Source organism: Chrysoperla carnea, chromosome 3 (genome assembly GCF_905475395.1).
Source record: "Chrysoperla carnea chromosome 3, inChrCarn1.1, whole genome shotgun sequence".
NCBI classification, from domain to species: domain Eukaryota; kingdom Metazoa; phylum Arthropoda; class Insecta; order Neuroptera; family Chrysopidae; genus Chrysoperla; species Chrysoperla carnea.
The window spans coordinates 69,168,373-69,292,003 of NC_058339.1; the positions used below are offsets into that span (position 1 = coordinate 69,168,373).

A 123,631-nucleotide genomic window follows, 5' to 3' on the forward strand; every position below is an offset into this window, starting at 1 on the left:
ACAAGTCTAGGACAAACATGCTTTCTTGACCTAGACTACTTGACCACAGTTCTCTGCATTAAATGTCAATTTCTCGTATTCCATGCTTCTTTGAATATTAAATTTCAGATGTTTATACAAGAATCTGGTCTGGTTTCATGTCAAGATTCAATTTTTGGTAACGCTTATTCATTTTCTTGAATTTAATCTTCAAGGAAGCATGTTTTTAAAGACTTATATAATCCAATTAAATTAAAAATACTTTATAAAGAGGGGGGAAATATTTTGATCCCTATTTTATTCACAAGAAGGCAAATTAAATTCTATCCATTAAATTGTTCAATGCAAATTTTTTTGTTCATAAATTTCGGTGTCTCGCCAGGGTCTTAAAAATGAAGCAAAAGGCTTCCAACGATGTATTATTTCTAGAGGAATCATTTTGGTATTTAAGTTAGATGTTCAAGTCAGACCAATATTAATGAATGGAATTGTGCTATTTAGAAAAGGAACACCTTTGATTTTACTACGGCCGTATCTGCCATCAATTGTTATCGATAGCTTTGTGTCACCTCTAGCGAGCTCGTTGGTTTTGCAATTTCTTAGCATGTTCCTAACGACCATATCTTGCTTACACTCTGCAAAAAGTTCAAAGTCAAAGATGACTGCAATATCGCCACAAGCCAATCTTATTAATTCAAATCCTCTCGTTTATGTCCATTGCTTTCCCTTTGTGGAACCTACAGTGATTTAGTAGTCGCAAAAATGGTTAGGTTAGGTTAGGTCTGAGTGACTGTCCTGGGAAGGAACATACTTAGACCACAGGGTCATATATTGTGATAATAAAAAAAGTATAGGCCAATCTCCTGTCATTGTAACATTTAGAGCTACTGTGACACTGTGACAGCTCCTGCATTGAGTCTGATGCATTGGTAAGCCCCATCGTGCTTGCCGCCTAGCCAGTATTCTATTACAGCCGCAACAATTTTGCCCATAGAAGCCTTTTGAAGAAAAGATCTTCGGAACGCCTACGATTGCACTCAGACCATATCTAGTTTGTAGTATAAATGCGTTTCTCTTTCCATCTAAGATTTGCCTGACTTAACATATCCTCATTCAAGAACAGCTTTCAATTCGCAAACGGCATTCCCGGAAGCCTATCGAAAATTGTGTCCGGCAGCCTTGTGCCATTTCTATTAAGATCATTTGCTTACCAATTTCCTAGAATTTCCTTGTGTCCCAGTACCCATACTATATTTACATTTATTTTCACTACACATGAAACTGTTTAATCTTTTTCAATTGCATAGCTCGTTGCAGTGGCCATCACTTCCACTTAATACACACTACAGTGATCTGGCTGCCTGAACTCTAGATCTGGATTTCCAGAGTAAACACCACAGTCAACTTTCCTCTCTATCTTAGATATGTCAGTATAAAATACCACGCCTTTTAGCTTAACCAAGTTTTCATTCCATTTTTTGGTTGGAATGTCGGAATAAAAACCTAAATAAATTGCTGTGATATTTAGCCAGTATTAAATACCTCTCCACTAGACTTGACCAACCTCTCATCCCAGTCCTGTCTAGACTGAGAAGTTAATAATCATCCACATTTATAACATGAAGAAATATAACAGCAAAGATTTCAATACAATTTTAACCAAAATTTTCATTATTTCATCGTTTTCATCAGAGAGTGAGAAATAATAATCTTCAAATAGTATTATATTATATTATTATTTGTTCGGTTCGTTGTTTTGTTTCGTAACATTCGATGATGAAGGGACACCAGATGTTTATGAAATATAACGATGATGTTATAAAGAGAAGAAATATAAAAGAGGGGGTGCTACCTACCTCAACACAAGATGGTTGGTTTGGTTTGGTTTGGTTTGAATGTTGGATGATGGGTGGTGTAAGATTTTCATATTGTTTATATCCACTTATAAAGCCTACAGGGAAACATTTTTTACCATTACTTGTTGTTTGAAATGAGATGATGATAACTAGTAAAAGAAAATAAGGTACTACAAAAAACGAAAAAGGAAAACGTCTTCTTATTTTTAACCGCTATATACAGACTTGTATCTGGTTTTTATCTATAAAGTTCAAATTGAGAAGTATACAGAATATTTTGATAATTCATAAAAGATAAATCGAGACCGAATATTCCTAGCCCGAAATTGGGTCGGGACTTTAATCTCAATACCACAAATTAATTATTAGAATTCCTCTCAAAACTAACCTACTTCGGTAATTCCAACCACGACTGTTTTTTTAACGCAAATTTTATCATGACGCTGTTTATACTATCGATAAACGATGAAAAAATTAAATAAAATTGATAAGAAGAGTTAAAATTTTTACATATAATAGTCCAAGACAATATTAAACAAAAATCTTCGTGTATCGAAATCCTTAACCCTTTTTCCATTTTGTATTATCATAAATACCGCTCTTTTAGAAAAAAGTTGTAAATCGTTCCAAGTAAACAAGAAGTAAAATTATCATAGTATGTAACACGCTGTAATTAGCGTGTTAAAATATACTACTCTTTACATATTAATATTTGACCGGGATTTTCACCCACTTTAAAACGTCGGATTGAATTGAAACTTTTAGTCCTTATCAAGGACCGATGACAATATAATAATTTAATAAGTTTGACTATCCTAATCAGTAACTTCAGGATTAACGATTTTTTCCACATCTGAAAAAACAATTTTGTAGCTAGCTGAACTAAAAAGTCGGAAATAAATAATAGTTTAAAAAAGTAAAAAAACACGATTTTATAACTAACTGAACTAATAACTCGAAAATAATTTCGAGAACTTCAAAAAAAAAAGTGAGTGATTAGCATGCTATCAAAGCTTTATCGCTAAACAAAAATATTAACTGTATATTAAAATAATATACCCTAAAAATATAAGCTGTTTCTCGTAAAAGTTATTTAAAATTGTGTTGATAGGTAATTTTAATTAGCTCCTCGATCAATTTTAACAATATACATGAATTGACTCTTTACAGGATTTTAAGCTATATAATTCTAGCTTATAACCAAAATGCTATACTGTGTAGGTTAGTACTATTGTGAAAGATATTCCAAATGAAATAACATTTTTTAGACCAATCTACAAAATGAATGGCATTCTAAAGGTGTCAAAATTATCCAGAAAATAATGTATATAAAATACTTTCCAAAATACTTACCTTCTGCCAAGGGATCTGTGATGCTAGTACCTGTCAGTGTGCTCTAAACCGCAAAATTTTTGTGTGTGTATCATACGTAATTTCTTGTATTTTACGTATTTTGTATATGGGCGTTACTTGAATATTTTACACCATATTTTTTTTTTCTTCTTCATATTTTAATATTCACGAATTCTTCAATATTAACAACAAGTCCTGGTTTTCTTTTTTTATAACTTTATTAAAGATTAGTTTGTATGAAAACAGATGATATTCTTCTTTTTTAAGGACGAAAAAAGAATCTTTTGTGTTTTGAAAATCTGTAGAAATATATTTTTTAGGAATATTATAATTAGGAAAATATATTAAAAATGTTACTTTGATGATGCTGTTAATGATGAGACCGAATAATGGTATTTATATTATATATCTTGTTACTTTCTATTCATTTTCATTTGAAAATAAATTTATTATTAAGTATTGGAAAATTGGAACGATATAAAAATTTGTTTATTAGGCTAACTAAATAACTAAATATTTGTGTAATTTTTCATAAATTTTAAACATTGGATTTAACTTTTTTTTCTTTCTTTAGAAACTGAAAATTATTCTTATTGTTTTTTTTTTTGTATATTTTCTGTGTGAAAACTTTTTACTTCAAATATTACAAAGAAACGTAGAAAATTACTGCAAAAATGCTTCAGTACCAAAAGTTTTTTATTTTTCTCACAGCACAAGTGAAATTGAAGAGATGTATACCCATTTTTTTTGTCTGGTGTATATGTTAAACAAAACATGAATGAGCCCCATGAAATAAATTCTCAAAAAAAAAAATGTTCAAATAATATTTAAAATAAAATATGTGGTTAAAAAATTTTTTTCAAATATATTTTCATATTAATAGACTATTTATTTAACTTTCGGTCAGTGTTTTAAAAATTTTGTGCGAAAATTAAAAACATTATTATTATCATTCAACATTTTTATGTGTATAGGTTGTCCAATAAAATAATGTTAAATTTCGCAAAGAGAGTTATGTATAATTAAATGTAAGTAAATTAAAATGAGTAAAATTTATAAAAGAATTCGTAGATTAAAAACGTTATTTGGACACAGTTATTAGTGTGCTATAAAAAGTACAGATTTTTACAGAACTAGACGCAGTAATAAGTCCTATAAGTGCATAAAAATTCTTCAGAGGGCTTTTCTGGGGGAAATATTAGTAATAAATACCTTCACTTAGTTTAATAAAAGAAGAAATGTACCTCGATCAGCTTTAATATAAATGTATTTATTTAGATTATTGAATATTCGCTTCTTTGTATTATTAACCACAATAAACAAAATTTTTCGATTACCTATACAAAATAAACAATTATTACAAAAACAATATTAAAACAACAGCAAAAATAAATATATGTTTTGACATTAATCGTAAGATATGTAAAAAACAGATAATAATTGTTATAATTATATTAAAAATTTATTAAAACAAAAAGTAAGAAAAAACAACAAAAAATGAAATTAAAACTGAAATTGGGAGTACAATATTAATAATGCATGCACATGGAGAAGGTATAACAAAATTTAAGAAATAGATTCTTTGCTTAGACGTATGAGAAATGGCATGGATTATATAACATTATGATTGATACTTGTTTTTTTTCTGTTACACATAACTACACACTTATGGAATAGCAGTCAAAGAACCCAAAAAATAAACCCCTATTTTTTCATCGAATTATGCGTGAATGGGTGGAATAATTTTGCTAATTCCTTAATTTGTTATGTTAATTAATGTCCAGAGTTTAAGAAAAGATATTAATTGCAATAAATGGTGGAATCGCACATAAATGATGAATTACATTACACCTTCCTATCTACTATGTATTTATTTGCGCTTCTACCATATTTATCTAAAATAATAATATTAAATAGTATTGAGGTATTATTTATTATCATTCAGGTATTGTGAATAGGTATTTATTAGAACTATATGCGAGCGTAGAGAGCTCGATGCCACTCCTATGAAGGCATCGATGTGGCCAAAGGTCTGTCCAAGAGATACTAGTAAAATTTGTGTGTTGCTGGTGAAAGCATATTACAGCTATTAATGAATTGGAGCTGCAAGTTAGTTAAGATTAATAATCGCTGATCAATAGTTACAATTAAATATAATTTTTAACCGGTAAAATAAGTTCACAGGGCCATCTAGCGTTCGCAATGTCGGCAAATTAATCGCAAAGGCCGCCACTAAGTGTTTGTGGCATCCTTCTTGAAAATTTATGTTTTCACACAGCCAATTGTATGTCGCCTGTTCCCATGTTGGCATACTAACAAACCTATTTATATACGCATCAGAAAATAAGAGGAAGAATGTTGTGTATCGTAGAGCTTTACAATAATAAACACTATGTTTTTGAATAATATTTTTTAAATTAATTATTCAATTCGAATTCAATATGTATAGTTAAAACAGGACAACGTCTCTCGGGTCAGCTAGTAGGATAATAAATAGAGGAATCAATCCAGAGTTTTACTTTGTTTAAGATGAACTAAATTTAAATTTTCTTTGCAAGTGAATCATGTTTAAACATATTTACTAAGTGTAAGATGTTGATAAATAAGAAGGTCTGATTTTGTCCTTCCTGCTTCAAAGAGGGATGAAAACCATTTGGGTGTTTCCTGAAGTGGGAAGAAATGGCGAGTGATCGTGTTTCAATTTTTGATAATATAAAATTTGCCGTATTCTCTGAATAAACTCTTTAATAGAACGCAATGATAATGTTATTTTTACAAATTTCACTATAATGCTCAGTCAAATGAACGTTTTTCTTAAATTTCTCTTCCATCCTTCCAAATTACAACCGTATTCATAGTATATAAGAATGAATAAAGTAGAATATTATGATATTATTAATTTATATTTCAACACAAACAGAATTATTAATTAAAAGTATATATATAATATATATTTTAGTTAAGTGATGTGTACTATAAATGTATATATATTATGTATGTAATACCAAAACCATATACTACATATACTATACAGTAGTGTACACTTTGCTCAAGCATAAGTAAAGATATATCATATTATAATGTCTAAAACAAAGCATATAGAATACCTATATAAATGTATTTTAAACATTACTGACATTGCTTGTATTATTATCATTATCTTGAATATTTTACAAAGTTTTTAAAAATATTGAAACAATGGTTTATTGAATCTTTATTTAATCGATTTTTTCATTCTTCATGGTAGATTAATTGCATGTTCGAGCAACGATATTTCACTGAAATAATTACTGGTTTGCGGGAAACATGTTCTTATTGATTCTAGAGCAGTCCAAGGCTTATTTTTTTGGAGTATTGAGATGAGAAAACATTTACTTGTTATAAGAACATTAAAAGTTAATTTTTTTTACCGTGTATGATAGATGATACCAAGAACAGTAGGTTACAATAAAGATAACTAACCAAAACTAACAAAAATATAAGATTGTAACAAAATTGCTTGTGGTAAATTATATTGCACTTTGGTAAACTTTAAAATCGTTTTTTAATTCGAAATTTCTCAATTTAAATCCAATATTCTATTTAGGCTTTGGGTCTTTTTATAAGCAAATTAATAAATAAATTAATTTATACTTTATGAAATCATTTTATATATTTAACATTAAAACGCTTATAATTTTAACCATTAATAACCCAACATAGTTAATCCAGGAAAACTCAAAACTTATGAAGGTCAATATTATTATTTGTGTAAAATTACAATGATTCTATTTTTTTTTTTTTTTTTTTTTGTTCATAAAAAAGTCCTATTGACAGTTACCAACTTAGTTTTTATATTATTTTTGCACAGTCAGTTTTTAAGGAAAAAAAAATACTTCCTGGGAAACCTACATGTCAGTTTTTGGGGCTTTACCTCCCAACCAGCAAACAAATCAGACGACAACGTACAAAAAGGACCCATAGTTCCAAAAATTACAAAAATTAATTTACGTTTAAGTGAAAGTATATATAATATTGTTTCATAATTTCGTTCAATATTTCGTTTTTGGAACACTTTGTTCTAAGTACATATCATAATATTGTTATAATAACATAAAGTTTCTTTATAGAAAACTTTACAAGCCAGATAATAATATATTATAAACTACTTGAAATGAAGTTTTCGAACTGAACTAAATATAAGTACCTATGTATGTACATACATACAAGCTAATAAGTGGTAGGTATAGAATATATTGTTATATTACGTATTATATCATATCGTTTCATATAAAAATAATATAAAACCAACTATAATGCCAATAGATATATTATTACGATTGGTACTGCGTGACCAGCGATAAAACCATATGTTCCTATTCGTTGTGTGTGTAGTCATGGTAGGGACAGTAAAAACAATGCTAGCGCTTTCAGTGAATAATTTTGGCGATAAAGGAGGCTGTTATGACTAATTTTCAATTCTTTACATGTTAATGTTATAGAAAATGGCATATTAAGATTATTGAAAAGCACTAATTAATTAAACTTAATGCATTAAAAATTGTGAAAGTAAGAAATCAAATTGCACAAATATTATTTTTTAACTGTAAATTATCATAATTATTTATTTGAATTTGTGAGACAATAATATTAAATTTCCAATGTAAGTCGTAAATGCAATCCATACAATTATATATGCATCCATACAATTCTATGTTTAAAGTAGTGCACGGTGCGAATATTCTCGAAAAATCAGTTTTTGAGAATATCTCTTTTACTTTGCCTTTAATCGAATTTACATTTATTATAAGAATTGCAGAAAATACAATTTTCTACAAATTTTGTCTGCCATTTTTTTTTAACCGTTTTTGAAATAGAGGGCACCAAACATGTAGCGCTCAGCTATACGTACCTTAATACATCGTAAATATTTATAAATATAAAGTGTTAAATAATTATTGAAGGAGTATTTAATGATTAATTAAGCAAAAAAAATCACATAATAGACTGGGATTCACGATTGACCCAGTCTGTAATACGATTTTTTTTACTAAATAATTCGCCAAATACCACATAAATAATTATTAAATACCATATACTACAAATACTGACCCTGCACTAAGGTACGTATAGCTGAGCGCTCCATCTTCGGCGCCCTCTATTTCAAAAATGGTTTAACGTTCATCCTCTACAACTTTCATAATAAGTTTAAATACGATTGAAAGCAAAGGAACCGAGATATTCTCAAAAAACTGATGTTTGTGACCTTTGATCTTGAAGATCTTATGAATGATTTTTAACTTAACTTTTTCTTGTTAAAGTTGGAAAGAAAAATAAAAAATGCGATTAAGCATGAAAAAATCAGTAATCAAAGTATGTTTTGAGTGTTTGAACAGTAAAATATTTTATTATACTAATAAATTTTAAAGAATACTTTGCACTTATATGTATCTAGCAACCGCAGCAACAGTAATGTCCGTAAATATTTATTCCCGGTGACGGCTACGGAGGCACTTTATCTCTATTTTTATAACTACAAGAACATGAACAAAGTCATATATGTTCGTAGTTTCTTACCTACAAAGTATATCCGTTGTACATAATAGACTTAATGTAAGATTTAAAATAAAATAAAAAATGAAAGTAAAAAAATGCACTCATACAGCTATAACGTACGTACCGATATAATTTAATTTCTGTGGTATACCATTTTTATCTTTGAAAGTAAATTGAATTATAAGTCTTGACAAATGAAATATTTATTTCGTTAAGGTAGTTTGTTTGAAAACAAGCGGAGTTGTTAAAAATTTGGTTCTCATAACAATGTCGTCATAGATGGTGAATCTCATAATATACACTTTTATCTTATACATTATTCATGGCTGAGAAAATAATTCTATTAAAAAATAATATAAATCTTACTCTGATTTCTAAATTTTTCAACTTTTTGTATTAAATATCAGATTAAATTAAATTTGATCTAGCAGTAAGTTTTAGTAGATTTTTGTAGTGTGACTAGCTTGATCTATTGCACCTATTTCGCTTCAAAAATGCTCTTAAAGTTTTACATCTTTAATAAACTACATAGGTGATATTTTGTTTATTTCACTTGAGTAGAGATTAGCTAATCCCAAGTCATGGTGTCGTTTGAGAGAAGGGGATCTCGCTTGTTTTATTTTTAAAACTACACGGTAAGAAATGCATGAATTTTATTACAATGCTGGTATGGTACAGGGTAGGATCTATAATTATGGCGTTATTTTAATTACTGTATTGTAAATTACAACATAGTCGTACGAAAAAATATCATACCAGCATTGTATATAATAAAAGCCATGCGTTACTTACCGTGGATTATTTAGGTCTGATTAAGGAAATTGGATATGATTTGGATATGATAAATACAGCGTGTTCAAGAACACATTTAAATAATAAAACATTTTATCATGATAATGTTAATAGCTATATCCTTAAAATTCATAAATAAATAATATATTTATGACATGATCATATTATACCACTTGTTAATAGCAAACATATTAAGAATATTAAAAACACATCTATAAAATTATTATGTTATTATACATATAATATCTTATATAATATAAACTATTATATTATTTTCATTAGATATATAATAGTGGCTATGATAACAACAAATTATATTGAAGTGAAAATACATAAATTGTATGGTATTAAATATAAAGCTAGCGGGTATTTTTTGGAATTATTTCCAAAAGCTCTCCTTGGGTAGTTCAACAACATTGACCAAGGACACTATGATTTTTACATCCTACTCCTGATTTATATTATTATAAATGTTAAAAAACTGAGAATGAATGAATGTATCAAACTAATTATAACTGCTAACCCATAGGTTTATATTTTAAACATACAGGACATTTCACATTTGAGAGTTACAATTATTCAGCTACTTTTTTCTTCGAATTCTGAACTATTTTATTAAAATCCCGATTACATACTGGCTATACTTGCCTCCATACAAAATTTAACGGGTTGTTTACATTATTCTAACCAATCCAGCCAATTGCTATCCCTATATATTTTATATGTTTCCCCATTAATGTTTATTTGTTTGTTTGTAATGCTTTCACGCAAAAACTATCAAATGGATTTGCATGAAACTGCAGAACAATATAGCTCATACATCAGAACAACTCATGAGCTATAATTTATAAAGATATATTTTTTTTAAATGTTAATCTGACATTTTATTGCTAAATCTATAATCATTATTTTGAACCATTAATTAATGATTTCTATAAAAATTTAAAAGAAGAAATGAATTCAAATAAATTCATGGCCATCTTTAGTGATATACTCAATGAATTATGACTTTACACTTAAAAAATTGAAAACTGTGCGTATATTTTAGCTGTGAGATCAAGAGAGCTGGAGGCTATAAAACGGTGGTTGTTACTTTTAGGTCCAGTGAAGGGGGCGGGTATCAAACTAGTTTCTTTTTTATAAATCTTTTAAAGGCAGTCGCCCATTTATTTTAATTTGGAGGATTTAATTTTAATCCGAACAGTTCGGAGCCAGGCTTAAGAAAGCTGCCTACTTAAGAACCGCATCTACACAAATCCTTTAATTGAATTGAAACAAATAATTCTAAAAATAATGTTCGCTGACTTTATAGCTATATATATAAAATAAGAATATATGTGCGACACCATCTGTGGTTTCAGACACAACATCATTAACTAATAACATTATTATATTCCAATTACTATGTTATTAGTATAAGTATAAAAGATATTTTATATTACTACCTAAATTTCTACTGTAATAATGATATTATATTGTAATCTTTATTTGTAAATACATATGTATAACGGATGTTCACTGGAAAAGTCAGAAACATATTCTACATCTAGCTTAACATGGTAAACATAAACAGAATATTATAAGCATATCGGGTAGAATAGAATGTCATAAACATATCTGATATATCTGTACAAATAGCTTAGAAACGTTGGTATTAATACAAATATCTTACAAACGTAGGTATTATTCCTTAAGTCATTAATGTGTAGATAGTAATGTAATGGACTAGTTACATGTATAAAGGATGTTTACGGAAAATTACATTCCACGTATTTCTTTACATGATAGGGCATAGAATATTACTTATTGTAATATTATTTCTTTAAAAACTCTTCTGTACAAATTTTTAGAAATCCGATATTTGAGAATATAAGCAATATTTGAGAGTTGGGTTGTTTAATTAAAAATAAGAATCAATTTTTTTATTTTATTTCAATTCTTTATAATAAATAGCATTGAACTTCTCCAAGAAAATTTTTTTATGTATAATTAAATATAAGTTAATTGAAAGAAATAAAATTTAAAAAAGAATCCACAGGTTACAAACGTTATTTGGGCACAGTGTGCTATGTTCGTAACGTAGTAATATTAAAATACAAAAACCTAGATATGTAAATGTATACATACATAATTAAAATTATTACGTCACAATGATGTTTTACGAAAAAAAAATTTTTGCGAGCGTTTTTGTTTCTTATTTTGAAAATTGTTTTTAAGACAGTATGTAGCTTTCAAATTATTACGAAAAATTATAAACCTTTTTGTTATAAAACTTATATGCTATCTTTCTATTTTCGTCAAAAAAGAATTCTCTTCAGTAACTCAAATCCTTATTGGTTGGCAGAAAATTTTTGACGTGATTATGCATTGTCTATGAGATCTGACCATTGGCATTGCTATGACAATTTTTTTAATGTATATATGAGTAAGAGACACCTTAGTCTTAATGGCGATACGTTCTAAGAAACTCGCCAGTAAAAAAAACGTAGATACCTCAATGTAAAACATTATTTCTTTTGTGGAAACATACTTGACCAGACTATACTTTTAATGAAAGGTATCCTTGTGTTTTAGCAATAAATATATTATGTGCTGGGAATTGTTTTTGAAACAATTGGTATAAATACTTTGTGCATTAAATGAGCATTTCTCATTTCATTACCAAACATTATATTGGTTGGTAGACTATATTAATTCGAATTAAATGTGTATTTAGTCAGACAAAATAAATTAAGAATTGTCTCATAATTTGGTAGCGGCGCTTAGAACAAGCTTTTAATGAATATGAGGTCTGAAATTTATTTCTGCTGTGCTTTGTAAGCTAAGTTCGTTTCCAAGAAAGTAGTGGAAACACACACTTTAAGCAAAATAAATGTTGATCATAAGCAATTTTTTATGACCCATGACCGTTAGTGTGTTTGTTACAAAGGGTACGTGTTGACAATCTACGATATGCGATTCACTTGAAGTTTTACAGGTAGACCGATGAATTTCTCTTTGTTAATAAAGCTCCCTATAGATATCTCTGGGTTAAATCGACCAAGAAATTCCGTCTGCCTGCCATTTTATTTAGAGAAAGAGAATAAATCACAGTTCTTTGAAGTATCTGCATCGTTGATCAAGCCTTGCAACGCAATACTTGTGATCTCACGGAACAAAAACAGGACTGGGAAAGCAAAATACCTCTAGGTTCAGACAGTAGTACGACTTAACTTCTTGATGAGAAATTATATTTTTACGAAATTGAATTGACATTTTACAATAATGTACGAACCTTTGGATGTATGTAAAAATGAAAAGAAAACACTCTTGCAAATCGACATTCTTTTCTAAATGCCTAGTCACATTGAGTTTGACTTTGACTTCCAGCCAAGAGAGATAGACGAAGCGATTATTCTAAGCTTGATTTATGGACTATAATAAAATAAACTATAATACAGTAATTATAGGGTTGGTTATATACGAAAATAATTATGATAAATTAAAACTTTAGTTTTATTTCCTAAATTTACTTTAGTTTTGAACTAATACATGGCAAGGTTATATAAATTAAGTAAAAAACAGTATTCATATGTGTGAACAAAGCCCATAAATAATTCATAAAAATTACTGTTATACCATAAACATAAGAATATTTTGATTAAACTTTACTAGTTAGTTTTTTACCTCGAAAAGAAGAAAAAAAAACTTTTTTTTTGTTTCGTCTGCACACACATGTTGTATGTATGAACAAAACCGAAACACATACTGAGTTATGTACTTTTTTGTTAGATCCAATAAACTTTTATATGAAAGTAGAACCATTAAATGAATATACATTATTCTGATAAATGATCAAGAGCAGTGGATTATTCTCATTTTATGGGGATTTCGTATTTAAATTTAAGTAATTGAATTTTTTTCTATGCCTGGCGATTGCAAAAATTTGAGCTTGTTATAGGTGTAAAGTAAACATTTTTGCATGTCAATTTGAAATACTTATTTTGGTGCATCGGCAGAAAAAGTTGCAAAAATTACAAAATTTAAAATCGTTTTAAGGTAGTACGAACACCAAGGCGAGTTTAAAGTGGAGGTTGAAATTATTTGTACCTTATTTTCAACTTTGATGGCGAATTTTGTTATAACTTCATGAATGCAGACGAAAAGAAAATTTTTCGATACCTGCCTTGGTTTTAAAAATATCGAAAGCTAAATAATTAAACAAAATTTTCAAATTGCGATATTTTGAAAATTATTCCAGATACCGAAAATCTTTTTCATACTTTTCGTCTTATATTGTCAAGTTATAACATAATTCGCCATCAAAATTTAAAATATATATTATTTTTTTTTAAATTTGTGCCAGTATGATATTAATCTAACCTCCGACAACTGAGAAACATAGCCCCAACTAGAATGTAATGAGAGAGCTCATTACATTCTACCATCTGCTAACGGTCTTATTGCTTAAAGTTACTGCGTAATTTTTTGAATCCAAAAAATTCACAAAGACCCTAGAATTGTGTTTTCTGGATTCTTGATAATTGTTTGAAAGAAAAAAATCCTGGAAAAGTGTTTCGTCTTTTGAAGTGCATGATTTTTAGGATATAAATCAATATTTTCTGAACGGAATGCTGAAGAACATATATTCAAGTTATTGCTCATAATATTTCTAGGATACAAACAAAAAATTATTATTTATAATATTTAAGGAATTCAGTCACGTATGAAACATATAGAAGAGTGTTGTATTGCCTTACGGTATTCCTGCTGTATACGTTTGCGCGTTAATATCCCCCTTTTATTAAAAAGCACTTTCGAATGGTGTAATAATTATTACTGTCTAAAATATTTTCTTCAACAAATAATTCTCATTTAATATAAGTCGAAATATATTTTATTCTCGTATAGTTGAAATCAATTAAAAATCATTAAAGTTGTCCTAATTGGGTCATGGAAATTTAAAAAAAAAGTCTAACACCCGGTAGTACCTTCGTATATGTCCCAAAAATTCAAAAAATATAATATATTGATATCATAGATATAAAACCTTTAAATGTCTATGATTTATATACTTTAGTTTTAGACTATCCACCTAATGGAAAATCATCAGTCGACTACGTTCTAATGACTAAAAGTCACTAAAGGTATTCAAAGGTCTAACTGTTTACATTTAGAACTCATAATTCATAATTTGATATCTACTTAAATCCGCAAATTACTCTTATTTGTATGCCTATAAAAATTTTTAATCATACAGGAACTCTGTGTGGCTAATTAATAATTACAGGCCTTAAACAAGCCTATCTTAATTGAGAAATATCCGTTACGAATCCAACGTACATTTTGTAAAAATTTTTCATCCTGTTAAAAATTTGTGTGGGCCTAGTCGTTGGGTAGACCGACAATACTTAAATACCAAGATAGTCAAAATTGCCTTTTTTGACATATAATACGAAATGGAGTACTGCTTAGAATTAACAATAATATAAAAACCATTTTTTTTTTAAATTTTGATAAGCAATATCTTGGAATCGGTTCGAATTGGGAATAACTCTTGGAACTTTTGACTTCATTAGGAAAGATCATATATACGAATTTTTGATCAATCGTGTAATGTGAATGGCAACAAGAGTTTTTGCTTAAAAAGTACGGGCGTTTCTCTCTAACACTTCTTCAATGTTTACAAACTTGATATAAAAAAAAAATTTCAATAATTTCAAAAATTAAAATAAAGTTTGAAGTAATTAAATATGCTAAAATATCTGCTATGTCGGAAAAATAAACTGAATTTTAATGACTAAAAAACAAATAACGAGGTAAATAATCGAATGCAATACTTATTTACTTTAGTTACGAAAGTTGATAAACTTTTCTAATACATATTCTACAATATTTTACGTTAATAAGTTTACTCCGTTAGGTTATTTAAGAAAAAGCTCAAGGTTTCAATATTCTTTTACGGTACATTCTTTTACTCTAGGAACATAATATTCCATAATATAATATTACCAAGTCAGTTATTGTCATCAAAACACAATAAAATAGAAAACAGTATTTATTATACAGATCTTAGAAATATCTAAGAACATTATCATACTCAATTGTATGTCTGTTAAGTTTTTATTAACTTTGTAAAATTAGTGTATTTTTTATGAAAAATTTATTTCGGGATTTTATTTAATAACCGAATTTGAAAATGACATAAAATTAATCATTTATTACAAAGTAGATTCTAAGCTGAAATCTCCTTGGAACATCAGTTCTTTCTGAGATATACTTATTTCCCGTAGCTCTTGCAAAAAGAAAAATCTTTTATTGACAATTTTGTCAATAAATCTTTGTAAGTTCCTATTTATTTCCCATAGGGGTCTTTTTTGTCTATATTGCATTGTTCAAGGATTTAATACTCTGTGATATCGCACGGTTCACAACAGCAAATAAAGCAAAAATTTTGGACGAATTTTAAAACAATAATGTTTCCACATTCCATGCAATTTTCGACGAAGATTGCCACGAATTTGAAAACATAGACGTTCCAATTCTCCATTCTCACTCCATATCCCGATGCATCTGCTCTTCAGTAGCATAAAAATAATCATTTAATGATATATTCGTCATAAGCGACGTCAAAAAACCTCTGATCGACAATTTTGCACGTATTGTACAAAAAAACTTAACTATGCTCAATTTTCATCACTAACCACAATGTCTCAACCTCCTAAGTGCATTAAATTACCCAAGGGTTTTCGTTAGCATAGGTATTTTCTGGCTACCTCGAACAAACGGTCCGGACTACCAGTAAGAAAATCCAATTCATTTCGAGCACCTAGTTTAAAATAATTTGCTGCTTCTCAAAAATGTATTCTAAATTCGTTTCAAGTCGTAATTTTTTATCGAATGAAAAAAAAAAATTGTTTTACTCAAATTTCTAGATGGCTTACATATTCCCTCTCAAATACTAGACTAGAGCAACTTTATGTTTGTGTAAATTCGATACTCTCTCTAGAGGATTATATAACATAAAAGGTAGAGATTATGATATTATAATTAAATTATTTTGAAACATTAAATTGGAATTTTTGACAGTAATAGACATATTCTCGTAGAGAAAATCGTTTATATTTAAAAGATCCTACAAACCAACAAAAACTTTTTTCATACTTTGACCTTATTATTCACGAATAATGATTAAAATCAAATAAAATTAACATTTAATATTTCTCTTTTGTTTCAGACATATATATTAACAAACAACAACGACTATGGTTAAAATGGTTCAAAGTTGTCTTCAATTTACAAGTCGAGATGGGAATTAATGAAGAAGAAATATATATTTTAATGAATCAAAGAGTCGAGTTTTGTAAAATAATATGGATGATATTTAATATATGAATCAATCGACCCTTATCAATTTACCAGCAAATAATTATAATAATATGAATCATATTCTGTTACACGACATCAACTTAAAATACATCTATTACTTTATCACCAACAAAATAAAAACATCACAGAAACATATTTTGTAAATATAAATAATCAGTTACCATAAATCAAGAGACAGGATCAAAAAAGGAAAAGAAACTTTTCAGAAAAAATATTGTTTGAATGTAAATTTTTTACTTATTTCTGGGCGAAATTCATACAGAAGAAAAAACTGAGTGGATTTAAATAGGCTTTATGTATTATTAACCGGTATTTTTTATTTTCTTTAAGGCCCTTTGTTTCTCGAAGAAACTTGATTCTTCTAGCCTTCAAGCGTGGTTCTTGACCACTAAAACTTTGTTTTAATATTTTAATTTCCTGTTTCACCCCCCCCCTGAACTGCTCCTTTACCTTTCAAAGCATACATTAGAACTCAGCGCCTTTATCTCTACAAAGCTTGTTGTAAAATATAAGCTTGACTCACTTTTTCACCCATCTTAATGTCCCCTCGACTCTTGTGACATCACTAAAATATCCATTTTGGCAACTGATGTTATAAGGGGCTGAAATTTGAGAAGGTATCGGTAAATTCAAGTCTAAAATCATTTGCTTCTTTTCAAGAAAATTTTAATTACTTTGAAGGGTTCTTTTTCAGTGAGGCGTTCCTAAGAGGTAACATTTACAATTTTTCTAGACTTGTGGTCGGGAAACATTACATTCTGCTTTTCAAATAACGACCTCAAGACTCGTGTGCGATTTTGAGATTTTTTTAACTTCCCAGAGGAAGTTAATATAATGGGGCCGATTTTGAAAATCTCCAGTTTCACATATTTCCGCGGTTTCAGAGCCGCAATATCCGAATCAAACCTTTTCAATGTGATGTCTGTGTGTGTGTGTGTATACGTATGTTATGACATTAACACGTGACTGAACTTATTCGACGCGTAATCGCGAATTCAAGAACTGAAAGGTTTTCAGCAGAATTAGTTGAGCCGTTTTTTGGTAGTAAAAAAACTGGAAAAAACTGAATGAGCAGAATTTGAAAAGTGAATAAAACACATCATTTATCTATGGAGGTAATGATCAGGACAAGCTGCAGTACATGTTCGAAAAATAATCTATGAAGGCTAACAAGACCTTTTTTTAATGTTTTTTCTCCCTCTGGGAAGTTATTCGTGTGGACTACAGGGGTCGCACTCACACGACTTCAATACCACACTGACTATGTACCTACTGCCAATTTTTATTTTTTTTATTTTACCAATTTTAAAATTTTTGGAATATTTTAGCATAATTTGTTTACATACGTTTTACATATTACATATTACAAACAGATTTATTCCAGCTTTTCAAAAATAAAATATTTGAGCCTTAATTCAGTATATTCACATGGTTTGAAAGGGTATCCATGTTGATAATCCTTTTAAATTGTATTACATTAGGGATGTATCAACCATGCAGTGACAACACGCATGAATGTAATACAAACAGATGTAAAATATTACAGGTAAGTGATATGTAATAATACATACTTACTTTATTTAATATAAGAAAATATTATTCATGTAATAAATCATTTTTTTTGATATATCTTGGCATTATCTTATTTATTTTACTTTTTTATTCGAAAATTTGGGATTAGCTCTATTTGCTATAAAAAAATTGTTGCATTTAATATATCAAACAACTGTCTAGTTTATTTGAGAACTGAATGATTAAGTTTCAGATAAACGTTCGAATACAATTTAAAATCGTCGATCGAATTCTTTTTTTTTTTTGGGATGAAATTGGAGAAAATCTGGAAATATTCAGCCCTTGTATAACTTAGCTTCGATGAATATCAGTTTTAGATAATTGCTTCTACCGTTAAAGAAGTAATTTCCAAGATGCCACTTCTCGTATACGTTTTCAGTCGGTATCTTAAAAATTTATTATCAAATCGTTAAACCAATGTGATTTCCATCAAATTAATTCTGAAACAGAACGTTTTCTGTAATTTTTCTGGTATCAACTGAAGAAATGTTCCAGGATATCACTTCTCGTATAGAATTTGAGTCTATACCTCATAAACTATTTCAATCGTCGAAGACATCAGATTTCAGTACTTTTTCATCAAAATTCGTGTAGAAAATAAAATTTATCAAAAGTAGGAGACAAAAATTAATTCGACTCTTTGTTTCCTCATTTCATAAAATCACAACAAATTTTTTGTTTTAGAATTTGATGAATCTTGATTTAAAGAGTTAATTTGACTCAAATAGTATATATATTTGGCTCATTTAACGATTAAGTGGATATTTGCTTTTGAGATATTACCAAAAATGTTCGAAAAATTTTTATTATGGAGTAATTAAAGACATAAATCGAAAAATAATCGTCAAATGGGACAGTTTTTTCTGTTTTTCTTTAAATAATCCAGAAAATTGCGAAATTTTCGATTAAATGATATTTCAGAAACTTGTAGTCTAATCCTTGAAGAAATTTAAACTGATTAAATCGAACTAAATCGGATAAAAAAAAATATTTGGCCCATTTTAGAAATTAATTACTTCAATTGACTCACTTATAGGAATAGATAATAAATATCTACTCCTATTGGCTCTCTCTGGATCCGCACTTGTGAAGTAAACCATTTCTTTGATTGTTTTTAACGCCGATTTCATACTTAGTAATGTTTCGAATTACACATTTTGCGAAACACTGTTTCAAATCATAAAATTATTCAATAACGTTTAAATATAGTACCCTAAACCGATAGTATTACACTATCGTCTAGTATCGTTTAGTACAAGATAGTAATTACAAATTCAAATTATACAACAAAACAACTTATGTTATATAATACTTAAAATATAATCTAAGTAAATACCTAGAATATGTCTAGAGAAGTAAGTCGATTGTTCTATTTAAGATACCTACCTACGTATGTTACAATGTCCGTGTAGTGTATCTACTTTGTATACTCATCTTCTTATAAACATGATATTTGAATGTCAACAAAACATCTTTCTGGAGAGATGGAAAACCCTTTTTAGACGGAAGGAATATCATTATGTAGTTTAACATTTTCCTGTAACATTGTATTGTTATTATAATATTATTATCTTTCATATTACTTACATTTGGAAAATGCTATACCAAGTGTCGAATAAGTAGTGGAGTGACCGATTTTCTCCGAGCAGCGACATATAATCAAAAAATGATCTGAACAAAAATTTTAGAATTTTAAAAGAGTTACTTACCTAAGATTTCTTCACCCCCCCCCCTGCATTGCTAGATATCAAAAGCCCTGAATATAACTTTTAAAAACATAGAAATTTAGAAATTTTTTAGAATTTGTTAGATATTTTTTTATCGAAATCGATCTTGAAATAGAGATAAATCCAGTTCTTGAGTAGCAGTCACTGAGAAAACGGCTAGTAATGATGGACTTGACTTGAAGTTGAAATTTTTTATCCCTGGATTTTAGGTTAACATGACCTCTTATATTAGCCTAGAAAGCTAGAAATCAAATTACTTAGTAGGTAGTTTCTTTGTAATTTTTCGTTTCTTTCTATTTGTTTAATTCAATGATTCCGAAAGTGGTCCATATAACTTTCCCAGAAGTCCACGGGGTCCCCATTACCTTCATTTAAGCAGGTTGCTTCATAAATGAAATAACGCACATACAAAGATAATTTTTTTCCTCGTACACCCCACTTTGTCGAAAAATGTGTCAAAACACATTTGAAGTTGATGCATTTTCAAAATTGTAAATTAAGCTAATCAGGGAGTCCATACAAAACCGAAAAATATAGCAAGTAGTCCACGATACCAATAGTTTCGACACATCTGGTTTAAATGAAGATACCTAATGTGTGATTGAAGTGTGTAGTTTCGCCCTCACATGAAATGTGGTATAATATGTTATTATAGAAAAAGCTTTTTAAAAAAATTATGTATGAGGGACTTTGACTTATATAAAGCACACAAAAATTGTAAAAATGTAAAACAAATGTAAAATTTTGTTTCATAATAAAAATTCTGAGTAATAGTTTTTATTATCTCACTTTTTCTTATTTCGGTGAAATTTCAATGACTGCGTTAATAATTCCACATACTTGAAATATGATACATCAATTTATAGTATATTTTACCTCTTTAATTATATCTAGAAGTCATATTGTTCGAAAATATACATACTTATCTAAAATTCTGCGCTCTTTGAGAAATCCAAAAATAATGGTTCTAAATTTCAAATTTTTAATTCATTCTGGTATAACCTACAAGTTTTTTTATAAGTCGACAACTTTTTTGAGGATCATTTTTTGATTTCTGGTATGTGTTGTAAATAAATTCATCGGTCTATAACTTATTTGACGTGCTGTATATTGTTTGTTACTAGTGCCCATTTGTAAAATAGAAATAGACTGCATTACATCTTTTTAATCCTATTATATAAAGAAAATGTAAGAGTATTATTGTACATTAAAACAGACCTAATTTTCATTTAAATATGTTTGGCAAGTCCAGAAATTAATATTTATTTTATTTTGACATAAAATTTTATTCGAACTATGTGAATTAATCAAACCGACCGGCTCAATGGTCCTGCGATCTAAGTCGTCTTTATACCGTTCGGCTACCGATAGGGAGGTTGCGGGTTCAAACTCAGACAGCGGTAGTGTGAACAATTATAAAATTATAATTACTGTGGCCATAAAATTGATTACACTGTCGCCGCTTGGATAAGAACGAAGTAACCGACTCCGCTCCCATCATAAAAATTTAATTGTATATTGGATGTAGTTTAAAATAAAATAATACATTAAGATTTAAAAAATAATGATGTGGGTGGCCTCAATCAATCACTGAGGTATAGAGAGAACTACTCCCCAATTTTCTTCGTTTTGGATTAGTTTAAGTTTTATGAAATTTTAATAAATTTTTGCCATCGACAAAAGTCCATTTAAGACTATGGTTCTCGAAATATCAGCTTCATGTGGCTCAAAATTAAAATCCAATGAACCAGACCACCACATTTTGAAACAGGCAGGCAAATACGATTTTCGTATTTTTTGGATCAAAATTACAACCATAAAAATTTATTTTCACTGGCGAAAACGATGCCGCCGGCTAACATTCTTTCAGAATTAAGGTTCTCGGGATATATATGTAAGCTTCATGGGATTCAAAATGAAAATCCAATGCAGCGGTAAGGTCACATTTAAGGTAAAACTACCTTAAAAATCAAAAATTGAATACCTTTTCATTAAAATTGAATACAGAATTTCTTCCCTTTTCGAAGGCTTATTTATTCTTGGTGAAAACGATACTATTTCTGGAGTCACTGAATATCACCAATCTTGATCGATTTTAGGCTTGAGGGTTTCCATAGCGAAAAATGCTGTTACAACCGACTGGACAATGTCTCGATATTCTATACTAGATAAATGAATAGCAAAATGTATACATAATTTTCTCAAACCTAAAGGAAAAAACTAAAGCTCCAAAACTACGCATGGTTAAATTACCTGTTATTGTACAGAATTTTTTCTTCCTCCCTACTACTAATTTTTTTATTATGTTACAGGGATTCGATGATTTTATTTTCGCATTTTTTTGGTTAGAAATGACAATAAAAATGGTTGCAATGGGTGTATATGGTAAAGGTACATATTTAGCAGATTCATGGAATCGTTTGGATTTTTTCATTGTATTATCGGGTGCATTAGAATATTGTTTAAATGTTGAAAATATGAATTTATCAGCGATACGAACAATACGTGTTTTACGTCCATTAAGAGCTATCAACAGAATACCAAGTAAGTGAAATATTTTTATAGCTTTGTTATATTATTATTTTTTTAGAAAGTGACTCCTATGCCGTCGCTAATCTCATTAAAAAGATATGAAACACTGTATAGCTAAGCCAGAGATACTTAGAGAAACATCTAAGGTTTTTAATTGGCAACCAAAATTTTTAGATATCTATTTGGATTCTCTTTTATTTTATTAGACAAAATATTGAGAAAATAATTTTGCTATATGCGACAATCTGTGTCTCAAATTAGAAAAATACGATAACAGGCTTTAACTGGGTTTCTTTGAATAAATAGATGAATTTTAGGAAAATCATAGTAATTTACGGCAATACTGTTAGTAAAAAGTATCTTCTAGTCATTCCATTGACTGCTACTTTTTCTTAAATTTAAACCTGCTTATAACTGCCATATTGACTTCTTGGCGTGATTAGCGATTTTTTCAATATCGCTGGCCATAGAGTATCTTTCTTTATTTTTATAAGAAAGAAAACTTTCTTACAAGAAGTCGCATATAGCCTCAGTTTTTCAACTTGAGTACTTTACTAACTCAAAAATATAAAAAAAAGAGATTTTTATGGATTGACTACCTCAGGCAATTTTCATTTCTCTATTCATTATACAGTTATTGAATTTTTTTCTTTCTGAGTAATATGTGAATATAAAATTTCTTATTCTCTACCCATTGGTAGAACGAATACCACTTGAGTAATTCATAAGTTATGAGTTATACAGAACGTACTAGAATTAAAGTTAAATAAAACAATTGAAAGATACTTTGTATAAACTAAACATTATTTCAATTATTGCTCACAAAATTGCTAATTTTAAATAAATTTATTCATTTGACGATTAAGTATAAACTTTTCCGAGATACTATATTTTGTGCGAAAGTCTAAAGATTTCTACAGAAAATCGATACAACGCGTGTATATGACATAGCCTTAATGTACCGAATATATCAAACGACCAATTTAAATGTTTTGATGATTTCGATCGTAAAAAAGTTCTACAAAAAAAAAATATCTTATAAGCCTATTTAAAAAATGTACTTGTTCATTCGTTTTGCGCTTAAGCGCCTGAGATATATAAGCTTGTGCAAACAGTAAGCAATACACAAATGTAGACTTACGAAGTGCAAACGATAGAAAAATATAAAATTAGAAACGTAATATTTTTAACAAGTTTATAAATTGTGTAATGTAAAGATATGAATTTACGTTTTCTAAAGATTGCTTTATAAAACGATGAAAATGAAAAAAATGAGTCAGCCCTAAACTAAGGCCGGTATGCCAATATTACTATAAAAAATTTTTGGAAACACAATTTTTTTGTTGTTACACTTTGTAACCATAGTTTGTAAATTTTCATCCAAGCATATTATTTGATATGAAATTAAATAGAAAAAAGCTTTAAAGTACATATAGATGTATATTATATAAATTTGATTTTTTACTGTTCAAGGATAAAAAGTTTTCTGATACTTTAAAGTTTTTTCTTGTTTCTTTTCTCTCTTAGTAGGTTAAACACCAAGATTAAGTTGCAAATTTATTTAGTAGAATTTATTATATATCTTTCCCTTTTAAAATTGTATTACATATAAACTATGTAGGTATGCCTATTTATATATATTTTTTTCTGGATTATTCAATAACTTGTTATAATTTATTACAACTGATTTCACCCACATAAAAAAGAAATTGCAAACCAGTTTTCCTTTAGGAACATGAGAGTTTATAATTTAAAATAATAAGGGATTCAATTCGATTTTTTTTTTATGAAAAATTTTCTCATTTTAAAATTTATAATTCATTAGACATATGGCTCTTTTTATCAATTTTATTCTTTTAAATATTTTTATTTCCACAAATATGATACAACAATTTTAAGGACAATCGTTAGCCCAGGAAAAACGACATTTTATTTTAGTGGCAAGGTAATAGATGGCATTATATTTAAAAAAAATTATAAAAACGAGGATACTTACTTTTTTTACCTTTAATTTATTTAAGGCATAATGTCCGTTAAAGTTCAATTCATGAAAACATGCTGACATACGGTAATACGCATGTTTGTACATTGTTTTCTTGGTACCAAAAACAGTCTTTAACTGGGTTTCGTTTCGATAAAATTGAATAGATAAATCAATATTATGGAAACCATAGTAATTTACAACAATACTATTCCAATATGAATGAAATATCTAATAAAAAATATTTTCTAGTTATTCCATAAACCATTGCTGTTTTTTTTTAAGATTTAAGCCTGCTTATTACTGCAATTTTGACTTCTTGACATCATTAGCAAATTTCTTATAACGCTGGCCATGGAAGATCTTTCTTTATTTGTATAAGGACGAAACTTTTTTATCAAAATTCGCCATAAATTAAGGTATTATTAAGTTGTATTTAAACAAAATCTATAAAAAAAATTTTGATAGATAATTTAAAAAGTTTTAATCTACTGGTACATTTTTGGTACAACTTTGACAGCGAATCTTATTTTTAATTGGCTGATAAAAAATTTTGAGTTTATCAATTCTCAAGGGAGGGGGGGAGAGTTATAAGTTTTCCATCATCTTTCAAAAAAACATCTTTAAATATGTACACATACATCTGACTTTCTAAGATATTGTGGTATCGTTTGCTTTATATGACTAAGTTTAAAGGATATTGTGGAAGGATTTTATAAAGAAAAATTAGGGAAACAAATTCTTTCAAACAATGAAGTTAATTTTAGTAATACAGTCGAGTACTCGTCTACTAAAAGAGGCAGCTACTAAAAGAAAACTTTTGCCAATCGAATCGCGTAAGCATCTCAAGATGTTTAATTATTTAAAAATTAATAATTCATGATTGGAGTATATTGAGTCAAAACCTTGAAAAATTTTTTCTTTTTAAATAATATGCACTTAGTTAGTATATTTTCAAATACAATGTTGAATATTTCGTCGTTTGTATTTGGGGAAAATATTAACTTGTTGCACTAAAACATATTCAAAAAGTTTAAGTCTTTGACCCACTTTCTCTGACCTTTCAGAATATTTAATGAATAAAATATATAATTTTCTTTATTTACATTAAATTTATAAAATGTTATTCTAAATATTTTAAACTTGTACGAACCTTTATTGTTCTTAATAAACTTTCCACATATTCACGGTGTAACATAAAAACGTGAAAAAACTTTGAATTTTCTTCCATTCATTCAAACAGGATCACCAGAAGATCAGCGTTTGTAAGTAATCCTTTTATCGGTCCTGTGACGTATGAAATTATTTACTCATCTGGTTTATTTTAACGAATCGATGCTAACTGGGCCCAAGAGAAATGTTTTATCTCATACGTGAACTCTTTGTGACAGAGTTTTATCAAAATTCCTACTGCACTTGACTGCTTTCCTTAAATCTTGAGGCTGATTTGTGAACCTTTTTGGCATGATTGAGTTTCGTACAAAAGTAGGTCTTTTGAATCTTATTTGGTCAGAACCAATTTATAATTCCTGGATATTAGAGGCTCTAGAGAACTTCTGAAAGCATCCTGAATCTGTTCCCCGAATTTCAGATACACTTTATAAATAAATAACTTGATCAACTCAGATACACTCTGTAAATCTTGTAGCTGGTTTGCGATCCTCTTTGGCATGGTTGAGTAATTTTTTTTCATAGTGACATCTACAATCAATTTTATGTTTATTTAAAGACTTCCACACACACGTCTCTTTCTAACCTCGCGCCTGTAAGCACCTGCTTACTTTGCCTTATGGATAATCCACCTCTGCCTTTGAGCTTTATTTGGTCAGAACCAACTTACAATTCCTGAATATTTGCTTCCTTAAAGGCTCTAGAAAATTTCTGCAATGGTCATTAATCTAATCCGCTGATTTTTAGATACACTCTATAAATGTGTAAAATAATAAAGTTTAATGTTCAATAAAAGTAACAGCACCCACCTGGCTATGTTTTATATATATACATTACTTGGTTCTTATAAAATATAAGTACATGAAGCATAATAAACTTCACACAAGGTAATCATTCATATATTATTTATTTATAGAATATCTAAAAATCAATATTCTTTTATATTTTATAACACTACCAGATATGAGATAAATGTTTATATTAGATATTAATTTTATATTATTATGATTATCTTTGTTCATATTAATTATTAAAGAAGTGAAAAGTAACTTTTTTAAACCATGTTCATATTTATATTACCCAAGTATAATATAATAAATACTCACATAGATGTGCATCAAGTATTGGTTATATAGTATCAGACAAATCAGTTTTCTTGAATTCAATGAGCATCGTCAATGATGTAATCATCAAGCTGCTAAAGTCGTACCACGGACCACGAACTTATGTCATACCATAAGTACAAATTAACAAGCATTACACCAAGGAACAGAAAGGGTGCTTATTTAAATGATTAATACATACTTGAAACTTTCTTTTGGCGACTAGACTTCTTTCGAAAGCGCTGCGTTTTCAAATGATCATGATAATGTTATATTTAAGCTATCGGTCTGAAAAAACGCAACAGGGAATTTTTCGGACACTGTGACCACTTGATAGCATTAGTAATTATTAAACATTTCGACAAATATATTGCACCGAGGACCTTGTTCGCCACCGAACATGCCATACTTAAGTATTTTTGTTTTTCAATACATACATGGGTCACTTTTGCTGAATTTTTTAATAATTATTAATGTTATCAAGTGGTCATAGCGTCCGAGAACTTCCATGCATTCTTTCTGATCAATAGCTTAAATATTCCGTTATCAGGCTAATTTGAAAACGGAGCACTTTCGAAAAAAAGTCATAGAAATAAATTTGGTGGACTCTGCAAAAGGAAGCCACTCATAAAATTTCAAGTATGTATAATATGTCTAATCATTTAACAAAACACCCTTTCTGTCCTGCGGACTTACGGTCTACATAGTTTTAGAAGTGGAAGCGAAAAGTAACTATTGAGAAGGTTAACAAAGCATTGTGATTCTCTAGGTGCATCCTTGTTATACTGTAAGTAGGTATAATGTAAGTTTTAATTTTAAAATTATAACTAATTAACTACACTCAACTGAACTAAGTTTCTTTTGTGAACAATTTGAATCAGAATAGTCAATTTGACGTCATACTGTTATATGACTATCCTTATTTACAATCATTTCACAAAATTTGCAATTATTGAAAAATTATCCCAATCAACTTTATTCCTATATTACGATCAAAAATACTTTTATTTCTTAAGGTAGCATGTCGATAAATCTATTTTTTTACAAAATGAATTAAAACTTTGAGTAAATGTTAAGAATAGACTCTGGGAATTGCTAAATTTAAAATATTTTGCTCGTCGATTATAAATATATTCACTATAAAAGTTGGAACTTTTTGCATGGAATAAACATACCAGATGGCAAAAACTAGCACATAACAGTCTTTTTTACACGAAATGTTTTTTGCACATGAAGATAAAAAGATACCTCTCAAAAAGATTTCGTTAAGGAAAATTTTGTATACATGGTGGGCTATTTTAATATACACCTGAATATCTCGTTTTGTAGTTATCGTAGTAACTACATCATACATTATGTAGTAACCAATCAAAAAATAACTTCAACAAAAGTTGCAGAGTTTGATGGAGGTCGTCATGTTCTGTCATCAAATTGGACCTAATTGTACGGGTTTATTTGATTCTAAACGGTACGAGATGGAAGAACATTTTAAATTGGAAAGTTAATCCTCATAAAAAAACTAAGATTTTTTTGTTGAAAACATTTTTTCAAAAAACGTTAGCTTTCGTAGGTAAACGTGACTTCAAAATATGTCATTATTGCATTTAATTGAAAGAAAATACGCTTGAAGTTTATCGAAAATTGTAGATGAAAGTCATGGACACAAGCGACTGTCCTTGGATATAGCTCCGAAATTTGACGATTTTCGAAAAAATAGTTTAGATGAAAAATGTTAGTTTTTTATGAGGATCAACTTTCTAATTTAAAGTGTTATTCTATCTCTTACCGTTTATGATCTAAATTGGCTATTAAAGAAACTCGAAGAACTGAGTCCAATCTGATGTCAGAACATGATGCCCCCCATCAAACAGAAATTTTGCTTAAGTTATTTTTTGATTGATTAACTACAAAACGAGCTATTAGCTATTATAGATTAAAATGGTCCACACTTATCAAGATGATGTCTCAAATGTTTTTTTTTTTTTTAAATAATATGTGGTGTAATATATGATCGTAACAATGTGTTATAATTTATGAATAGGAATACGATTGTTATGTTCGAGAAAGATCAATCGAGACATTTACGAAGGTATTTATTAAGTTTTATAGCATCGTAAAGTTCTCTTTTTACAATAAAACGCACAAAACAAAAGCAAGAATATTTTTTATATGATTTTTATATTTGTTTTGATTTTGATAACACAAAAATTTTATGTGTTTTATTGCGTCAGGTATATAAAATATGTTCAAATATAAAAATAAAATTCAAATATTTCAATCGGCTTATTTTTTACGCATCGTATTTTAGCTTGTTTCGTAGACGTTATTGGTTTTTTTATCTTGTATTGTTAATATGAAACAGTTCAAAGTTGCATTTCGGAAGCAATTATAGGAAAAGTTGTATTACCAAGAGTTTAATGTATATAGAATGATTCTGTAGTTTTTCGGCAAATATTGATTTTTACTAAACAGGAATGAATTGTAATGAAATAAGGCTATTTTTTCAGAATGCAGGAAAACTAAAAACTAATTGTCAATGTGTTTTTGCTTTCGAATAAACTTAAAATAAAAATTTTATGCGAAAAAACCAATTATTTAGATTATTTGAATATAACAATATTGCATATTTTGTTTCAACACTTTTTGGCATTCAATCACTTATAATGTTAAAAGCTATTTCTGCCTTTTGGTTACATGATCAATTTACTAAGCATCCTAAATAAGTATTTACACTTATTTCATCCATTAAAACTTATCCATCGATTAAAACAAAATGCTCCAGCCTAAGATTCTTATAGAAAATAAAATATCTAACTATGATCTTCTAATAAAAAATGCTGCCGCATCTTCGAAAAATTAACGTTCATTAACCTTTTGGTGCTATTCGATTCAAAAAGCTGAATCTTTCAGATAATTTCTTCTTGACTTTAATTAACTACTTCGAGCAGTATTGAAAACTAGTTTAAACTTTGTTACGGGTACTTCAAGGACTATAAAAACCTTAAGTTCAGTATATTGGGATCACCAAAAAATTTTGACTATGTTAATAACATTTATCCGATCGGCACGTAGAGTCGATTCCATTTCCAAAACTATACATTGTCTATAATTAGATCAATAAAGCCAGACATATAGCAGATATATATGTCGCAGCAAACTAGCATAATTAGATATTCAATTAACAGACTAGCCTTTTTACTTAACCAGTCAATTAAGCTAGACAAATGAGTTTAACAAATGAGATCGCTGACGTTTAAGTACTTGTCTAGTCGAGTCGTTTAAATTTAGCTCCGTTGGAAACCAAAAATATTGTAAAAATGGTACAATGACGGATGGATTTACATAAAGTTGGAACTAAGTATGAGAATATTAAAAACTAGTTTTCATGGCAAATTCTTTGAGAGTGACTGTGACAAGTCAGTTACAATACGGTAGTCAGCGTAGTCCAAAATCTTAGTTGTAAGGATATTTCATTTTTTTTTTTTTGTCAAATGGTCACCTTATTGTATGAATGGCCTAAACATCAGCCAGCCAGTTTATTAAATATTGTATTAGACGCTACGGCTGAATATCATTTAAGCCGCTAGTTTAATAAAAAGGCAAGGTTGTTCATTGAACGGTGCAAAGTAAGGCAGTTGGCTGCGACATATATATCATATATATTTAGTAGCCAAAGTAGTTTTGTGTTCACAAGTTTACAAGTGGGTATGAATAATGAATCTCCTAGGAATCTGATTACTCTCTCGTAACGATAGATTACAGTACAAGTTGTTGTTGCTGCTTTTGTTTATAACGATTTTAATTCATAAGTGGTAGAATTTAGAGAATTGTTCCAGTATTATTTACACATATCTATACTGTAAAATTATTTTAGAACTTTGTGGTACATTCGAAGCATTATTATCAACAATTAAAACCAGATTATTTGTTAATACCAAATATGGAGGTAAACTTTCTGTTTAGTAAAGTACTTTTGTATCTGCTTCAAAGGACGGAATAAAAGAACTTGTGTAATCGGATCTGGTATTTGAAATTACACAAATTATATCTCAAATTGCTAAAATTTGAAATAAATGGGTTGGGTGCCCATTAGCATACTTTGTCATTCATAAATACACGTATAGAAATTGGTGTATGAATTAATTATACTTAGCCTAACCACTTCGAAAATGGTCGTTAGTGGTGCGTTCTCTTTCGTGCACTTCAAAAATCTAGGACCATCCTCACAGGTTTCAATTTGACGGATAACCAGTTTTTGTTAATCCGGAAAATAATAAAGTAAGAAATGCAAAATGTTTTGGTTCGACATCTGGAATTCTCTCTTATCCAATGTGCGGATAAAGCTATTTTTGCTTTTGTTATTCAAGTATCTATCTTAAAGAATGGAATAACAAAAAACGGATATCCGTGAAATTTTATCCTACAGGGACGATTGAAAACATTCGAGTCACGTGAAAGGGAACGTCCCACTAACATGTATTTTAAGATAAAAAAAACTTATTAGGCTAAGCAAAATTAAACCGCACATCAATTTGTAAAGGTGTATTTGTCAACGACAATGTGTGCTGATGGGCGTCCAACCAATATTAAGTATTTAGGTTCAGATTTAGAATTCGGAGACTCTGGAGCTAACATTGGGTGGAGGCCCGTTAGACTTTTAGTTATGAGTAAACTCAAGCTGGACAACATATAGAATACAATTCAAACGTTTATTCTTAGCATTTTACTCATTTACAATCGTTTTGCGAGTTAAATAACCTAAGAATTAACAAAAAGTAAAATATTGATTAGTATTGCGTGGGAAATTTGTATGTAACATAAAAATCCCAAGACCACGACTACGCCACGGAATCTTTGGTCCAAAAATTAATGTTTTGGCTAGTGATTCGAACTTGAATCAAGTTTATATCGAGTTACAGGCGGTCAATCTACTTCAAATTTATGATAATTGTATTATTATAATATCCTTAAAAATATTTAAAAATTTAGAATTTTCTGATACCTGATACTACTTGTTTTTTACACTGTAAAATGACGAAAATGATCTAAAGAATTATTAATCCAAGAACGAAACATACAATAACATTACGTTGAGATTTTGTGGTAAAATTCTAATAAATCCTATTATTCACACAGACAATAAAAATGTATTATCAATTCGTAGATAAAAACTCGTTTTTTTGTTATATTTTAAACTTATTCGTCCACTTGGGGAGGTTATTAATATTTTGTGGCATCAACACCATCGTTTTCTATTTGAAAGCGTTTAGCCTCGAGAAAAACGTGACATGAAAATATTATCATTATAAAAAAATATTTGCCAGTATTTTTTTTTAAATTCATTATTAAAAAAGTTGTTTTTATAAATATATTTGACATTGTGACACTACAAACTTTTTATTTGATTTCTCTTTGCACATATTTTGTGTCTGTGATAAACCTTAAAATAAAAAAATCGTTTTAAAAAATTAAAAGAACCCGACTAAGTGAACTAAAAACTGAAAAAAAAACCCCGTCGTTTATATAGCGACTTTAGCAGTCAGGGCTCATTAAAATTTAGATCGGCTCAAATCTTCCCATTAATGGGTCCCGGCTGCTTAAGTCACTATTTAAACTATTGTACTTATTTTCTTCTTTTTAGTTTTTTTTATGGTCGGGTTTTTTGATTTTTTAAAATTTATTCTTCTATTGAACACTTTTTAGTTTATTAGCAATACCTAATCAATGATACCCCACTTAAAATTGTTCGTCGACTTTCATTTTCAGTCTCTGTATGTATGTTTGGTCCTTTATGGCGCCCTAGAGACCAAACGCGTAAGCCAATTTAAATGATACTTACGTCAATTTCTGTGTCAATTTAATAGCTATTCAAGGATTTCCCACTTAACATAGTTCGTTGACTTTTTTTCTCACAATATCGCGTCTTGTGATATCTTCAGTAACCATCTCAAAATTTAGACAAATCGATTGACATAAGAATCATTAAAACCGGCCCACGCGTTTGGTCTTTTGTGTGTTACAAAGGAACGCACATAAATACATACATACATACATATATAGACTGAACACTACCTTTACTTTGCGTCGCACAGTCAGTCGAGTAAAAATATAGTTAAATGTACCATGAATTATAATTTTTTTCATATGGTCAAATGTGGATATAAATTATGCGGTAAAGATTCTTATGAGACCTTAATTTTTCAATATTAATGATTGACTATAACCACTCATTCACACGTGCGCGGCCTAATCTTTCAATATTGGATACTATCATAGAAATCATTCGATAAATGTGATAGACTCTCCAAATCTATTGGGCTTTTAAAAATGTTTTTAACATGTCTATTTGAGACAGAATGAATGACAAGAATGATCAGTACCTTTTATAGAACACTTTAAAATTAGTTTTAAACATCTCAACTTTTCAAGGAAACTCAAAAGCTTATTACTTAAAAAACTCATATCGTAATTTCTCTGTTGTTCTGTATTCTCAAAGGGGCTAAAAACAAATTTTACTTTATTATATTATAAATATAATAAAGTATTGCCATCGAAAAAAAATCGATATCGGGGTTTCAACGGAAATACACGTTTTGAGGGCCCCTGAGGGTCCATTGGTATGTCGGTATGTCTGTAACCAAGCTCGAGTCTTCAATTTTCAACCGATTTTTCTCAAATTCGGTACATAGGTTCAGTTTGGTCATAATTCCAGATTTTTTCCCTAAGCCTTTTTTCAAGAATACTTCCCTCTAGGCCAAAACAGGATTTTTGGGGTTTTCTCAAAAACAGCTCTAACGATTTCGATTAAACTAGGCACAAGGCTAGACCTAAAGGTGTTCCTAGGCTTGTTATAACTCCTCTCTGGGACCCCTCCCTCTGGAACCGTGGAACTGGAGGGGATGAAATTGTCTAAAGTGGTCAAATCAACCCTACCCCAAATTGATCAAATATTATTTAAAATGTCTTTTTCAGTAACTTTTGTAACTTGGTAATATTTGCTTAACCTCACCCTTACCAAACTACATCCTTCTAAATATTATATTAAATCCAATAAATACCTAAGCCTGTTCCTCATAATTATCCAAATTGTTCACATAATCAAATAAATCAAATAAAGAAATAAATTAAACTTAATTAAGCCAAATTAGTGAAGTTAAGAAACTGAAGCTTTTCCTTCTTTTTAAATAATTCTTACAATCGGCTGCTTTTAATTAAAAATATTACAAGAATAATATATCAATTTTAAAATATTATAAAGTCTTGTCCGATGTTTCGGACCGTTTATTTGTGTTGTGATCACTTGTTTCAAAAAAATCATATGGTGGTTTTTATAAAATTAAAACTAACTGTATCCTAAAATCTGGAAAAGAAAAATATATGTATATTTTTACAAAATAGGAAAAATAATGAACAGATGTTATTATTTCATTTGAATTCGAAAATAGATTTGATTTGCTCTTTTATTATAATACATATACACACAAAAAGCAGTATGCTAAATGTTTTTTTTTTATTCAATTGTTTTTTGCATCAACAAAAATAAACAAAAAGTCTTTTGTTTTCTGTAATTTTTATGTTATTTATGTTAAAAAATGAATTGTAGTTACAGAGTCTATAAAAATTAAAAATTTAACTGTCCGGTGCATCGTGTCCTAACAATAGCCAACTTTAAATTTAGTCTCGATTATAACATACCTTAAATATTTTACACTCAAAATCTCCGAACATATATTCTCTTACATCAGCTTTGGAAGAGATTTTCAGAAAATATGATGTTGTTTCTATTCTTAACTTCTTTTTAGTAGGCAAGAACACCAAGTCGACAGAAAACCTGCAACACTGTAGGACATAGATATTAATAATCATCATAGGAACGTATTTTTCAGGTTCGAAACTTACTCTTGGTTGACATGAACATTAAGCTACCGTTCCAGCACAGTAAGAAAAACAGGGTTGAAAAAAATTCCTATCAAGTAGTTTCATTCGTGATGAAAAAGGGTCTGATGTAGTAGTGAAACTGCCTCACTATTCAGCTAATAATAATATTTACAAAGGCATGCAAATTTTCGTAGCACAAAAATTTTTTGAAAGTGAAATTTACAAAATTTAAGAAACCCCCGACAAATTTTTTGTGTACAGAATCCTAAACTTGCACTTGAACACTCTGCATTAAATTTCCTTTTTTCTTAAAGGGTGCGGAGACCTAAACTCGCACTTGAATCTTAGTTAAGAACACTCTCCATTAAATTATAATAATAATAATAATGGGGATTAACCTCCTTTTCTCTGTCATGTATGCCGATAACAAAAGCCATTCACATCATTATTTGTTAATCTTTATTAAACAGTCAGTTACTTCGCTCTTATCCAAGCAACGACAAAGTGATGATTTCTACCGCCCCAATATTTATAATTGTTCACACTGCCGCTGCCTAGATTCGAACCCGCAACCTAAATCTAATTAGACAAACGGTTAAAGTCTATCGCCAGAGACCGCTCGGCAACTTAGGCTCTCTCTCCATTAAATTACCTTTCATATGAAACAAACAAAATCAAAATCGATTCATCCGTTTAGGCGCTACGATGCCACAGACAGACAGACAAATACAAACACATGGTGGTCAAAGTTATAACACCCTTTTTTAAGGTTGTGAATCTGATAATATTAATCCGGTTATTGAAACAGATCAATATAGAATTATAAAAATAATATTGCCTACATTGGCTGTTCAAAAGAATCACACTACAATATTGAGGCCCATTTTTTTATTACATTTTCGCCGATTATTTCAGCTCCTCAATTATTTTAAGATTTTACATCTTTCATGCTTATACTATCCATCACACTAACCTACCACAACTATTAATTTAATTAATTTATGTTCCGACGATGGAAATCGAAGGCGGAAGTCGCCCAAGGTATACCGCGTATGTAATTGATTACGCTGTAATCAATCAAACTGCCAAGGTTGGCAATAACTATGTTAAGATATATATAACATTTTCTCATGGTTAAATCTTACATTTATATTATAATATATTATATAATTATATATATATATATATTTTATATACCATGCATATATGTAATATGCAACTAAGTTTAGTCCCAAGTTTGTAACGCTTAAAAATATTGATGCTAAGCAGAAAATTTTGGTATAGGTGTTCATAAAATCACCTAATTAGTCCATTTCCGGTTATCTGTATGTCGTATGTCGTCTGTCTGTCCGTCTGTCATCAACATTACTCAAAAACGAAAAAAGATATCAATTTTTATAGCGTGCTTAGGACGTAAAAAGTGAGGTTGAGTTCTTAAATGAGCAACATAGGTCAATTGGGTCTTGGGTCCGTAGGACCCATCTTGTAAGCCGTTAGAGATAGAACAAAAGTTTAAATGTAAAAAATATTTCTTGTAAAAAAATAACCAACTGTTGTTTGAAACATTTTTTCGTAAATATCACTTTTTACCCGTGAGGGCGCAAATTAGGCGTAAATTGTATAGTATATAATTATGGGAATCAGTTATGTATGTATTTCAACAATCAACTCAGTCAACTGTTTGTTTTCACTTTTTTTTTTTAAATTCTTGGAAATTTATAATGAACTAAAATTATTCAACACATTTTGTGAGTAATTTATCACTGATGTCTATCCAATGTAATATCGTTTGTTTGATTATGTATACTGAACTGCTCGGCATGCATTCATGAACAGATCACATTTACTTCCTTTGTCATCATTAAATAATATTTGTATTCGCCTGAACGTAGCAGTTTCAAGAATATTTTCTTGCTATTATTCCATAGCATTAATCATTATTATTACTGGTAAGAGCTTTTCTTTTGTTAAATATTACTGCACCAGTCAGGATAGTTTATTATATCCCGTCAGACGTTCGAAACATTCAAACGAATGGTTGGTTATTCACCTGTCTACTCACACATTTACGATTTAGTCCGGTATCGAAAAAAAATTTGTCCGACAAAGTTTAAAAAATCTGGGAAAAATTTATTTTATGCAGAAATTTCCTCAAAATTTCAGAAAAAATAGTTTTGCTTTGATCAAACATCGGCTTCGTTTGTTTTTTTAATAATTTATAAATAAAGAGAACATTTTTATTCCGATTTTCACTTGTATCGAGAGATCATAGAGTACAAAAATTAAGCTCACATTGTTCGTTACATAGAATGTAAAATTTTCATGAAGCGAAATTAAACTGTTAACAATTGAAAACAAACAGTTGACTAAGTTAATTGTTGAAATACCATGCATAGACAGTGTTGATTACTCTATTACATTACACATGTATTACGTCACACATACATAAGTGATATTCCCATAATTACATACTATACAATTTACGCCTAATTTGCGCCCTCACGGGTAAACAGTGATATTTACGAAAAAATGTTTCAAACAAAAGTTAGTTATTCTTTTATAAGAAATATTTTTTACAATTAAAACTTTTGTTCTATCTCTAACGGTTTACAAGACGGGTACTAGGGACCCAAGATCCAAATGACCTATGTTGCTCATTTACGAACTTTTTCACTTTTTACGTCCATAGTACGCTATAAAAAATGCAGCTTGAAATCGTTTTTCATTTTTGTGTAATCGTGATGACAGACGGACAGACAGACGACAGACAGACAACCAGAAATGGACCAATTAGTTGATTTGATGAACACCTATACCAAAATTTTTTGCTTAGCATCAATATTTTTAAGCGTTACAAACTTGGGACTAAACTTAATATACCTTGCATATTACATTTGTTCATGATACAATAAAAATTTAATTGTGATAAATTTTTGGCTCTGCTATTTTTTGGAATAATTGCCCCTTTCCGGAGAAGTACTTCTACATAATTAACGACATAATTAACATAAACAAGTGAATTTTACAAAATTTAAAAAACCCCCTACAAATTTTTCGGGTACGGAACCCTAAACTCGCACTTGAAACATATCTAAGAACACTCTCCATTAAATTACCTACCTTATCCCTCGAACCAAATTAGGGTTTTATAAGTCTGACAGCTACGTATGTGTGTGTCTGTTTGTCTGTCTGTCTTCGATTTTGATTTTTTTTGATGATCTTCAATATCGGTTCCGTTTGGAAAAGGCTTTAAGTGAAAAGATAATTTAATGGAGACTGTTCTTAGATATGATTCAAGTGCGAGTTTAGAGTTTCATACCCGAAAAATTTGTTGGGAGTTTATTAAATTTTGTAAATTTCACTTTTCAGAACTTTCTCCAAACTGAACCGATTTTGAGTATCACTGCCTTTTTTAGTTGTTTCGGGTGCGGAACCCTAAACTCGCATTGAAACATAGCTAAGAACACTTTCCATTAAATAACCTTTTAAACGTAACGATTTCGGAAATAAAAATCGATTAATCCATGTAGGTGCTTCGATGCTACAGACAAACAGTCAGACACACGCGCATAGCGGTCAAACTTATAACAACAGTTTTTTTGTTGCGGAAGTTAAAAATGCAACCTTAGCAAATATTTATACAAATTAGTTTATAAAGACTTTTTTCTTCCAAAATTTCATATGAATTATATTTTATTTTCATTTAAATTTATCACAAATACAATAATTGAAAGAAATTACAGAAATAATATAATTTATTAAATATATAAATGTTATTTTCCATTATAGGAACTTTATTTCTTACTGAATGCTTGTAAATACACAAGAAGCATTAAGCGTGTTATGGTGTCTACAATACTTAAACTGTTCAATACATATTGAAAATAACCTATATAATAATGTTATAAAACTTTGAAAGGAATATTTATTGATAAATATAAGGGGAAACATTTCAATTAATGGAACAGAATTAAATTGAACATATTTATTTACACTACAGTGCATAACAAAATTTGTATTTATTACTAGTCGCAGAAACGATGCAATGCAGTTCGAAAAATTTGAACAGTAAGTCGGATTTGAATGCGGTTTTCGGCATTCGATTCGTTAGAGCGTCAGGAAATTTGTTGACCTAAATTGATTTATAAGAAATTAAAAATATGCAATTTTAATAAATAATATGCATTTAATAATTGCATTTTAAATTGACCGTAAATATACTAAATTCACAATTCGGTTAATAGTGATGATAAAATGATTCCAAACTGGTTACCTGGGGGATTTTGAAGTCGCTGAACATGAATATTGCGACGGATCCCCGAGGTATTTGGTGCCCAAGATGTCTCGGATACTTCCTTTTTCACTAAGTGATACTATACTCGGATTGTACTTGTTTCGATAAAGCAATAACTTTTTTTAAACCCTTTCATTGTGAAAAATCATCTTACCACAATGTTATCAATATATTGAGCTAGATTGATTGAATTTTGCAATACTCTGAAATCATTACAGCATTTATGTTGTAACAAATTTCCAACTACACACATAATACCAATATCGTTTCTTCTTATACTATTTTATTCCAATGGGAATGTTAACATTTAATACTTATATATATATATGTATATTGTATTTTGTGCTAAGGAATATCGAACAAACGACAGTTCTAGACATTTCTAGTTTTATTTATATACACAATATTTACAATTACGACAAAAAAATCCATGAATACAGTAAGTCACAATATGAGTGAATGTTTTTCTTACATTACATAAGTTCTGTAAAGGAAAACATAGTATTTTCGAAACTTGTCCATATAAAAAATATATCCTTTATTTTATCCTGTTGACGAAAATTTGTGAAAAAAATTACTGTCGAGGTCGGCGGTAACAAAATGAATCCCAAGACAGAACACAGATTCAAACCGATCTCTTCAATCTTGGATTCCGAAACTAAACCTTCTACATTCGAATCTCTGTAAAATCTGTGAAGATCACAGGACCAAATAATTATTAATTGTTATTACAGGCACATTTATTAATTGTTATTACAGGCACAGGTTTTACATTTTATAACTGACTAGCTGTACTCTTTCACGCTTCACTGTGGCACATTATGATTGCATAAAAATAGATGAGAAGTTTAACAGCTTGTAAATTTTATAAAATTTGACAACCTCCCGAAAAAAGAGTTCAGATTTTTCATCCCCACTTCCATTCCACTCCCATATCCCCTTGTGTCTGAGGTTATAGCTATGTAAGTAATGTGCTGACTTCTATAAACTTAAGAAAAAAGAGCAAAATAAAAGGTGTAGTAGTACACATTAAAAGGCAAAAATGGCAATGGACGGAACATGCGACTACATGGCCACCCTATAATTGCAACAGAAAAAGGGGACGCCAGATAAAAAGTGGGAGAGACGAATTGTTAAATATACAGAATGTTTGTGGATGTGCATGGCAAGGAATAGGGAAAATTGGATGCTGTTGGGGGAGGCCATCGCACAACTAGTGGGCTAAATTCGGCTTATTAATATTATTATTATTACTTAAAAAGGTCTTTGATTTAGAATATTATTTGATTTACGAAATACTTTTATTTAATTATGACATTCACTTTTTTGGTTTTTATTTCCATTTTTTACAAATATCTAATATCTAATTATAGAACGCTTTCTAATTTTAAATCATGCTTTATTCGAAATTTAACGATTAATATTTATATTTTTAATATCATCGCCATTTATATCAGTACAAAACTAAGAGTCAGTAAAAAGCTCTTGATAAATGACGTAGTTGTTAGTCATATAACTTCAATTTAAAATAGATTTGTAAAAGGGTCGAATCAGAATCTGACGTAGTGACAAATTTATTAAATAGTCTGTCTTGTCCTAAAGCATATAAAAATTCTGACGCCATTTATCATTTTTGTTTCAGTTTAGCATTCAATACAGTTCAAAGTTGGTATAAACGGCTTTAAGATCCAATTTGCATAGGAAACAAAAAAAATCGTAAACTTTTTTTTCGTTGTAAACGTGAATGAGATCCATCAGAGTATTCTATAAATGTTCTTAGAAGATTTCTAGCAATTGATTTTTCGAGCTAGGGACGTAACACTGCAATAAAAGACCACTTATCTTAAATACTATCTAATTCATTTTAACTGAGAACATTTGAACGGTTCAGCAGAATTCTAACGTAAATTCGACAATCTTTCTAAAACACCCCGTATTTCTTGAGAGACTTATAACATAACAATATTCCTTTCTAAGAAAAGAAAATTACTTGTGAATTTTTATACAAAAATAGTTTATAAATAAAATGACTGATAGATAAATTCACCAATGTTACTGCTTACTGTTTGTTGTTTGATATCGTATAAATTGAGAACATTTTTAACTCAAGACCTAGCACTAATACCATCAATATAGCTATATCTAAACATTTGGGGAGGAGGGGAGTCTCAAGTGTAAACATCGTAAATTGATTGTATAAATATCCAAGTGTAGATAGCAAAATGTACACCAAAAAAAAAAATACAAAATAAATATGTAGGTCATTTTATTGATACTACAAACCATTTTTTACTGTCGATAATTTTTTGTTTTTTATTTAAACTTTAGTTTTTTTTTATGGTTTAAGAAAATTTTTTGTATAACTTAAAAATTGTACCAATAACAGAGAAAATTGTCTCAAGAATTGGAAATATGCCAGGGTGGAGAAACTTCAGATGTGATATGAATAAATTACATATTTAATTCGTAGACAATGCCAGAAGACTTTTTTTACAAACGCACAAATACTATTACTAGAATTTTTTTACCTCTTATCATTACAAAACTCTACACCTTAAATTAAAGTCTTGAAAGAAAAGGCATTCTTAACATGGTAGCCAGTACATATTTTTTGGTTCGCAAAAATATGTGCTTGCTTTATTTTTAAAACATTCAAATATTTATTTTCTTGAATTAAATATTAAGATCGCTGATTCAAGAAATATTTATTTGTTATAAGAAAATGAACAACCAGGCAATAGTCTTTACTTCAATTCAGTAACTTTTTTACTGTGTATCAACGAAGTTTCTGTCTAGAAACGTCGACCACAAAACCCTGGATAACTTTCACTTTTGTGAACATTTTCTACCATTTTTAAAGAGAAAAATTCTCTTTTATTTGATATTGCTACTAGAAATTACTACAAATAGTGAAGATAAACTCCTAAAATGGACCCAGAGAAGTTAAATTTGAGCATGATAGTAAGAAATATATCCCAAATTTGGTAGCTAAAATATCGTAAATATGAGAAATTTGAACATTCGATAATTTTTGCCTTTGAAAATTTTTACCTACAAAGTCTTGTAATTTTTAACTTACAAACTCTAAATTGACCTATGTTTTTTTTTTCGGGGACGTCTCCTTGGTCTAACTTCGTTTAAAATGGTTCTTTAAAAGTTGCTCCTTTTGCTGAAAATGTTTATTGAAAAAAAGTTAATTGTTTGTCGAATAAATAAAAACAAGTTTTGATTTTGAGAATTTGTGGCTTTTTATGCTTCAAAAAATTAGAGTGCTAAAAAAAACAGATTGCGTTCGTCGGACCCCAGTTAGGAACGAAGTCCCTTGTAAAACCTGTACAAAAACAAATGTAAACGTTAAATAAATACTTTACACAATTTTATTAACTTACTTTTGTAAATCTGTATTATACATACAATCTGTTTTTTATTGCTAAATAAATATATAAACAAATTTGTTATAATAATTTGTTAAGTAATTATAAATTGATGTTCTTTTGACAGCTAAAAGAATAGTAATGAATTTGGACACATAATTATAGTACACGAATTTTGTCATTTTTGTACTATTTACATCCGAAACTAGTTATGTATATGCATATACATAGTCACATAACTAGTTTTGGATATAAATAGTTAAAAAATGACAAAATTCGTGTACTATAATGTGTAACTATAACACACGTAACGTGTAATTATAATAAATAAAAATAATATAAAGTTGGTAGAATAATGGTTGTTCAGAATATGGCGCGCACACACACACACACAAAGCAAATGTAACACTGTTACGTGATGAATTTTGCCTTCGTTCCAAATACACACAGTTTCATTTAAAAATACAAAATTAACCCCCGTTTAACCATGAAGACTTCTTCGTATAAAAACAAAATACTGAACTTTCACTCCCCCTTAAAATGAGGTAATATGTGTTCTCACGATTTTAATTTTCCTTTTCGTTTTCAAGATATAAAGGTGGAAACTTTTTAAAAATCAGCTTGTATATACCATACTATGAAAATAAAAATCTGTTATTTATTTCGAAATTTAGATATTCTTAAACTAAATAAATTTTTTCTGTTTGTTTCAGGTATGCGTATATTAGTAATGTTATTATTAGATACATTACCTATGTTGGGTAATGTGTTACTCCTATGTTTTTTTGTATTCTTCATCTTTGGTATTGTTGGTGTACAATTATGGCAAGGTATATTACGTCAACGATGTTATCTTCGACCGCCTGATGATTGGCAATATCCACCGTAAGTAATTTATAAATTTTCCATCCATATATTTACTATAATATGTTACAGAGTTTTTGATTTTTTTTTTTTTTGGCGAAACACTTTATTATATTATAAGGTTTATAATATCGTATATTTTTTTTGTTATTTCTCTTTTTATTAGTTTTATGCTATACATACCTATGTATTCTTGTTCTATATCTATCTCTCTTTGTTGATTATATAAAACTAATTATATACAGTGGCGTTACTAAGGGAAAATGACATTGCCTAAATTGCAGAAGTTGGCATATGACTCTCAAGAATAGAAATATTGTCATTATAGAATTCAATCCATTATTAAATTTTATAAGAAATCATGATTTTATCAAAATCGATTATCCGCCGTTTCTAAAAATTCTGAAAGTAGGCGCATAACTTCGGGAAAACACTTTGTTTTGAAAAATATGTGTTCAAAATTTCCAAGGAATCCTTGAAAGCTTTTATAAGTATTAACCGAAATATTATTTCGATAAGATTAGTAACTTTGCCGAATTGTTCGACTATTTTTTAGTTAGAAAAGTTTAGTGACAAGCAAATGTGTTGACAAGCCAAAAATGGTGAGTTTAAATGTTACCTTGAAGAAAGATAATTTAAAAATGGTATTGAATTCATCATATCTTATAAGGCTTTAAAAAGGTATAAAATATCAAACATTTTTGTCTAATATATTTTTAAAATCAAATATTTTTGACAGAAATTGATATTCAAGCCATAATTGCTTTCTTAATTTGACTCTTGTAGAATCTAGTACATTTTTAAGATATGTTATCAACAAAAATTAATCCTTTTTTATAGGAAAACTTCAAAGATTAAAATCCAAATTACAATTCTTCTATTTTTGCATCTTTTTTAAACCATTTTTCATGACAACATTTTTTTCGATTAATTGTCTGTCATCAAAAAAGGTGTTGATGTTAATTAACAGCTTTTACGAATTCAAAATCCCAACTGTTTGGCTGAAATTCCTCAAACATTATTGCTCGATTATTCAAGTTTATCAAACTGACTTTTACTACATGAACAGATCGATCTACTGGGAAATTCTTCGATATTGAAGAATAAAGATGCATTAAATATATGAGACACGAAAAATGAATAAAAGGGTTAACCTCATTCTCTTGATAATTTCATTACAACCTAATTCACATTTTCCAAACTAATCTCCCAAAAAAAAATTTTTTACAAAAAAAAAAAAGCTTCAAAAAAAAACCTATTCCAAAACAAATTAAAATGCACTAAAAAGTAAACAAAATAACGATAATATAATGTAGTTACCATTATTGTTGTTTTTGAAGTCAACCAATTAAACAACTGTGACAGATCAGTTTGCTACATTATCTTGGCTGACACCGACTCCAAAAAAAACAATAATTGTAACCAAATTATATTATCGTTATTTTTTAACTTTTTAGTGCATTTTAAGTCGGTTTTATTTGTTAAAAGTTTTTTTACTATGGGATTTTTAGAAAATCCGAAGTACACGAACTAATTTGTCACTAAAAAAAGAATCATCGAAATCGGTTGGCATGATATTGAGTTTTTCGTCCATTTGTCGCGAACATACTTAATGCAAATTTAAGACTTATATGGACCAAAATGAAATGGGACCACATGGGAAGCACCAGCTTTCAAATAAAAAAAGAATCATCAAAATCGGTTCACCTAGTTAGTCGAAAGTTCTGAAGTAAAAAACATTTTAAAAAAAATACAGTCGAATTCCTTCTCGTTTTTTGAAGTCGGTTAAAAATCGAAACTTTGATAATGCCTATACCTTAGTAACGCCACTGTTTTCGTAGAATTTATAATTAATTATTTATACAATATTTTTTTCCTCAATATTTTTTTTAATGTAGATTATTATATTATTGTGTGGTGGTTTGAATAATTAAAAAAAAATTTGATGCTATACTTTATATATATTTTTTATTTTCACAAGCAGCTCAGCAAAACGCTTTTTGAGAACAATTTTTTTCCAATTTTGTTTTCTATATTTTTATGATTTTTAATTTTTTTTTAATACAAATTTAATTATCATATTTCTTTTTTATTCAATAATTTTTAATGATGCATTGACAAAATAATAAAATTTATCGACAATTTTTTTTATCAACTTCACTGTCACTTAAGACCCAGTTATTTTTTCTCTTGAATAGAAAAAAAAAATATTGTCACATAAAATAAATGTGTATTGTTACTGCGTAAATGTAATTCTATTTTTTAGGGCATTAGGGAAAATAATAAGATTTTATAAAAGAAAAATATTTGAAATATATTCAAAAATATAACAATGATAGTAAAATGCCTATATAAAATTGTGTATAACGAAGAAATTCCATTAGTTTTACAGCTTTTAAAAGTATTAAATCAGACTACTAAAATTGTCTGTAAAATACTGGTACTATTATTGTAAATTATTTGAAAAATTTAAATACAATTTTATTCAAGGCTAAAATTATTATACCCTGTATATAAGAAAAATATATCAAGGTATACTTAGATTAGGTTAGGTTTTATTGGCTGTCCACGAAGGACACATTTAGGCTAAAGAACCCATTGTGATACCATACATTTTTTTTACCACGTTTTCGCTGATAATTTCATTTATCAGCTACTCAATTTCAGGGGCTGAGTGCACCTCCTTCATGAATATACCATGCGACGGCGGGAATCGAACCCGTTACCCTATGTATACCGCTGACGGAATTTGTTACGCCTTAACCAACTGAGCTAATAGAGCGAGCTAAGGTATACTAAGTTTAGTAACTAATCACCTAATTAGTCCATTTGTGGTTGGTTGGCTGTCCGTCAACACGATAACTTAAAAACAAAAAGATTTACCAAGCTGAAGTTTTTATAGCGCGCTCATTACGTAAAAAATGAGTTTGAATTCATAAATGAGCAACATAGATCAATTGGATCATGGGTCCGTAGGACCCTTCTTGTAAACCGTTAAAGATAGAACAAAAGTTTCAACGTCAAAATGTTCCTTATTAAAAAATAAACAACTTTTGTTTGAAACATTTTTTCGTAAACATATCAAGACATCAAGGGATATCGTTGCTTTAATCGTAAATAAAACAATCGAAAAACTTCAGAAAAATTAACTATTACTATCATTATTAATAGGAAAATTTAGGAAATTTGTTTTTTACGATACGGTTTTTTAGAGAGTGCCTGCCTGGTGCAAAAGCATCACTCGTACCACCTTAAGGCCGCCACATTAATTAATATTCTTAATTAATTTAAGAATATAATATGAAAAATGTTTCTCACATAACAACTTGACAGTTTCGTTACCGATGTAATTGAAATGTTTCACTGTAAAAATACTAAACAAATAAAAATACATATATGAAAATTTCATTACGTCATGTTCTCTTTAAATTTTCGAATGGCATGTACTTTGACTTTCAAATATATGACAATATTGTTAAAGAATATAAAATAAGTGAGTAATTTTTTTTTCAAAAACGTTGTTATTATTAGCATAATATAATATGTTTTTTATATACAAGAAAATCTCTTCCTCTGGGAACATAAAACATACGTGAGAGATTACTTTGGTTAGTATTAAATAATATCAAGACTAAAACGGCCTGTTAAAAAAATTCGTAGCGCAGGAGCTGCGTCAGCCAAGCGAATTCCTTCATAGATGTAAAAAAAACAGATTTTTCTTAAAATCGTAAATTGCATTTTTAATTTTTCAAGAATTTTTATTTCAACAACTAAGCGTCCAGGGAGAAAATCACAAGCAAACTTTTTCGCTTGAAACTGATAAAAATATACAAAAAAAAATTTTGTACTTTGCGCTCCATTTCCTTCGGAAATTTTCTAATAATGTTTAGAAGAAAAAAGTCTATGCTTTTAATAATTTAACAATATTATTATTTGCGCAAGTTTTCATAACGAGTAAAAATTTAGTCTCAAAATTGCTTCGATATTCTTATTTTTCGCTTTAAAAATTTCTAGATTGATACAAAGTCCATTATCTTTAAAACCTATAATTATTTTTCATTGTCAAAATCTTTCCTTGTCCAAGGCAGTAACATAAGTACTTCAATTTCTTCTTTTTTTCCTCGAATTATTTTTTGTTTTTTTATCCGTCTATTTCAGGAGATTGCAAAGTCAACCTTTTCTTTGTTTGCAATTGCAATAATTTTTCTTAATAATTCTCTAATATATCTCGCTTGCTTTACGACCTTCTTTACAGGGATATATCATTATCAGATTATGCCGATCTCTCTTTCGCTTATCGTATTGGCTTTGTCTTTTAAAACACTTTTCTTGAACTAATTTCAATCCTTAATTAAATCGATTTTAATGGAAAGGCTTTGAGTTTTGAATGAATTTAATGATATTCGGTTTCTCGAATAAATTAGTAATTTCCAACCAAATTATATACACAAATGTAGATTCCTTAGCCATAAAAGTTATATTTTTGATTATTTTGTCAATATATCAATTAATTATTGTTTTATATGGATGAGTACTTTTTTGGAACGTGAGTTTTTTTTTAATACATAATTTTTTTTTCAGCTTTTACGCCTAGAAACATTTTTTATTGTTTCAAAAACAATTTTTTTTTAATTTCACATATTCTAATCAAATTAAATATAAAACCGAAAAATAAAATTACGTCGAGGGAAAAATATATTAACATTTATTTAATAAAGTAGTTTCATTAAATAATTCCTCGTAAAATCCCAAATTAGTAGACCAATAAGTAGATTAATTCTGGGTAGGCATTGTTTTAATGGTATTTTCGAATTATCCTTCAAAGAAAGCGCAATACTAGTTATTTATTTATAATACTAAAATATTGTGTTTTTAAGAATTTAAAAAAAATATATATCTCAAAAATAATAATAATAATTTATTTACGATAACCAAAATATATAAAGAAAATTATCCAAGAGAAACTTTGAAGGTTAAAAACTTTAATATTATTTATTGAATGATAAGTAATAGATAATTTAATATTTAAAAGTATAAAGTTTTCACATAAGTTTCAATTTTTACACGAAAAAAGCTGCTGTATTTACATTTTTAGTTCAAATATAATTGTTAAATCGATGGTAGACGCAAATAAACGAAGAAAATTTATTTTTTCGAATTTTAAAAAAAGTATAAAAGACCGCTGATGACTGAAACAAACACCATCAAAATCATGTGGGCAGGGGGTAACAAAAACGATATAAGAAGGGAGGCCAGATTTGTAACTTTTGTTAATTGTTGATTAAATAATTTTAAATTAGAAACCCGTATTGATACGTAATGACGTAATGAGAACTATTTCTTTTGATATTTTTTGTGAAAAAAATATATCAAAGGGCCTGTCAAAATGATTTAACACTTTTTAACTACTGATTTGGTTTCAATTAAGTATGAATATTGAACATAAAATAATATTCGAAACGCATTTAAAACAATAACAACAACACAATTAAATGATTTTAACTAAATCTATGAGGATTAACATTTATTAATTACGAAAGCGAAACTAATTAGGTTCACAGTATTATTATTAATTTTCTGATAGGTAGGTTATTTTTATTACCCTCAAAAATTGAAATCAAAAGTTTTATCTTACCCTAATTTTGGGTCATACTTTTCAGCTGTGATGTCTGCTTTTCACTAGCAGTCACTAATGTGCTTAATTCCGGGAACAGGACTTCACTTTCTTGAAACATTTTATGGCAAGTTTAATTTTGACAACAAGTTTGAAAAGTATGTATCAAAATTAGAAGAATTACCTACTTGATTTATCAAAATTGGATAAAATTTGGATGTGATAGAGCAAAAATAAAGTTGAAAAATTTAATTTTTCTGATGACACAGGCAAATTTTTTCCGATCTTGTTGGAATTTTTTTTCAAACCCACTAATTTTGTGTCATACTTTTCGGCTGTCAGTTTTTCGCTAGCAATCATTTATGTGCTTAGTTCCGGGGCCACTCCATTTTTTTTAGCCTGGCTCTTAATCCCGGAGCTCTATGAAACTTCAGATACCCATTAAATATTTTCAGGAAAATTCGATCGTAAAGAGTGAGATGGGACAAATTCTATATTTATTGTTCTCAATTAATTTTAGTAAAATAAACATATTTATATAATCAAAGTTACGGAAATTCTTATAAACTTTACGATGTTCGATAAGAACTTTTATCGATACAGAAATTTAATCAGAAAGCTATTCATGTAGCCCGTAAGAATCATATTAACCACAGTTCATTATTCTATATAATAGGTAATGCAAATTACTATTAATTCCACTATAGTTGAATGAATACTAAACTTGGTGAATGTAATTACTTAATTTACATTTAAGTACTTCATTATATGAAAATAATTCTATTTGGGAAGATTTTGATTGAATTTCTTAATTATATTTCATAAGTCAAGAATATGTTAAGGTAAAAGAAATTTAGCTACAGAGTTAATTGTTTAACTATTCTATACATACTAAAATATATTGATTTTAGAGAAAAATTCATACAAACTTTTGCTTCAATTAATAAATAGATTCAGTCAAGCGAGATTATTAAAAATATGTATGCAATAATTATTGACAATAATTTGATTTTGCTTTTACAATATATAATAATTTATTATACAGGGTGGACCATTTTAAAATATTATAGCTACTAGCTTGTTTGGTAACTAACCAATAAAAAAATAACTTAAACAAAAGTTGTAGAGTTTAATAGTGGACATCATGGTCTGACATCAGAGTGGATAAGTTAGGTCTCTGGATTGCTTTTAATAGTCAATTTAGATGCTCCAAAGGTAAGATATAGAATTACATTTAAAATGAGAAAGTTGATCCTCATAAAATAAAACTAACATTTTTTAATTAAAACCTGTTTCCGAATTCGTTAGCTTTTGGAAAAATATATCATTATTGCCTTTAATGGAAAGAAAATACATTCGCCTGATTCCATGACTTGAAATTCTAGTTTCAAGATCATTTGGTCTTCAAATAATCTTGAAAATTCACCTGGTCTTAAAAGTTATTAACACAGGCGAATGGTCTTTCTTGTCTTTGACAACTTTTGTTTAAAATATTTTTCTAAAGCCACCGTATTATCATTTGATGCAATAATGACATATTTTTAAGCCGCAATTTCCTCTGAAAGCAAAGATTTTCGAAAAAATATTAATTTTTTTATAAGGTCAACTTTCTAATTTAATGTGTTATTCTATCTCTTACCTTTTAGAGTTTAAATTAACTATTAGAGAAACTCGGAGAATTAGGTCCAATTTGATGTCAAAACATAATGTCCCCTCATCAAACTCTGCAACTTTTGTTTAAGTTATTTTTCGATTTTCTACGAAACGAGCTATTAGGCATAATAGATTAAAATAGTTCACCTGGTATATTATAAAATGAAAATCAAATTTTTAACATTTTCCGTAACAATTTATAAAGTGTTGCCTTATGCTATCTATGTGGTTTCTATAAAGATAATGACTGATGTAAAAATACTTTGAATTTTATAAATTTTTCTTTGATACCTATTACTCAATACAACTTCATAACATTCTTTCACTTAATAATAATTAGTTTTTATGATTTTAAAATAAAATTTAAAAAAACAAACATTCTTCTAATTAAAGTTAGCAGTTTGTTTTTTTTTTTAATATTTTACCAAGAATCTTAGTTTATTTTTTAACTATTGTTTAACATTTTAATTAAAAATGAAAAATAAAATAATATTTCTCACATATTTTTCATAAATTCCTGTTACTACTCATCCACCTAGAGCTATTTCCAGAACAGATCAAAATCCTCGACATAAAAATTCAAATATTTCAAGAGTGTAATATTTGTTAAACTTATTCATTAATTAGCTATAAATTGATACAATTTAACTAATTAAAGTTTTTAAAAGAGTTTTAGAAATTAATTTAAGTAAATTTTCACAATATGAAAATCCAGTTAATTTGGTCATAGCAATAATTTTCAAGATTTGAGTCCAGAAATTCAATTTTTAAGTACACAATAACATTCTTTTGAGCTCAAGAATTGGGAATTACGACAATGATTAGAAAATTTTTTTGCAGTTTTTTTAAACATTGGAAAAATTATATATCAAATATGTTGATCATCATTTATAATAAAAATGATTATCTTAAGTACTTCAAACCCATCGATGAAATTACTTCAATTTCAAGCTATATTTTACCAAAAAATCGCTCACCAATCAGTCAGATGAATGCATTTTTTGTTTCTTTATATTAACGATTAGCTTAGAAAATCACTATCAAATCGGTTGAAGTTTCGATATCTTGAATTTCCAGTTGCATGGTTCCTTAAGATCGTTCCACTGTCGATCGTTTTCAAAAAACTCAAAAGCAACACACCCTCAAAAATAAAGCTTTATCCAACGAAATGTTTCAAACAAATATAATTCGTTTCAAAGAGATGTATGGCATGGTAATTTTTCTTTGCCCTTCAAATTCCTTTCAAAAGTCAAACATTTATATTAATAATATATTGACGGTTTTGAAACATAGAAACAAAACCGATATTTAATTCGAAAATACCAATAAACAATATATAATAACAATAATAACATAATAATTTTTTAGTATTTTAGTTTTAACCTCACCTTATAACCACATAATAATACAAATAAATTAATAGTTTTCCAAGTTTTCCTTTAATTATTACGATAATAATTTTAATGCTTTTTTTAAGTTAGTTAGTTCCCTCTTAACTACATTCAAAACTATACTACAATACATAATAAATATAATCCACTTTCAACCAGAAAACAAAGTTTCAAACGTTCTTAAATATACTCCTTATTGGTCAATTGAACACATATTGAATTGTGGTTTATTAAAATCTAACTTTCGAATAATACTATCCAGTTATACAACTTAGAAACTATTATGGTTGTGTTAAGATAGATGAAAGGTATCATCTTGGGAGAGCATCATAAAAAACTATATTTTACTCAAAAAAAAATAGAATGTACACTTTAATTTTACAATTTGCATCCCACACAATTTTACAACATAAACTGTTTATTTTTTTCTAAAATTTTTTATTTAAAAAATATTTCCATTTTATATATGGGGTGATTTTCATTAATTTCTAACAACCATTTAATTTATACATAGAATAGCCAAATGAATTTGAAGTAATATTTTAAAAGGTCTACCCTGATTTAAATGAACGAATAATAAATTTAGAATATTGAGTTTATTTTGCTATTTTATGTGAAATCGAAAAATATACCTCACCTCAACGGGGTATAATTTGAAGTAAATGTTCGAAATGAAAAGTATAAGTGGCTAAGCAGTCTAAGCCGTCTACTTAGGCTTAGTTTGCGGGTTCGAATCCAGGCAGCGGCAGTGTGAACAATTATAATAAATGGGCAGTGGAATTGATCACATTGTCGTCGCTTGGTAGAACGAAGTGATCGACTCCAGCCACATCAAAAATGTAATTGTAAATATGAATGTAGTGAAATAAATAAAGATTAACAAATAATGATGTGTGTGGCCTTTTTTATAGGCGTATATGCCAGAGAAACGGAGATTAACCCCCATTATTACTATATGTTTGAAATGATTTCCCCGGCATCATATCATTTTTCTACTTAATATATTAAAGTAACAACTGATCTCAAGTGATCTAGAATTTCCAAGTCAAAATTGATGCTTGTCTCCTTTTTTTGCCTTACCAGAAGATCCAATATTGTTAACAACTATTCAAAAACGTGTATAAGTTTTATAATCGGCATATTCATCAAAAATGCATTGTCGATGTATTTCGTCGTTCAATTTCGATCCAGGATTCAACCTTACATTTATTATTTTTCTCCAAGCAGTATAATATTAGCCACTACTAGGCAATTAACTACAAGGCAATGGATAAGAGATACATTTTTTGGTGCACCATGACTATTGCAGAGACCAACACTACAAAAAAAAACTATTACATCTTCTGTATCTTTTACCAGCTCTTTTGATACACAAGTACATTTATTTGTTCTTTAATAGCCACAGTAAGGCAGGTTTGAATGCGGTTATCTGCATTCGATTCGTTCGATTTGTGACCTTAATTCATTTATAAGAAATTATAATAAAATGCATTTTAAATTAACCGTAATTATAGTAAATTCACAATTCCGTTAATATTGGTGAAAATGATTACATCAGGTACCTCGGAGACCAATTATGCCGCAATATTCGTGTTCAGCGACCCTAAAAAATTTCCGAGTAACGAGTTTGGACCGATAATAATTTGGGATAATTTCCTGAAAACTCCAGGAGACGATTTGGATACCCTATATCCTGGGCACCAAAAATCTGACTTTTTCCAAAAACTATTTGAGGGATGAAAATCGTAAAAAACGCGCTTTTTCAAATTTTACGAATTTTTTCTAGAAAATTAGAGGGTTTAGAGAAAAATGTCAAAGAATATTTTTTGTTAACTATATGACCCCAATTATTTGATAAAATTCGATTCAGTTAATACACTTGTTAAAAAAAATTAGTTTAAACAATATAAAATGCCCACCGGCAACCTGCACCTTTAGTTTCAGATTCAGGAGCTCGTTTTAAACGGGGTCCTGTGAAAATTAATTATGCCCATTCACGATTTTTAGCGGGACTATACATCTTCCTCATTTAACAAAATAAACTCAATAATGTTAATTATATCATTCGACATTCATTCATATTTGTCACCCTATATATAAAATTTTCAACTCTTACAATATTCACATTCACAAAATGAAAAATAAATATAAGAAAAAACTATATAAAAAAAAAAAACCAAACAATACTAAAACAATGATAACTGGGGCTCGGGGGGTTATCTTTCATTTGTTGCAGAAGCCTAAAGGAAGAGTACACTGTTCGAGTTCGTGTGACGTAAGCGCCTCTTCCAGTCACTGTCGTACATAAAATATAATACATACATACTATACACATGCAAGCGTGCGCTCTCATTTCATCTTCTATCACAACAATACATGATAATTACTATTGAATTCACAACTATAGATGAATATAATACTAAATCTGTCTTTATAAAATATACTGGGTGAAACAGATACGCCGTAATAGTGAGCCATTTGATAATATCAGATTTCACATGGAAAACCTAAGTTTACATTAAATCGCAGTCTGCCCGAAGTAATTTAAACGGTATGCAGAGGATGTCCGCGGATTATTTTACATTAGAGGTGTTTTTTGACAAAAATTTGTTTTTTTTTTTTGAGAAACTTTATTATGTATGAAAAAAACATGCAAATGTTAAAGAGAACTAACTGGATGGCCGAGTTATAAAATTTTATCACTAATATAGGTTAGGATAGGTTATATTGGCTGTCCACGAAGGACTCACTTAGGCTATAGAGCCCATTGTGTTACCATACATGTGTTTTAATACTTTTTTCGCTGAAAATTTCATTTATCAGCTTCTCAATTATTTTTAGAGGCTGAATGCACCTCCTTCATGCATATGCTATGCACTACACCAGCCCATCACAAATATTAAATAAATTAATTTTTGGTGTGACGGTGGGAATCGAACCCGCTACTCTAGGAATACCGCGAACGGAATACTCCATACAAATACCAATTTGGTTATATGTATAACCCAAGATTTTATACCATGTATATATGAAATATATCAAGATATACTAAGTTTAGTCCCCAGTTTGTAACACTGAAAATATTGATGCTTGGAACGAAATTTGGTATAGGCTTTGCTAAAATTACCTAATGAGTCCATTTTCGGTTATCCACCCGTCTGTCTGTCGACACGATAACTCAAAAACGAAAAGAGATATCAAGCTGAAATTTTTATAAGCGTGTATACTTTCTTGAGCCTAACAACTTCTGAATAAAATACTTTTTCGTAAACTGCAATCCCGAAAAATTGAATACTCCGGCCTTTCTGTAACACTCAATATATTATATATAGGGAGGTACTCTTTACATAACAAACAAACGATTTTAAATAGCTTTGTTTGTAGGAATGATGAACAAATGATTTACTTTCAATAGATGTTTAGGTACTTACAAATGTCTTTACTCAAATGGTTTCAGTAATCAAAAATTTAATATTCCATTTATGGATTCAATTTTATAGTCCAGTCATTTTAGAATCAGGCAAATCAGAAAAATTTTAGCTTCTTTGTTCTAGTTCCAAAAATATCAATTGAAACGATCAATACCACTAAAAAAATCCTTTTTCATATGTTAAAATCTTCTACCCCGATTCTTTTATCAATTTTTGTATTACAAGTTCGGAGTTAATTATATTGGCCTAATCAATGTTAATCATATAACTTGCCTAAAGTTTTGAAAGACAAAAATTTTGTAAATTAGCTAATCAACACTGATCGTCTGTCTGTACGTGACATGAGATATATGTTCTTAACACTGGGTTTGGTTAGAATAATTCAAAGTACTTGGTCACCCAGTGACAGTCATGACTTGGAAGAATGAAGTTCATTTTGGTACTTAAAAAAGTTAACAAAGTTCGCAGTTCCAAACCGAAAGAAAATCTTTTTAATTACATTTTCTGCAGTCCCTACTTTTTCTTGACACTACATAAAAAATAAATAAATAAAAATATCTTAATATAATCTTAATTTGACTTCTTTTTCAAAGAATTTTTTGAAATATGCTATAATATATAAACAATTTTATGATTTTTGAAGGATTTTTAAATGCAGTAGATACAATTCGATAAACTTTCGAATTTAAAAAAAAAAAAAAAAAGATTTTTGACTCTTCAAACAAAGCTATTTTTCATATTCAGCATAAAACATAAAAAACCATAAAATAAAACGATTATAAATATTACTATTAAATATTCAAACGTTAAAATGAATTCTTTTTAAATTCATATTCATCATGAATCATTCATTTAAAAAAAAAAAAAAAAAAAAGTATGTGATATAAGATGAAACAAAAAAAAATTAATACATAAATATTTAGCTGTGTTCGTGTAGTAATGCAACCACATATATATACAAGGTGTTTTGTTATTGACTGCAGATCGTTAGCCTTGAATAAACTCATAAAGACGAAGGAAAAAGTTATTTACTAATTTTGGATCTGAGGAATATTTTGCGAGATAATTAACAAAATAAATTAATATAATATTAATAAAAAATAAATAATCATGTCGAATCACAATTCAATATAATATTGAAGGCAGGTAGGAGGTGGTCCTACATTCTATTTACATATATAAAATATAAACACACAAAAAATGCTTAATATTGTTTCCATAGCAGGTCTGAATTAGTTGACGTGAGTCTTCAATCATCATCAGCTTAGTTTATTATATGCATATTTATATAATATAGTAGTGGGAATGGTTGTATCTATGTACAATGTACCACACTCTATTAATTCTTCTTCTCTATTCTCCTTCTTATTATTATTATTATTTCTTAGTTTATGTAATAATACAATACCAGCCTTCAATATTTTCTTGAATTTTGATTAAATATAGTTAGTTATTTTTTATTAATATTATATTAATTTATTTTGTTAATTATCTCGCAAACTAGGCCTCAGATCCGAAATTGGTAAATAACTTTTTTCTTCGTCTTTATAAGCTTATTCTGTAGGCCAACGATCTGCAGTCAATAACAGAACACCTTGCATAAATAAATAAAAACTTACTTTTTAAAACTCTTATTTTCCTCTATTTTATACACTTACAAACACTATTTTCTACTATTATCTCAGAATTTTTTATTTTTTAATTTATATTTGTAGATGCGCATGCGTGGCGGTGTCAATGGATGTCTCGTATATGTTAATTAACAAATATACAAAAAAAATGATGTGTAATAATATTCTTTTTTCTTATATAAAACAATAATTAATTCACCATTTTTTTTCAATGAATAAATATTTAGTTTTTAATATTTAAAAATAATAATTTAATAATAATTTATTCTTTACTAAACCACTATCTTTCTCTTTTCAATTAACAAACAAATTAATATTGATTCACTTCTTAATTGGAATGCAGTATGCAGACAACTCGATAATATTATGTATATACTAACAATTGTCTATTTTTACAGTGTTAAAAATTTGTTTAGCGATTGAAAGTTCCTTTTAAAAAAAATGCGGTGATTTAATAGAAAAATGTTTCAGGCCGTCGCTTGGAAATAGTCACACAGATTGACCGAAGCATATTTCTAAAATCATTTATTCAATACAACAGTTTTGAAATTGAAGTAAAGAATTAATTTCTAAGGTCGTTGTATGATCTAGAGACTCAGACCATAACAGATAAAATGTTTTTCACGTCTTTCAATCGCTTCACAAATTAATTTGTACATTTATTTAAAAATTTATTATTATTTTTCAGTAATTTTTTATATGTATAATGATTTTGATTTCTTTCTATTTTTACTCAAATCTATTTTATCAACTTGACATTAAAATTCTGGTCAGATTTTTCGAAAATGATATAATTTTGGTAATGGAATTATAGATTTAAATTTAATACAATATTTGGTAACTTAGCGATAATGTTTTAACAAAAATTTAGGTATTTCAACAGGGATTATATTTACGAATTACAGAAGAAAAAAAAATTTGTAATGATCAAATATTCCAGTATTCTCAAACACTTGCAAGTGTGTGGAAATTTCTGAAAATTGGTTTCGAAAAAATAAAGTACATTAGTCTTCATTCTGGATGATAGGGAGTATAAGTTTTTTTCCCCTAGGCAAACAACAGCAAATATACAAATAAGTAATTGTTATACAAAAATCATATTCATTCAATAATTTCAACAATGTCGTAAATGAAATTTATGAAAACACGAAGAGAATTTTTCCGTTGTCATTGTAATTCGAAATATATTTTATAATCATACATACATGTTTCGTAAATGTATTGTTTATCGAAATAATTCCAACAACCATAGAACAGAAATTGAAATAAATATCAAAATAATACATAAAAAGTATACAAATCAAATCAATATAGTACACAACATTATGGTGGAGGGTATGGGAAGCAATATTCTTATATAGCTATGTAATGCATATGTATAATTATCTGCACTTCCACCATTTCTTAATAATATTATATTACAATTGGGTATTTGCATGATTTTAAATTTTTTGCTATGTTAAAAACTTATTCATGTAACAAACAGCCCAGAAAAATTGTTTTTTCGAATAACTATAAAAACAACCAAGATAAAAGCCATCAAAGTTTTGTTTTTATCTCATTCTAGCAAAACAGAATTTAACATGGAGTAGCTATGGTATACCATATGTAACTATGCTATAGCATATGGCTGATAGACATACTGACGTCATTGTTCTTATCAGATCCCTCTGTTTAATACCTATCTTTAAAATGCTTATATCATCCGTATTTCTTGGCCGATTTTAATTTTAATTTCACTTTTTGTCATCTAGCTTACGACTTTTTTCCATATTTTGTTAAGAAATTCGAAAAATAAATTTCATGCAAATACTTAATTGTAAAAGAAGCCAAACAATGTTACGAAACAGATAAGTCTTTTAATAGGGAGCAGAAAAAATAAATGATGTGGGTCTTGACGCCATTCCTTATACATATTATGTAGAAGCCAAGAAAAAGAAGTCGGATCGTCGAAGCCGCAACAACTATCAAAAATCGTCCAGACGCTGTACTAAGTTCTAAAGAAGCCAGAATTTGTCTTGCTGAATGCTTCAATCAACAAAACAATGGCTACTTTGAACAATTAGATAGAATGTATTGTTAAATATATTTCTTTTTGTTGCAATATCGTCGTTCTGAATACTTCAATCCAGGTTTTTTTGAAACTTACAGTGCTGCTGCAGGACAATTTTTGACAATTGTTGCGACTTCGACGATCCGATTTCACACACATTATACAGAATATATACAGGGTGTCTTTTTTAACTTGATATATATGTGTGAAACTTGAAAAATAAGTTTAATCGAGGGAAACGTTTCAAACGAAAAATGTTAATTTCAGAGCCACACATCTTATTCGGGTATTGAATTCAATCTAACTTTCCCGGTTAAGTTAAAACCCCCTTCTAATTTATAGCTGGCTTTATAAAAGCGTAAGCATTTTTTGTTTGAAACATTTTTTTTTTTATAAACCAAATAGTTTAGATAGTTATTGATGGCAAAAATACCTTATAAGACCCTATAAGAAACTACTTATCAAAGCTTTTTGGGCATTTATTCAGTCAATTTGATCAAAAATGGTCTTTATAGAAAAACAAACCACCTTTCTTGAGAAAAAATGTTTCGAACAAAAAATGCACTTTTTTAATCTATCTTTTCATTAAGTCAAGTGAAAACCTGAGTCAAGTTTAATGTTTGCGTAAGATGTGCGCCTGTATACTCAACATATTTTGCTTGAAGCATTTTTATAGATAAAACTTATTTTTCGAGTTTCAAACATGCGTTAACTTAAAAAAGCTATATAGTCAGTCACTCTGTATAGTGAATGGTGGAGTCGCATCATTTCTTTGTTCCGCTCCTCATATTTTAAAAGACTTATCTGTTTATTCCGTAAAAAAAGGGAATACAGCTGAAAATGGGAATACTATCAATATAAAAAATATACTTCAACTAAATACTTACATTTATATTTTCACAATAGTCCGTTTGACAAGTACTTTTCACAGAGAATAATATTGTATAGAAAAACATCATGTTATTCTATATCTACTAAATTGTATGTATGTAAAGCGGTCATATGTGATGTTACCATTTTTTTGTTGTATATATTTGTATATGTATAAAATGTAAGCCACTTTCTATTGTTGACTATTATATTGTTATAACATTGTAACAAGTTATATGTTCAGCTTTCATACATACATTTATTCCACATTTTTGTTAACTACAATGCTTTTATTTAAATTATATTTGTTGAACACGATGTGTTGTTGATTTTTCAGTTTTTTTGATACAACATACACGTCAAAATGTATTTTTGACTTGCCGATTCTAAAAAATCTATGAATCGAAAACATAAAACATTGTGAGCGATCTGTGACCCAAATAGAAAATGAACCATTCAAAAATTTTAATACCATTTTCCATTATTTTCAATACATAATACCGCAGCTCAGTGGCCGAGCGAGTTAAAGCAAAGTTGACTTTACTCGTTTGGCTAATGGCTATAATAAAAATTAATTGGGCAATAAAATGATAACACTGCCAACGCTTAGACAAGTTGTAGGTATATATGAATATAGTTTAAAATAAAATAAAGATGAAAAACAATGATGTGGGTGGCCTCTGTTATAGATGCATATCCGAAAAACCGAGGTTAAACTCCATTATTATTATTATTTATTATAATATAGATAAAGATTATCAAATATCCAGGCTAAATTCAAACTAAAGACGTGTATTATTAGCCGACGAAAAATGAAACAGTTATCAATTTTAATGTATTTTTGGCGGGTTTTTACGCGATATCTTTGCTGATTGTGACCCGATTTTAATGATATTCTAGTGGGTGGGAAGGGTGGCATAAAAGTTAATTAATATTCAAGTTTGTGGTCATCCCACCATATCCTGAAATACATATTGATTCATTAGCATCAATTTCAAAACGTAGTTACGCACAAGAAAAACATTGAATCAATTCATTGTAAATTTATTTCTTACTTTTTTGTCGTTGCTATTATATATAATAAAGTAGTTAAAGTATGTCATTAGAAAGGACCTCGCATGATTAGATAGAAAAATAGATTTCTATGAAACTTTTCAAACCGCCCCCTGAATGTTCTTCAAATCGTACTGATCAAAAGCTGCCACAGCCACTAAATTTTTTTTACGAGTGGTTTTCGAGGTACGGCCTAATAAAGCTACACATATATTATATTCATAAATAGTTTCACAGAAAGCCATTTTCCTACCTAATCGTGCGGGGTCCTTTATTGAACATAAATGAATAACAAGAGAAAACAAACAATTGACTGAGTTAATTGTCGAAATACCATGTATGGACAGTGTTGATTACTCTGTCTGATACTATAACTGATATAAGCATAACATATATACTATACAATTTTGTGCTCTCACGGGTAAACAGTGATGTTTACGAAAAAATGTTGTTTAATATTTTATAAGGAACATTTTTTACATTTAAATTTTTGTTCTATCTCTAACGGTTTACAAGATAGGTCCTACGCAGCAAAGACCCAAATGACCTTATGACCCCTTAGAAAAATTCGAAAAAATCGTAAAAAGTTATTTGTTTCGGAATTTGATGAAACTCAGTTTATAAGGTAATTTTAACACAAGAAATTCAAAAATCGAGTTTATTTGGCGATTGGCCGAGTAATTTTCGAAAAAAACGATATTTCGGATCGATTTCCGGTATTATCTCGAGAATTATTCGCCCAATCGTTAAATGAAACCGATTTTTGTATTTTTTGGGTCAAAATTACCTTATATACAGAGTTTTATCGAAATTGGAGACGATAAATTTGTATCGATTTTTTGCAATTTTTTCAAGGGGTACCCCTTGGAAAAATTCGAAAAAATCGTTAAAAATTATTTGTTTCGGAATTTGATGAAACTCAGTTTATAAGGTAATTTTAACACAAGAAATTCAAAAATCGAGTTTATTTGGCGATTGGCCGACTAATTTTCGAAAAAAACGATATTTCGGATCGATTTCCGGTATTATCTCGAGAATTATTCGCCCAATCGTTAAATGAAACCGATTTTTGTATTTTTTGGGTCAAAATTACCTTATATACAGAGTTTTATCGAAATTGGAGTCGATAAATTTGTATCGATTTTTTGCAATTTTTTCAAGGGGTACCCCTTAGAAAAATTCGAAAAAATCGTAAAAAATTATTTGTTTCGGAATTTGATGAAACTCAGTTTATAAGGTAATTTTGACCCAAGAAATTCAAAAATCGAGTTTATTTGGCGATTGGCCGAGTAATTTTCGAAAAAAAACGATATTTCGGATCGATTTCCGGTATTATCTCGAGAATTATTCGCCCAATCGTTAAATGAAACCGATTTTTGTATTTTTTGGGTCAAAATTACCATATATACAGAGTTTTATCGAAATTGGAGACTATAAATTTGTATCGATTTTTTGCAATTTTTTCAAGGGGTACCCCTTGGAAAAATTCGAAAAAATCGTAAAAAATTATTTGTTTCGGAATTTGATGAAACTCAGTTTATAAGGTAATTTTAACACAAGAAATTCAAAAATCGAGTTTATTTGGCGATTGGCCGAGTAATTTTCGAAAAAAACGATATTTCGGATCGATTTCCGGTATTATCTCGAGAATTATTCGCCCAATCGTTAAATGAAACCGATTTTTGTATTTTTTGGGTCAAAATTACCTTATATACAGAGTTTTATCGAAATTGGAGTCGATAAATTTGTATCGATTTTTTGCAATTTTTTCAAGGGGTACCCCTTAGAAAAATTCGAAAAAATCGTAAAAAATTATTTGTTTCGGAATTTGATGAAACTCAGTTTATAAGGTAATTTTGACCCAAGAAATTCAAAAATCGAGTTTATTTGGCGATTGGCCGAGTAATTTTCGAAAAAAACGATATTTCGGATCGATTTCCGGTATTATCTCGAGAATTATTCGCCCAATCGTTAAATGAAACCGATTTTTGTATTTTTTGGGTCAAAATTACCTTATATACAGAGTTTTATCGAAATTGGAGACGATAAATTTGTATCGATTTTTTGCAATTTTTTCAAGGGGTACCCCTTGGAAAAATTCGAAAAAATCGTAAAAAATTATTTGTTTCGGAATTTGATGAAACTCAGTTTATAAGGTAATTTTGACCCAAGAAATTCAAAAATCGAGTTTATTTGGCGATTGGCCGAGTAATTTTCGAAAAAAACGATATTTCGGATCGATTTCCGGTATTATCTCGAGAATTATTCGCCCAATCGTTAAATGAAACCGATTTTTGTATTTTTTGGGTCAAAATTACCTTATATACAGAGTTTTATCGAAATTGGAGACTATAAATTTGTATCGATTTTTTGCAATTTTTTCAAGGGGTACCCCTTGGAAAAATTCGAAAAAATCGTAAAAAATTATTTGTTTCGGAATTTGATGAAACTCAGTTTATAAGGTAATTTTGACCCAAGAAATTCAAAAATCGAGTTTATTTGGCGATTGGCCGAGTAATTTTCGAAAAAAACGATATTTCGGATCGATTTACCTATACCAAAATTTTTTTCGTAGCATCAGTATCTTTAAGCGTTACAAACTTGGGACTAAACTTAATATACTATGTATATTTCATATATTACATGGTATAATAATAATGCGTACACTAAACTTAAATATATGTACAATCAAACTTTCCTTTTATTCACAAATTGTGTAATACAACATTTAGTTAAATTGTGTAGCCACATTTATGGTAGTATAGAAAATTACAAAAGCTTTTACGGTACCAAATAATAACGATCATATTAAATTGAACAATAATATAAATGGTACTTCATATAAGGAATGATTCAAAAATACCTTTAAAAACTTCAGGCATGGGTTTTTTACACCAATAAAAAAACCAAGATGAGTTCTTTACGCAATCTTTTGTTTTGTAAAAAAGTGTTTTTAACTTGAAAATACAAGCATTTCCAGAAAAGAAAGAAAATATGCTTGTTTTTTCAAATTTTAATTGGGTAGATAAAATCTTTACTATGCACGATCCGTATGACAAATGCCACTCGATTAAACTTTCTAAATTCATGGTTTCTACAATTTCTTGATAAATACAGCGAAAGCTTCATGAGCAGAAAGTATGAAAAATCGAGTTTTTCAAAGTTCAATCATAGACAATAATAAACACTCTTCATGAGCTTGTATCTGGCACAAAATTTTCCAAAAGACAAAAATTCCAATCCGCAATGGAGTGACTGAAAAAATGTTCCAATCCTTTGCTATATTTTCAAGAATAAAATTATATAAACATAATAAGCGGATTAAATTCTTTTCACGAATCACTAATCTTATAGAAAAGTTTTTTCAAAATAAAATAGAAAACTTCCAAAGATTTATCCCCACAGATTGTATCTCTGGAGACTTTTAATATGTGGCTCAATATGAACTACTTGAATTTATAGTGTCAGAAATTTTGACAAAAAATATTTTACAATAAAAATTTTTATACAAGGTATATATGAAATATAACATAGTATTTTAAGTTTAGTCCCAAGTTTTTAAAGCTTAAAAATATTGATGCTACGAACAAAATTTTGGTAGGGGACTCATAACATCACCTTATTAGTCCATTTTCGGTTGGTGTTCTGTCTATCGACACGATAACTCAAAAATTATAAGAGATATCCAGCGGAAATTTTTATAGCGTGCTTAGGACGTAAAAAGTGAGGTCGAGTTCGTAAATGAGCAACATAGGCCAATTGGGTCTTGGGTATATAGGGCCCATCTTGTAAACCGTTAAGGATAGAAGAAAAGTTTAATGTAAAAAATGTTCTTTATGTAAAAATTAAAAAGTTTTTTGCTACATTTTTTTTGTAAACAGCCCTGTTTACCCACGAGGGTGCAAATTTTATAGTATGTATTATATGGGAATATTAATTATGAATGTGGGGCTATCTAAGACTGGATATCTTTCTTTACTTACGTTAATTTTGGTACACGCGGTATAAATTACATATTATATTTTTACCTTTATTAAAAAACAATTTAAAATTAATAAAACGTATGGATTATGGTAATTAATTACAACCATATACTAAATTTAACAATAAAAGGTATTACAATAATTATGATTATAATATTCAATTAGTATAATTTTACGTCGAACATTCTTTAAAAATATAAATCGTACTTGAATTAAAAGGCATTATCTGGATAACAATACTACAAAATATTAAATAATTCGAAATCCACTTGATTATTTTATTTAGATATAGAAATTACAAAAATAAGTTTATTTAATCGTTATTTAATATGATTTTCATCGTTTGTATCAGATTATAAGGATTTCGAATTTGTAATAAAATGTTTACTTTGTATTCAAATAAAGTACCTCCAATACCATTAATACTTTGCTACTGAATTGAAAAATTTATAATTTTATTTTTCAAAATGTCATAATCCAAAAACGAATAAAAAATACTTTAAAAATTAGTATTGATTTATTCCAGTATTGTAAATTCACTTCATCTGTTTCTCGAAGTTTAACATTCCTTTAAAATTAAAAATAGTTGAAAAACAAATGTAAGAATTATTTTGTTCGTTATTCGACAAAATAAACTGTGGGTAAACCTCGTTCTCTTAAAGTGTTTCGATACCAAAAAACGAAAGTATTACCAAAAACCTGAAATTCTTTGTGTGATTTAATGAGTATTTAATACGCCTTCTACATAAATTTCACCATAATTTTCTGTGCCATTAACGATAAATTAACTATTAAAAACATGGTGGTATATGAAGATATCGTAAAAAAATGTTGATTTTTTAGTCAATAAGTGCTTTTAAAAATATTTTACTATTTACATATAAAACTTTTATCAATATTCCTCATGTTTTAAGCTTTAAAATCATACCAAAATTAAGAACTGTGCATAAAAATGAAAAACTTTTTTGGTATAAACTGACTTTGATAGTTTATTTCTCCTAGGCCGTTCAGGGAATCGACATGAATTTTTCAGAAAAGACTTATATAAAGGTGATTAATTGATAAATATAATTTCAAATATTTATGGATCATTTTCATTTTTTCAGTAACAAAATACCTTAATTTTTTCTTGAATCGGAATTTTTTCTAGAACCAGGCAAGTAAAAAAGGCAAAAATACTTTCATAGCGAGAAGAAATTTACATGATGCTAGAAACAAAGCAAAAAGAGGGGTGGTATAAATTTGATCGCTGTGTGTGTCTGTCTGTGGAATCGTAGCTCTTATTCGGATGAACGCAGATTTGACTTTTTTAATCGCAAGTGTTCTGAACTATACTTTAAGAAAATCGCCCCAGTTACTGGGGAGAGTAACAACAAAAAACCGCATTTGTCGGGTATTTTTTAAATTTTGTAACTTTCCAAGAAAACCTTTTTTTCTGTGTATTTGATGATACGATCGAAATATTCTATAAAATACTACATCAAAAATAAACACAGCAAAAACTACTTGTATCATTTAAAACCAAATTATCCGAAAAATCAATATAAATCGCAAAATCATCATATATTAAATAATTAATGAACATGCAAAAAAACAAGCATGTAAAATAGAAAATGAAAAATAATTCCAAACAAATGAACATTTAATTATTTTTAATTTCTTTCTATAAATATTTAAATTTTTTTGTTAATTATTTTGCATATACAAGCCACATAACATCATCCCATTTCATTATAAAATATAACAACACAAAAACTAAAACTGTCAGATATTCATTGAATTTTAAATTATATTTTACTTATAGGTTTATATTATTATTTATTTTTTATACACCTGAATACTGTTTTAAATGAAATATTATATTCTATTTACACAAGTGCGGATCCAAAGGGGCGTAAATACAGAAATTTCTCGCTTTAAAAAAAAAAGTAGGCTAAATTTTTAAGTAAATAGCCAATAAATCGAAGACACTAGCCACATAAAATAGTAAATACACATAAGGTTTACAATCGGTAAAAAAAAACGAATATTTCTCAAAAATAACGCTAATGATTCGTATTGCCCTTTTCTGGACCCGCACTTGATCTACACCTACATACAAAAAAAAAATTTACATTTTATGAAAAATCGGCTTTATTTATAATACACACAGCATTATATGTAGATAAAATTTGCATGATACAAATTTTACTATTTTTTTTTTAACAATATTTTATTAAAACTCTAATTAACAAAAATTTTTCACATATAAGATGTAAGAAATATTTAAATGTTATATAAGATATATATCTTGCGCTCAACAAATATGCACCACTGTCTCTACAGGGTGGACCATTTTAATTATTATTCGATTTAATCGAAATGTAATACGCTAGCTTTAGAAAAAAATTTTAGACGAAAGTTGTCAAGGACAATAAAGGTCCTTTATCTGTGTTAATGACTTTTAAGCCCACGAAAATGTTCAAGATCATTTAAAAATGTAAGTCAAATGACCTTCAAACTGAAATTTCGTGCCTAAGTCATTACTCTTGACAAATTTGGCTAAAGCATTTTTCTGTAGCTAGTGTGTTTTCATCCGATTAAGGGCAGTAATAACATATTTTAAAGGCGTATTTTCTCCGAAAGCTAACATTTTCGAAAACATATTTTGAATAAAAAATATTAGTTTCCTTTATGAGGATCAACTCTCTAATTTAGAGTGTCATTCTATCTCTTACCTTTCAGGATCTAAATTGGCTACTAAAGCAACTCGGAGAGCTAGATTAAATCTGATGTCGGAACATGATCCCACCACCAAACTCTGCAACTTTTGTTCAAGTTATTTTTTTATTACAAAACCAGCTGTTAGCCATAAGAGATAGATAGTGTTGCATTTTTATTGAGCGAAAGCGAAACAAACTTCAAAGCTAAGTTTTTTTCTTACATTCTCTTCATTTACTAGACTGTTTACCTTCATTTCAGAATTTTACTGAATAAAAATTTAGAAGAGAACTTTAGATATGGGCACAAATAAAATCATAGCTCGCACGAAAAAACTACTGAAGATATAAAATAGCGCTTTTGCAAAAGCAATAAGTAATAATATAAAAAATAAAATGAAAATAAATATTTAATTTTTTTCTTTCCTTTTCGAAAATTTAATTATTTACCTAAAATCGTTACAAATTTATACATAAAAATCTATAATTCCATTACAGTTCAAATAAAAAAGATTTTAAAACTGAACCTTCCATATTTTAAAATAGAAAAAAGTTACGTAATATATTTTATTTACGTACACTCAATTTTTTACAAAAATAATTTTAATAAACTTTTCCAACGCTATATTTTTTTTCAAACTAAATAACTAGAGGTAGTTCAAAATCGCAGCAAGATTCTTTCTCAATACTCAATCACTCATAATAATGTATTCAACGATGAGTCATTGAGAAACAATCAGCTTGTGACTTTAAGCTAACTCTAGTATATTTTTCTATAATATTTAACAAAAAAAAAAATATTAAAAATGAATAATAATAATACTTTTGTAAAATAATAATAAAAAAAACGTACCAAAAAACAAACAACAGTTTTCTAATTAAATGTTTTAATAATTGTTTCCATTTTCTGTTTACAGTGATCTATCACGTTACTACACATTTTCACAGGAACAAGAGTATATCTGTACACGTGGTGATAATTCTGGTATGCATGCGTGTGCGGATTTACCACCGTATAAACATGGTAAAATGGTATGTAATGGTACAGCGATACCTGGCTCATCAAATGAACCAACCAATACATCATGTGTTAATTGGAATCAATATTATACGGAATGCGTGGGGAATGGAGATAATCCATTTCAAGGGACAATATCATTTGATAATATTGGTTTAGCATGGGTTGCGATATTTTTGGTAAGTATTTCATGTATGTGCGTTTATAGTAGAGTGAAAACTCTTTAGTACACAAAATTTCTAGTCGCAGAAAATTTGAACAATAAGTGACGTTTGAATGCTTTTTTCGGCATTCGATTCGTTAGAGTGTACGCAAATTTTGTGACCTAAATAAAATTTGTCTTATAAATCAATAATATGCAATTTACATAAATAATGCATTTTGTAATTATATTTTAAATTGGCCGTAAATATACTAAATTAATTAATAATTAATTAAAGAGTAAACGGTATCTCCGTCGTCTCCTGGAGTTTTTGGGAAATTCCTTAAATAATCGGGTCAAACTCCTTACTCGTGGATTTTTGGGATCGCTGAGCACGTATATCATGACAAAGTTAAACTACGAGGTACCTGGTGTTCAGGATACCTGAGATACTTTGATACCTCGGACACCGATATCTGGTACCGATTCTGTCGCTATATTCGTGTTCAGCAACGCCAAAAACCTCCGAGAAACGAGTTGGCACCGATTATATAACAAATCCAGGAGACGGCGGAAATACCGTTTACTCTGAGCACCAGGTACCTTGAAGACCAATTCTGACAATATTCGTGTTCAGCCACCCCAAAAAGCATATTTACGGTTAATTTAAAATGCAATTATAATATAAAATGCATATTATTTATACAAATTACATATTTTTAATTTTTATACCATGTATATATGAAATATACATAGTATATTAAGTTTAGTCCCAAGCTTGTAACGCTTAATTTTGTCATAGGTGTTCATAAAATCACCTAATTAGTCCATTTCCGGTAGTCCGTCCGTCCTTCCATCCGTCCGTCCGCCCGTCCGTCCGTCTGTGGACACGATAACTCAAAAACGAAAAAATATATCGAGCTGAAATTTTTACAGCGTACTCAGGACGTAAAAAGTGAGGTCAAGTTCGTAAATGAGCATCATAGGTCAATTGGATCTTGGGTCCGTAGGACCCATCTTGTAAACCGTTAGACATAGAACAAAAATTTAAATATAAAAAATGTTCCTTATCAAAAATTAAACAACTTTTGTTTGAAACATTTTTTCGTAAACATCACTGTTTACCCGTGAGGGCGCCAATTAGGCGGAAATTTTATAATATGTACTATACTTGATTATCAGTTATGTATGTGTCACATGTTTGTATGTGTAATGTGATAAAGAAATCAACACTGACTATGCATGGTATTTCAACAATTAACTCAGTCAATTGTTTGTTTTCACTTGTTTATAAATCAAGTTAAAAAATCAATTAATATCGAACACTTAAAGAACATTAAATTATAATTAAAAATGGTTTCTTAATTTTGATTCCATTAAAATGGAACGAAGTAAGATGAAGATAAATATTTTATAGGGATTCCATCATGACTGTCTTTTCAAAATTAAAATTAAATTGAATTATAATGTAAGTACATGGTACAGCAGGACTTGTAAAACAATAAAATATCCATTGAATCTTAGTTTACGTCATCAGGGAAGGATTAATACGATCGACTTTGCTACTGAAAGTATTCCATTTCTATCTACAAGATTACCTAGAAAACTCATATAATTAATTATCTAATAAAACATACCTAAATACGCGGACCGCTGCTTATCCTATTCATTTCCTAAGTAATAATTCAAATATTAGATCTTACCAACAGTTAATTAAACGATCATAAATTAAATGAAAGTGTCGTTGAAACAAGCCTAAGTTTAAGTTAATCCATAAACCATACTAAACCTTCTTGGTATTCATGTGAGTTTTAGTGTACAGAAACAGAAATCTGAAATAGAATTTTGTTGTTTATGTGAGCAAATAAATAAAATCGTGGTGGCTATGACCCTCCAATTCACTCCAATAATTTTTTGCTTTATTCCTAGAATTCACTCCAATAATTTTTTGCTTTATTGTTGTCAAAAATAAGTACCACAGTATTATCGCCGAGGAAAGAGGGTAAATTTGCGTTAAATATAAACCCGCGAAATTTTTCATTTTAGATAAAAATTCCCTCAGAATATTTCACTTAAATTTTTTCCTTGACTTCCGTTAGGAGTGATTGTCATTTCGAATTTCAAAGGAGAATTCAATTATCTCTAAAAATATTGATTTTTACGTGAAAAATGATTGACTAATTTTTGATGCCAATGTTTTTCCGTAGTAAATTTATTTTAAAATAGACAGTATTCTCCTCTAATATAAGTATTTATAAATTAATTCAAACAACTTTTGTTTGTTTTCAACATTTTAAATATTGAAGAGAAACATGTGAAAACGAACAATTGACTGAGTTAATTGTTGAAATACTATGTATAGACAGTATTGAGTGAGTAATCGTTTATTTTTTACGCCATGTAAGAAAAGAAAATAGCCACTCTTACACACAAAGTAAGAAGAATATATTTCTTCTCACTTTCTCAATGGATATAGTATACGCTATAAGAAAAACACACATTCTTAATATATATAATGTATAAATTTAAAATATATACAATACCTGTATATATACTATATATACGAAAAAATATTTCAAACAAAAGATGTTTATTTCTTATAAGACACTTTTTCAACACTTAAATATTTGTTCTATCTCTAACGGTTTACAAGTTGGGTCCGAACCCAAGACCCAATTGATCTATGTTCTTCAATTACGAACTCAGCCTCAGTTTTTGCGTCCTAAGCACGCTATAATTTCAGCTTGATATCTCTTTTCGTTTTTGAGTTATCGTGTTTACGGACGGACTAACGGACAGACAACCGGAAATGAACTAATTAGATGATTTTATGAGCACCTATAGCAAAATTTGGTTGTAGCATCACTATTTTTAAGCACTATAAACTTGGGACTAAACTTAGTATACCTAGATGTATTTCATATAAACATGGTATTAAAAGTGAATTTTTCATCTGACTTCGATTTAACGATATTTATCTATCCCCATTTTTACAACAATATTACCGTCTTATACATACTCTTTGGTTTAAAGTATTTTCAAGATTTTCAAACAAATTAAAAATTAAATTTACCCAAAAATTATTTCGATTTTCGTATGGTATACAATAGCTTTATATTATAAAACTAAATAATACCTACGAATTAAATAAATGATTGCTTTACTACTAGTAAGTTCAGTATTTGTAATAACATTCAAACATTAAAATATTTTAATCCTCAATGACTTGTTAAAATTCATTATTACAATTATATGAATGTATATAATAAACGTAATCTCACCATAATCTTAGATTACCTGCTACGAGTATATACGTATATACTTATTTAAAATAATTCTTTATTCTTAAATTTTGTTGTTATTTTATTTATAATTTTAATGAATAAAATATTATTTTGTTTGTGTTTCAGTGTTAAAAAATATAAATAAAATAACGGACGGATTTATTTGCATTACAAAAAGTTGCTTAGTAGTAAAACAACATCATGAACCGAACGCATAAATTAAGAACTAAAAAATTGGTGGAAACGCAAATAATACACATACATAGTATACTTTTAATATTGAATTCATGCTTCACTGCACCAACACCATTTTTATTATATTGAGTGATTCATTTATTTTTTTTTAACTAAAAAAGAAAGAAATTTATCGGTTATATTTATTATAATACAAAAGAACCATTCTTGATATTTATTTTTTAAAGATTATTTCTCGAAAATTCCGAAGAAAATTGTTTTCGACAAAAATCTTGTTTTGTGATGAGGCACATTTTTTTCTTAACGAATGTGTCATCAAACAAAATTGCTGTATTGAATCTAAAGAGCAACCTGAAGGGATTCAAGAAATGCTATTACATGTAGTCAAAAACTTTGGAGCTATGTAAAGTCAAAAGTCAATACGGGTAAGCCGCGCTCGATTGAGCAACTGTTGAACAAACACTGTCGAAATGCTCATCTTGGACGCGTCTATTGCAAGACTATTGTGAAATTAAACAACACGGGCATTTCATATTTTGCCTATCTAGTTTTCGCAAGACTATTGTGAAATTAAACAACACGGGCATTTCATATTATGTCTAACTAGTTTTCGCAAGACTATCGTAAACTTAAACAACACGGGCATTTCATATTATGTCTAACTAGTTTTCGCAAGACTATTGTAAAATTAAAGAACACGGTCATTTCTCATTTCATCTTGGACGCGTCATCGAAACTTGGAACTGTAGTATGATCCACGTTAACCGCAGCTACGAACAATATTTGACGGAAATATTTTTTAACAAATAAATGTCAAGATTGGATCTTTTGTATGATAATAAAGATAACACAATAATTTTTTTTTTAGTTTTGTAAAAAGTAGCTCTAAGTGAATCACCCATTCATTATCAATGAGTCTATTACAGTGAATGTATTATCCGTTTTCGGATATTATTTTTTTGTCTTACAATAGCGGAGGTATGTATCAAAATTACAAAGTGAAAACTTAATCATATAATCATAAAAATTCTAAAAACTTCTTCTCATTTGACTTTCCTGAAGACTTTTAGAAGCACAAAAACATTAGAGTCCATTTAAGCAACTCATTTGAATAAAAATATTTTAGGGCGAAAATATTCTTAGCCGAGCCTTCTCTTAAACGAACCCGGCCGATCTGTCTGTATGATACTCGAAAAACCGAGATAGAAATCTACTAAATTCATAATTTTCAAGTTACCCTTTTTTGAATGTTGGACAAAATTTTACATTTGTTTATTTAAATTATCTTCGTACTTGAATATCGCTGTCTTCGATGAAATTGCACCAACTAACTATTAGCTTGTCACGTAATCATAAAATTTCCGGGTTCTTTGAAAGAACACTTTCCGGACATTAATATAACAAAGAAAATGATTCGACTCCACAAAGAAAAATATTTTCTTCGTTATTATTTGATATATTATAATTATAATTATATTTAGATTTATATTTTGTCCAAAAATTTATTGTTGAACAACAAATCCAATAATCCAATCAGATTATTTCAATTTAATTTCATTAATTAAATCAATTTTAAAACATTAATTAAATCAATTTTATTTAACATAAATAAAAAAGCCTTTACAGTTTACATTAATTTTATAATATAATTAATTATACATATTTTATCAGTTTTTTTAAATTATCTAAATAGAAACTGTAAAAGACATCACGTTCACGATTTTTGCCCCCAATTTCCTAGATCAGTTTTTTGTATTTTATAATTACGTATTTCGACTACCAAGTAGTCATTCATCATCAGTATGAATTAGATAATCGTAATTACTCTTATAACTTGGTAGTCGAAATACGTATTTAAAAAATACAAAAAACTGATCTGGGAAATTGGGGCAAACATCGAAATTTATTTCGAAATATCCTAGAGTTCTCATTTATTATCTTTGATAATATTTATATCACGTTTTCAAACAAGTCAAATTCCCAAAATTTGTAGAAAAATCCCTGAACAAAACTGTGGCGATTTCTATTTTCATATTTATTTGACTTGCCTATCATTTGTAATTGGATTCTTGATCAAAAAAATGATTGTATCTAATATCAAATAACAAGAAATGTCTCAACACCCACAGTTTTCAAATCTCTCAGTAACCAAATATTACCTAAACTATTTTCCAAGATATAAGAAAATCTCTATTATTATTTTTTATAAACTTGTATAGATTCGTTTATACAAATTTCCTCTATTTATATACACCTTCTTCGAATATATTGGTGAGTTTTTGATGTTAAAGATTTCAATAAAGTTCAAGAAAGACTTTCAATAAAGTTATTGATATAATTTTCAAAGATGGTAACATTGAAAATAAAATACCTCTTCGGTATTTTATATTGAATTTCAAATAACAATTTCCTGTAACATCCTGTAAATAACTCTATATATACTTACAATAAACAACGTTATCTATAAAATTTTCCACCAAATAAACCATGAGCGTGGTATTATGATGTTTAAAACCGTATTTTAACATTACCGTATTTTCCTAGCTTCATACCCAAACAAACCAGAAAAAAACAATCATTTTTTCATTATTTTTTATGTTTCCATTGAAGTTTTAGAACCGATAACATAATTCTATTTAGCTATAGACATACAGAATGTCCCTTGTTTACAGAAAATTTAAAATATGGACCTACCAAATGAAATGACTCGTTATGAGGAACACAAGTATATTTTTTGTAATCAAAAAGTATAGTAAAGTGCATAGTTTATAACATATAAACACGCTAGAATCAAGAATTCTTTCCTTCCTATATCCGAGACTGCTGTGAGCCCTTAACTAATCAAATATATTGAGTTTCCGAATCGTCTATAAGTTTGACTCGCACTAGATCGATTTTTATACCATGTATATATGAAATATACATAGTATATTAAGTCTAGTCCCAAATTTGTAGCGCTTAAAAATATTGATGCTACGAAAAAAATTTTGGTACAGGTGTTCATAAAAATATATAATTAGTCCAATTTCGGTTGTCCATCCGTCCGTCTGTCTGTCTGTGAATACGATAACTCAAAAACGAAAAAAGATATCAAACTGAAATTTTTTTACAGCGCACTTAGGAAGTAAAAAGTAAGGTCAAGTTCGTAAATGAGCAACATAGGTCAATTGGGTCTTGGTTCCGTAAGACCCATCTTGTAATCCGTTAGAGATAAAATAAAAGTTTAAGTGTAAAAAATGTTCCTTATCAAAGAATAAATATACTTTTGTTTGAAACATTTTTTTGTAAACATCACTGTTTACTCACGAGGGCACACATTAGATGTAAATTTTATAGTATGTATTAATATGGGATTATCAGTTATGTATGTGTAACATGTATAGGTAAATGTGTAATGTGATAGAGTAATCAACACTGTCTATAAAGGGTATTTCAACAGTTAACTCAGTCAATTGTTTGTTTTCACTTGTTTTTTACTTAAACTTCTCTAAGACTAGAATAAAATAGACTAGAATAGAATAAGATAATTCAGAGATCCTTCCTTCGTATATCCGAAATTATTGTGAGCTCTTTCAAAAAAGTACCCTAATAATCCTAAACGAAAGTCTTTTGAACCGTCTGCGTGCAAGTTTTATTCGCATTAGGCCGGTTTTTTTTTTACTTCAACTGTTCTAAGACTATAATAAAATTTTATAAGATATAAACACACGTCCGAAACCAGTGTTAATCTTTAATTTTGGGAAAAAATACCCTAATAGTTAAAAACACATAATTATAAACAAAAATCTTAAGTCTTTCGAATCCTCTGTGCGCAAGTTTGATTCGAACTAGACCGGTTTATTTTACTTAATTTTACTTACTAACACTTTGACTGCTGTTCAATTCTTAATTCTTCATTTTTAAACTTATATTATCATTAAGACCAGATCTAAATATGAAATTTCCAATGAAATGAAAGTTCTAACTTAATTAGAAATAGTCGATGTTGCGATATTTCTATCTGTTATCCGTTAAATCCACATTTTGAATAAATATTTGTAAAACGGAATAGAAATTGTAATCTTTGAAAAAAAAAAAACAAGTGAAAACAAACAATTAACCGAGTTAACTTTTGAAATACCATGTATAGACAGTGTTGATTACACTGTCACATTACACATACATACATGCCACACATACATACATGCCACACATACATAACTGATATTCCGATATAATACCTACATACTATATAATTTGTTAACGCAAAAATGTTTCGGACACAAGACCCAGTTGACCTATGTTGCCCGGTTACGAACTCGACCTCACTTTTTATATCCCGAGGACGCTGTAAAAATTTCAGCTTAATATCATTTTTCGTTTTTGAGCAATCGTGATGACGGACGGGCAGACAGACGACAGACAGACAGACAATCGGAAATAGACTATTTACGTGATTTTATGAACACCTATACCAAAATTTTGTTCGTAGTATCAATATTTTAAAGCGTTACAAACTTGGGACTAAACTTAGTATACCTTGGTATATTTCATATACATGGTATAAAAAAATAAACATTGTAGTGAGTATACATTTTAAGAAAATGCCTTTAATATTCCTATAACAAAAGGTACAAATTTTTGATAAGCCATCCTGTATTGTATACTAGGAAGTTATAAGTTTGAATTGTTTCGAGTATCAACTCAATGGAACATTAAACAATAATAAAATAGCGATTGGAAATGAACTTTTCGTCTATGTTTTTGCCATTATTCGATTTTTTAACAGCTGTTTCACGTTTCAATACTCACTTTCCTGTGTTGTTTTTTAAATACAAAATATACCCTCCCGTTGTTTTAAACTAAAGAAAAATCACTGAGTTAGTTTTAATTTTTTAATTTCAAGTGAAGAAAATGTATATTTTATGCGTATTAATTTCTAAATTTTGTTTTTTCGCAGGTTATTTCACTGGAAGGTTGGACGGATATTATGTATTATGTTCAAGATGCGCATAGTTTTTGGGATTGGATTTATTTTGTTTTATTAATTGTGGTAAGTATTCAGTTCATTAAATTCATTGATAAAGCTCGCAAGACTATCAAGTGATTATTTCTAGAGATGTGCCGACTATGACTTTGGACGACACACCGATTAGTCAATTGCGGCCGATAACGAGGCTGATTAGTCGGCCAAGTCCAACACGGTTACAGGGGTTTTCGGAAATTTTCGTGACGCTTTCTGCTAGCGTATCAGAACACGTTTTGTTTACTTCGCATTGTTTCTTAATTTTTGTTTTTTCACAGTTTTGTCACCATTGTTATAACTTTATTGTGTATCTCTTTATCAAAGTTCGCATTGCTCATAGAGGAGGAAGCGAGACGGGTATACGACTCTTCTACCTATCTCAGTTTCTATAATAGTAATGAGATAGGTAGAAAAAAAATGTTGTCTCTCTGTCTTACTCGTACTTTTGGTTGTCACTGTCTTATTCGTATTTTAGATACAAAAGTCTGAGTAATTTCTCTAAGCCACGTTTTCCCATTCCGGCTATAAAGTTAAGTGTAAGCAGTGCCCAAATATATATTTTATGGAAAAATACATACAAAGTACGAAGCCACATAATCGACGCTTTTTGTTGGCTGGTCGCCGAATAGTCGGAACATCACTAATAATTTCTAAGAAACTTAATCAATTCAAAATATATATGCCGTATCAATGAAAGAATGTACTTTTTCCCATCAAATATGAACATTTTGTGCCTTTTGTGGAAGGTTAGGCGTGGAAACAAAATAAGACCTATTTATACAATTACTATAATGTAAAAAAATGTAGAAAATGGGGTCGTTACGGGCGCAAAGGGTACGTTACGGGATACATAGGGTATGCATAAAATACTTTATGTTTTTCGAATTATAATCAAAACTTTTCTCTTTTATAGAAAAATTTATTTGTGTATAAAAAAAATTTGATGAAATTCAATTTTCCATATTATCTATTTGATTTTAAAATGAAATTCTTGAATTGCAATATTGCATTCTTTTTTTAAATTGAAAACAACCAGAATCAGTATTTTAATACTAGCAATTTAATTTTATGTCTTATGGAAGAACTTTGATCACTTGCATAGCCTTGCATTTATGTTTTTATTTCGTTGTTTTATTTTTAACTATAATGTCAAAAAAGAAAACTTGTTTATTTCGCCCCTTCGTGTATAATATCCAATTCAACAGAATAATTGATCGTTATTATTTCGAAAGTGAGTCGGAAAATTTATTCAACGTTTATTTAAATACAAAATTACACTTTGCCTTGACTGTGGAACGAATTTTAATAATTTTTGGGAACCTAATCAACAAAAAATTTTGTTAAACAATTTCCAATAATATATTAAAAAATCCGCACGTCATTTATCAATTTTGAACAGAGCTAATTTGCATATAAAAAATTTCTTAATTTTCTACCTTTAACTTCCCAGAGGAAGTTAATGTAATGGGGTCGGTTTTGAAAATCTCCAGGTTTATATATTTCCGCGGTTTCAAGGCCGCAATATCCGAATCAAACTTTTTCAATGTGATGTCCGCGTGTGTGTGTGTACGTATGTGCGTATGTTCGTTCGGATTCATTCGCCTTGATTATCTCGCGAACCAGTTATGACATTAACACTGGGTTTATTCGACGCGTAATCGCGTATTTAAGAACTGAAAGAGTTTTCAGCAGAATTAGTTGAGCCGTTTTTAATGGTAATAAAAAAACCTGGAAAAAACTGAATAAACAAAATCTGATAAGTGGATAAAACACATCATTTATCTATGGAGGTAATGGCCGTTCCAGCATAAGCTGCAGTATATGTTCGAAGAATAGTCTATGAAGGCTAACAAGACCTTTTTTAATGTTTTTTCCCCTCTTGGAAGTTAGTCGTGTGGACTACAGGGGTCACACTCACACGACTTCAGTACCACACCGACTATGTATGTTGAAAGAAAATCATCAAGATAGGCGAGCATTTTGTCACTCATTCACAGTTCTAAATATCCAAATTCATATCATTTCTTAATAAGAATAGTGGAATAATAGTGCCCAAGTATCAGTATTCTTAAAATATACATTTTGAAATGTCGGTACGAAGTAAACGCAATTCTTTCATGTCATACTTATCCAAGTGCCAGTTGGCATCATTTTTCCCGAAAAAACAAATATAACTGTTTTAAACAGGAACAATTTAATAAAATCTTATTCCAACAACGATAATAATTTATTTTTATAAATATTAACAAGTAAAGAACAATAATGTTTTTTAACCGACTTCAAACAAAAAAGAAAGAGGTTCTCAATTCGACTGTTTTTTTTTTTTATTGTTTGTTACCTCAGAAATTTGGACTGGGTCCACTGATTTTGATGATTCTTTATCTATTTGAAAGTTCTAGCTTCCCGCGTGGTCCCATTTTAATTTGATCCAGTTCTAACAATGGTACCCATGTGAAAACCATAAGTCTTAAATTTGCATTAAGTATGTGCCCGACAAATGGATGAATAACTGGAAATGGATGAATAAATTAGTTAGTGTGCTTCAGATTCACTAAAAATCATAAAATAAAAGAACTTTAAATATGCACGAATTAATATGCACTAAAAAGTAAAAAATAACGAAAATATAATGTATAGTTACAAATCTTGTTATTTTTGGAGTCGGTGTCAGCCAAGTTTGGAGTCGGTGTCAGACACCGACTCCAAAAATAACAATAATTGTAACTGCATTATATTTTCGTTATTTTTTAGTGCATATTAATTTGTTTTTCAATTGACTTTTTGAAATCGATTTTTTTTTTCTTAAAAGTTTTTTTATTACAACTTAAAAACCATTTTTCGTAATTTTTTCAAAAATATAAAAATGTTATTTGAATTACTATGGTTGCTACACGTACTCAATTTAGCCTTAGCAATCGTCGATTGAAATTTTCAACCAAAAAAGGATCATGATTTATTCCAAATTTATTTACATTATTTAAAGTAAAAGCTAAAATATTTTAAAGCTTATTTCACTTTTTTTTACTTAATCCTATGAAATAATTCATTTCGATTTTATTTATGAATAAAAAATAATAAATACCTACAGGTTAATTTCAAAGAGGGATAATAATACCTTTTTTTTGTAAATATACTGATTTATTTAAATTATTTCAAACTTCAAGTCTTAAGGGATTAATATTAGTAAATACTTCATAAACATTAGAATTTTATACCTTACATAATAAAAAATGTTGGGTTTTTCCAAAATTTTGTGTACTTAAAAATATTATTATTTTTATTTGCATTATAACAATATAACGCACTATCTAAAATCTAGGTGGTGGGTATGCAAATAATTATTTACCGACAAAGATTACCTCTGATAACACAATAAAAAAAAAAGGTTATTAAAACGAAACTGTATTAAATTATTAAAAGTTATATATTTTTAAATGATGTTAAAATCAAGCCTTTTTGTTATATGTAAATAATGATACATGAAACGCTTCTAAGGCTTTATGACTTAAATTATGTTTTATGATTGAGCTACTTACAAAATTTGCTTAAGGTTACTCAATTTTGATTTTTATCTGAAAAAGTTGAAAATTGCATAGTCATAAGAGTAAGGTGGGATATCTTTTCCTATAATATTTAAGGCTCAAGATTTTTGAACTGATACTTTGTCGAAAATTTGTCCGATTGACATATATTGCCTTAATTAGTTTATTGTTTTTACGTTCTGAATCTAAATTTTGAGTTAGGAACCTCAAAAAATCGGGTAAAAATGTATTTTAAGGTAGTACCAGCACCAAAGCAATTTTAGATTTAGGGTTGAAATTATTTGTACCTTGTTTTTAACTTTGATGTTAAATTTTGTTATAACTTCATGAATGATCTGAATCTGCCTTGGTTTTCGAAATATCGAAAGCTAAATAATGAAACAAAATTTTGAATTTTCGATATTTAAAAAATTACTCCAGACATCGAAAAATTTTATTCTTACTTTTCGTCTTAAATTGCCAAGTTATAACATAAGTCACCATTAAATTCTTACCTCAAAATTTAGATTTAGAATCACTAAAGATTGAACTTTCAAAAAAAAAATGAAATTATAAGGTTCAACATCATTTTTATAGAATAAAACTGTTCTTTTACTAAACTGACCGAAGTTAGTAACAGAATAATAGTTCGGCTGGAAAAAATTGCAACTTATCTGGTTCAATCGTTTTTCAGATTTTTCACAATTTTTTTATTAAAAAATCTATAGTAAATTAACGCCATCTAAAAAATTCTTTGCTTATTTTATTAAACAATGCACAGAGTATGTTAAACCATCATTATGGTTTGTTTCAATTTATTTATTATACTTATTCAAATTTTGTAATGTTTTGAGGGTATTAAGGTACTTTAAAAACGACTTACTTCTTTACTGTGTTAAAGTTAAACCCCTTAAATCAAATAGGACAAGTAGGTATATGTATCATTTTATTTAAATTGTAACTGATCAAAATAATTTTTGAAAAAAATACTTGTTTGAATTAAATCAGGTAAATACAGGGTTGTATTTGACAAATGATTGAATTTGTCATGTTTGTTTGGGATATCAAACACATTCCCATGACAATTTCATATATGAATTTCAAAGAAATATCCATCCAAAAAGGTTAATTAATTATTTACGAGAGGATAAAATTCGTCACAATAACTACATGAATTTCAAACGATCAGTTCAAATCTTTAATCTAAATGCCAAGCTTAACGTTGATTGCTTTGATAATTATCACTCAATTTTACTTAAAATAATAATGATTTACCCAATTTTATTCAAAAATTGGCAATGAATGTCGTATAAATCAATCATGAAGAATACAAAGCCGAAACAAAATTGATAAAAAGAATACGGATCTGAAATGGTGGAAGACATGTTTGACAAAAATTATATATTTTGATATTTAAAATTATATATCAGATATTCAAAAAATCAAATCGTTATACTTAAAGTTAAACACGAATGAAAATTATCGAAGAATGCTAGAATTGTTTTTTTTAAAGCTTACGAACAATTCTTATAAGTATGAAACCCCCACCTATTTATCGGACTAAACACTAATTTAAAAACCATTTTTGGAAAAAATGACTGCTCAGCTCGAATAGCAGATTTAGTTCCACATTTTAAGCCTTTAGGATACCGAAAAATATTCTCCAACTTTCCTGTATTTTGATTTTTTGAAGGAATACTACCAAATTTGAAAACTGGGCAGTTAATGTCCCTATAAACCATAAATGATTAAAATGAACCCATTTGCCCTGAATCACTTCTACCCGAAAGGTTCTATGAAAATTGACCTAACGCATTTTCGTAGCCATTAAAAAAGTGAGAGGTGTCGTGGAACACTCGGTAGAAAATATGTTATTTTCGCTATCGATTGATAATTTTGATCTGATAACCTTTCGCATGAGAAGCGGGAATCGTAACCACAAGAACATGGCCTCATTGAGAATACTATACATATTTTAAGATAATAACCAAAACAAACACAGTTCTTTACTCTACATCTCCGAAATTCCTTTAGATGAAACCTACTCTGGTTTCAACACCTAAAACGAGAATGTTAGTTTAATAAAATTAATATGCAGGGTAATTTTATCTTAATACAACTCTGGATATAATCTTAACTTAAATATATGCATAAAATAGAAATAGAGTAATAAACCGTATATTTTAAATACCAAACTAACCAAATTATTTACCTGAACCATTAAACCGAGATGTATTTAATAATATTTGCTCAGATAGAATTCAGTTTCAATTTTGAAATCAAAACAGTATCATCAAAGTTGCATATATTTAAAGTATCTAGATAAAAATGGATACTTCATTAGTTTTAACAGAAATGTTTGTTGAAAAATTACCCGACGTTCAACAATTATTACAAATTGCACCATGGGCAAGTGAAGAAATTGAAGATTTCATACGAATCGGTGAACATTTAATCGAAAAACAACTAATCTTAGAAAGTGTAGTGGAAGAACAAAAAACTGAAATTAGCCATTTATTAAAAAATAATCAACAGTTAATAAAACTAAACAATGAACGAATGGAAATTTATGAAGAATTGGATGCAAAAATACAAGATATTGAAAATGAGAACGAAATTTTAAAAGACGATAAAGCAACGGCTCATCAATGTATACGATCTTTATCTGAAACGATCTCAGCTCTTGAAGAAAAAAATGAAATCTTACAAGAGACCTTACAAAAAACTGCATGTGAAATTGAAAATTATCAGAAACAAATTCAAGATTTATCAATTCAAAAAGATCGTAGCAAGGATTCTTTGTTGGATGAAGAAATTTCACATTTACAAGAAGTAATTAACGCTGCAAATAAAAAATTACAACGTGAAATATCAATGAATAAAACTTTACAGTGCGAGCTAAATGCGAAAATTAGTGATTATGAACTTTTACAACAAAAATACGATAGTCAACTTCTAGGTAATTCTATGAACGAAACAAAATTAAATTGTTCCTGTTACATGTCACTACCGTTAAATATTACACATTTCGAAGAGAATGATATGGAAGAAAATGATGAAGAGAGTTTTGGTAATTTTAAAATAAGTGAACTAAATGATTTTGTGGAAACATCAACGCCACGAAATAAAAATCAAAGATTTCTATTTATCGATCCACCAGCAATTATCAATGAACGTGCAGCCAATCGTTTATCATTGGGTGTTGAATTGATGTCGTCATCAAAACTTACTCCTAAACGTGCTTCGAATCGTTTATCCCTTGGTGATGAATTAATGTTAGCACCAAAACAAACCAATTTAATACCAGTGCAAAAAGTTGATTGTGGTGTACAAACTGATACAAAATATTTATGTTTAATTGCCGAAGATGAAAATTCAATTCCTGAACAACGAAAGATACAAAAGAAAAAATCAAACTTTCAACATTTTTGTAAATTATTACGAAAAATTTTCCCTAAAAAACGTGTAACTAATGTTAAAGGTGAATTAACAATGAATAAAACTTATATGATCCATACCGATCGATACGCTATGGAATGTTTGGATCCAAATATTAGTCATTATGGTAAAACAATTTCGAAAAGTATCAAAAATATTCCAAAGGATTTAATTAATCAAACTGAATTTTCACTTGTGAATTTATCGGGTGATGAAACTACAAGTTCCGTATCTTTAGAAAATTCATCAAATTATTTTAAACAACGAAGGCGATGGACATTTAGTGGGCGTAAAAATCTTACCAAACATTAAGTCATCTTTGTTTAATGTAAAAATATTATGTGCAATAATTGTATTTTAATTTATTGTAAAAAAATTGTTATTTATTGATTGTAAATATGTATATTGACGAAATAAAAACTATGATTTTTTTAAAGATAACTTTATTATTTTTATTTATTTTTAACCTTTCAGATTTATAGTTTAATAAGCAAATTTTAAGGAATTTCCCTTTGGTTAAAATCCAAAATTTTAAAATTTTCTCAATATAGACTCAATGAATGCAAATCTTATTAGTAAATATATTATTTTCAAAAACTGACGACAAAACTGTGGCTTGTTTTCGAGATATATATTTCCGATCACAATTTCATTATATGTATGAAAGTGAGTTAATCTTAATTTTTAAATTACAAAAAAAAAAAATTTTTTTCGTTTGATGATTTTAATTCTGAAATATCAAAATCTAAAAAATTTTTAACTAATTTTTTCACTCATTGAATAAAAGGTAAATAAATGTATCAGCAAAGCAGAAAAATAAAAGAATAAGTAAGGAATTCACGCAAAAATACAAAAAACCAACCTAATTTAATTGTGAATTAGGTGAGTTAGAACAAAAAATGCATAAATCAAGCGTTTTTGGTACTTAAATTAAAAAAATTATTATGAACAAAGTATTAAAAATTTTTGTCGTAATCTGGTTAAGTATATATATAAAAGAAGGACAATACGAAGCCAACAAATTTTACGCCAATTATTCATCTTTTTTTTATTTTACAATGAAAACAAAAAATCAAAAAAAATTTCTTAATAAAAAATTGTCTTTTCAACTTGTTGAAAAATTAACTGTAAATTTCCAACGATAATAAAAATCTTATTATAAAGTATTTAGAATACACCATAATTTTTTCAAATGTTTAAATTAATATTTAATACCTTTAAAAAATTATTTAGTGTGAGATACTCGTATTTGACGCTATTACGACAATCTAAAAATAACGCAAAAAGGACTACTTTCAGCGTAAAATTAAAACACTAAATAATGGAGGTGGACTTTCGGTAGTGGGAGTTTTTTATAGTAAACTTCCTCCTCTCCAAGAATTTTCATTTCTTAAATATTATTATGAAATATTGCCGAAAAATAAAATACCTTTTTTCATCTTTATTTGTTTTTATGTGCTAAAAAAATACTTCTGGTACATTTTTCTAAACATCATTCGAAATCCAATAAGCTATTGCATGTGTTTTTACGACCATTATTTCTAGATTTCACCAACTTGAACTTATTAACTAGACTGGGAATTATCCACACTAAATTATTTCGTTGTCCATGTGATATTTAGCTACAGAAATATATTCTCCTTGTTTTAAGAAAGTTTCTAAACTGATTCTTACAAATTTTTTGAAAATTATTATTATATGTAATTTATTTTGTATTTACAAATATATTTTTTTTGTTACAGATTGGTTCATTTTTTATGATAAATCTATGTTTAGTCGTAATTGCTACACAATTTAGTGAAACAAAAAAACGTGAAATGGAACGTATGAGATTAGAGAGGGAACGATTTCGATCAACTAGTACACTAGCATCAAGTACAAATAATAGCGAACCGACCACCTGTTACGCAGAGATAGTCAAATACATTGCCCACTTGTGGCGTCGTGGCAAACGTCGTATACTTAAGAAATATCGATTATATAAGTATGAACGACAACAGCGTCGTGAACAAAAAGCAATCGAAGCCGGTATTCAACCGCATCAGGAAATCTCGTCAATGTTAAATGTTGGTCATCGTAAGATTATGTTTCATCATCCGGCATGTCCACGCATGACAAATGTAAGATTTTTTATATACTTTTGAAAATTATTTGCTTTTTCAGTGTGAACTTTGCTCGTGTCAAAAAAAAGGTCTTATCCAATTTCAATCATGTAAGCCTTGTTGAAATGATACAAAACGCGAAATAGCTGTCGACATTCTCTCTAATCATTAAGCGTCACCTATAGAGATACTAAAAAAATTCTCTCTCTAAGGGATGCTAATTCTAGAAACACGTCGCCAAATTCCTTTAAAATTAAATAACCACAGTTATTAAAAACCTTACATATAAACCAACCTCGTAGTTTAAATTTAAACAACTAATTTATAACATTCGTTTTCAAACTAATTACATTTTGAAAATTACATTTCAATTTACTTCTCATTCTCAAAGAACTAACCTGTTACAAAGTGAGTAACACAACTGCATGTCTTCTTTAATGTCTTTTAACTGTAAATGTCAAGAACGATCCAAAGAACATTTTGGGAGCGGTTTTAAAAAGTTTCACAGAAAGTCATTTTTATATCTAATCTAGCGGAGTCCGTGTAATAAAATGATGAAATATATTTCGGTTTTTGAATATTTCATTTTCATTTTATGACTAGTTTTGACTAATTTTCTAGGAAATGTCAAAATTCGTGTGTTGATGATAACATGTATATAATACACTCTAAAGTAAACTGCATGATGTTTTATCAAATCTTTTTAAGGATGTTCAATCTCCGATGCAAATATTGATATACTCAATTTTTACAAAAATAAAGAGAAAAATGAAATATTCATAATTTAATTAAACAAAGTTTTAACCATGTTATTCTGCATAATTTTTCGAAAGGGAAATGTTATTTTCGATTTATGGGCATCTTGCTAATAAAAGCGCAATGCAAATAACTTTATATTCGTATAATTATATGAGACCTGTAAAGTTGAAAAATTCTCAGCCAAAATTATCTTAGCATTAAAGTTTTGTCATATCAATTTTTAATCCATTCTAATCAGTAATTTTTTAATTAAAAAAAAAATTTAGAGATCTTTTGTGTGAGTTTGCAAATGTGCAGGTGCACACAAGAGTTTTACAGTTTTTGAAACATCTACAAAATCACAATTGATAATTTGCAGTTTCTATATTATGGAGACAGATAAAGGAGGCTCGTTTCCAACTTGAAGGTGTCTGTTAGAAACTAATAAGACGGTTACAAATTTTCAACTCTGCCATAACTAGTTTCAAGAATTTACAATTCATTTATTTCCAACTTTAGCAGAAGCTAGTGAGATGGGTTGGCGTACAGAGAGTGGACCATTTTAATATATCACCTGAATATCTTGTTTTGTAGTTAACCAATCAAAAATTGCAGAGTTTAATAGGGGACATCAAAATTTGACATCAGATTGGACCTAGTTTTCCGAATTTCTTTAACAGACAATTTAGACCCTAAACGGTAAGAGATACCATAACACTTCAAATTAGAAAGTTGATCCTCATAAAAAAACTAACAACTTTTGTTTGAAACATTTTTTCTAATGGGTGTTTTCTATCGATTAAGTGCAATAATGATATATTTTTAAGTTACATTTCCTCCGAAAGCTGATAATTTTCGAAAAAATGGTTTTGGTGAAAAATATTTGTTTTTTTATGAGTGTCAACTTTCTAATTTAAAATGTTATTCTATCTCTTACCGTTTAGGATCTAAATTGGCTATTAAATAAACCCGAAGAACTAGGTCCAACCTAATGTCAAAACATGATGTCTCCTATCAAACTCTACAACTTTTATTCAAGTTATTTTTTTATTGGTTAGCTACAAAACAATATATTTTGATTAAAATGGCCCACCCTGTATATTAAAGAAGCTTCATGTCTATGCTAGAATTCACTTTAATTTAGTGTTTCGAATAACCTAAAACAATAATAAAAAAGAATACAAACACGAGCAAAGTCCACACTGTACAACAACAATAAGCACATTTATTTCTAATTTCAAAAATAATTTTACCTCTACATACACAGAAACAAGTATCTGTAACAACACAAGCAATAACCGTACAACAACCATTACAATCAATAAGTTGTACTGCTGTTTCCGGTTCCACATCCACTGGTGGAGCTGTTGGAGGTGTTGGTGGAGGAGGAGGTGGGAATGTTGGTCTAGGTGGTGTTGTAGAAACTATATCATCATCATCACATGTACATAACAACAATACAACAAATAATAATAATCGTACAACGGTGGTGACTGGATCAACAATGGTGGGTGCGAGCGGTGCTCATGATATGAGTGGAAGTGCAACAGGAAGTAATCATAATGTAATCGGAATACAACCAAGTAGTTGTAGTCCACATACAGCTGGACCACCATCATCGAATGATATCATTGTATTACAATCATCATCAACAACGGATGGTATTGAAACAGCTATCACAACTCGACGACCAGGATTATTACGTGTACCATCGACATCGACCACTGATTCTATGTTAAATGATGTAAGTCTATAGTCACGTCCACACTTGTTGAGTTTGTGCAATTGTTTAGCACCACTCTCGATGATGAAAAACTGTAGAAGAATATATCTTTCGAAACCATGACGATGTTATCGATAAAATTGTCTTTACAGCAAACAGTATGTCAAAATATATTTGTATGTTAGTTTGTCAAAATATGTTTGCAAATCAGTCAAAAAACCTAATTTTTTCTAAAATGGAATGCTTTTATAGGCGTTACGGTTTGACCTGGCCAAGAATTATATGCGACATAAAAAAAGCCCTCTTGTTGAGAATACTCAATTCATGGAACTTGACTCAACGCAGACCATATCGAGTCGACAAACGTACATCTTTTTAACATTTTAATAAAAATCAACTTCTTTGTAGCTACTTTCGTCTTCAAAAATTCTGCTTTATGTGTGCCTAACAATTCTAATCCAAAATTCTTAAACAAGAGATTCCCAAAAAAAAACTCCCATAAAGCGAATTTCCAAACAAAAAGAAAAGATAATCGAAATCAAATTATCAGGGTCAATTCGGATTTAATACAGGACATGATCTAGCATTGAATACGATACAGTCTGTCTGATTTGAGTACGAGATCATAGTTGCTATAGGGAGAATGAGGCATCAAACTCAGTGGCACGGAAAGAATATGACACCTTGCTTACATAAGCATGTGATTCCCGTAACCGAAGTTACTCTATAATGTTCAAAATCAGATTTCAGATTTAACGGGAAGCAGGAAACAAGTTTGGTTTAACCATATCTTAGACGTTCTTCAGATGAAGAATTCTTACTTTACGAATAGAAAAGTGAAATTGGTTTTTAAAAATCTTTACTAGTATCAAATGATAAAACCCCGATTCGTGTGGTTTGTACCGGTGAAAATCTATCGGACCCATGCATAGAATTAATCCTTATAAGCTATGGGCAATCGCTGCTAGTGTGGCCAGTTACAGCTAGTGGACTTTCGTGCAGGACTATTCAACCCATGATCACTATTATAAGTTTAATTTCCAGTTTATGAACACATTTTTGTGTTAAATGATTTATGATGAATGAAAATTATTGAAAATTAATTAATTTTCATTTGTTTTTCCATGAGGTAAATTCAATTATTAATCATAGAAGAGATTATGTGTTTTATTCCTTTATTCAGCTTTTATTCTGTTTTTAATGACAATAGAGATAGAAACCATTGTTTTATTCCACTCAGTTCATATAAAACTTGTTTCATAAATTTCCACAAATTCCATCGATTCAGAACATTTAATGCAAATTTTCAAGCATTAGACTTCGTTTTCCCTTCATAGGGTGATGAAAAAGTTTTTCAAAAATTTATGAAAAAACAATTTTCAATTCCTCAATTATTATTTGCAAATTAGATTTCATTCAAAATTTCCGAAACTATAGCCTCTGATAGTTGTTAAGGAGTCTCCACTATAATGAAGTGTTAGAACACGGGTTTTTAAGTGCTTGGGCCAAAAAATCTATCGATGTTAAGCATTAATATACCAAACTGTTTGAAGATGTATGGATTCCGACCAATTTGTTTGTATCAGAATTTTGTGAAGCTACATAGTCCTATCCATGATCTTGTAGGAAAAATGGTTGGGCAAACATGATGATGCACAAACATGAATATGGGCAAATGGTTTTATCGGGTATGGTGGAATTTTAGAAACGAAATTTCATAAGTCTGCTTTTTTCCCCGAAATAATCATTTTAATATATAATACAGGCGCTGGAAGGAGTTGAATGCAAAATATAAGGACCGCATTTTGTCAATTAATTGCTAGGAGTTCTATTGGTTCAATTTTTGCATACACCCTCCCCGTCCTTAAACCCAGTCAAATGTTATCTTTTAACCAAATAAAGCTACGATTTGTATTTTCGGTCATTTAACATCAAAAAGGAACTTTGTGATTTTTTTCGTAAAGTGGACCATTTTCAAATTGTTGACAGTTTAAAATTTGGAAAACTCCAAAAAGGTCATTTTCATTAAATTTTTGAGCTTATCAAAATCCTAAAATTATCTTTGAACATAATTTGAAAAGTTCTAAAGCCTCGATTTTGAACATTTCAAAAGATATATAATTCTTACACATTGTTTTTAATGGAAATTAAACATCTTTTTAAGAATTGAAGAATGAGCCTCTAGAATGAAGTAGCCTGTAATTATTCTTCAGAGCTTTATTAATGTTCAAACATTATTTTAGGATTTTATAAGCTAAAAAAACCAATTTTAAGTCCCATTTTTCAGCTTTTATGGCCTTTTTGGAGTTTAATCAAACATTAAATGATCCAAAAAACCTTAGGGAACTTTATTTGGTTCAAAACATTGACATTTGACTGTTACTGTGGAGAGGAGGGATATGTAAAAATTTGACCAATTGGGTTTCTGGCACCATCGGGAATATTAGTTAATCTATAAGCATTTTTGAACAAGAATCATTTGAAAAAATGCCTCATATTTTGCACACTCAACTTCCGGTCTAATAAAAATTTTTATAATAAACTGAAATAAATCTTTTACATATAATCTGAGTGGTTATTTTTTTACATAAAGGTAACATTACAATTGTTATCGCCACCATCACAGGCTGCAGCTCGAAGACGTTCATCTGTCATGTTTAGTGACATAGTTTTATTACATGGTGGAAATGGTGCTGTAAGTACTGGTGGTGGTGGGAGCTCTCCGGGAAGTGGTTCACTACCACAAAATTCTGTATTAAATCCTGGAAACATAACAAATTCAACAGCTGAACGTAATGTGTGTTCTAGTGAAAAAATGACACAAACTGGTAAGTGAACAAAATAAAATAAAAAACTAGATATAAAGTAGTTTGTTTTGTTTTGCATATCATTATAGTCCAGGAGCCAATATCGAGTAAGCTGTCAATTGTTTTTTACAAGTCATTCCTTAAAGACAGTCTACGTATAGAATGACTCCAGCGCCAATTTCAGACATAGTGGTCCTAAATATGAATAATTGAGGTGGACAAGAAACAGTTTAATATGTCAGAGAGACTCATTCGTTGATTTATTTTGTCTTTACAAAATTGACTTTGACTTTCATTATGATTGTTTTTACGTGCCGGCGGTAGTTACGTAAATTGGCAGAATTTTTACGCATGCACTCACGCAGACTCCAGTTCTTTACAATCCGATTCATTTTATTACCGATTTCTCTTATTCACTGATTACTACAGTGTTTGGTGGCAATTTTCCCACAAGCTCTTTGACTTTAATAATATATGTATATCGTATACATTTATATAATTTTAAAAAACTTTTACGTTATCACTCTGGTTGTAAGTATTGGCTGACCTAGAAACAGAAAAAGCAAAAAAAGTATGTTTTATATCCTGTAAAAATAGTCAAAGCCCGTAAAGTAGAAATTACTGAAAATTAAATTATAAAATACGGAAGAAACTTAAAAAGCTAAAGAAATCATTAAGGTCTGGTTAACTTTTAAACTTGAACCAATTTGTTTAGAACTAGACGTACAAAAGTGGAAATTGTTTTAATCATTCTTGACTTCAATATGAAGAAAAATCCAGGTTTTGGTGGTACTTGAACCCACGACATTTTACATTTCGAACCCCTCCTCTTGCTAAGCTACAAAATTTGTAAAGAAGAACATGTCAATTATCATTTTTCAAACAGAATAATAACATTGAAACATTGCCCTAGATTCCATAAGCTATTTCCAATCCTTTTTTTTCTGACAAATAATCAACAATACCACTTAAGTGGCAATTTTTCATTTCAAATGAATAAAACACTTGATTCTAGTTTTGCCACGAATGATTGAATAAATCTTCACATTTCGGATTTGGGCGTTACATAAATAGATATATTACTAAATATAAACTTTACGTAGAATCGTAGAATATTCTATGTGTAACATATAGAATATGTATTAGCAGAACTGTGAAAATGTGTATATAATATTCTCAAAATAAAATAAATAAATAGAAAAAAATATGCGATAAAAACTTTAAAATGGTAAATTAGGTTTTAAATAGTTTTTAAAAAAGGTTTACTTTACAAACAGAATTGGATTAATTCCCTAACAAATCCCAGGCTAAACATACACCCGACAACTGAAACACATTGTTATCAAGTTTTTTTAAGATCTTAAGCGATTTTTTTTCTTTTTTTATCCTCAATTATTTTAGTTTATTAGAACCCAAAATTACAACAATGTGATTCGTTTTTCGGACTAAATAGATGCATCCTCAAGATATGACAAGTTTGGGTGAAATCAGAAATAATTCCAAACGCTCGATTAACGCAGTCATTTTACTAAATCAGTGAATTATCTAAATCAGGGAATTGTCTAAATCAATTCGATTTATCTGGAAAAAACTGCAATTTTTATATTTATTACAAAGTAAAATTTTTCTCCCTAATAAATAGTAGAAAAACACAACCATTGACACTAATTTGTGTTTATTTTATTATCATTTATTGGAACATTAATGTTCCAGGCGATTTATTGACTCAATTAATAATATTTTCTGTCAAAATTAACCCAAAATTACCATAATTACATAAATATTTTATTATTTATCAATAATGCCTACATATCGAATTTATGTACTTCGAATATGGAAACAATTTCTAAATTTATGAACAGTTTCTCTGCCATTTTCAATATAAATTTACACTGGGGTTTCTTGACAATGATTTCTCTACCTTTCCACAATAATTTCAAGCATTCCTTTTCTAGCTGAAATTTTATATAGATGCTTCACTTTTTTGATTTTGCTAAGTAGTCAAAAAAGGCAAACATCGCCTTTCGCCTTTATACAATTAAAAAATGATGTCTCTTTAATTGGCCGTCAATAATCACCCGTTTTAAAATAGGGCACAGAAGTCTTTTTTTTTTTTTGAGTATTTTTTCTTTTAAGTGAGTGGGTGGAAGTTTAGAATTAACAAAATTATATCTACGATCTCATATCGATTAAGGCTTTACAGTTCGAAGATATTCGAATGATTTCTCAAACCTAGTGCAGTGAAATAAAAACAAGTGAAATTTACTAAATTTAAAAAAAAAATCGAAAAATTTTTCGGGTACTTAACCCTAAACTCTCATTTGGAACATATCTAAGAACACTCTCCATTGAATTACCTTTTTCCTTAGAGCCTTCTACAAACAGAACTGATTTTGAGTGTCATCTCGCACTTGAAACATAGCTAAGAACACTCTTCATTAAATTACTTTCAAATGAAACAACTAAACCAAATCGGTTCATCCGCCTATCTAGGATGCTACAGGCAAGCAGAGAGACAGACAGACACACACACATAGCGATCAAACTTATAACACCCCTTTTTTTAGTTTGGGGGTTAAAAGAGTGATTTTCTTAATTGTATTTTAAATTATCTCAAATCATAAATCTGGCGAATTTCCGCAGAAAGAACAAATTGGCTTCTTACGAACAAACGCTTCTTTAAAAAATAACACGAAAACTAATAAATTTGTATATTAATTAAAAAAATATTTTTTTGTTATTTATAATTGACAGATCCGTTCCCGCTGCAAATAAAAATTAACCCAGAACTATGTGTTTCTGCCTATTCAACAGGTGATGGAAACATATGGCAAATATCACCTACAATACCAACCTCAACACCTGGTGGTAATCTAAATACGACCACAATAGCACCACTAAATCAAACGGGTACTGGTGTCACGGAATATTGTGAATTAAATAATGGTGAAACAATGACATGCCAAGAACTATTAGCGCTGTCTGGTGCTTTATCTGCAGCCTTACCCACTGGTCAGATTGCATTAGATTCATTTTTTAATTCACTAACAAAAGGTATTAATACAACTCAATTATCTTCTTCACAAGTAAAACAAAATACCGGCAGCGGCCAACCAGTGCCAACGAAAATGTATTTAACATCACAATCACAATATCCAATAATTGAAGAAGATTTTTCTTGTTGCCAAGAATTGTATGAATGGGAAATCGAAAAACGACAACGTCGATCGAAACGCATACAAAAGTTATGGTGTTGTTGTCGAGGAATAAGTAAATTTTTACGTTGTTGTAAACGTTCTATTAAATCGTTAGTGGAACAGAAATATTTTCAACAGGGCATTTTATTAGCCATTTTAATTAATACATTATCAATGGGTATTGAGTATCATAATCAGCCGGAAATGTTAACACATATTGTGGAGATAAGCAACATTGTGTTGTCAGCATTATTTGCTGTTGAAATGTTGTTAAAAGTGATTGCGGAAGGTCCATTTGGTTATATTTCGAATGGTTTTAATGTATTTGATGGAATTATCGTTATTTTAAGGTAAGTTTTGAAACCCCATAGATACTTTTGTAATACTAACTTATCGTCCAATTTTGAAAACGATTTCTTTATTAACTATAAATATTATTTCATCGATTTGAAAATGTGAGCAATAGACCTAAATTTGAAAAATTGGTTTATACACCTGATTAGTGTTTGCTATCACATTGGATTATTATTGTTTAAAAATAATAATAATCCTTCTATTCTAATATATTATTATAAATTTTTTTCGATTAAATCGGTATCAGAAGAGAGTTTTTGGATATTCTTGAGTGAATCAGTTGAGTGAAATCATTGTCGAAAATCATGAAAGTGTGGTTGATTTACCGATAACGCGAATAATTTCCAAGATAGAGCCTAATGTCCATTCGGAATACTTTTCATACAGGTTTTCTTTTTTTTTTAATACTTTTCATATAGGTTTTCAGGCGATATCTTAAAAAAAAACTCATCGCACCATGGAATGAAAAACATCGGATGTTTTCAATGATCGAAACTTTTCTTTTCAATTTTTTCGAATTTCCAACCCTTGAAAAAAACCCCAAAAATTGAAAAAAAAAATATTTCCCCTGATTTTTATGAAACTCAGTGTATAAGGTAATTTTGACCCAATTCCACTCGAAGAGCCATTATCTCCTAATCGGATAAGGCAATTTTTTACAAAATATTTAAAAAAGAGTAAGGCAACAATTTAGATTATTCGAGTTTTTAAAGAACCCCGCAATATTAAATAAGAAAATGGCTTTCTGTGAAACTTTGTCAAACCGGACCCCAAAATGTTTTTCAGATTGTTATGATCAAAAACTCTCATAACCACAGAACTTTTTGACGAGTAATTTTCGAACTACAGACGATCAAAGCTACATATATATTATATTTATAGTACACCTATATGACTAGGAGAATGGCTTTCTGTGGAACTTTTTCAAACCGCACACAAAATGATCTTCCGGTCCTTGTGATCAAAAGCTCCCGCGGCCACAAAAATTTTTAACGGGTAATTTTCGAGCTATGGGCAATCAAAGATGCACATAGGCAATCATAGATGCTCGTTAAAAATTTTTGAAGCCGTGAGAGCTTTTGATCAGAATGATTCAAAGAACATTTTAGGGTGGATTAGAAAAAGTTTCACTGAAAGCCACTTCCTTATCCAATATTGCGAGGTCCAAAGAAAAGTAAGCCAAATTCCTTTTTCGATATTTAAAGATGAAAATTTTTTTCTAATTCGCCTGTATATTTCGACTCCCAATAGAAATAATAAAAATTGTTTTTACTTATTTTTTTGTTTTATTTTTCTTTTTTGTCTCTTCTAGTGCCGTTGAATTATGTCAATCATTTCTTCATGGTGATCGTGAAAGTTCTGGTTTATCTGTATTACGTACATTTCGTCTTTTACGTATATTAAAATTAGTACGTTTTATGCCGAATTTACGTCGACAATTATTTGTTATGTTGCGTACAATGGATAATGTTGCTGTATTCTTTTCATTACTAATTTTATTCATTTTTATATTCAGGTAAGAGTTGTTGTTTTTTTTTATATTTACGATTTTATACGATTCTTTACTTTATTTATTATTAAAAATTCTTGACGAAAATTTAATTTAAATTTTTAACATAAAACTGTACAAATTAATTTTAACACGCTATATAGCATCAATTTTATTCTTCGTGATAAAAAAAATTTTTACATCTTCCAAAAATGGTGCTCTATATTCAGAAAATTTATCCAACCTACCATAACCTACATCCGATTAAATTATCAGGAAAATGCCAGCCTAACTGTTCCTGAGCAGAAATCCCCGAGGGCACAAAGTTAAATTCGATGTTTTCGTATAGGATGAATCAAAATGCAAACATAGACAAAAATACTCACCACGCGTGAAGCTTTGGAGGTGACGAGTCACTGAGAGCCTATTTTTTATCTTCCCGTTTGATTAGGGTTCGTTGAGTAGCCTCCAAAACTCAAATTTTTAGGACTTTGTATCCTTGGAAACTTTTATTTAGAAGCGAACTACTTGCTCCTGAAATTTGATACAATTTTAAGGAATGGTCTTTTGATTTTGATTTATTCAGGGTCCTTTAAGAATATTTCCAAAACCATAATTAATAAAAAAAAGCTTACTAAATTTTGATCCAAATTCCTTATAAAGATCGCTTACACAGGCTTTACCCAGTTCTCGAAAAAGATATTTAATTTGATTAATTGGACCTAAAATTAGTTTGTATAGTTTTATATAAAATTTTGAAAAACAAATTGATTAATTTTATCTGCTACACAGATTTAATTTTTGTTTATGATAACAATATAATCACGAATAATCAAACATAAATTGAAAGAAAATTGAAAAATTTTATTGTCATAAATCCAAAAATATACTCCCCATAAATTCTGAATTTAACAACTTAAATAATCCAATAAAATTTATAAAATTATTTATAAATAAAATTTCCAGATGAAATCTAATATTTGTTACCTTTAACATTTTATTCATTTTAATTAATTTTAATAATTTATCAGATTTCATCTATAATATGCATTTAGAGATTATTTTATTAATTTTATTGGACAGTGGTTTACCATATAGAAAATTTTTAATTTGGAAGAAACAATAATTCAAAGTTAATTTTATTTTCTATAACTTTCCTTTTTATATTAATTGGAAATAATTACGGAAGCCTGAATGGCTCACAATCAATTTATGAGAAAGTGGCGCTACACTAGCTTATTCTTTAAATGTGTACTTCCTACAAGTGTAAAACCAACTTTTAAAAAGCCACTAGTTCACTTTCAACAAATGCACTTGTGACTTGTGGTATTATGGAAACCAACCTTTTTGAAGATGTGGGTATTTTGTCATGTACAGATTTCTAATTATAATGTCATAATAAACATTTAACAATACTTTTAAAGATTAGAAATTAGAAATGTGCAGATGCAAAAGAAAAACATCAACAATTAAAGCATTATATTTTTTAAATAATACTAAAAAAAATTTTGAACTAGCTACTTTAGACAAATTATAAACATTATCATATTATTATTAAATCAGGACAAATAATTATTATTAATTTCAGATAGTTTCGGTAGTGTCTAATTAAAGGATAATCTTCACCGACTGACATCTTCAAAAAGGTTCGTTTCCTTAATATCACAAGTCACAAGTGCACTTGTTGAAAGGGAACTAGTGGCTTATTAAAAGTTCGTTTTATACTTGTGGGTATTACACATTTAAAAAATAAGCTAGTGTAGCGCCACTTTCTCATAAATTGATTGTGAGCCATTCAGGCTTCCGTAAATAATAATGGAATAAAACGAAAATCGATTTTTTATAATAAACTCGGTATTGTTAAATTTAAAATAAGGAAAATACTATCGCATACCAAAAATAAATATTTAAGTAGGTACCTAAAACCTTTTTTCTCACAAATTAAAACTTTAAGTTTTCCATATGGTAAAACTAGAACAACTCAAAATATCCATTTTAAAATTCCAAAAATAATTTACTAACTGCATTAGTAGCAAGCGCAATGCAATATTATCGTGATGCACCAAAAATTGATTGAGATTGTTAATTATAAAAAAAAAATGTTATTTACTAAATTATTATGTGTAGCAAATATTTTTACCATAAATTAATTTTAATTATTTTTTTTATTATTTTTTAAAAAGAAATATGTTTTTTGTTTTAATTATTATAAATGATAATTTTAGGTTAATTATTATGATTTATTTTTTTTTAAATCGGTCAGGAAACATTTAAAAACAAAATATTTATACATTAATACACCCTTTTTTAATTATCCTCCATAAAATTTTCAAAATTTATTTACCATTTTCAATTTTTCCTATCACTTGTTTTTTTTCCATTTTTTGAATCAAATAATATATTACACAATCACTTATATAAATATTTTTTTGCTATGTTAAATTTTTGTTGGCATGTTCCTTCATTAGGAACCATATTTTCAATGTCTTAGGGTTACAAGGTTGCATCTAACAAGTTTTTCTTCTGCAAAAAATGCAACGGATTTCTTTTTTGGGGTCCCTAAAAATTTTTTGATTGTACCGTAAGCTGAAAATTTATGAATGATTGGGAACGATTTGTATTGACGCAGTCCTGTACCGAAGTTACCAAAAACAAAATGAGAGAAAAATTCAGATCAGTGATGATTTACTTCTCTACCGGAGAACATCATTTTCGAATAATTTTAGGTTTTGTAGCTGCTAATCCTTAAAAATTTCCCAACATAACTTTACTTTACCTAACAGATACTCTGATTTTAATAATAGATTGGAAACGAAATAAAAAAAAACATATATATACTTAATAATAATATTTTTCTTTACTCAAGGAAAATTAATGGTTCGAGCCCCTGGTTCGAATACATAGGTAATGTTTCGAGCTCATGCGAATATGCCAAAATGAATTTTCCATAGCAAGAAAAAACAATCACTTTTACTCTTTCTTATCTATACTTATAATTAAACATTTCTTTGCTTTAATTCTTTTACGTACGTTACAAGAATATTAAAAAAATTAAAAGCAATTATTTTTAAAAAAAATTTTGATACACGAAGTAAAGAAGTAAAAAGCAATATCATAATTTTTTTTGTCAAAAGAAAATGAACACATTTTATAAATATATCCATTACAAAATAATTATTCACATTTTTGAATGCACAAAAAAAAAATTTTAAAAAAATGTTTTTTATTATCAAACAGTTTTACAAAAAAATATTATCAATTATATTCTCACAAAATATGCTTCAGCACACTATACTTAATCTCTGGCCCATGCGCAGCAAATATTTTATTTTATTTTTTAATCAACATTGCCGATTTTGTCCTTGAGATTTGATGAGGCATGCGTGCAGTGTCTGTGCGTCAAATAGTGACGTCACTATCTTATATATATATATATAATTCATTAGATCTTTTATTATAATTTTTTTGTGTAAAAAAATTAATTTCATTTTATTTTTTAATTTTCGGTATTTTATTTTGGTTTTATTTATTTTAAACTCATACAAGAATGAGTAATTATTCAAAATTCATTTGTAAATACAAATCATCAAAATTTTTTTGTATCTATTATTTTCAAAACCAATCAAATCATTTTTGGATTAATTTTAATTTTCGTTAATTTTTCTCCATTATTTTGTAAATAAATATTCATATTTATATATTTCAGGCTTTTATAGCATGGAATATCTAGAATGGTACGGATCAAATAGCTTTTTTGATTTGTCACATTGTTCTGAATATTCCAGGCTAAAATTCAAGTCACAAAATTTTTTAAAAATATTTTCATTAATTCTTTACAACAATTTACACATTTTCAAAAAACCGTTTGTATATTTTTGTTCAATCAAAAAACAAAAAACCTTCATTTTAATTTTTGATATCATTCATCCAAATCCCGATTAGAATATTAACCAAAAAATAATAATTAAAATAATGGTTAATTTAAAACGCGCTTAAAAAAGAGACAAAGATTAAATAATACCGCGAATAATTTTGTTTTTTTTTATTATTTTTTATTTTATTTTTTGTTGGTTTTTTTCTATTTTATTGATATTCTGCAGTATCCTCGGTATGAATCTATTCGGTTGCAAATTCTGTGAACGAGATACCATGGCCGAAGGTGGTGAATGTGATCGAAAAAACTTTGATTCTCTACTTTGGGCACTCGTTACTGTATTTCAGGTGATCAAAATCATCATTTCATCTCTTTTTATTTACCTACTTTATATATTTATAAATACCATAAACAAACAAAGAAAAAAACATCAAAAAAGAGAAAAAACAAACATTTTCCTACAAAAATATTTCTATGATTTAATTATTAATTTTAATAGTTTTTTTATCATGAAAGAAATACGCATCATATAAATATTTAAGGAAAATTTTTGTTTTCAAATTTTCTTAGTTTTTATTGTATACATTTAATTTATAATTTTCTTTTTAAAAAATTTGTTGTAAATTCGGGCTTATCCAAGCATATTAATCTTATTAAGAATGGCTTCTTTGAAAATGCTTATTTTTACGTTATTTTTTTAGTATTTTTTCTCATATTTCTCTCATCTTGAATAATGAAAATTGTTTTTATTCAAAATTATTTAAAACAATTTTCATTTTTTTATAAGGTAGGTATATTTAAAACAAAAATTGTTTACTACAAAATTTGCATTTAGTTTTTGAAAAGTTGAAAAATTAAGTTTTTAAGCATGATCGATTATTTTCTTAATTTTTTTAAATAAATTTTCCCGTGCAAGGTTTTTTTAAAATAATAAAAAGCATTTAGAACGGCTCTCTAAAAAAAAAAAAATGTTTTAAAAAAACCAAAATTTTTTTGTTAAAAATAAACTGCATTTTTTATTATAATTTTTGCTTGGTATAAAAGAATTACAAAATCATCTTAATAAAGCTTGAAGCATCTTGCTAATAATTCACCTGCGCTGCAGCATAAAATATCATTCAACAAAATAATTAATTCGAATAATAATGCTCTTGTATGTGGCCAGAATGTTTTTTTTAAATAAAAAAATATCAAATTTCTTAATTCTTCTAGTAAATAATATCTTTATCTAATTGCTATTTCTATCTTTTTTACGCTTATAATCATATTTCTCTGCTCTTTCTAATTTTCTATAACTCATATTCCTCAAAAAATAAAAATTAATATAATTTTATTAATTAATTAATTATCCTTATCATAAATCCAACTAAATTTCCATCTCCATTATATAATTTTTTATTTGAATATTAAAAATATGTAATTAAAAATATACCTTAGAATATTTTTATTTATTTTTTGTTTAATTTATTTTTTAATTAAAAAATATAAAGTAGATAGATTATTCACAATTATATTGTTACACAGTAATTAATTAAAAACTATTTTAAAATGTGTTGTACCTATTTTCAAAATATTTATTTTTTTTACCACCAGTAGTTAGAGTTTTAATTAAATTTAGTTCTATTAATACTATACTCTAAGATCATTTTAACAAACAAAGAGTTGAACGCTCATTATAGTACAATTAATAAGCCGGGATGCATAGGAAAAGTTGAGAAACAACACTGATTTTAATGAAACTTTTTGTCAAGTGTTTATTGAACCTCCAAGAAAAATTCAGTTAACTTAACCTAGTCATAAAGGAGTGTAGGGCCCCAACGGGGGTCATATGTACCCCAAATATTTTTGAAATGTTTATTTTTGCTTAAAATTGCCATCTAGTAAGTAATTTTGCTCGCTGAATACGAATCAAATTACACGAATTATGTCACGTAACCCAAAGATCGTGCCTATTTTGGCTCGAAATTGTACTTTTTGGCAAAATAAATATTAATCGTCGAAACTTTGCTCTATGAGATATTTTTGGCCCCTGATTACGAATCCAATGTCCAAAAACACGGATTCTGCCAATCTTCCAAAAATTTTTGGCCAAGAATTTCAGTTTTCTGTCACAAAAACTGCAAATTAAGTATTTATCGTCCAAATGTGCTCTCGGGGGTATTTTTGGTTTTGGTTACGAATCCGATGTCAGATTACACGGATTCTACGACGTCTTAAGGAAATCGTGCCATTTTTGGTCAGGAATTTCTTTTTTGACACAAAAACGGTAAACCAAGTATTTATCGTCCAAACTGTGCTTTAAGGGGTGTTTTTGTTCGCTGATTACGAATCATAGAATCGAAATCGGATTGATAATCATCAACCAAAAATACCTCCTAAATAACCGTTTGGACGATAAATAATTAGTTTTCCGTTTTTGTGAAAAAAAAGTGGGATTTCGGATCATAAATGGCACGATTTTTGGAACACGTGACAAAATTCGTGTAATCTGACATCGAATTTGAATTCAGTGGCCAAAAATACCTACTAGATGACAATTTTAAGCCAAAATAAGAATTTTTTTAAAAATTGAACTACATATGCTCTCCGCTGGGATTCCTTGGGGTCCTATCAACACGTTACAAAAAGTTTCGTTAAAATCGATGCTATTTCCCCACTTTTCCGCTTTCGACACTTTTTTCCGGATTATTCATTGTATTATTAGTCCGTTTTTTCTTTTAAATGATTAAAATATTTAAATATGTCTTGTTATTGATGACTTTGAATTATTTAGGGCTTTTAAATTTTTGATTTGTACAATATTTTCATCATCTCAATTCATCGCACGAATATCGATGAATATTCGTCTTAAATTTGCTCTTTAGAGCTAAGATGTTCTTCGAACTTTATAAAAACATAAAACTCTTTCGATTAGAAATATGGTTTAATGTAAACAATTTACTTGAGAGAGTAATATGCAGTAAAATCCATCCCTCGTTCAATCGACGCTTATGATCTCTACCATTGAACTTGTACGATTTCGAATAGATTTTTCGAATAGAATGAATTTTTTAATTATGCTTAATTTCATATATTGCGAAAATTTACAATTACCAAGTTTTAATAGATAACAAAAATTACAAATCTCTGTTCAATGACACAATCGCGTCACAAATCTTTTTTGAGAATTTCCAACTTCTAGTATCTTTCACTAATTATATGTCAAGTTGTACGAAAATGTGTTTACGTTATCTCCAAAAAGTGTCACACATTTTCTTATATAATACGCTTAAGGCCCAATAGAAAGTCAAAAGAAAAAATTTTGAGAAGTTGTATAAATCTTAAACCGCATGTCTTAAAAAATTAAAAAACATCAATACGATATATTTACATTTTTCATCTTTTAAAGAAAAAAATTACGGCTTTTGGGCTCACAATTCTTTCATTTTTTTTACAACAATCAGACACATTTTATAATTTAACGCTATAAATTCAAATTCTATATTTACAACATATTTCTTTTACTTCATTATTTAAAATTATACATTTCAAACGAAAAAAAAAAATTATTTGCACGTACAAAACAAATATTACAAAATTGATGAAAAATTTACAAAAATCAAACCATAAAAAATGACTTTACAAATTGACACGTAAAACATAGGGCAGTTGCTGAGTAGGTTCTTCTAAATATTCGCAAATAATCAATGGTTAATATTTATATTCTTGTTTCAACCACTGCACTCAAAATTTCTTGTCAGTCGTTTGTCCGTCCTCTGGGAAAACTACAAAATATAAGCGTCGCTATTATGAGAGGGTACTGAAAATTATTGAGAGGGCATTGAGATACAGGGGAAAATTTATGTTCTATTTTCTCCAGATTTGATTATTTTTTCAAATCAAATCGAGGAAAATTTCTATATAACATGCTTACAAAATTATTTGTATAAAAAAATATTTTCTAAGCAACTTTTCTTATAGTTTTTTTCAATATCTCGAACCATCTCTAACGCTAGCCAAAATATTAAGAATCGGCCCTATTTATCAATTCAGATTTCGGTTAATTATCTTAAGAAATGTGCCCTATCACAAATGGATATTCCTATAAATAACGAAAAAATGAGGATGTCTTCATCTTAAATGCGACACAACTTTTAACAGACAATCTTTAACTTGATCTGGGCTTAAAATGTGTTCTCGAGCTCATATAAGAAAATAAATTTTGGTTGCAGGACTTAAAACAATTTGCTATATCGGTTGTTATACCCCTTTTTCACAAAGAATTCAGTTTTGTCCCAAGAATAGCTCATTGAAGGTCATATTTTCTAAAACCTGTTGTAATAGTTAAAATAATTGTAACAAGGAAATATTTACCATGGATTATTTCTGAAATATGTTGTCTGCTCAACAGCTGTTCTAGAAACAGTAAAGCTTTATAAAATAAACATGCACTTTTGTAAAAGTAAATTGCACTCGTAAATTACTTGCGCCCAAAAAAAAACAAATTAAAATTCTATGCTTATATGTCGAAAGTATTAAATGTATTCTATTGGTGATTTCCTCTCTGAATTGACTCGAAACTGAATCCAATAATTTTTTATTACTATATTTTTGTAGTTAATTAAATTATTGTAGGTTTTATATCCAAAGCTTGTTTCATAAATAGAACCCCAGAGGCAAATCCTATTAAAATATGGTAATAAAAAATTTCTTCCAAAAATTTTGGACATTTAGACGATGACTAAGACTATTTTTTGAGAGATAGGATTAATTTTAATTTAAATAAAATATATAAAGAAAAGTAGTTAAATTATGATGAGTGTGAATGAGGATTTGATTCCCTGTGGTTGGACACAGCATTCTGGGCATGATACTCTTCGGCGGTAAGTTTTGCAAGTACTTAGACGACGAGGGGAACTACTATCGAGAGTGCACATGTAAAGAAATAACAGCTAATGACGCTCACTGTGAATGCGACCGGAAACACTTCAACAACTTCCTATGGGCAACTGTTACTGTATTTCAAGTGAGATAGCTAATTTATTTAAATTTTTATTTCATTTTTTTTTCTTTTTATCAAAATAATTATAATTAAAACAATGTGTTTTTTTACAAAAAAGGAAAACATTTAAAAATTTGATGTAGCATTTTTATTAAATGTTGTATTCCCATCAGAAAATATGCGTTTGCATTAATAATTAATATGTTTAATTATTTATTTAGGGATTACAAAACTGTATGCTTTCGCATATAACATTTTTGTTATTGTCCAGATTTTAATAAATTATCAAAATTTTATATCCTTTGTACATAGAGACTATAAAATTCAATTAAATAAAGAAAATTAATAATTCGTTAACCCTTACAGACATAAAATTCTATTCAACGTCAATTATATGTTGTATTTCAAGTAGATGTAAGGATATGGACAGGCAAAAGGGAAGGTGAAGTTTTGAATTTAACAACCCGACATTTAAAATTTTAATTGAACAGCTCTATAATCACGCAAAAATCACACTGTAGTTTGTATTCTTTGAAACATTTGATTATAATTTTTTTAACCGACTTCAAACAAAAACGGAGGAGGTTATCAATTCGTCTGTATTTTTTTTTAATGTTTGTTATCTCAGAACTTTTGACTGGGTAAACCGATTTTGATGATTCTTTATCTATTTGAAAGCTGGTGTGGTCCCCGTGTGGTCCAATTTTATTTTGGTCCAGTTCTGACAACGGCATCCATGAGAAAATCATAAAAGTCTTAAACTTGCATTAAGTATATGCACGACAAGAGGGCGAATAACTCAATATCACGCCAACCGATTTCGATGATTCTTTTTTAGTGACAAATTAGTTAGTGTATTTTAGATTCACTAAAAATCACAAAATAAATAAAAAACTTTTAACAAAAAGAAAACCGACTTCAAAATAAAAATTGTTCCCAATCAAATTAATATGCACTAAAAAGTAAACAAATAACGATAATATTATGTAGTTAAAATTATTGTTATTTTTGGAGTCGGTGTCAGCCAAGAAAACAACTCTGACAGAACAGTTTGCTACATTAGCTTGACTGACACCGACTCCAAAAATAACAATAATTTTAACTACATTATATTATCGTTATTTGTTTACTTTTTAGTGCATATTAATTTTTTTTGGAAAAATTTTTATTTTGAAGTCGGTTTTCTTTTTGTTAAAAGTTTTTTTTTATTCAAATTTAAATTAATTAAGTATTTTGTACAGAAAACTTGGGAAATTTCAATAAAATAGAATCTACACAACCAAAAAAAACATTGACATTATTCTGAAATGTAAATCTACTATTTCTTTCAAAAATGATTTAATTTAGCCTCCCAGGACAACGATTTTAAATGCCCCTGATTGTTTCTTTTGTGATATTTAAGGCTGTTAAATGTACAAACTTTTGATTGGCATGAAACATTCTTTGATTGGCGTGAAAAGCGGTTTTCCAGATGGTTAAAGTTACAATTGAATTTCAAGCACTGCCATTATACACTTTATCGATTTGAAATTTGGATATGTTATAGGTATTCATATTCTTCCTGTCCTGAGTACTTTTTACTATTTTTCGAAACTCCTAATTATTCCTACTTTTCCATGTACAGTGGAATAAGAATTCTATTCCACTATAGGTAAAAAATCAGGGTAGGTAAAAAACAACATTTTCCATCAACTTGTAGGTAGATATAACACCACAATAGCATTCTACGAAAATCTATTGGCAGCTTATTAATCAAAACCCTGCTTCATCTATGAAGAACACGTTTCATAGATACATTCATATCGTTTCTTTAGAACTTTAATTGTATTTTCGAATGTCGTCTTAGACAGTGTTCCTAATAGAAGTCATCTAACAAAATCAACTCAAAAAGTAATGAATCATTACATTAAAATGAAATTGAAACAAAAAATTGTTCTATCTTTTTTTAACATCCATTTTCTCAAGAAATCAACATTAGACACGGTCTTAATTATTTCTATTTCAGACATTTCAAACTTTGCATAAGCCAAGTATGAAAATTACCTATTGACATGAAAATAACTGTTTTTAAAATATATACTAAAACAATAGAATGTTGATGTCATTAAAATCCAAAGTATGAAAATGAGAAAACTAATTAATTCTACAAGATCACTTAAAACAATTTGTCATTACCATTAGCAAGCAGTAAAATAGTAAATACTGGTGCTATATAACTTTTAAATAAACATATCAACTAACCCAATTATTGATTTATGGTACATTGAATAGGTAATATAGGTACTTTATGCCATCATAAGTTATTAATAGTTATTTTGTTAATGGGATTAGTTTGAAAATAAAAAACGTACCTGAATAATAATTGATGTTCTTAAATTGTACAGTGACGTCATTACATAACAAGTCAAATCTAAAATTGTTTTTTTTTAAACTCTAACAAATGTTTCGAGTATGGAGTCTTAAACTCGCACATGAAACTTAGCTTAGAACACTCTCCATTAAATTGTCTTTCAAACAAATAAAAAAAAAATTGATAAAATCGGTGTATCCATTTTAAAGCTAGGATGTCTCACACAAGCAGGCAGACAGTCACACACTGTAGTGGCCAAACTGGTAACAACCATCTTTTTGGTTCGGGGATTAAAAAAAGTTCAAGAAATTATATAACAGGAGAAAATCATATTAAAATCAGTTGCTAGCTTAATTTACCAAAAGAAACTGCGAGGTCAAAGGTTACTGATCTTTCGAACCTTTTATTTAGACTTCTTAAGTACAATCTAAACCAATACGATTTAAATCGAAGCCAATACGATTGAAATCCCAACAAAACAGTACAATTAATTAAATTAGAATAAAGCCACCAGTCAAGTTTTCTTCGCATATTGCTAATGTCGTCTAGCAAAATACCACTAGCTAGCAAAATACTTGAAGTTGGCTTTTGAAACCATACAAAATATATTTAAAAAAAGAAGGTAAAGTAAAACATTCATAGAATCGCTACCAATTTCTAAAAAATATTTGCAATTTTTCTAATTGTTTTTTAGGAATTTTTTCTGAATTGGATTTTTTTAGAAATTTTTTTCTGAATTGATCTTGAAAAATGAAAAGAATGTCTGTAAACTAAAAAAATTTTAACTGAATTAGATATTTATTTCACATTGTTTTAATTATATTTAAAATAATTTTTTCTTAAATATTTAGTATTTATTAGAAACTATAGATCGATAGATTATATAAAGTCTTCTATTATTTGGAAATTTACAACTTTTTAAAAGTAAATATCTACTAGTTTTATCAAAAAATTTTTTCTTCAAAATTTATTCTACTACCCCAAATGTAGTTTTTCAAAATGAATCAATTCACGCTTGCTTATCTCGTGTTAAAAGAGTAATACAATTTTTTTTTAAATATTTTAACTATTTATTTATTTTTTTTAATTTTTAATATTTTGATTCGTATCTATTGACGACTATTACAGTAAAATTTTACAAAAAAAAAAACAACTAAAATCGCAAAGCTCGGTGTAAAGCTGCTTTTTTGGTATGTTATTTGGACCTTTTAGGGGAGTGTGAAACTACGTTTTGCAAGCTTTACATCACGTTTTACTATTTTGACTGGCGTATATTTGAGCCAAATTGGTGGGATCGCAGTGAAATAATTTAAATTTTTAAATCTATAAAAAAACCTCTCCTTTTTTAATTTTACTTACTGTGATCGTTTATGACCTAAATGTTATATAGCGACAGCGCCGGACCAAAGGTGGAGCGAGTGGAATGGTCACTTCAGATCCCAGGTTGTAAGGGGCGCCAAAATACCAAATGCGAAAAACAATTTCGTTTTATTTTATCAATTTTAAGTGTTGATTATTGAAATACAAGTTAATTTTTAGAAAAAAAAAAGGCGTCGAAAGACGATCTCGCACTACTTTGATTTGGGGGTAGATCAATCCGGCGCTGTATAGCAACCTTGAAACTAAAAAAAACGGAACATCTCATGAAATAATCATAATTCTGCAACATTCCTGCCTCTTGCCACTTTCGGTTTCATAATTTAAAAACTAAGCAAATATGCCTCATATTTACGTACACAATATAATTTTATAAAACTTCATTTTATAAAAAAAAAAAAAGATTGTGTAATTACTAATATTATTTATGGACAAACATAACAAATTACATTATCGAACTATATTGATTCATTTTCAAAAACATAATAAAAAACACAAAATTATAACTTCGTTATATTTATAATACTATTTTCGTAATAATTAAATCTTTTAATGTGCTGCATGGTATATCATTTTGAAATAATTACATTACCAGTATTATTATTACCATTATTATATTCCTTTTTTTCGATATTAATGTTGTTGCATGTTGATATATTAATTCAACTATAAACCTACTAATTTATTACCAAAGTAAATTAATTGTGTCCCCTTTATAATACTAATTTTTTGATATTCAGATTAATTGAACTGTATCTGAATACCCATATACTTTTTTATTACCGTTTTTAAGGAATGCAAAGCATCTATATTTGATATACTAAAATTTTATTTATTTATATATTTATAATACTTAATAATATTTTTAATATATTTATATATATTGAGAGTGTCTCAAAAATGAATTTATAATTAATTGAATTTATATTAGGTTTTTGGTAGTACATACTATATTATAATAAATAATTAAAATAATAAAAAATAATTTTATTATTAGTGTATGACTACAAGTTTTTTTATTTGATCTCAAAATTTTTCGAACTTTCATTGTCAAGAGATTCAATTTAATTTATTTTTTTTTTTAAATAATTCAAAACAATTTGGGATTGAATAATTTTGACTCTCAATTGGAATTCATCAAAATGTTCACATAATATTTATTTTTTAGTTTTAATGTAGGTTTATAAGCTAAAAAATAATGATATTTCGTTTAATTATTTCCTTTAAATATGATTTATTTTAATAAGATTAAAAGAAATGTAATTGTTTTTTTTTTACTAAAACTTAAATAGTAATCCTTGGTGACGTATAATCCGTATACAGAAAGAATTTTTTTTCGAGTTGACAATTCTACATGAAACTATCTTTTAAGAATAATTAATTCGAAATAAATGTAAAAAATCAATTAAAATAAACTTCAATATTTTCTTTTCAGTCAGAATTGTCGTTTATTAGTTATAATCATGAAGGGATAAAAAATAAAATTTCATTTTTGAGACAATTAATTTATTTTCATTACAAAATTTAATATACCTAGTGTTCAGTTTACATCTATGCATAGGCCTACCACGAGTATTACAGAAACATGCGTTAAGCAATGCATTTAAGAAAGAGGTGTTATAGACATACTTTTGCAATTTCATATAACATCTATAATACCTCTTACTTACTTCATTGCTTAATGCATGTACTCTGTTATAAGTGCTTGTGGTACGTCTATGCCTAGATGTAAACTAAACGATTAGTATATAAAATCCTTCAAGCCATAATATCGGTATAAAAGTAAGCCCGTTATTAACCTGGAAAATAAAACATTTAACTAGAGATTGGATTTAACGTAAGAATATTACGGAAAAAATTTGGAAAGTTTATAACATTCAGCATCATAAATTCTGAATGGCAATTATATCCGTTATAATCCGTTCTCGAAAATTTGAAATAAAAGAAATTTTACTATAGCATTTACAATTAATTATTTCAAATGAGAATTTAATAACTAGACTGTAGTATGATAATCAAAAGAATTACAAATCTAACCAAAGCCGGATTTAAAAGAGGGCAACAGGGGTTGAAGCTCCATGCCTTTTACAAAAGAGGGTCCTCCTCCACAAGAGCGTGTCAAAGTTATCCCCATTCAGCATTGAAAAGGATTTTCTTTGGGAGCTGGCAAAATTACTCACAAAATTTCATTTGCCTAACAATATAATTCAATTGGAGTTATTTCTTGTATTTTACGATATCCGCATATGTTTGTCGGCGGGATTTTGTTGATCTTACAATAAATAATGAACTACTCTAAAAATAAAAATAGTTTATCTTATTTAAAAAATAATTGGGGGCCTCCACTCCTAATATTTTGACACCTGAAGGCCTCCACATCTTTAAATACAACCCTGAATTGAGCTACTTATTTTTTAGTAATAATATTAAAAATAATATGAAACTCTCTCTACAAAAATGAGAAGTACCTACCTAAGAGTTACAAGTTTATAATTTTTAAGTAAAAGTAAAAAATTTATAAAATTAAATTGCCCATCTTATAAAATAAAAAAAACAATCGCCCATCTTTTAATCGATTTACATCCACTTTCGCATTCTTTAAACATTTGTCTTTTTTATATAGTGCACACAACTTAAAGATTAAGGCTTGATTTTTTCTAAATGTAGTTGAAATGCATATAAATCAATTATCAAAGTTTCAGGAGGTCATCGGGGTCTTTAATTAATTATTCAATGAAGTCCGAGTTTTCATGCATTGTTCTTATGAAGAAATCTCAAAAAACCACATATTTTGAAAGTTTTTGGTAATTTTCACTTTCAACCAAGTGTCAGCGTCCATATAAGGGATGTAGGAGCAAGGTAGATTTGGGGTTGAAATTATTTTTATCTTATTTTTAACTTTGATTTTGTTATAACTTCATGAATGTAGATGAAAAATAAGAATAAAATTTTTCGATATCTGTATTGGTTTTTGAAATATCGAAAGTTGAATATGCAAACAAAATTTTCAATTTACCATATTTTGAAAATTACGCTAGATATCGAAAAATTTTATTCTTACTTTTCGTCTTATATCAGCAATATACAACATAATTCAACATCAAAATTGGAATTTTTTTTTTCAATTTGTGGCTTTTACTGAAAGTTGCTACCTTGCTTCTATATCCTTATCACAAATCTACGCAAATGAAAAAATGCCAAACCTGAAACTCTTTCTGAGGAAAATTTGCGTACCTTTATTCTATGCTTAGGAACATTTTTCTTTCATTATCGAAGTAGAAAGAATTGAAATATATTATTTTCAAGTAACTTACCTTCACGTCTGCAAGTTTAAACTGTTACCCGGATTCGAATGAATGATATCTCATAAGATAATACGTTATTGAAGATTACAAAAGTTCAAAATAATTAAAACGTTCAAATATTTATCATACATTATACTTGTCTAGTTATTAAATTTAACTTTTTGAATAAATAAAATTACAATTAGAAACTCGTTACTTGAATGTTAAACATATATTTGCAAATTTATAATCACTATATGTATATGCATTTCTAAAAAGTTTTAACATTCATATACACAACTCATATATCAAATGGAACAAAGAGAACTTAATTTTAAACCGTTCCAACATGTTCATTCTTTTAAAAAATATTACTACAATGGTAAATGTGTTTTTTACAAACAGATATTAACACAAGAAGATTGGAATATGGTATTGTCAAATGGAATGGCAAAAACAAGTCATTGGGCAGCATTGTATTTTGTAGCACTTATGACATTTGGAAATTATGTTCTATTTAATTTATTGGTTGCCATCTTGGTGGAAGGATTTAGTTCAGAACGTAATGAGCGACGAGAACGAGAACAGCGGGAATTAGCTAAATCAAAATTATCACAAGAGTGTTATCATAGTGATCCAAATGATATGAGCTATGATGATTCGAGATCGATATCGGAGTCTAGTGATAGTTTTCCTCATGTATGTAAATTTTTCATTAATTCTGCCTATGAAGACATTTTTTCGAAGATGTCAAATAACTTAGAATTTTATTTACGAGGAAAATTTCTCTAACCGTTTGGCCAGAACTACATCATATATCTACAGGGTGTCCCGTAATACGATGGATATAGCTGAATGGACATATTTTTTGGACAATTTTAAGTCAAAAGTGCCTTATAAACTTCTGTCCAAAACCCAATAGTTCAGGAGTTATGGACACTATTAAATTTAACCAATAAAGTAAACGCATTGTTGAGTAAATTAATTATCAATTAAAAAAGCTCTATTCTTTCATACAAGCTATAGCTGATGTAATTCTGCACATTTTCGTTATTTATACAACTTTCTAGCATCAAAATTGGCTGAGATATGCCTACTATTTTTACTATAACCAATTTTGATGCTAAAATCGAATAAAAAACAAACTAAAACATTAAACTACTTTACTCAACAATGTCTTTACTTTATTATTAACTATTGAACACTTTCGACTTAAAATTTCCGCTTAATTTGTTTCCACTTAAGATCTTTGAAAAAAAATATCACTAAATTTTATTGTTTTTGCATCAGGGTGTGAAAAATACCTGGCGTTCAGCTGAAGAATTGCGTAAAATAAAAGATTCAAATGGACATCGTGATAGATATCATCGTGATCATGGACAATGTCATGTGTTACATGGTCGAATGGCAGGGTGTCGATCAATTTTACAACGTGAATGTTCTGAAGAATCAAAATGTAATATTCAAAAAGAGAGTAAAATGTTGCAGCAACCTATTAAAATGGTAATGAAATTTACATTGAATAAACACACAATAATAAATTTCCTGTGATCGAAAATTTTCAATCTAGTGATTAATATACAGCTCCCATCCCACTAAATCGAATTGGAACTATTTTTCTCTTTTAATTGTTTCCCTAACATATTTAATTTGTTCATAGGCTGAATATCGAGCAGCAAGCCCACAACCTCCAATTATAACTCATACAGCTGCAACACCTCAAGATTCCCCAAACACCACCTTAGAACCAGGTGCTTCCTTCAAAGAATTTTATTTCAATTCGTCGTTCATTGACAGCCTTGATTCCATTGACAAAAGTTCCGTAAGTATAACAATACGCTATCATGTATATTCTCGAACTAAACTTTTTTCTAATATTAGTGCACTAGCATACCTGGATTATTAAAACCACCAGCCTTAAATGGAAGATCATCTAGTTTAACACCCCCTACCTTAGGATTATTACCAACAAAACAACTTTTATATGATAAACTCCCAGAAAAAGTAATTCAAGAATCGAATATTACTCCAAAACTAATCACACATAATGAGAAAAATGGTACTAGAACTACAACATTTTCCGAAAAAGTCTACTGCCCTATTCAAAATATTCAACTACAAACAGAAAAATCATCTAACGAGAAAAATAATGAGAAAATTTTAGCAGAAAAACCAATTGAGAAAAATGATAAATGTAAAATTCAACGAGGTTATTCATGGAAAATATCACGGCCTAGTTTACGAAAGAATAAATCAGGTCAAAAGAATCGTTCTGGGTCCGATTCAGATGCTGTTTTAGTATTAAATAATGGGCGAGATCATTCTCAAGGAATTGGGAATAGTGTTTCTCGGCAAGCTAGCTTAAAAAATAGTGATAATGCAATACGAATACAGAATGATACACAAGGCGATACGCCGAATAATAAAAGCACAAAAGGCATAAGTCCACAAAATTCGATTCGAAGTAAATGTTCCACGTACAGTTCCATTCCACAGGTAAGATTAAAATCATTTAAGAATAGAAGCCTTACGGCTCAGTTGGAAAAGCGCTGTTCAGAAATGTTAAAGGCTGTGGGTTCGATCCCCGCGAAGAGATTTCCGCAATGTACATTATTCTTCATATAAAGTTTTAATGTAAAAATTATACTGAATTCGTTCTTTTTTCAAAATTTCTAGGTAGCCTGGCAACAAACAGTCCATAGACAAAATTCCTTAACATCAAATAATTCTTCACAACCTAAAATATGCCCGTATAATACAATTTATCAATACCAAGAACAACGTTTATCCCTAACGCCAGAAAATAATGATGCCAAAACAATAAATAATCTTAACGATAAAGTTATCGATTGTTCGCTGCCAAAAGTTAATAATCCAGACGATAGTAATAATGCAATAGCTACATCGAATGAAGAACCTAGACAAAGTAGAAATCCCTTAAAGAAATTATTCAGTTTTTTAGAACCGACGGGTATTTTTAAAGAGCGGGAAGAATTTTCATTATATCTTTTTCCCAGTGATTGTAGGTAAGTACTATCAAATCTAAATTACTGAAACTTTGTTTTAACTACAAATTTCATTTACAGGATACGAATAATATGCACATGGCTTGTCGAACAGAAATGGTTCGATAATGTGGTCTTAATGTTTATAGCATTGAATTGTATAACGTTAGCTATGGAGCGACCGAATATTCCTCCAAATTCAGTAGAACGTCATTTTTTATCAACTGCCAATTATGTTTTCACTGTTGTGTTTGCAATAGAAATGTTTATTAAAGTCGTTGACAGTGGAATGTGTTATGGTCCTGATGCGTATTTTACATCTGGATGGAATATAATGGATGGTTCACTTGTTATCATTTCTATTATTGATTTACTAATGTCCATTATTAGTGAGTCTAGTCCTAGAATATTTGGAATACTTAGAGTAAGTTTCGCTAACGGCAAAATAGTAGAAAATTGCGCTAGTTTATTTTTTGCTTCAAAGGTATAATCAACCCAAATATAATGCGATTACCTTTCCAATATACAGTGAAATCTGGTTAGGTAAGACATCAAGAGAAATGCAAATTTATCTCACTTATAGAGAAATTTTACTTAACCAGTGTCTCAGATATCCAGGTATAAATAAATATCAGTCTCATTTACAGAGGATTCCATTACCGTTTCCTTTATTTAATCCCTTCCAACCAACCATTGCTACTACAAAAATTATGGATACCGAGCCTTCACGCAAAATTTTGTGCCTTTTCTTTAATCATCGGTCCACTTACCGGAAAATTTTTGTTACGAAGTTCTTCATGTTAGCAAACACTGTTCAAGTTCAGGATATTATGATAAACGTACACGTGTTAGTTTTCCTTGTCCTTCAAAACATTGTGATATAATTTTATCTTGATTCTGAACTATTCTACAAAGAACAGATTTGGGCACAGTAAATTCGACATAGACTTCATCGCTTGTCTTCCCACTTTCATAAACGGATATTACCTTCAGTTTTTCACGTACTGATAACGATTTGAACCTTCGTTTAGGCATTATTCAAATAAACATCCTATTCGTATGATAATAAACCGAAACTGAAGATTGAGGCTCAAAATTAGTTAAGGGCGGAATATCCGGGTAAAATAAGAATAAGTAAGTAAACAAACAAAACGATGTTATCTCAGTTCTTAGTTACAGAGGTTAATACAATTATCGAGGTTTCTCACTTATACAAATTCCACTTAACCAAATTTTACTGTTTTAGCTTTGTTTAACGTCAATATAAATTTAAAAAAAACACCATCTTAAAAGGGATCAAAATTCAGCACCATTTGGAGCAAAGGAAAAAACTAACGCGATACACTTCTCGTAAATGAACTATAATTATTTTAATTTTGTATTTTTTAGGTATTTAGATTATTAAGGTCCTTAAGACCATTACGTGTTATTAATCGTGCCCCCGGTTTAAAACTTGTTGTCCAAACTTTACTATCGTCATTAAGACCTATCGGAAACATTGTATTAATATGTTGCACATTTTTTATTATATTTGGTATTTTAGGTGTACAGGTTTGTATCGCAAAACTTTTTCGCCCACGAAAAAATCCTACAATATTAATTTGCTATTTATGTTTCAGCTATTTAAAGGGACTTTTTTTTATTGTAAAGGTGACATTACAAAAGATGTGAGAAATAAGACTGATTGTACAAGCCAAGGATTTGAATGGGTAAATCAAAAATATAATTTCGATGATTTGGGCAAAGCGTTAATGTCCCTGTTTGTACTGAGTTCACGTGATGGTTGGGTAAATATTATGTATACTGGTCTTGATGCTGTTGGAGTCGACCAACAAGTAAATATTCTTCCACTTTTTTTTCTCGATTAATTCTAAAATTCTAATTTCTAAAATGATTCGTTTTTTCATGTAGCCTATTGTCAATTATTCAGAATGGAGGCTTCTATATTTTATCTCTTTTATTTTACTTGTTGGATTTTTTGTATTAAACATGTTCGTTGGAGTAGTTGTTGAAAATTTTCATCGATGCCGGGAGGAACAAGAAAAAGAAGAAAGAGTCCGAAGAGCAGCTAAACGTGCATTGCAAATGGAGAAACGTAGGCGAAGTAAGTTTCCTCCTACTTTTAAATCATTCCAGTAATCATCATTCCAAAATGATATCAAGTAATTTGATTCATACGTAAAATTTACGTTATACATGACTAATTATTTCACCTATTTTACGTCAAATTTTGATATTCAATTTTAACGCTTAGATGTCAGCACCACGAGTAAAAAAATATAAACCATACTTGTTACAATCAGCTAATTTTCCATTGATTGAAGAAACAAAAGACACCTACTTTATTATATAAGAATGAATTTTTGTTGGCTTCGAGTTGAGACATAATTGTTGAAATAAATATCACGATACTCGAAATAAAATTGTATATTAAGAAATTTTATTAAAAAATATAATTAAAAAGCATACAACAGACTTCCATTTCGCCAAATATGGATATTTCGATTGCAACACAACCATCGCCAATAGCTAAATTTATTCATATTAACACATTACAAACATTTTTTACAAAGTTGAAAATAGATATGTAAAATATTACCAACAAATTGCAGTAAAACTTAAAGATAAAATACAAAAATTATCACAAAGTTGAAAAATAAAATCCTCAAGACCACCAAACTTTTTGTAAGCATTTCACAACAAATTATTGAGTGGGTTTTTTATCTTTATTATATCTGCGTTTAGTTCACAAGATTGTAAACAAACATTTCCATTAAATATTATGTATCTGTAGGCGTTGCAAACTATAGTTCTTTTTTCTATCGCTGGATAGGGTTTTTCTTAATATTAAAATCGAATGAGAATCTGATATATGACGTAAATATTAAGCAAGATTGACACTTTTTATGTTTTCTATTAAAATTTTGTCTTTTATTTATTGGGATGTTTATTAATCAGTTTCGTCTGATTTAATCATAAATTTAATATTTAACGTAATTCTTTTTTAGGAATGAATGAACCACCCTATTATACAAATTATTCAAAATGGCGATTATTCATTCACAATGTATGCACATCTAAATATTTTGATCTAGCAATTGCTGCCGTGATTGGTTTAAATGTTGTAACAATGGCAATGGAATGCTATAAAATGCCGGATGCATTGGAATATGCATTAAAAATATTTAATTATTTTTTCACAGCTGTATTCATTTTAGAATCCGTAATGAAGTTAATAGCACTTGGACTCTTATTATATTTAAAAGATAAATGGAATCAATTAGATGTATTTATTGTTATATTATCCGTTGTTGGAATAGTTTTAGAAGAGCTACGATCAAAAATAATTCCTATAAATCCAACTGTATTAAGAGTAATGCGAGTATTGCGAATAGCACGTGTTTTGAAATTGTTAAAAATGGCAAAAGGAATTCGTGCATTATTAGACACTGTAATGCAAGCGTTACCACAAGTTGGTAATTTAGGTCTATTGTTTTTCTTATTATTTTTCATATTCGCTGCGTTGGGAGTCGAATTATTTGGGCGGTTAGAATGTTCAGATGAAAATCCTTGTCAAGGTAGATAAATATTGGCCAAAATAATCTTTTCATTTCTATAACAATTGGTTTTTCCTAGGCTTGGGTGAACATGCTCATTTTTCAAATTTTGGTATGGCATTCTTAACTCTGTTTCGTGTGGCAACTGGAGATAATTGGAATGGTATAATGAAGGATACGTTACGTGATAATTGCGACGAAGCTACCGATTGTGTCAAGAACTGTTGTGTTTCCACCATTATTGCTCCAATATTTTTTGTTATTTTCGTTTTAATGGCGCAATTTGTTTTAGTCAATGTTGTAGTTGCAGTAAGTACCATTGCTTTATTTTCTTACACCCAATGCTTCTCACAGCAAGATGCTTTGGTAATAATTTTTCTCGCAAATAAATATTGCAATCTCACATATCTAACCACGGTCAATTAAAATCTGTAACAAATCTTAGATCGAATCAAGAACATATATATAAGGACGTGAAACCCGAATTACAAGTTCTCGTGGTTGAATTTACGGCGCCTATCTTGGCGGAGTGTAGTCATCGGTCGTTCCGTTCTTTGTTGGTTATCTAAGTGATTGAAAACAAAAGACAGCCTGAAGTGCAGACAAAGTACGCAACAAACCGAGGTCTAGACCTCGCCCAGATAGGTGCTTTTTCCCTGCTACCCAACCCACTCGAGTTTCACGTCCTTATATATATATATCTTGGATCGAATGCATATTCATTAGATAGGTAACTATATTTTTTACAGTGAAAAAATAAATTAAGGAAACTATAAAACATTTATAGAAATATTATCGGACTTAAATATAAATTTATATCCTTAATTACATGAATTACAACTATTTTTTAAGGTTGTATTTTTGCTATAGGTTCTTATGAAACACCTAGAAGAATCTCATAAGCATTTAGAAGATGAAACAGATATGGATTTACAATTAGAGCGTGAAATGCAAGAAATACAAGAAGAACAAGAGGAACGTGAATTATGTCTCGCCTTACAAATGGAAGTTGAATCTCGAGGCAATATACCGCTTAAGAAAACATTAACAAAGGTATTCTCAAGATTTTCATTCGTAATTCGTACAAACCAAAAAACAAATACATTCAAAAATTCTTCTTACGTAATACAATCATTCTCTTACGTCACGTTAGTTTAGCTATAGTAGAACCCACATCATACCCTTTATTTCTTCAAAATATTACACACAAACCAAACGATTTATTTATTTTTAATAATTCGAATGCACTAATTATAGATTATTCTATCAATATAGAGTTTGGACATACCATTAAACTCAACACAACTCTAATAGATCTTCAAATGCGCGCGCAGTACTCTAAAAATTAACAATGGTATATCAAATACCCCGCAATAACACAAATTTTATATCACAATTATAACATGTGATACAATTCTCGAATTATATTTTGCAGGTTCTATCGTTACCATCAAATTTCACATATAATCCACCAGATGGATCATCAAAAATTGGTAGCAGAAATCGACGACAAAGTGTACATGGACCTCGATATAATACGAGACGACGTCAAACATTCCATTCTCAACAAGCGCTGTTACCAAATATTATAAGTGGTCGAAATGTTAACTACAACAATAAATATGATAATAGCGATTTTAATTACAATGATGAAAATATTATTTATGAAAAATCAGTTCATAATATTGAACAAATCGTACAAGATAATGATAAAATCATTGAAGATGTTGAGCAACTTTCATCAGCTCCTAAAAATAATGACTTAAGTACGATTATTTCTGAGAGTATCGAAGAAGATGCTGAAGTGAAAAACATCAATGAAAATAAGAAAACGTCTTTATTGAATGTCCCATGTGTTCAAAAACCAGTGCACAAGTTATACGGCAGCACAAAACATTTATTCAAACAAAAAGCAATCGAAGAACCAGCAGAAGAAGATGTCAACGAAGAAGATAGTTTACTATCTCCAAAAGAATTATTACCCGTACCAATAGTTCAAAAAGCAGCTAGTGATACAGTTTTATTGCGCACAAATGAAAACAATCATCCTGTTTTACGTAAACAACATAGTGACACCGAAACGACAGTTGTAATACGCCCAGAATTAGAACCATGTGATCATACTAAGCATGCTCAATCTGAAGAAGATATACAAAAAATCATATCGGAACGACGGCAACAAGACGAAACAATGAAAGAAGTGCTCCATTTTGATATATTTGAATCACCAAAAATTAAAAACATTGATACAAATAATTGTTCCATAGTTCAAAATACAGAAACTATTAATAGTTCCGTTAGTGATAATGAAGACATTATTATTGAAACGCCACAAATAGATGATAATTTAAGTAGTAATAATATTGAAAACGTAAGTGACATAGATATTAATAATTTAGGTGAACAAAATTATCATGACGAAGAAGCTCATCACTGTTAATACGAATCAAATTATATTTTAGTGTAAGTTGATATCAACTTTTTAATCAAACAAATTAAAAAATTTATGATTATCGTAAGACATTCCTAAAACCATTATTGATTGAGTTTATTCGTTTCAAACTTGAATAAAACTTCATAAATTTTCATCAATCACTTTTTGATTAGTTCTAATTCCAATGCCATTTATCTTTCATCTGATCTCACCTACGAATATTGGAAAATTTGTGAAAGGAATGTTTTCGTACCTACGGGCAGAAAAGTGTACTATTTTAAGACAACTTTTTAAATCGACCATTATTATTTTCGTCTTTACATAGTTAAGGATGTATGAGCATGGCAACATTGTTTGATTTAAAGACTCAAAATTTTAAGATATAAAAGATCATTTTTTGAAAAAAGCTCAAACTTGACTGTCAAAATTATTCCATTATGCAATTGCAGGAAACCCAAACGTAAGAAAATTTTTAGTGATAATTAAATAAAAATCTACCATTCTTTAAAATATGGTGAAAAACTGATACAATTTATTACTAGTATGTAATTTAACTTAATTTCAACATCTCATTTAAATCGAAACAAATGCCAACAAATAAAAAAAAATCTTCTGTTCAAACTTCCATCTTCTTAGGTTAGCTAGGATTTAATACTTTACCTTTGTTTTATTTAAATTCATAAAACGAATGTCTTAGTTATACGTGTCGAGTAAAGGTGCGATTTCATTGTGACACTTGACGCTAGCTTCTAGCGTCAAAATTGATTACATGATACAGCTTAGAACATAGATCATTTCAACTTGACGCTTGACGATACAGTTTGTCGCTCAGATTTGGCGCTACTTTTTATCTAGATGGTCACTCTGATCGAAATTTACCTTGTGATCAAATTTGAAGCTAGAAGTTAGCGTGAAGTCACCATGAAATCGAATCTTTAGATGTAACGTAATTTAAGTAAATTAACAATGAATAAAAAGGATTACAGCTTTTAAAAAATTATTTAGAAAATGTATTTACTCTTCTTGATAATCTTGACTCCTCATAGATATTCTTCGCCGAAATAAGCCACCAATAAATTAACTTCCGAAACAAATACGTCACAGAGTCTAAAAACTGCCACTCTGCTCGGACGTCAAGTATATGGGAAATTTACAAAATACTTGAAATAAAACCTAAATATAGTGGTATTTAATTCCAAAGAGAAAAAATATATAATACCTGTTAAAATATTATAATTAATAGATTTCTAATCGCTCATTCGATACGAAAAAGAAAGTCTGCTTCTGAATTGAACTAAAGCCTGTGTGTTCTCATAAGTCCAAATGATTGAGCGTTCAAGACAAATGTAACCATTTAAAGCTAGTTCTGGCTATGATCCTTTATATAATCCTTTTATACATGCAAATTTTTTGATAATAAAAATTTTTATTTATTAAACCAAATAAATTTTTATTAAACTTTAGGAATGTCTTAAGAAAATCTTTTTTATAGATACGAAAAAGTAAATATTTTTTTACGAAAATATTTTCTTATTAAATGTGACATAAATTAACTGTTATATAAATTTTAAAAAAGTCGGTGGTACATTTATAAAAATTTAAAAAAATTTGAAAAAACAAAACCGATATTAGTTTTAATTAATAAACTCTAGTTAAAATGGAAAATATAATTTTAAAACATAATCGTTTTTATTCATTAATATATTATACTACAATATTAAAATGAAATTGTAAAGAAAATTTAAAAACATAACTGAATTTTCTTCATAATATGCCAATTTTTAATTAAATAATATAAGATGAATTCTTAATAAAAAAAAGCAATATTTAAATCGATGTTCATAAATTAATAATAAAAAAAAGAGAAAATTAAATAATTTGAAAAAAAAAAATTGATTGATATTTGAAATTGTTTTTAAAATATGTTGTTCAAATCATAATTTGCGATTGTGGCCGTGCATAAAGTTAGATTTATTTTACCTAATTTTGAATAGTAATAA

The 123,631-nt window shown here is 28.6% G+C and overlaps 1 protein-coding gene across 1 annotated transcript; it reads left to right on the forward strand.

The window, feature by feature from the left end:
- Window positions 1–18,302: 18,302 nt before the first annotated feature.
- LOC123296206 (voltage-dependent T-type calcium channel subunit alpha-1G-like) lies at window positions 18,303–121,637 on the forward strand. Its single transcript, XM_044877667.1, has 24 exons — window positions 18,303–18,429; window positions 22,495–22,726; window positions 43,228–43,399; window positions 68,674–68,953; window positions 77,335–77,427; window positions 86,102–86,479; window positions 88,467–88,943; window positions 91,516–91,750; window positions 94,544–95,276; window positions 96,593–96,796; window positions 100,870–100,990; window positions 113,041–113,334; window positions 113,926–114,138; window positions 114,296–114,457; window positions 114,517–115,131; window positions 115,312–115,661; window positions 115,722–116,064; window positions 117,030–117,191; window positions 117,260–117,475; window positions 117,552–117,744; window positions 118,649–119,218; window positions 119,277–119,506; window positions 120,068–120,250; window positions 120,633–121,637. Exons 1-24 carry the CDS (start codon window positions 18,331–18,333, stop codon window positions 121,635–121,637), a joined length of 7,560 nt encoding a protein of 2,519 aa, XP_044733602.1. The 5' UTR covers window positions 18,303–18,330.
- The last annotated feature ends 1,994 nt before the right edge of the window (window positions 121,638–123,631 follow it).

Coding starts and splice junctions, on each gene's coding strand:
- LOC123296206 (XM_044877667.1), top strand. CDS start 18,331: ATGTTGATAATCCTTTTAAATTGTATTACATTAGGGATGTATCAACCA. Junction 100,991..113,040: donor CACTCGTTACTGTATTTCAG/GTGATCAAAATC, acceptor TTTTACAAACAG/ATATTAACACAAGAAGATTG. Junction 119,219..119,276: donor AGATGAAAATCCTTGTCAAG/GTAGATAAATAT, acceptor GGTTTTTCCTAG/GCTTGGGTGAACATGCTCAT.